Raw genomic sequence first — 144,179 nt, 5'->3', positions numbered from 1 at the left:
TGGTCGGGCTCAACGGGTAGTGATCAATGGTTCCATGTCTAGTTGGCAGCCGGTATCAAGTGGAGTGCCCCAAGGGTCGGTGCTGGGGGCGGTTTTATTCAATATCTTCATTAACGATCTGGAGGATGGTATGGACTGCACCCTTAGCAAGATTGCAGATGACACTAAACTGGGAGGAGTGGTTGATACGCTGGAGGGTAGGGCTAGGATACAGAGGGACCTAGACAAATTAGAGGATTGGGCCAAAAGAAATATGATGAGGTTCAACAAGGACAAGTGCAGAGTCCTGCACTTAGGACGGAAGAATCCCATGCACTGCTACAGACTAGGGACCGAATGGCTGGGCAGCAGTTCTGCAGAAAAGGACCTAGGGGTTACGGTGGACGAAAAGCTGAATATGAGTCAACAGTGTGCCCTTGTTGCCAAGAAGGCTAATGGCATTTTGGGTTGTATAAGTAGGGGCATTTCCAGCAGATCGAGGGATGTGATCATTCCCCTCTACTCAGCACTGGTGAGGCCTCATTTGGAGTACTGTGTCCAGTTTTGGGCCCCACACTACAAGAAGGATGTGGACAAATTGGAGAGAGTCCAGCGGAGGGCAACAAAAATGATTAGGGGGCTGGAGCACATGACTTATGAGGAGAGGCTGAGGGAACTGGGATTGTTTAGCCTGCAGAAGAGAAGAATGAGGGGGGATTTGATAGCTGCTTTCAACTACCTGAAAGGGGGTTCCAAAGAGGATGGATCTAGACTGTTCTCAGTGGTAGAAGATGACAGAACAAGGAGTAATGGTCTCAAGTTGCAGAGGGGGAGGTTTAGGTTGGACATTAGGAAAAACTTTTTCACTAGTAGGGTGGTGAAGAACTGGAATGAGTTACCTAGGGAGGTAGTGGCATCTCCTTCCTTAGAGGTTTTTAAGGTCAGGCTTGACAAAGCCCTGGCTGGGATGATTTAGTTGGGTTTGGTCCTGCTTTGAGCAGGGGGTTGGACTAGATGACCTCCTGAGGTCCCTTCCAACCCTGAGATTCTATGATTCTATGATTCTATGAACAAAGCAATAGACAGCATATTGTAGGGAAGGTGGACTACATAAGAACATAAGAAAGGCCGTACCGGGTCAGACCAAAGGTCCATCTAGCCCAGTATCTGTCTACCGACAGTGGCCAATGCCAGGTGCCCCTGAGCGAGTGAACCTAACAGGCAATGATCAAGTGATCTCTCTCCTGCCATCCATCTCCATCCTCTGACGAACAGAGGCTAGATGACTTAACAGCAGAGACAAGCCTGCGCTCAAGTTTGAATCTGGATTTGAGCTACCCCTACAGTTGGGGTGAGCTCAGAACTGAGGGTTTGTTTCTGCCAGTTATTAAAAGATCACTGGTTTAGGATTAAAATCATATCAATTATACCCCATGGCTGAAACTGAAATTGTTAGTGTCTTTTCTCACCATTGAAGGGTTAAATACTTAATAACCACATATAGTAATAAACCTTCTATCTTTATTATATCAAAAACACAAAGAAAATGGCAAGTTAGAAAACCAGTTTTAACCCATATGTTACCAATAGAAAGAATGAACTGAGTTATACCAAATGAACAAAAATGAAAAGACCAGCTGACTTACAAAGCTGCTACTTTGGTCAAATCAGGTTTCCCAGTACTAAACACTAACAAATTCAGACAGACAAGAAGACAGGAAAAGGGGAGAGAGAGAGACTCCTCTTTACTGTCAGACAGAAGGCAGATGGTGAGGGTTGTCAGCTAGGATGCGTGGTAGGCTGTCATCCTTTAGCCTTGGCAGATAAGAGACAACAGAAAAACAAAGAAAAGGATAGATACAGAACAAACCAAACCAATGAAAAGCCTTTCTTTCAAAGTATCTTAGCAATTATAACTTGCAGTGCAAAGTTGTCCATAGCAGTGCAAAGGTGTCCATCTTTTCCAGGTGACTCCTCAAAGCAATAGCTTTAACGTAATCTCAAAACAGTTCAGCTACTCTAGTTCTCAATACAAAAAGGCCACCAAGCATTGCATTCCTTCTTGTTGTGACTCTGGCTAAGGGCAGCAAGATTCCTCCCAGGATTCCAGAGTATAGTTCATTACAGAAGGTCTTAGCCACTTTACAGTCCTGAAAGGTTCAGGGGCCCAATTTACCTCTTATAGGGTATATCTACACTAGACACTTAAATCAACCTATGTCAGGCCGGCTTACAACCACTGCAGTAATTACTAAGGTGGTGAAGTGCACGTTACCCTCCCCCTGTCTGGAGTGACTGTCCTCACCTGGAGCACTTGAACTGACTTCAGAGGGGCAGTGGGTGGAGCTGAGAGCCCAGGCTCTCAGCTCCACATGCAGTCCCTGCCAGGAGCCCGGCTGCCCCCTCCCTCCCCCCAGCTCTCAGCGGGGAACTCTGCAGTGGACCCTAGCAGGGAGCCAGGAGCCTTGGAGCCTCTGGGCAGATGGGAGCCTCTGGGCAGCACCCAGGCTCCCTGTGGGAAGCCAGGAGCCCAGGCAGCAGCCCATCTGGGAGCAGGGAGTTGGGTGGGCGCATCTCAGCTTGGAGCAGGGAGCCCAGGCAGCAGCTGGGCTGGGAGCAGGGAAACGGGACCCAAGGTGCAGCCAGGCTCCTAGCAGGGAGTAGGGCAGGTGCAGCCCATCTGGGAGTGGGGAGCTGGTGGTCAGCCAGGCTCTAGCTGGAGCTCCCACCTGCCCCAGTGACAGCCTGTCTTTCTTGTCCATTTCACGACTCCAGCATGGAGCAGTGAAATTGACAAGAATGACAACCAACAGACGATATTAGTAATACAGTTGACCTTACATCGACCTAACTCTGTAGTATAGACCAGGTCCTGGGGCTTGTCTACACTACCCGCCAGATCGGTGGGCAGTGATGGATCCAGCGGGGGTTGATTTATCACATCTATACAACACATGATAAATCGACCACTGAGCGCTCTCCCGTCGACTCCGGTACTCCACCAGAACGAGAAGTGCAAGTGGAGTTAACGGGAGAGGGTCAAGTGTCGACTTACCACAGTGAAGACTCTGCAGTAAGTAGATCTAAGTATGTCGACTTCAGCTGTGCTATTCACGTAGCTGAAGTTGCGTATCTTGGCTTGACCCCGCGCAGTAGTGTAGACAAGCCCTCGGGCTCCACAAGGGGGAATGAAGCAACTCAGGTACACCATGGAGTAGTTAACTCACTGAGTATGTGGGAGGCAGTTAATTAGGCAGGGAAGCACCTGGGTGCAACAAAAAGCTAAGAACCTCAGTTAGACAGCGACTCCTGAGAATGAAGGAAGCTTCGGAACAGGGGAGCTCCCAGGGAGCCTGAACCAGGCACAAGCTGAACTCCTAGGATAGAGAGACTGATTTAGGCAGAAGCAATGCTTCCAATGCAGGAAGATTGAGCTGGGAAGAATCTGTGCTCCCAGGGCAGGGAGTGTGGGTTAAGCGAAAGGCAAACTCCTAGGGCAGAAAGCCTAAAGGGGGACTGTGGAAACTGAGAGCTCCCTGGGGAGCCTACCAGGCCGGGGAGCTGGAAGAAATGCTTCAGGAAAGGGGAGGATTCTTCCGTGAGAGTCATCCTGTTGGGATCCAGGAAGCGAACCTGATGGGAACACTGAGCAGAGAACCCCGGACAGCGCTCACTGCTCCTCCAAGGCATCAAGAGAGCCAGCGGACACTGCCCAGAGGAACTCTGCCCGGATGCATGAGTGGATGGAGGATCAGAAATAGGTCCCACAGTCACAGAAGACCCCGTCAGCCAACCTCCTCTCCCTGGTTTTATAGATGGCCATTTTGGCCAGGGCTAGGAGGAGCTTGACCAGGAGGTCCCATGACTTTCTGGGGCTACGGATGGGAAGTGCATAGATAAGAAGGTGAGGGCAAAAGTGCAACCAAAAATGTAACAGGATATCTAAGAGGACCCAGAATAGAGGCTGCAACCTGGCACGCTCCAAGTAAACATGCGCCAGGGTCTCCCACACACCGCAGAAGGGGCAGGTGTCCAGGACGGGGGTGAACTGCACCAAGTACATGCCCACGCTCACAGCCCCGTGAAGGAGCTGCCAACTGATATCCCCGGGGGGCCTCGGGACCAAGGTAGAGTATAGGCTGGCCCACCAGGGCTCCTCACCCACCTGTGAGAGTCATGGTGGGCAGACAGCCCAGAGAGCCCAGTCTGGTATTTTGGGGTGCCCCTTGGGAGACCTCCATAGCCTCTAACATTAGAGGAAGACTCCACCCCAGCAGCATCAGCAGACCTGGGGCGAGAGCAACCAGAGGAAGATCCTGGCTGGAGACAAATACTCAAGAGAGGTGACAGACTGGGAATGACTGAACCCCTCAGCCAGGAAGCTGAGATAGAAAAGTGTTATGTATGCCTGTGTTCATCTTTCTGTTAAATAAAGGAGTCCCTCCACAGAGGATATTCTTTAATACCCCAAACTGGTCTGGACATGTTTATACTCTGGGTGAAGGGAAAGTGAGGCAGGACTCTCCTGCAGCTCTGTGCCTGACCACAGAGGGGCAAGCTGGGGTGATCTCCTATGCTTTCACAAGTGCCATGTCCAATAGTTACATGAGATCTATCATTTCCACTCTTAGGAGAGGGCCAGCCATGACATTTGGATCTAATCCCTATGCCACCAAAATTAGTGGTGTTTGGCTCAGAGTGAGGCTTAATTCTGGTGCTCAGATACCACTGTGATACCAAAGGAACATTAGGAATACCATGGGGGGGGGGGAAGAGAGAGAGTATTTTAAATTGGAATCTCTATATCTCTAACTGGTTACTGGATTTTTCACTAATTACTGGCAATACGAGTGGCTGCTAATAGAAGCAGTTAGATAGGATAATGGACAAGTCTTTCATCTGCCATAAGTTACTGAGCTACTAACTGGCGTTATTATCATGCTGTTATTTGAGAAGGTCACCGCATCAACCAAAATTCATTTAAATTATTGTTCACTAGGAAATACTCTTGCACCTTTCTCGCCCTCATCATCCCTTAAAGAACACAGGAGCACAGGAGTGCCAGCCTGGCTCAGACTCAGGTCATCTAGCTCAATATCCTGTTGCCAACATGCGGCCACGTCAGATGCTTCAAAGAAAGGTGCAAGAAATCTCCTAATCCCTAGTCATTAGAGATTGGTTTAACTTGAAACATGAGGTTTAATCTCTCTTCCAAAATGTAGTATAGCATTAACTGTTATAATGCTGGATATTCTTGTTATCCATACAGATGTCTAATCCCTGTGTGTATCCTGAAGCAACATTATTGACCTTTTCTCAGTAATTTAAGAAGTGGGAGTAGGGGAAAGATCAAATATTGACAAAACTGCCAGCCCTTTTATATGAATAAATTGCAGTTTATTCCAAAAATAGTAGTGTTTTAATAGCAGAGACTAAGATATAAATTATTTCCAATATTGTATTGCTGATCTCTCCTGTGTTAATAACCCATTATATTTATTGTGTTACATTTATTTTTAAGAACACAAACTATTACGTAACATTCTTTCGGTCACCCCTTCATCATATCACATGAAATATCAACAGTAGGTTCAACTCATCTCAACAAGCAATTTAAAAGAATTCTTATAACATGGTCAATTGTTCTATTTTCTTGAACAAGATCATCACTAAGACAAATGCCTAAAAAGAATCTGCTGTCTTTCATGATTAGTTTTTCAGGGTGATGGATTTCTACGGAGGGGAGGTTTTACACATGCTACATTTTGGGGCGAGGGGAGCAGGATTCTGCTGTGAATTTTTCGTTTGCCCTCTGACTCGTCCCTTTCTACGTTCCTGCTTCAGTGGGGAGCCAGATCATCAGCAAGGAGTTATCTCCAATTTCCTTTATGAAGGAAGGCCTCATATAAGACAGAATTTGCTTTTTCAAGACTCTTTTCTTCCCCCTTTCAGCTGACATGACTTGATGAAAAGTTAATGCCAAACTGAGCATAAAGGAAGATTAAGCCAACTCCTGAAGCAACCTCCAGGCAAAGCCACTGTTCTTTTATTATGAAAAGGTGCTGTAGGGTTTGATTCAGAGCTGATGTAAATCAGCATGGCTCCATTGAAGTCAACTGAGCAATGCTGATTTACTCCACCCAAAGACGCAGCCACTGTCTATATAGAAATGTTGAACTCTTATTTTTAAGATCGTGAACTTTTAATTATTGTATTAAAATTGTCAACTGTCAAATGCTTTGAAATAATTTAATATCCCCACTCTTCTTACAACCTGTTTATTGATATTCATGAAGTGAATCCCCACATGATGTCTAGACTGAATGTCAATATGGTTTATAGATGGAGAGTATTAATAATTGAATTCAGAAATTATTTAATTTTACTTTAGTAAAAGACTAGACAGGACAAGACCAATATGCCCTTTAAATAAATTGACGCATATGTAAGCACAGCCTAGTGAAATCATTTTAGCAATCAATGATCAAAAACACTGACATGGCAGATGTATTTTAATAAATACAATCACCTTGTTAAAATAAGTTTGCCAGACAAAATTCTTTGCCCCTTTGTCTGACAAGAATACAACATGTAGACAGTTCTTCATTATGCACTGGAAATGCTATTGAGAGACCTACAATTTATTAGCTTGCATTGACTGAATAACTGACAGATAATGATTGGGGAGAAAAAAATTGACCAAAGAGAGATGATCACAGTAGCAGTTTATGGGCTTGATGCAGGAATTGCAAAGTGAAATTCTTTGTCCTGTGTTATTCTTGATCTTAGACTAGGTGATCACACTGGTCCCTTCTGGCCTGAAAATGTATGAGCCTATGTTCATCTGACAATCATAGATGACCTGAAATGTCTCCATCTGAGAAAACAATACTATTCTTTCAAAAATGAGGAACATCTTCTCCATGCAGGAATTAGTATAAAGTGAGTCCTAGTCTAGAGAAGAGGAGGAGGGACTGACCATCCTGGTAGTGAGCTGCTTAATGAAAATGTGCTCAAATCCCAAAACTATTAACAACGTGCCAGGGAGAGAATTCAGATAGCATTTGCCTTGTACCTAATGTAATCTGTTAATCTGCCCCTCACCCATCTCTGAAGGACCTGGGAGCCTCTATTCTGATAAATATAAGGCCTGATCCAATGTCCATTGAAGACAGTGAGAGCTTTTCCATTGATTTCAGTGAGAATCGGGATAGGCTCATGGACAGAGAACTATTACCTTCTGTATTGTTGGGTAACATAACACGAAAGGCCAGGGCTCCTGTGATACAAGATTTTCCTGATTTTTCTTTTAGTTGGGAATCAGTGATTAAATTAATCCTCATTGATGATGGTAACATTTACCATATACTTTGGTGTGGATCTCAGTTTTGTATAATCCTCTCGCTCTCTTTTTTTACAGTAGGCACAGCATCCGCTTCACAATGGTATCTGAACATTGTGGTCCAGGGTGTGGGGAGAAAGCATTTTTATTGGGTTTATTGGCCTTCACAAGAGCTGAGTTAGCTAATAGTTAATGTTTTCTTTGAGTAGGGCACATGTTAACTCCTTACAGATGTTTCCACAGCAGTTCTGTTCAATTGGAATTTAGTACAGAAATCACCTTCAGTAGGACATTAACACTTTCCAAGTGTTCAGACAAAACTAATAAGCCTTGTTAACCACTGGTTGGATAGAATAAAATACAAAGAATCTAGTCAGGAGATATACTTTATGCACAGGGTGTACTGTGGATGGTCTCAAGGTTCAAGATGTGCTAGAGCAGTGATTCTCAAACTGTGGGTTGGGACCCCAAAGTGGGTCATGACCCCATTTTAATGGGGTTCCCAGGGCTGGCTTAGACTTGCTGGGGCTTGGGGCCAAAGTTGAAGCCTGAGCCCCACCACCCGGGGCTGAAGCCTGAGGGCTTCAGCCCTGGATGGCAGGGCTCAGGTTACAGGCCCCTTGTCTGGGGCTGAAGCATCTGGGTTTTGGCTTGGGCGGGCTCAGGTTTTGGTCCCTCCTCCTGGGGTCATGGAGTAATTTTTGTTGTCAGAAGAGGTCACGGTGCAATGAAGTTTGAGATCCCTGTAAAAAGATCTAAATCTGACCAGAGGAGAATGTCAATTAGCTTTGAGCCAAAAACATGGTGGGGCCAGCAATAGGTGCCAGATACCTTTGGACCCATCTCAATAGAACAAAGATTAGTAATAACAACAGATCTCCTAGCTGCTTTTTAAATAGTACATAGAATTTATTTGAACTCCAGGTTACTTATATAGGTTCATATGGTGTCCATGTTTACCTGTCAGGTACTGGAGGCTGCAGTCAGAAAGACATACATTTATGTCAGTTGGAGAGTGTCCTTTTCTCCCACCTATGTTGAATTTTGATCTCATTTTACTACACTGGCAATACTCATCTTAATGAGGCAACATGAAAGAGGCAGAGAGAGCCTGACCTTGACAGTTCATGGTAGCCCACATTCACTCAAATTACAAAATAGGACTTTTATTCTGGGGGAGGAGGGTTATGTCCTTTCCCAAACTGTGCAGACAAAGATGTACTAGCACAGTAGCCCTAAATCAAATTACAGATGCTATAGAGTTGGTAATTACTCCAGATATGGACTAAAGAAGTAAGATATATGATGCTTGTATACCTTTATGTGCTATCATATATTAGCATCCAGTGTCACCCTGGCAAGGAAAGTTTGTGTTCTGAATAAACTAGCTCTCCTGGAAGTGTGGGGACTACATTTTAAACATTCTTTTAGCGTCAACTTTGTTTCCAGCTTTTTGAAAACCGCAACAACAATAATATCTATGTATAGGCCTTTTTCTGAGTCCCATTAAATTAGTGGGAGTCTTTCTATTAATTCCAATGGGCTTTGGATGATGCTCATAATGAGTTCACTACACTGATAATCACATGCCACTATCTGTTAGTAATGTATACTTTGTCTATTTTATGTATACATAATAGTACCTTCAACCAAAAACCATCTGGAAATGACAGCTACACAGAATATCTTGAGAGCTGAAAGTAAATGAAGATTATTCATCTTATTGGTCTTCTTTAATTGACACAACATATTGGCCTGATCCTAAGAAGCGCTGAGGACTTTCATCTCCATGGAAATAAATGGGAGTTGCAAGTGCTCAGCAATACTCAAAATCATGGTCTGTGTGACTCTAGTTGATTTCAAACACAAATCATTAACTAGGTGTGGCCAAACTTATGGGGTTAAAAAAAAGAACTGACCCAAGTGAATCAAAATTAGACTCTTTGAGCAGATTTGAAAATGTTCAAGTTGCTTTTTATTATTATTATTATTCATTCCTCATAGTCTGGTTTTCACCTGACCAGGAAGTGAATGTGTCAAAACACCATGAGAAAAACCGTTCTTGGGGAATCTGCAGCCCAATCAGAAACAGGAAGTGTTGGAAATCATCACTAGATTTCCAGTCCAATTTTGCAGATGAAACATTCAGATAAAGCTTGTGTGATACCTGGCTGTCAAGCATCTCAGCATGTTCCCAGTTACCTCCACAGTGGCAGGAAACATGGAGATGAGATGGAGCTTTATTGCCAATTGTTCACCACGTGTGGGATCAGGAAGGAATTTTCCCCTGGGTCAGACTGGCATTGACCTTTGGGGCTTTTTGCCTTCCTCCGCAGTGCGTGAATGTAGGTTACGTGCTCAGATTATCTGGGGATATCTCCTTTAATCAGTTCCCTGCCATTGCAGGGGCCTTAGGCACTGATGCGCCTTGGTCCTTCCTATTCTCTGCCTATGGCATATAATATTCTAATCTCCTGTGGGCTGAAATACTGGGTATCACTTCCATTGATGAGTTTAATGTGCAGGTGCTGGGTGGTGTTCGTGGCCTGTGCTATACAGGAGATCAGACTAGATGACCTGGTGGTCCCTTCCAGCTTTAAACTCTCTGGCTCTAAACTACAGAGCTATCCTCAGCTGATATAAAAGTGGCATCTTTCATCTTTGTTTAAAAAAATAAATGATCAATAATTTCCTGTGCTCTAAAACTTGGTTCAGCTTCTGCTGACACTGATAAGGTAGGAAACCTTTGCCTCATTGACTCCAATAGTTCTTCACCAATTCCCAGAAGCTGATGATCTGGCACAAATGTTGATTTAACCCAGATAATTAGAAAACCAGGATTTAACCTATTGAAAAGCTCTGAGAAAAGAGGAACATCTCACAGCTGAAAATGGCCAGGTTGTTCCTTAATTTTGTTTCCTTAGGGAGCCATTCCAGGCTAACTATAGAGAAAACTTTGTCACCAACATCCATTAGTTTCACCAGAATAGTTCCCTGAGACAGACAGGCTGACTGAAAGGCTCAGGAAACCTATTCCAAACCCTTGGAAAAGGGGGACCATTATTTCTGCAGAATTTATAGTTTAATTGAAGCAAATTTTTATAAGGAATATCCACATTATTTATTCAGCTACCCTAGTACTTGTAAGGGATAATGTTATAAGAATGCCATGTTGGCAAGATGCTCTACCATGTAACTAAAACATTCCTTTTAGAAGCCACATGTTCTTACTCTATCACTCACCACTCGCTCCTGAGCATTTGAATGCAAGCAGAAACATAAATTGCCAGAGGTAATAGAGCTTGTCACCTAATTTGCTTCCTCATAACCTTTATTCAGGACCTAGCCATTCGGTCTCTGGATGACTCTACATTAGAGCACTGTGAAATGGTTGTAATGAAACCCAGAACAATGTAGCTGTTTTCAGGCTTCATTGCAAGTGCATCAAAAGTTTCAAACCTAGGCCCAGTTTTGAATGAACAGGAACATGGCCAATTTATTATGCTGGATCAAAGGAACAAAGCAAACCCCCAGATTCCACAGTGTTAGATTAGCCAAAATCTGAACCTTGTATCCAACTCTCTTTGAATTTTAGAGTAGATGGGGAAAGAAATCAAATTCCTAGATCCAAATGCGCCTATACAATTTTGGTTCCAAACAGAATAGAAAACTAGAAGTGATGTGTTTTGTTGTTCTCAAATAGATATTGCTGGAACTCATGAGAACAGCTGTTTACATGAGATTTAAAGCTAGATAGCAGAAATCTCACAAGAACAGCTGATCATGCTAGATTTCCAACATTTCAGATGGCAAGAATCTCATTAAAACAGTTGGTATCAAGAAGCAGCTGCCATTTTAGGTTGAAATCTCCTAATGATCATGATGATGATACCTATCTCTTACACAGTGCATTTCGTTAGTATATCTTAAAGCATCTTACAAAGGAGGACAGCATCAATACCCCCATTTTACAGATGGGGAGACTGAGGCATAGAGAAATGAAAAGTGACTTGACCAAGGTCACCCAGCAGGCAAGTGTCAGAGCCTGGCATCCTGAGTCCCAGACTAATGTTCCAGACACTAGGTCACACTGCCTCCCTCATATAACAGTTTGCAAGATTTTGGCATCCTGTAATCTGATCCTAAACCCTAATCTTAATTTGATCTCACATCCAAACTCTTAACCCTATTTTAAATCATATCCAAATCAAGATCTGGACAAAACCTCCAGTTGAAATTAGAGATGGAAATATGAAACCACATGAAAGTAGCCTGGTTTGGTGTTTCATCAGAAATTTGAAACTGAGCCCTGGATTGTTAAAATGTTTGCTGAAATTCACAAAATGTCAAGCCACCCTGTGCTCAGTTTGCATCCACACAAAAAACAGTACAAAAATAACCCTGTATGGGTTTTCATGGTTTCAATTAAAAATGGCCCCAGATAATAAATCACAGTTTGTTTCAATATAATTTCCTAGGTTTGATTTAAAAAGAAAAAAAGCCTGTTAAATCTGTCATATGCAACTGTAATAAATCATCTACCATGTTCCAAAATGCAAGAGGCAATTTTCTGTGGCTTATAAACGTGGCCAAATCTGGCTGGATTTTCACAGAGACAACCATGTGGTCCTCTCTAACTTTAGGATTATCTTTGTGCCAAATTTCAAGTTCTTGCTGCAAACCATGGAGTTGCTAGAGCTGAACCATAGAGAGGAGGGAAATCAGGAGTTGAGTGGCTGCATGGGAAGGAGCTCAACCAGTCTCTCATTTCTTTACTTGCTCCAATTGAGTCAGAAATACAATGGATGTTTCTGACTTGAAGCAATGGAACAGCTGAAAAAAAGGAGCCAAAAATAGGAATGCTGCACAGAAGACGGAGATTTGTATTAGTCTGTGAATTTTGTCCGACTTTGGTTTCTCTACAAAGGAGCCAAGCAGTCCCAGCCATAATGTGGTTCTTGTGACCAGGACCCAAAGCCTTCAATGGGATTTAGATCAAGCCCCTAGTGAACCTCCACTTATAGCAAAATCATTATGCAGAAAAACAAAACTGAGGCACCATGGAAGCATTTCACTGTACTTGTTCTTTAGTCTGTCTCCTTTTTGTTTAGCTATATCAATGCCTCATGGATAAATCTGACATACATTCAATTAAATGGCTCCAGTGCCACCTTACGCCTAGGCACCCTATGTCGATATCAGCATTGCCGCGTTTAAACTAGTCCTGCTGCAGACAATTACTACAGCCTAGATTAGGGAAACTGTTATAGGTCTTAGAATGTGCAGTCTAGAACTTTTCAGCTTGGTTTCATTTGATACAGAAATGTTAGAAAAGCCGGTATTTTAATACTGGGTATTGTCATCAGATAAAAACCTGTGAATTATTGAGCTGAAGAAAATATTGTTTCTAAAGAGATAACATCCTATGGTTACTGATAGGATTTTTTTTCCTCTGATGATGTATGAATTGAAGCTAACAGGAGGAGACAATAACTTGCAAGTCCTTTGATTAATCATTTCATTTGGTCCGCTCTTAAAAATGATAGATTGGTCCAGGAAGGCAGTTTGCCATAAATATTTGCAAGAGTAGTGTGAGCTCAAAACAAAATAGAATATCAAGAGGTGTTCAATGTATTGTAGGCATCTGGTCTCTTTTCTCGGGGATATTAGCATGGAATTATCATCTGATTATTATCACCATATGTGAACGTCTTAAAAATCAGTCTGATTGAACGGGGGGTTAAAAGGAAAAGTTCTGCCCTACAGCACAATATTAGTGAATAAGGTATTTAAACACAGCATTCTAACCTTGATGGTCTGTATTTATTCACATACACAAAAGAAAAGAAGTAAGGAAAAAGTACCATTTTCAAGTTGCAACGTGCTCAAGATAATTCTTTCTCAGCATCTTTGCTTCAATACTCTACTCAATTTAGATTGAATGAGTTGCGTCATTCTGTAGGACTTAAAACAGGTGAAAGAAATGTCTGAATTAGCTTGATGACAACTCTACCATCCTGTCCTGAATGGTTTCATACCTTTCGTGACAGATAAGGGTTATAACACTCCTATGTGTGAAAAAACCCCAAACAAACAAACAAAAACCCTGATCTAGTCTGGGGCTATAAAATATGTTGTTTAATATTTACACAATAAGAACTGAAAAAAGCCTTCAGAAAATATTGTTAAGAGCCACAGCAATATTTATGGGTATTATTTCATTTGGATTAGCCCAACTTCTAATTTAATAATGTTTGATATGTACTCCTTTCATTCTTTTCTAAGTCTCCTGTACTCTCCGATATTACACCCTGATTCAGCATGGTATTTAAATACCTTGCAGAATGGGGGCATTGGGGAAGTGGTACCGTGAAAGAGACCCACATTTTCAAAATGGAGTAGCCTAAATTTGAAGAGATAAATAAATGGCCTGAATTTCTGAGGCTCTGAGTACCGGTGGCACACATTGAAGTCCATAGGAAGTCAGTGGGAGCTGTACATTTAATAGCTGAGTGATTTCTGACTACTCCTTGTGGGATGGATGGAGAATGCACGGTAGAATGGCAACATAGTCATCGGTGAGAATTTATAGACGCCAGAGGACCTGAGATAGGGTTAGTGGAGGTCAGGTTGTCTAGAGTGGCTCGTGAACATGAATGCCAACCTCAGAGCACACTGTTAAGAACCAGGGCACAAACCTCAAACTGGTTGTGAGTTCTATCCTTAGATTTCGCCAACCAAGTATCAAGTGTGAACCCCTCAGGCACTACTCAAGCCTTAACATGGAGTCACAGATAGTGCCCTAGGGCACTCCAGCCTATCTTGCCGCTCAGGCAGGCTTGCCTTTGTGATAGCTAGTCCTTTACACCAAAAATCACATCAATATTCAGTTAACTCCCAGTCCCAAAGGACTGGTTATTTACCCCAGGTCAGTTGCACCTCTGATCTCAAACCAAAGACAATGCTTGTAGCCAATCCGATAACAAATTAAATAAAGATTCATTAATTAAGGAAAAGAAATGAGAGATATTTACAAGGTAAAAACAGGTTAACACACACACAAATGAGTTGCAGTCTTAGGTTTCAAAAAGTAATAGAAGCTGATGTAATGTGCAAGTTCTATGGGCTTGTCTATATGGTGCGCTAAATCAGTGCTGCTGCGATCGATGCAGTGGCGTGGATTTAGTGGGTCTGGTGAAGACGCAATGAGTCGATGGGAGAGCGTCTCCCACCAACATAGACACTGCATTAGGTCAATGTAGACACCACGTTAGGTCAATGTAAGCTACATCGCTCAGAGGCGTGATACACTAATTTCTTACAAGGGCACCTGTGGCTTCTGGGCTGCTCTGGGGGCCAAAAGTACAGCAGCCCGGGGGTGGTGGGGGTGGTGATGGGGTGTAGAAATTCCTTACTGAGCTCAGGCAGAAGGAAGATGAGAGTCTTCCCCACTTACAGGCAACCAGTCTGACCACACTCCAGCACAGCTGCTAGAGCTGCCAGTCAAGGAAACATGCACCCACAGCTTGGACCAATAAGGAAAACAAGCCCAGCTATAAAGGAAGAAGAACAGAGAGAGAGATGAATGTGACACAGGGGCCCATTTGTGGTTCACAACTCTGTGACAGCAATTCTTGTCAGGCTTGACATGCTCATTACACCTAACACATTGTTATCATACTCTGTATCTAAAACAATGTCATATAAGATATCATTGGAAAACAAATAATTCACAGATCATTAATATTCTTGTGTGATATAAGTAGAGGGTTTGTACAGAGTTATGAATATATGCTAAAATTACGTTTTTTTATAATGTGTTTGGCAAGCAATGCATAAGCAAAGTTTGCCTACGACTGAGGAATGTGTATTTGTTTGTCTGACCAACGTGATCGTCGAGTAGAAACAATGAAGGTACATTTATATAAAAGGTAAACAAAGCCTTCAACCTATTGAATGGGGGCAACAGCCCCTTGCAGGGTCTGAACCTCAATTGATAAGCAATTGAATCAACTTGTATACAATATTACCGTATTATAAATTCATCAAGTGTTGTCTCTTATGAAAGCTAAGGATGTTCTGGTGATTAATATCATTGTAAAATGTACATATTAACACTATATGAGGAATTATGAATACTTAATTATGTTAGACTTTATAGTCTGTGACCAAACAAAGGGAGAAACCTGTTTTCTCTCAGACAGGAGGGAAGGCAGTTATCTATCTGTCTCCAATGAAATTAAGCAAGATGTGACCAAAACCAATGAAAGCCTCATTTACATATGAATCAGCAGGGGGATGGGAAGTCCACAAGAAGGGAAGAACAGCATGAGGTCATCCTGAGTCTGAGGACAAAATAATGAGTTTGGGAAGATATAAAGAGAGAGAGAAGGAGCTATCTTGGCATCCATCACTGGACAGACAAAAGGGGCCAGTGCTCTTGCAGGCTGAGAAAGATGGGTCCTTTAACCAAAGGGGTTGAAGTCTCGGGGGACTGAATATAAGTGAAAAACTGTCTTAGTCAAAGATCTGTTACCAAGGAGAACAAGGGATACCAGCACCTAGTACTTCTGTGGAAGAAGGTCCTGAGTCAGAGATAGTCCGCCAATTGGTGAGAAATCTACCTTAAACCAAGATTGTAGGTTGTTAACTTAGACCATAGAAAGTGTATTTTACTTTATTTGTTTGTAACCATTTTGTCTTTATCTCTTGTACTTGAACTTATCTAAAATCTCTCTCTTTTTGGTTAACAAACTTGTTTTATTTTTAATCTAAACGTACCCCATGGTGTGTTGGAACTGAAGAGATTGTTACTTCCAATTAAAGTAATAAGCTGTGCTTTTGTCTCTTTAAAGGAACCAGAATTAATTATCTGAGTGTTCCAGGAAAGGGCTGGACACATCGGGGCAGATGGTTCTGGGAAAATTTGGGTTTGCGGATGTATTGGAGTCACCCTGCAAGTAGTAACGAAGGCTGGTGGAGATAGGCTGTAGTAGTAGGCAGGCTGCTGGGGTCAGAGTGCTGAACCAGGACTGCACAGCATACAGACACTCAGGGAATTTCATGCTTGTCTGCTGGCTGGCGGTGTCCAGGCTGTGCGCCACAGAAGTAGAGCTTTTTAAGGCACCCAAGGTTACAGGGCAGGGTGGTGACACAACCTCTCACTGGTCTGAATTGCACTGCAAAATGTGCCAGTGAGGAGATAGGAAGGCCTGGGATAGCAGATGGGCAATGGCCCCATGCCAGGCTGCCTTTAAGAAACAGACAGGGAGACAAAGGAAGACTGCATGTCTGGAGTTTAAGGGCTGATTGAGTCATTTTAAGTTAAATTGATGGACTGGGCTAATTTAAGATGAATAGAGGGAGACCAGTTAGGAGAAAGTCGGGACCTCTGTAGAGACTGTTGAGAAGGTGCTTTGATTTATGGCAGCATCCTAAGGGCTACCTATGGGTTGCTGTGTGTCTGGAGCTGCTCAGATTTCTCCTGCCGGCCGGTGTGCACCCTGGAGATGTTCACTCCCACACCCCACATGCCTCTGCTGCCCCAGCATGCTCCTTCCTGCACCAGGGCTTGCAAAAGAGGCCGTCAGTGGCTGCTTATGGCAACCCTATTCTGTTCCACAACAAAAGAATTTTCCCCTGGCTCCTCTATGGCCCCGACACGTCCATGTGGTGTACTTGGACTAGGATGGGAACAGAATCTCTCTCTCTCTCTCTTGTTTTCTTTTGGTGGGTTTAATAAAAATCTTTCTTCACTGTTAGCAAACTTTGTAAATAAATAGGAAACTATCTATATGTGTGTCACTTATGAAACATCTACCACATTCTTTAAAAACCAGAGCATAACAGTACTGGATATGAGCAATCCAAGTAATGCTTATGAACACTACTGATTGTAACAGTAATTATCTCTAGGGTATATCATAACCCCACTATAACTTCATGTCATCTAGGGATATTCACATTTACACAGAACCTTTCTACTGAGAAGCCTATTTTATAGGCTCACTTTGTGTCAAGACAGGTCAAGACATGTCTACATCCCGCTGATTTCATTGGAGCTACTCCCATGAGTAAGGCAAGTGGGATTTGACCTACAGAGACTAACTGGCTGCAACTGAGATTTTGCTGCTAGCAGCACATCTCTCAGCTGGTTCTATGAGCACTTCCTCCCTGTTTATTTTCTTTTCTTATCTCTAGGCCTACAAGGGTGTGATGGAGAAGCTCACCAGCTTGAGCTGCAGTAATGTAAGGAGACGCAGAGTGACCTGGGGCCTGATGTAAAGCCCAGGGTAGTCAATGAGAATATTGATACATCAGCCTCATAGTCATTCCTTAAAGCCCCAATTCAGCAAAGCAATAAGCACATGCCTAACTCTGTGCACATATTTAACTTCATTTGAATAAAACATTCAAAGGCACCTAACTCTCCTGGAAAGTCAATGGGACTTAGGCTCTCGGGTGCTTTTGAAAATTTTGCTCTTCATCCCTGTTGACTCCAATGGGACTTAAGCATGTGTGTATGAGCTTTGCCGAATTGTGGCCCAACAGAAGAGGACAACATTGGTGAGGATGAGGTTGTTCTATGTTTCCAAATGGATCCTGTCTTTGTATATGAAGTGTAAAATAAAAATACACAGGGAGGAGAGAAAACAGATGATAGTGGTATAATTCTGCCCTAAGGTAAGATATGTGCTGCAATGTACATTGCATTATCCACTGAATAAATTTGCATGAATAATACACAGGGAGATGTGTATGTGCCTTGCTTTTAAATACAGATATTTTCCAGGATGCTATTTGCATATTCACTGATTATATGTTCCTTTTATATTATGGGTTTAATTTTATTTTTTATCATAGCAGCCATAATGGAGAGATGGGTTTTTATATTGAGTTAAAAGAATAACCCTAATGAGTATTCCTTTCAGAATGGGTATGTTTCCATTTACTCCACTGGGGATTGATCACATCCTAATCCACTGACTAAGGCAGAGTATGATTTATTGACTGATTAAATCAAGAACAATCTGTACTGATAGAATAACATATTTAAGCAAATCTGATTAAAGAAGTAATTAATTGTTTTAAAATCATTTCGTCTATTCAATGATAACCCAAAATGTACTTGGTCTGCAAACTGTCCCGTTCAGTATTTTTATTACAAGATATTGAAAGTGTGTTAATGTTCCTGTCCCTCATCCACCAAGAAATCTGTTGTGACAGCTTCATGTAATACTTAACTGGCAATAACAGCCAAGCTGAAGAATCAATAACTAAACCTTTGGTTCATGTTGCAATCACAGGCAATTATTTGCATGTCATGTTGAGCCATTTGGAGGCTGAAGTATTGTTCAGATCCATCATCTAAACAGACTACTGTGCATATGTATTTTCAATTGGCTTCCTGGTGCCTTGGGATTTAGTTGAATTATTCTAATGTGAATATTCATGAAGTTTGACAGTAGCGTTTACCACTTCATTATAGCAAGATTTAAGAGCTCTACTGCAGTGCTTGGAAAGGAAGTAGCCATGACATTTTGAAGACAAATAACGAACACTACCCCACCTGCATAGCACATATGTGGAGACGCTGCAGCTGCACGAGTGAAGAATCAGGCATCTGTGAACAATGGGATGGTGGATGCCGTCAGTAGCATGGAAGAGTAAGTGATTTCATGCTGCTGCCTAAATGGGAGCCTGATGCACCACTGACTTACTCTGTGACCTTGGGCGGGCACGTCACATAGGGCAACGTGGCTAGTGAATTTAGGTGCCCAACCTGAGTTGCATTGAAGGGGCCTGACTTTCAGAGGCTGCTCAGCACTTTCTGAAAATTTGGTGTCTCAAGTTGGGGCACTCAGAAACAGAAGTGATCGATATCACTAGCTACTCTTGAAAATCTGGGACTAGATTCTTATACCTGCACGCTTTTCTTGTATCAGTCACCTCCAACTATCAACCTAACAAAGCTTTTCTAAATTATATCCTCTGAGCATTTGCTTTTCAGATTCTGGCGAAAATGGAGAACAGCAGGTATAGAAAAATAATTTTTAAAAAAGAGTGAGAGAACACAGTTTTTTTCCTCCTGTTTCATGGGCCAGAAGATACAAACTAGCTCTCCTAGCAGTCATTATGCACATGCCTACAAAAGGACGGTCAGGAAACCCAGAGAGGAGGCCCACAGGTCCTCATCCATCAAAAGTCTATTAATAATAAAACAGATTATTCATAGTTAGCTCAAATATAATTACAGTTCTTCAGCAACCCTAGAGCTGAAAGAGCATTTACTTAATATGCAAAATAATCTATACACAATGTGTGATATACTGCTTAGTGACATTTTCATTAAGGATTTCAGGTGAAAAAGTAATCCTGTGACTAAAGTAACAATGATGCTCGTGTGTATGGATTTTGAATGTCAACGGAGCCCCAAATAAAATACTAGTGCCTTACAGTTTGTAAAGTTTGAATGTATTTCGGGTTTTATTATGCCAGTACCACAGGTATCTTATCTTACTATTCATCTGTGTTCAGCGAGCATGTAGCCACACTAGCTGACGGCTCTGCACATAAACTGGGAAATAACGTCTAGAGCAGGTTGAAAATATTTCATCCAAAATTTGTTTAATTGAAAAATGACTTTGATGTAAATGAATATTTGTTTCTTTCCAAATTTTCCAATTTGTTTAGGGGAAAAAAAAACAATGTCGGTTTTCAAAACTGATTTTTTTTCCAGGTTTCAGTGTTATTTTTCCTTTAAAAAACAAATTTTATTAAGGAGATAATTTTTGAGGGGAAAAAAGAAAAAATTCATAAATTTTCCATTAAAAAAATCTGCATTTTTCAACCAGCTCCATTAGGGTTTAGCAAGCCAAGGCTCAAACCACTGAGCTATCCCTCCCCCCACTCACTCTCAGGTAGTAGATCAGTTCCCTTAGGAGTTTTTTTTTAATATTGATAACAAGCATTAAAGCTCAAATAAAACCTGAACTTTTTAGAAAATAAGCCTGTTACAAAGGTATGAAGATCACATTTTTGTGTGATGTAGATTCACAAGATGGAATTTTTTCACTGTATTTTTGTAGTCTCTTACATACATCATTTAAAACATAATTTTTATTCTATTCATATTATTTATTCCATTTCCTATGGTGCATCACAAAATACAGGTATTTATAAAATACAGCCTTCAGGGATGAGAGGGTGAGTAAGATAGCTAGCTAGATAAAAGGAAAGGATATTAGGGATTTAAAAGAGAAGAGATTCATTTTATGAGCTCTGAAAAGGCTGGGATCACGGCTGAGACTGAGTATCAGATTAAGGGAATACCAGAAGGCAGGAATAGAGTTGCTAAAGATTCTGCCATCAACAGCAGAGCTGACGGTAGCCCATAGCAAGCTGAATGGAAGGGCTGGGTAAGGAAGCTGGAAATTATAAGGTCATGTTTTTGAACAAGAATTTGAAAAGCCAAATTGATAGATTTTTTGGATTATATTCAGAGTAAACAGAGTAAATGGAAAGTACTTGAGGATATTCTCTTTGCCCAGGAGGACTTCAACCTTGGAGACATTGAGTTGGTGAAAGCAGGAAGTGAGTCAAGCACTGGAGAGAGTGGGAGAGGGGGATCTTTCCTCAGAGAGAAAGAGGATAAGCCTCAACTGTCACCCGCTGGCATAGTCCTGTTGACTTCTGTGGCATGACATCAGTTTACGCCAGCTAAGAATCTGGCCCAAAGTTGGGTAGATTTTGGAATAAAGTGACAACTAGCCGTAAACTGCGAATTGAGATGACCAAGGAGGAAAACGTACGAGGAGGACAGCTGGAGGGAAAGGAAGGAAGCTCAAGAAGAGGGTCATGAGGATTATGTAAAAGAGGGGCTAGAGGAGCCATGGCCACCACATCAGACGACACAATGGTCAGGGAGCTAGGAGCACTGCCAGGATTTCCAACATTGCTGGCATCAATGTTTGTGCAAATGTAGTTTTGATGCAGTTCTCTACGTAGGCTGATAAGGTTTGCACGTGGTGTAGAGCACATGGATGCCTGAGGCTCCCAGTTACCATTTGGGTTCTTTTAGAGACAGATTGTCACGTTTCACCACTGGCCTGTATTTGGGGGCAGAGCAGAGGTACACAGCCCTAGAGGGAGCTCCGGGAGAGAATGTATGTCAGGAGATGAGAGCTCCTCAGCAGAGGTGGAGACAGCAGAGGCTACACCATCCCTTCAGTTGGCACAGTCTGCTGCACTGTCTACAGCCAGCTAGCTTTGTGGGGTGTTGTGGATAGGGGTGTGTGGATTGGAACCATGCACTCACCTCCTGCCTGCCATCCCCTTGCCCTGCGAGGTGATTTTCACCCCAAGCACACACTGGGGAGCAGTCTCAAGTTGAAAATCACCACAGATGCACACTACAATTCTACTTGGGCCTAGCAGGATCATCCAAGGATGGGGGGCGGAGGGGGAGGGATAGGTGCTCATTGCATGATCCCCATGGCACACCAGCACCAGGGTTGGGAGCAGTCTGGACCTTATAGTTCACAAGTCATCCATTTAAACACACATAACATTTAAAGACATAAAAAATCTGAAAGAAAGTAGCAAGGGTGTTTGTTCAATTACCAGACTGAGGATTTGGCAATGGACAGTTGCAGGGGGATGGATTACTGCCAAGAGACTCAAGTCAGAGGTCAAGCATCAGAAAGGATATTGAAATTAATCTTGAAGCCACCCACACATAGTGGTTTGGAGGAAGGAGTCAAGCAATAGAGGGGAATCTTACAATCTTATTAGGCTGAACATAAAGAGGACTATAACAATGTTTAAAAGGGGACTGGATAAATTCATGGTGGCTAAGTCCATAAATGGCTATTAGCCAGGATGGGTAAGAATGGTGTCCCTAGCCTCTGTTCATCAGAGGTTGGAGATGGATGGCAGGAGAGAGATCACTTGATCATTGCCTGTTAGGTTCCCTCCCTCTGGGGCACCTGGCATTGGCCACTGTCGGTAGACAGATACTGGGCTAGATGGACCTTTGGTCTGACCCGGTACGGCCTTTCTTATGTTCTTATGGTTATGGATAATAAGGAGCCAACATTTTACAAAATGCACACAAACATAATTAAAAGCCTGTAAGAGTTACCTCTTCTACATAATGTGAGTGGTTGCCAATACATTTTTTTTGAGAGATTTGGTTCATTACCAGCACAATATAAATATTCAGGAGGGAAAATGTGTTCTTAATGAATTAGCCTGATTGCTTTAATTACATTTACAATCTGTTACTTTTAATATGCTCTTTCGAGAAAAGTAATTGGTTACTTGATAGACTATTGCGTCCTGCAACCCTGATTGTAGAAGGGGGCATCTCACAGAAAAGTCTGAAAAGTAATACTATAAGGTAGGGGTGAGCACACTACGGCCCATGGGTTGCATCCGGCCCATCAAACGTTTTAATCTGGCCCTTGAGCTCCCACCAGGGAATGTGGTTGGGGGCTTGCTCCGGTCATGTGTGCCATGGCTCTGTGTGGCTCCCGGAAGCTGTGTATATTTGCACAAATTAGATTGGACAAAGTTCTAGGAAATATACTGAAGGGAACATTCCTGCTCTGCCTAAGGTAGAGACTATAAGTTCTAATCATTCTTTTCCACCTTCATTTCTATGTTGCATGATAATCTAGGCTCAACTGCTTGAACCCCTATGTCCTTCTACAGCTTCTGAGTTCAGTTGTGTTGTCCTTACTGTCTGTTCCAGGGTTAGAATCCATTTGAACTGGTTCAAGTGAGGTCTTTTTTTGGCTCAGGACCTCCATTCACTGAGGAGATTCCCTGAGGATGTCCACCACAATACCTGTGTGGTATGCAGTGTATTGAAAACTATATTAAAATTATAAACTATCAAATTAAGTGTAAGGAGTTTCCTGGTCCTGCTTGCAGGTTAGGGGCTCTGCAGAGAAGCCTGAAATCAGGATCTGGAGCAGTAAGTCTGCCCAGGGCAAGGCATGCTGAGCTATGCCTCTCTGCCTTAAGAAGCAGCCTGCTTTGTTTGTCTCTATTTTGGGTTCCTTGTGTTAGGATTCTGAATTATAAGAAATAAAGTAGTGTTACGTTGTGACCTTCCAGGAAGAGTATTTCAGTGTTTTTGTCTAACTTCTTTGTGTATATGCCATGAATATAACATGGTGCTCAGTGTATCTGTGCATGTGACAATACATCCCAGACAATTTTTGGTGTCCAATTTTTGCCAGCTCCTCATTTTTTAAATATTTTCCTCTGTGTGTGTATGTGTGTTGATTCAGTTCTGGTTCACAGTTCTTTTTGCCGGGGAATGGGGGGCTGGAAGGAGGGGGCGGGGAATTGAGTCCAGTGCTATTCCATTTTGGGTTCATTGTGTACTATTTCCTTACACTATTGTTGGGTATTTGCAATCTGGGCCAAATCCTGGAGGTTCTTATACACATTTTGCCCATGGTTATTTAGGAACAGCTCCTCTTACTATCCTATTTACCTGTATGGGTGGTACCTAGAGATCATAAATTAAAATGGTTGAATTCCCTGAGTAAGGATGGAGTAAAAACTGACATTGTAGAATCATAGAATATCAGGGTTGGAAGAGACCTCAGGAGGTCACCTAGTCCAACTCCCTGCTCAAAGCAGGACCAATTCCCAACTAAATCATCCCAGCCAGGGCTTTGTAAGCCGGGACTTAAAAATCTCTAAGGATGGAGATTCCATCTCCGCCCTAGGTAACACATTCCAGTGCTCCACCACCCTCCTAGTGAAATAGTGTTTCCTAATATCCCACCTAGACCTCCCACACTGCAACTTGAGACCATTGCTCCTTGTTTTGTCATCCGCCACCACTGAGAACAGCCAAGCTCCTTCCTCTTTGGAACTCCCCTTCAGGTAGTTGAAGGCTGCTCTAAAATCCCCCCTCACTCTTCTCTTCTGCAAACAAAATAACCCCAGTTCCCTCAGCCTCTCCTTGTAAGTCATGTGTCCCAGCCCCCTAATCATTTTCATGGCCCTCCACTGGACTGTCTCCAATTTATCCACATCCCTTCTGTAGTGGGGGAACCAAAACTGGACACAATACTCCAGATGTGGCCTCACCAGTGTCGAATAGAGGGGAATAATCACTTCCCTCGATCTGCTGGCAATGCTCCTACTAATACAGCCCAATATGCCATTGGCCTTCTTGGCAACAAGGGCACGCTGCTGACTCATATCTAGCTTCTCGTCCACTGTAATCCCCAGATCCTTTTCTGCAGAACTTCTGCTTAGCCAGTAGGTCCCCAGCCTGTAGCGGTGCATGGGATTCTTCTTTGCTTCCTAAGTGCAGAACTCTTGAATATCATAAGTGAATATATCCATTAAACTATACTTCATAAACTAGCCAAACCCTCTTAAACAAATACCAGTTAGTGGAGCTGAACTCCTTGTGGAAATAGCTAACATGTTTAACAGGTTTGCACTGTACGCAAGTCTCTTAACATATCTTATTACTCTTTCCCCCCCGGTTTCCAAGAGATTTTCTTTCTCCCTCTAATTATTTGCTTTTGTTCAGTTTTATCCCCTCTCACAGCATGATTTGTGCAGTAGGAGGGGCGAATTCCACATCAGACAGCTGCTTGAGCAAGTAAAGACAAATAAGCATCTTCTCTGGAAGCACATGAAAGCTTTCAGGACAGGCTCTGCTCCTTACTTGGGGTTCTCTTTACTTCCTAGCACTCAAACACACACACACGCCTGCTCGGGAAATCAGACAGATAGCGTCTGCTTTTAATTTATCAGGTAAGCTAATGTAGAAAACAAGAATGTTTAGTCTCCATGTTGTCGACGAATGCTCTGAATTCCCCACTGCCCCAGTGACTTTAAAACCATTTGGCACATCTTCAATAAGAAATTATATCAGTGATGCTCTGGAAACTCAATCTAGGCACAGAAATGACAAGAACATAAGCAAATCTTCAGTGAAAGCCATGGCAAAAAACTTCTACACTTGATTTCAAATGTAACAACGAGCCTTGGCTTTAATTTTTATTTTAGTGACAAATAGATTACTAGTAAGGCTCCTTATCATCTTCCCCCCCACCACCACCTCCATTTTGGAGACACATAAAGTCCTCTTTTGGGGAGTGGTATAATTTTAGACTACAAAATATAGACCATCTGGTTTTTATATATAATTGACCCACCCATACATACATATTTTAAATGTAAAGACATGTCTCAAATATAACTTTAGGAAGGCTGACAGAAGTTATAAATTGCAGAGAACCGATTCTGCTGCAGTTAATTACTTTCCTAGGGCTGGATTTTGGCTGGTAATTGTGTGGGTGCATGGGGAGTGGCTGGGCACAAGGGCCTCTTTCCCCATGCAGGGCACAGGAACCAATCACAAGAGCAATTCATGCACATGGGCAAGTGCAGGGATGGCTTCCTCTGGCCCCAGTGTTTAAGCACCAAGTAAACATTTTCTTTCACTGCATACCCTCTCAAGGCTGGCAATCACCCCAAAGGAGACAGGGAGGAGATGGTGCTTTGGTTCCTTCCTGTCCCACCAGCCCATAGACGGCTCAGCATACTAATGGGGAGCAGGCTGAATCATTCTAAAGGTGGATGCAGTTTGTGCATTCCTCTTCCCATGCACCTGGAAAGGAAGGTGCAAACTAATCTGCTTCAGTTTCCTCATCTGCGCAGTGGAGATGGGGATATTCCTTGCTGAGCTACTGTTAGTAGCAATGGCCAAAGCTGTGAGACTTGGATCCTGTCCCCAAGCTGATTCCAAAGACCACATACTGCAAATAGCCAACGCCCAAATAAAGAAAATACTACAAAACAGCTAACGACATGTTGTATGTTAGTTGTTAATGAAATACAGTTGACTGCCACTAGGGAAATGCAGAGCTGAAGCTTTCAACACAATATCATATTTGTCCTAAATGACTTTACAGCAACAATAGAAACACTATACCGTATTAAATCATATTTAGTGCATTCTTTTTAAATTTGTGAAACAGACAATGAACACAATTATTCTTAGTTTGGTTACCCGGCTAGCGGGCTGTAAGCACAACATAAAAAAGACAAAGCATAGTGAAGAAAAGGGAATTGTCATAAAGCTGTGGCTTCTGTCACATTAAAACAACTATGAATAAAATTCAGCATGATAAGCCCCAGTGAAACACATATAATTGATGTCTCCACACCTGAAATGCTCTTTGCTTGTTTGTGCCCCAGTCAGGGCCCACTCATGCAATGTTCAGACACTTGTGTCAGTGGATACTATTCGTGCAAATACCAGTTTGCAGGATTTGTACCCTTAGGATGCAAATTCTTTAGGACAGGAATTTATCTTACACTGTGCTCTGAAAGAGCCGGATCCAATGCCCTTTCAAGCCAATGGAAAGGCTCTCGTTGACTTGAGCGTGCATTAGATCATAGACTGAGTAGATAAACTAATAGCTAGATCCAGGTTTTTAAATGTCATAGTTAAGGGTTGTTGTAGCCATGCTAGTACCAGGATATCAGAGGGACAAGGTGGGTGAGGTAAGTTGGTCCAATAAAATATCTTACCTCACCTACCTTGTCTCTCTACTAAAGTTGAACATCAGAAAGGACCACGAGATTACCTGATCCCCTGCATAGTATAGGCTATTCAATTATATAAGGAGCCTAGGGTGACCAAATGTCCCAATTTTATAGGGACAGTCCAGATTGGGGGCTTTTTCTTATATAGGCTCCTATTACCCCCCACCTGCTTCCTGATTTTTACACTTGCTGTCTGGTCACCCTAAAGGAGCCCAATAACTTGAATTAGACTAAAGCACTTCAGTCCTCAGGCGACTGAACTTTTATGTGCCACAAGTAGAGAGGAGGAGAGACTGAGGTGCCCCCAATGCCTGAGGCCCTTATGACGGTAGAGAAATGATTAGGTTATGATCCCGGTCAACAATTGAAAAAAATAATTAAATAAATAAATAAATTGCATTCAATCCTGCAAACATTTGCTAGCATTTTAAAAGCAAGTGATTTTAGCCATCTTCCCATTCCAAGCATTTTCACTTCCCAACAGCATTCATGCAGTTGGGCTCAGCAGCAGGAAGCTGAAGGAATTTTCACAGTTGCAGAGCTGAGAAGTTTGAGTCTAGAATGTTAGGCTTCCTGCCTACAGAAGGCTTCTTGCGTCTGATACCGGGCCACTCTCAATTAGAGGATAACGGCTGGATGGACCAAGAGCCAATCCACTACAGCAATTCCTACATTCTTAGGAGCCTTAGAACTAGAGTTATTAGAAGGTGTATGAAACTCCTGTGCCAAGAACCACGATAGGAAGTTGCAGCTGTCACTTTAACTTGAGAACATGTGCTGCATGCCATGCATCAGATAGCAGTGGCACTGCTCCAGCACAGTGCAAAGAGGGGCCAGATGCACCTCTGTTGGCCATCTTTAAAAGAAATTGAGATGCTGAGCTGTAAGCACCAGACTTCAGAGTCCATTCAGATCACATACCCTGTACAGCAAATACACTCCATGTAAGATACAGATTGAATGTGTTATATAACTGCGTGCGCAGTATACGAGCTGCTAAATAAAACTAGCAACACATAAGATACCTGGCTCTTATAAAAGCCTTTCTATTTACTACTTCTACTCCCTTGCACAAAATCCCTCCCACCCTAACGTGTTACCAGTCACACTGCCTGTTCTCTAAAACCCCTCAATTCATAGATTTTTTTCCCCTCCGAAAATAATCATTAAGAGGCTCAGAAGGTAAATTCTATAAAGAGGAGGACGGGGTGGGGGTGGTGGAAGCTTGGGCTTAGACACCAAGTGATAAGTTCCTTAGAAATACTTTGGCTAGATAGGTCAGCCGAGTCAGAGGATAGTTTTATTAGCATTAATGAGAGCTGTGGAGACATATGTACCCACAAATGCTGCTACATGGCCAGCGATCACGTAGGTGTCAAAAGCTTTGGCGGCATGCCAAGATAGCCAGTGATGGCTGTAAACTGAACCACCTTAAGCACTTTGCCAGAGATCAGTCCCAAGGAGGCTGCATCCCCTTGGCATTTGCCATGATGATAATAACGATAATGTTGCAGACATAGAAAGGAAACCATTTTCCCCATTACGGGAAACCAAAAAAAGAATCATAGAAATTGTGAAGATGTTCTCAGGGGAGCTCCTGCCTTTGGTATGAGCTGCACATTCCAGAGGGCAGAACAGAGCTCCTAAAGCTGCAAAGATTCCATCAAAACGTCTTGCTTTCTTGCAAAATCAGAACTCAGAGGTGCACTTCATCATCTAAATGTAGGAAACTGTCCAGTAGGCCACCCGTGTCAGTTACCTGAACGTCAAGTCCAGACATCTGAAAAGTACATATTTTCATGCATGCCTGTCATGTCTGTGGGGGGTGTTATTTTAAAGATGAAAATTCCTACCACTAAGCGAGTGCATTTCAAATCCCCTGCGAACCCCAAAAGGCTCTTTTGAAACAGGGAGTGCTACATCAATATGATATCAAAATCAGTGGATTAGTTTTATGAAACTGTGTGTTGTAAGAGCAACATTACAGAATGAAAAATAGCTGATTTAGCTAATAAATAAGGTCCAGGCTTTATTAAGTGAATTTACAGTTAATCAAAAGATACATCGGTACGTGCTGATTTCTATACTAATATGATTTTCATTAGGGAACAGTAGTTTTCTATCCTGTAGCTCTCTTATGCAGGAAATAATACAAACTCTCCCCTGTGATTTCTGGGTCTTATTGCTCACACATCAACTCCTTTTGCCTTTACTGTAGTCTCAGTGGATTTTAAAATGACAAAAACTCTCCTTAAACCATTCTTCCACTAGGACATCAATATGTAATTGCTGAGGCCCATATCCTATAACTCACCATGGGTGTGTAGGACCCCTAAAGGATTCCATTGCTCTCTGATCACTGTGGGAAAGCCCTGGAAAGCCTGTTTACGTGGCCTTTAAACAGAGACAGAAATTTGACCCTCTGGGCTTGTCTACACTTAAAACACTACAGCAGTGCCACTTTAGGGCTTCAGTGTAGACGTTACCTATGCCAACAGGAGGGGTTCTCCCATTGGCATAGGTAATCCACCTCCTCAAGAGGTGAGAGCTAATTCAACAAAAGAATTCTTCTGTCAACCTAGTTCTGTGTGCACTGCGAGGTAGGTCAGCTTAACAATGAAGCTCAGGGGTGTGGATTTTTCACACCCCTAACCAATGTAGTTAAACTGACCTTATTTTCTAGTGTAGACTAGGCCTTGGTACGCAGAAGCGGTGCCAGGGTTTCTGGCACCCCAGGCAGAATTCGGGGGGCAGCATTTTGTGCGCTCCCCACAGGGCACGCGGGTGCTTCCGGTTCCACTCCCATCGCGCCGCCAAAGAAGGACCCTCCGCCGAAATGCCGCAGGCAACAGCAGCTGTCATTGAGCTGCTCAATTGCCTGCCGCTGTTTTCCGCGGCACGTCGGCAGAAGGTCCTTCTTCGGCGATGCGATGGGAGTGGAATTGGAAGCTCCCATGCGCCCCGTGGGGAGCGCACAAAATGCCGCCCCCCGAATCCTGGCACCCTAGGCGACCACCTAGGGTCGCCTAATGGAAGCGCCGGCCCTGTCGGTATGCCAGGGTTTATGCACAACCTAAGTCTCTCAATGGGACTATACAGGAAGGGAAGGGGCAGGAAGGGGGAGATAAGCATGGGCAAACTGGCTACAAAATGTAGGGCCCTCTGCACTGCAGAAGAAAGTGCCTATAGGAACCCTAAACAGGCTGGGTCAGAGTGAGCCATGATTATATGGATCCAGTGGCTCTAAGCCTCTGCACAGGGGATGCAGAGCAGAAGTTGTCACTGTTCCACTCTATGGTCTGACCTGTGAATTGAGGTGACTAAAACCATCCCACGAAGCCCAGTTCATAGGGGTGAAATTCACCCCTGTGCAGGAGGCCAGCACAGGACTTCTGCATCATGTTTCAAAACCAAGCGTAAGCCTTTCGCAGGTCCTCTGCATGGGCTGAATTGCATCCTTAATTAATTGTTTTGGAGCTCTCTTTTCCATTTCTATTTATAATGCCTGCTTTGTATCGAATTTACATTTATAGACTCAATTTAACACAAGTTGCATGTAATTAAGCATTCTCTGCAAGGCTTTGGGTAGGGTGGGCAAAAATACTGAACAGCGTAATAAAAGCACAGTAATTATAACGCATCAAATAATCAGAGAGAAGATTCAGGAAAGAGGAGCAAGAGCGTGACTATATGAATCCATTAAAAAGCAGTCTGCTTGGAATTTCACGGGAGCTATGAAACATGCAGGTGTTCTTTCAACCCTCCTACAATTTGCTTTGTGTACAAACCCCTGGATCTACACCCAAGCGCCTCCACTGCTTGAGCAGAAAGACCAGGTCCGTGAGCTCTGAGGCAGCAGCAGATTCAAACATTTACGTAGTCTGGCCACTTAGAGGGGACAGATACTCACACTGCGTAAAGTGGCTTATGATTATAGCTGGTCAGGAAACGCCAACTCTGTTCCATGAACAATGTTGAGGTTCAACATTAGGCTTTGTTCCAGTGCCGAACAAAAATGAGAGGGTTTGAAATTTTTCACAGAATGCAAAAGACAAACACACCCCAGAATAAACTGGTGAGCAGGTGTGTCAGTACAGAAATGTTTCCAAGACACATTTCGGTTTTGACTACATGGCATTTTTTGACAGAACAATTAATATAATGAAACAAAAGGACATTTTTGCACTTCCTTGCAGAGTCCCTTGGAACCTTCCCATAATCAATCAAGTGAAAATGGAGGAATCATCTGAGACAATTATAGGTGAAAGCAGCAAACAAACCTCTCCTTCAGCTACTCCCTTACCAGATTGAAAGGGGAGCGACTGGAGAAAGGGACTGAGAATCAGGATGCTGAGGGCAGGTCTACACTTAAAATGTTGCAGTTGCCACAATAGTGCTTCAGCGAGGACATTATTTCACTGACAGGAGAGTTGGTAGCTATGTTGATGGGTGAAGCCCTCCCTTTGACATAGCGCTGTCTACACTGGGGGTTAGGCTGGTATAGCTACGTCGCTCAGGAGTGTGGATTTCTCACACCCCCTGCGCGATGTCGATATACTGATGTAAGTTTATAGTGTAGACCTGGCCTCAGACTCTCTTCTGAGTTTGATTGTTGACCTGTTGTGTGCTCCTTTGGCAAATCTCCTACCTTTGCTCAGTGTGACGTCATCCTTCTCCAATTTCCCCACCTCGCACGGGTGCAACAAGGCTTAATTCATGAGTATTTGCAAAGCAGGAACCTTGGAGAAAAGGCACTATAGAAATGCAAAGTATTATATTGTGACTTTGTTCTCAGCGGAAAGAGTTTGGCAGAATCCACTTCAAGGACAGCAGTGATGTCTGTATTAAGTTACAATTCTTTAGCTTTAACTTGTCCTGCCAGTTTTCTGGCAGACCACAGTAAATCTAAAACATTCCAGGCTATCCTATCCCAACCCTGGGCTGGAGCTTCCTATGTAAAGGGACATGATTTGGAACAGGAGTTGTGCCATTTGAGTGGCAATCTGAGCTTTGTCATTTAATGCAGAAAATGTATTAGGAACGTTTGCCTTGTACATTTGTCTTTACATTCGGTCAGAACAAGGTTAATAGTTATTTTTTGGCTAGATCTGTAAAGATATTAAGTCAGCTGAATGGAGCTATATTGATTTACACCAGCTGAGGATTGGACCCATGGGCTTATGTGCAATTACACTTCTTCCCAAGAAAACAAAAAGCATTCATCTGCTGCACTACAGGCTTGCCTCTGACTATAGTTTGGCACCTTTGAATGGACAGGATTACCATAAATAAAACAGGAACTAGACCCACTGAAGGGTCTTTCCTCAAAGGTTTAGCTTTCCGGAGGAAGGAAATTATAAGGAGGAAGTAAGGATGAATTTTCATTCATGCACAGACACAAATCAGAGTACTGTTTCCACAGGGTTCCTATGGATTTTAAGCTCTAAGACTGTACCAAGCAGATCAGTTCTTATTTCTTTTTTAATACAAGAGAAGTGTAATTCCTGGGTCAGTGAATTACAGTATCTCAGTATGTTGAAGGCTGACCATTTCAGTCTATTTAATGACTGATTACTCATCCCTTGTGTTACATTACATGTGAAACCAGAAAAACTGCAAAGCTACATTGATGAAGAGGGACCTTTTTTAAAGAGGTGGCATATTTTTTATTTTAAAATGTTAAGAACCGGATTATAACTCTCCCTATTCAAACTGGTGAGTAGTTACCAGGGGTGATTCTATTCCACTAAAAAACAAAATCAGTGGGACTGCTTCTTGTGAGTAATTGCTCATCAGTGTGCGTAAAGGGTTAAAGAATGCTCATACAATTTAGGGGAAGAAAGAAATCTCTTGAGAGTGGAATGCATAGAACTAGGGTGCCAGGAAGCCATCTCAGGCCAGGGCATTGGGCTCTTCAATGAGGCTGGTCAGTGCTAGGTACCATGGATCCAACAGCCAGGAGCTCCTTGTCTCAGGTGTGCTGTCTGTTTTTCTGCTGCAGCCAACCTCTACCCAGGATGAGGGTGGAGGTATGTGGGGTTTTGGAGGTGGAAAGAAGGCAGCAGAGATTAAAAGGGGGCACTAAGGCATGGAGCATAGCTGGGGCGCTGCATGAGTTTCCTTGCTCTTTATGGTCAGCCTTGGTGGGATACGCAGTCTAGTAAACTGAACTAAAAGCTAATGAGCAGACCTCAATAGTTTGGAGTTCTTTTCAGATACGCACCCAAAATGGTCCTGCTTGAAGGAAAACCACAAGACTAACCTGTCTCATCGTATGTTGGCTTTTCTAGTTGTAGCCAGAACAAAAAGCAACACCAAAAAAAAATTAAATTTCAAACCTTCAAAAAGGTTCAGCGAGGGTTCTGGCAGATGATTAAGTCAGTTCTTATTTAATTACAGTTTCACCCATCACCATTGCAGGCAATGAATATTTGTGAGCTCTCCCCTGTTAACTAGCATTAGCAATGAAGGCAGGCTAAATGAGCTATCTGAAATCACTTCTTTCTCTTTTCTCCACCACAGATATCACCTGTGTAGGGCAGGGACATGCCAGCAGATGGAACTGAGGTCCAGAGGCATCAGGGCCATTCATTCTGGGCGGAGGGACTGCAGTTCCAGAACAGACTTTGACCAGAAATCAGGCTGAGCTCAAACCTTGCCACCTCTAGGGCAGGTTGGAAGATTCACTGTTACGTAGGCATTGCCCAGAGAATGCCGCTGAGAGGCGCCCTGACAATGCTCTCTTGGAAGTCCACCACCAGGGTTTGACCACTATGAGGCAGTTGGCTTAAACAGATGAAAGGGAGGAGACTTCTTCCTTGCAGAGGGTAACTGACTTATCACACCCTACTATGATGGATGGATTAAAAAATGCCTATAACGATAATAAATCATAGTAGTTCTACCTCCATTGTTTATTTTTCTGACTGTTGCTATCCATACAGCAAAGCTTTTCAGTGAGCTATATATGAAGCAAAGGTCTTTTTTACCCCTGAGTGCCTATAGTTAATTTAGGAACCCAGCACTGTGCATGAGTACCAATAATTCAAATTATTTCTCCCAATGTGTATTAACATGCATTTGTCCATACACAGAATCACATCTGCTTTCATGTTGCCCATTTATCTAGCTTTGGTCCCTTGAAGATCCTCATAGTCATCTGAAGTCTTGATTAACCTTAATAAATGTGCAATCTGCAAATGTTGCTACCTGTCTCTTCACTCACTTTTCCAGACATTAAATACCATGCAGATGCTTGGGACATCTAGCTGTTAACCTTTTGCCATACTGAAAACTGACCATTTGTTCTTTGTTTTCTGTCTCTCAGCCAGTTCCTAATTCACAAGAGAACATGACCTCTCACACCAGGACTACTTAATTTCCTTAAAAGTCTCTTGTGAGGACTTTTCTCAAAGGCTTTTTTAAAGTCCAATAAATCACAGCTACTGATCCCTCCATTATCTGCTGTTTTCCAGACATGCTCAAAGAAATCTAGTAGATTATAGGTACAGTTTTCCTTGGTGGAAGCAATTTGGGTTGATCTCTAGCATTTCAGGTTCATTTAGGTGCTTTACAATTCTATTTTAAATTTTCATTTCAACTGACTGTCTTTGTCCTTATGTTTTTGAAATGAAATTTTAAAAATATTTTAAAGGAGACCTGCAAAGGAATTTAAAAGTTTTTCTCTCTTTTTCTGCTTTTTTAAAACAGTTATTACATATGAAGACAAGTTGAAGGTTTGGGGTTTTAACTTGTAAAACAAAGATTTTTTAAATTATTAATCCAGATCTTGTCTACACTGCTTTTCCTAAACATTTGGGCAGATGGAGAACAAATAGGTTTATGACATCACAGGTAGCAAAGGTTTGATCCAGTGTCCACTACAGTCCATAAAAAAAACTACAGTAGCATTTAGATAAGGCCCTAGAGGAGTAAAAAATCTGACCAGTGGATGGAGGAAGACACTGTTCTGCAATGTTATATTTAACTCAAATGCAGGCAGCTGGGAGAAAAGAACTCTGTGAAAGATTCAACATCATCAGCCCATTAATTAAGGGCTGAGAAAGCTCACATTTTGTTATTTAGCAAATACTTGACATTCCTGATAGGTCCAAAGTTAAAAAGCAAGCAAGAAAAAAAAAAGAGGAGTTGTTTTTTTAAAAGCAGTGCAAGGAGAGGAAAGTTTCAGGCCATCTTCTTATCTTGTAAAGTGGCACAGAAAAGACACAATTCTGTTTGTTCCCCCTTTACAGGTTGAAATTTCTCCATTGTGTGTATTTTAAAGCCATCTTAAACAGCTTTTGGTAAGGCAATTTTGCATTGTAACAGATATGTCAAACATCTCAGGAGGCTGCAGGCCTTGGGAAGTTCACCCAGTGCAGCTCTTGTGGTAAATCATTGGGTTTTGCGTATCAGTGAGTTTTTCTGACAGCCGGTGCGTCTCCCCTCTAGGATGCTGGCTCATAAGAACATATGTTTAAAAAAAAAAAAGCCCTTCTCTACTATTTGGCACCTAAAGCCCTATTTTAATTTCTGGATGTAGCTTTTTTTTTCCGAATATGTTGTGAAATATCAGTGCATTACCCATCTGTTCCAACTCAGTGTCTTAAGGGTGAAGTAATGTAGAGGAAAGGTTACAATTAACTTGCCTTAGAAAAACTGATTTGCTTTACTAAAATGCTTAGCACGGAAACTCATCATATTCCATTCACATTGCAGGTTATTCTTCCTCATTTTAGCAGACCAGGCTCGGGAAAGAATTCTTCATGGCAGCATGGCTGTTCTGAGCAATCCGGAGCCAAAGTCAGCAGCTGCACATAAAGGGCTCCATGCAAACCTTTGCTGTGCTTGGGCTGAGTTTGTGAAGAAGTCAGATACCAAATGAGTTTGTGCGGCACAGGGTTCTGCTCCAGACAATTCGCACACCTCTAAATAAAACTCTTCCGGGCCAATGTCATCTCTGTTGTAACGTCTCAGTAGAATGACATCACGAATTAATTGGGCCAAGAGAGGCTCTCATGTTTTAGATCACCTGGGATGCTATTTTTCAGTTTTCCACGGGTACTTCTTCATAACCCAGCTAGCTTTGAGTAGGTGCGCATTTACCCTTCTAGTTTTGGCACTCTGGGTGGGTCAGCACAGCTAAATAAGAGTAGCCTGCAATTTTAACCTTGATGCTTCCTGACTTTTGAGTGCTTCACTTGGTAGCCTGACTGTTCTCCATCCACAGATTTTTGTAAAGCATCACATTAATGTGATTACAGTTGCTGCAGGGCAGGCATGTAATCAGGGATGAGAAGTTGAGAGGAAATGTCCATGGGAGAATCTCTCAAGTGGCTCATGATTTGCAAAAGACTATGAGCCACTGTTTGTTAGTAAAAGTGGCTTCAAGTGTACAGCTCAGATAGGCGGCTTGACTTGCTAAAGGGTTTAAATCACTGATCTGTATAGTCCTACAGAACTGTATTCTGGGAACAGGAGGACATTGTTTTTAAAGTGGATTGCACCAAGTAGAAGCAAAGAAGTCAAATACAGTTTACAGAATATTTATAGTGACGTTGAATGAAAGCTCTGAGTAGAGCTGAGCACATGGTGGAGGAGGGGAGAGAAATTCCACGAATCATTAGGATAAAAAAGAGCTCGGCAACATTTTCAGCAAAGAAAAAAAATGCAGATTTGGTGAAACGTTTTTCAAATTTGTCAAGTATCAGAGGGTAGCTGTGTTAGTCTGTATCCACAAAAACAACAAGGCACCTTAAAAACTAACAGATTTATTTGGGCATAAGCTTGTTGGTTTTTTTCAAATTTGTGTTGGTTTCACCAAATTGTTTAAGCCTTCCCTCCCTCCCTCCAAATAAAATAAAATAAAATAACATTTTAAAAAACCCTTAAAAGATTCTGAAAGAAAAGGTTTCAACCATTTCAAAACAAAAGATTTTGATTTTTGATATTGAAACGACTGTTAAAGGTTTCCTTGAATTTTATTCACAATAATGGTTAAAAGAGGTCAAAATCATTTTTTTCCACTGTTTTGGAATTGTCAGCAAAAACAAAACAAAACAAAACAAAAAAAAACCCGTTATTCACAAAGCTCTAATAATAGAACACTTTTTGCTAACTCGTCCTAGGAATGTTCGCACTTTGTTTGCAGTCCTTGAACATGCTTGTGTGCGCGAGGTCTTGGCAAGGAAGCTCCTGTTTGCACAAAGATGATTGCTTGTGAAAGAATGAATATTTAGACCTGAAGCACTAACACCCACCTACACACCTAACATCCACCTACACACAAACACACACCTTAGAGTCTCATTGTGGCCTTGAGAGAGAGAATAGTAGGACAATGAGATGAAAAAACAAGTTTCTAAACAACAGCATTGTTTGGTCAGCACTAAGGAGGGGAGAGGGTAGGGTGGGTGCTTCAGGAGACCAGAATATTGGAAGCCATTAAATCCCAATGAATGTGTTATTTGTATTACAGTAGCACCTGCAGGCCCAACCAATGTCAAGATAGCATTGTGTAGGCACCATATAGACCTGGAATAAAAAACAGCCCCTAACCTGAACAGCTTGCACTCTAAATGGACAAGATGGACAGACAAAAGACAGAAGAGAATGAGGCTCAGACAGGTGAAGTGAATTGACTGAAGCTACATAGCACGTCAGTGACACAGAGAAACTCAGGTTCCTGACTCCCAGTCCAGGGCTCCTCCACTGGATCATGCTGCTTCTCCAATGCACTTTGTATACACAGGAAAAATTACGAGGAGTACTTGTGGCACCTTAGAGACTAACAAATTTATCTGGGCATAAGCTTTCTTGGGCTAAAACCCACCCCCACTTCATCAGATGCAGGCAGTGGAAAAAACAGTAGATAGATAGATAGATATAGATATACACAGAGAACATGAAAAAATGGGGGTTGCCATACCAACTCTAACGAGTGGGCTATTACCAGCAGAAGAAAAAAAACTTTTGCAGTGATAATCACAATGGCCCATTTCAAACAGTTGACAAGAAGGTGTGAGTAACAGTAGGGGAAAAATTAGCATGGGGAAATAGTTTTTAGTTTGTGTAATGACCCATCCACTCCCAGTCTTTATTCAAGCCTAATTTAATGGTGTCCAGTGTGCAAATTAATTCCAGTTCTGCAGTTTCTCGTTGGAGTCTGTTTTTTAAGTTTTTTTGTTGAAGTATTGCCACATTTACATCTCTAATTGAGTGACCAGGAAGTTTGAAGTGTTCTCAGACTGGTTTTTGAATGTTATATTTCTTGATTTGTGTCCATTTATTCTTTTGTGTAGAGACTGTCCAGTTTGGCCAATGTACATGGCAGAGGGGCATTGCTGGCACATGATGGCATATATCACATTGCTAGATGTGCAGGTGAACAAACCCCTGATGGTATGGCTGATGTGATTAGGTCCTGTGATGGTGTCCCTTAAATAGATTTATGGATACAGTTGGCAACGGGCTTTGTTGCAAGGATAATTTCCTGGGTTAGTGTTTTTGTTGTGTGGGGTGTGGTTGCTGGTGAATATTTGCTTCAGGTTGGGGGGCTGTCTGTAAGTGAGGACTGGCCTGTCTCCCAAGATCTGTGAGAGTGAGGGTTCGTCCTTCAGGATAGGTTGTAGATCCTTGATGATGCGCTGAAGAGGTTTGAGTTGGGGGCTGAAGACGATGGCTTGTGGCGTTCTGTTATTTTCTGTGTTGGGTCTGTCCTGTAGTAGGTGACTTATGGGTACTCTTCTGGCTCTGTCAATCTGTTTCTTTACTTCAGCTGGTGGGTACTGTAGTTTTAAGAATGCTTGATAGAGATCCTGTAGGTGTTTGTCTCTGTCTGAGGGATTGAAGCAAATGTGGTTGTATCTTAGAGCTTGGCTGTAGACAATGGATCATGTGATGTGATCTGGATGAAAGCTAGAGGCATGCAGGTAAGTATAGTGGTCAGTAGGTTTCCGGTATCGGATGGTGTTTATGTGACCATCGCTTATTAGCATTGTAGTGTCCAGGAAGTGGATCTCTTGTGTGGACTGGTCCAGGCTGAGGTTAATGGTAGAGTGGAAATTGTTGACATCATGGTGGAATTCCTCAAGAGCTTCTTTTCTATGGGTCCAGATGATGAAGATGTCATCAATGTAGCGCAAGTAGAGTAGGGGCGTTAGGGGATGAGAGCTGAGGAAGCGTTGTTCTAAGTCAGCCATAAAAATGTTGGCATACTGTGGGGCCATGCGGGTATCCATAGCACTGCCGCTGACTTTAAGGTATATGTTGTCCCCAAATGTGAAATAGTTGTGGGTGAGGACAAAGTTACAAAGTTCAGCCACCGTGTTTGCCGTGACATTATCAGGGATACTGTTCCTGATGGCTTGTAGTCCATCTTTGTGTGGAATGTTGGTGTAGAGGGCTTCTACATCCATAGTGGCTAGGATGGTGTTTTTAGGAAGATCACCAATGGATTGTAGTTTCCTCAGGAAGTCAGTGGTGTCTCGAAGATAGCTAGGAGCGCTGGTAGCGTAGGGCCTAAGAACATAAGAACGGCCGTACCGGGTCAGACCAAAGGTCCATCTAGCCCAGTATCTGTCTACCGACAGTGGCCAATGCCAGGTGCCCCAGAGGGAGTGAACCTAACAGGCAATGATCAAGTGATCTCTCTCCTGCCATCCATCTCCATCCTCTGACGAACAGAGGCTAGGGACACCATTCTTACCCATCCTAGCTAATAGCCATTTATGGACTTAGCCACCATGAATTTATCCAGTCCCCTTTTAAACATTGTTATAGCCTGAGGAGAGAGTCTACATAGCCAGACAATCCTGCTGTCAGGGTACCAATGCCTGAGATGATGGGGCATACAAGATTACCAGGTTTATGGTAGCAGATAGCATACCCCTGCTCGGAGTTCTAGGGGGTGTGTCTGTGCAGATTTGTTCCTGTGCTTTTTCAAGGAGTTTCTTGAGCAGATGGTGTAGTTTCTTTTGGTAACCCTCAGTGGGATCAGAGGGTAATGGCCTGTAGAATGTGGTGTTAGAGAACCGCTTAGCAGCCTCTCATTCATATTCCGACCTATTCATAATGACAACAGCACCTCCTTTGTCAGCCTTTTTTATTATGATGTCAGAGTTGTTCCAGAGGCTGTGGATGGCATTGTGTTCTGCACGGCAGAGGTTATGGGTCAAGTGATGCTGCTTTTCCACAATTTCAGCCCATGCATGTCGGCGGAAGCACTCTATGTAGAAGTCCAGTCTGTTGTTTCAACCTTCAGGAGAAGTCCATGCAGAATCCTTCTTTTTGTAGTGTTGGTAGGAAGGTTTCTGTGGGTTAATGTGCTTGAGTCGGAGACATCGAAAGTAGGATTCTCGGTCACCACAGAACTGTATCATGTTTGGTGGAGGGTCAGAAGGAGAGACCCCGAGATAGGACAAGTATCAGAGGGGTAGCCGTGTTAGTCTGGTTCTGTAAAAGCAGCAAAGAATCCTGTGGCACCTTATAGACTAACAGACGTTTTGCAGCATGAGCTTTCGTGGGTGAATACCCACTTCTTCGGATGCGAGATAGGACAGACTCTTCTACCAGGCTGAGAGTATAGCTGGATAGATTACCAATATTGTTGGGTGGGTTAAAGGAACCACTGTTGTGGCCCCTTGTGGCATGTTGGAGTTTAGATAGTTGAGTGTCCTTTTTCCTTTGTAGAGAAGCAAAGTGTGTGTTGTAAATGGCTTGTCTCATTTTTGTAAAGTCCAGCCACGAGGAAGTTTGTTATATATGTGGGCTGTACTATGTGCTAACTAGTCATAGAGCTGAGAATTTTCCACTGGAACATTTTTCTCATCCAAAAATGCTCAGTCAACAAACTGAATGTCTTGCAGAACATGATTTTCTTTACATTTGACCAGAAATTATTGAAATGTTTTATATACCAGTCAAGATGATAACATTGATACAAATTATTTTCAGACTATTTCATTTTGCTAAGAATTCCAGGATTTCACCTTTTTGTCCTGATTCAGGATGAAACCAAGTTTCAAAAATCTCAGCTTCCCACAGGATGGAAATTCTGCTTTTCAGTTGGCTCTGATATGGGAAGCTCCTGGCCAGAGGCAGCTGAAGCAACTGACTAAATTCACTGCACAAGGCAATCTAACCATACCTTTTGCAAACAAAACTGTGCATATACATGCCAGCACAGTTACCTTGTGTGGATGTGACAAGAGAACATAGAAAGTAAAGTCTTCTGTAAATAGCCAATAAATCTTGCTTCCGGTGGTTTATGTCTTTCTATCTCAATCAGGAAGGAATTCAGCATTCATAAATCAGGAGTTCATGCAAGTAGCTAGAATATGGTGTGTGGGTGAAAGGGATGAATGGGAAAAGTTTCAATTGTTCTAAAATTCTCTACATAGTCTTATCCTTCCCTAACCCTCCCTAAAGAGCTCTACCACATCTTTGAGATAATCAACCTCCCAATGACTTATTCAGCCTCTTTCTGCTCGGTATAGTAATCCAGTCATGGAATTGTCCAGTTTTGGGCCCCACACTACAAGAAGGATGTGGATAAATTGGAGAGAGTCCAGCGGAGGGCAACAAAAATGATTAGGGGGCTGGAGCACATGACTTATGAGGAGAGGCTGAGGGAACTGGGATTGTTTAGTCTGCAGAAGAGAAGAATGAGGGGATTTGATAGTTGCTTTCAACTACCTGAAAGGGGGTTCCAAAGAGGATGGATCTAGACTGTTCTCAGTGGTAGAAGATGACAGAACAAGGAGTAATGGTCTCAAGTTGCAGAGGGGGAGGTTTAGGTTGGACATTAGGAAAAACTTTTTCACTAGTAGGGTGGTGAAGAACTGGAATGGGTTACCTAGGGAGGTGGTGGAATCTCCTTCCTTAGAGGTTTTTAAGGTCAGGCTTGACAAAGCCCTGGCTGGGATGATTTAGTTGGGTTTGGTCCTGCTTTGAGCAGGGGGTTGGACTAGATGACCTCCTGAGGTCCCTTCCAACCCTGAGATTCTATGATTCTATGAATAGAGACAGTACTACTGTAGGTTTCAGAGTAGCAGCCGTGTTAGTCTGTATCCGCAAAAAGAACAGCAGTACTTGTGACACCTTAGAGACTAACTACTGTAGGTGATTTGAGCAGTGGGACTGGTTGTCTGAATGTTTAACTACTCACAATGAACAGTCAATGAAATGGCGTTTTCTGAAAACTCTGGGTTTTATTTGTTTTTGTTTTTAAACAGAGATGTGGCGAGCAGAAAATGAAGGGTTAAAAAGAGGTTAGAAACTCTTTGGGGCAAAGACTGCCCCTTACCATGTTCCGAGACAGCCCCTAGCAAAGTGGAGAAGCTAGTCCTGATTTGGGGCCACTCTCCCCACCACAATACACACAATCAATCCAGGGGCTGTGTTGTTCACTCAGAACAGTTTGCTCATCTCTAGTTCTAATGCCATGTTTCAATGCGTAGCAAAGTCAAAAATCAGAATATTGGTTTATAGGGAACTTCTTCTGATACTGAAGTTTTTCTTCAGAGGCTTTGCTACAAGAACGACTCCACTGTACATCCTGAAAGGCTGGATTGACTGTAACGTCTAATTGATTTCAGAAGCTTAAACAGTTGGTGTTTCATCTTTCTGCCACCACATTCATCTTCTCCAAAAACATTATCAGTCTCTGTTAGACTGTGTGCACAGCTGTTGTGTTTGATGACAGTGGTTGATTTATCCTGTATTAAACATTTGTAATTTTTTTTCATTGGACTGTGACCAGAATTTAGTAACTTCTTTAAGATTGCCCTTGCCAACAGGATATCCCAGTGAATGAGATGAAGATCCTGTATCAGTGCATTCGCTGGGGTTAGTTCAGCCAGATTCTTACTTCATTTGATCAGGATTTCACCAGGATCCCTTTTGAGCTCTGCAATAGGAAGGAACAACAGAGCTTGCTGAAAGGTTCGGAAAGACACACAAGCTAAACTGAGCCATCTGAAAGGGAGGTGAACCCTGCCTGTTCTGGGGCACCCATTAGGCTAACATGGCTTCCACTTGGTCCAGTCAAAGCAGTAAAAGCAGCTCAGGCTCCGATCCTGCGAGGCACTGAGCATGACACAGGAAGATGGAACTTTCACAGGTTACTAACAACCGTGGGTCTTCTACGGTTCCTTACTCCCTTCCCCACCTCTTCAAATTAGAACTCACATGCCTACTTACCTATCTCCAGAGGAGGGATTCCTTTCTCAGCCACCACCCTGGGGAGGGGGTCTCATCCTGTTAGGCACAGAGCACCCCCTGACTCCCACTGACTATGAGACTACACACCACCAGAATGCCCCTTCCTGTGCACCTTGGGGACTCCACAGGAAGGCTGGCCCCTGCTGGGCACTTTAAGAGGCCCACAGGGGACAGTCCCCTCCTGCATACTTAGGGAGTGCTCATCAGCTCAAAGGTTCACGCTTTCACCTTGGTACTCTACAAAGGGATCCATCACTTAAGAGGAGGAATTTTTTTGGTGATAGGTAGTGCTGTCAATTCACCTTAGAACACCTTTCCAGACTGTCCTCCCTAACCCCACTATGATCTGGGCCCTTTCAAGCATCAGTGACTTGATCAGACATGCATCTTTTGTAGAGAGAGCTAAAAACTTGCTCATAATTTCTGCAGAGTTTTTGCAGATCAGTCAGGGCAGAGATAATATATTTTAATGGAGATCTGCAAACCCTCCTTGCAGCATTTTGTGGGAAGAGGCTGGTTTTTAGCTGTCTTCTTGTACATTTATATTTCCTGTATTTTTGTATCTTGTATTCTCTCATACTCCTACCAAAGGATCAGATGCCAACACCATGTTATCCTCCAGTCTTCAGCCATTAACTCCACTAACAATGCTCTCGATGATCCAGCAGGTGTCACTGTTGAGCAGCGAAAGCTCTTCTTGAGAGAGGAGAGCCTCTACTGAGATGGTCTGCTTGTAGAGGGAGAGACAGATGAGAAACTGTACGCTGGCCCCCTCTTGGTAGAGCATGGCACGTAGCCCACCAAGCTGGTCTGCTTCTTTTTAAAACCTAATTGATATAGACAGATTAGACACTTGTCAGAAGGTACCAGGCTTGCAGAAAATTGCAGAGCATCTGCTAATAAATCAGGATCTAATTTGATCATAGAACAGTTAATCAAGAATGCTTCTCTGGAGGAGGCGGGGGGTAACCGATTCCTTTCTCTATGGAAGAACATAACGACTGAAGCAAAGGGTTCACTGAAACAGTCTGATAATTCAGTGTTTATTTGTATTACCGTAGCCCTAGGAGTCCCAGTGAGGATCAGGACCCCATAGGCCCTATACAAACACGGAACAAAGACGGCCCCTGCCCCAGAGAGCATCATGTATTTTACATACTTAGGTGTCTTTCCTTCTGACGGAAATCAACTTGGCACGGCATGCTCAGCTTCACTGAAACAGCCACCCGTGGGGCGGAAGGACAGTTACTGTACAGCAGTAGGAATTCTGGCCAAGTAAACCAGGTCAAACCTCTATTATGAAATCTGCCTTGGGGATTATAATATCCATGTAGACAAGACATCAGGATTAGTCTTATCCAAGCGGCACCAGCAAAGGACACACTGAGGACGATTACCCTCTGGAACAAGGTACCGAGGGAAAGGGTGGATTTCCCATCTCTTGAGGTCTTCAGAGCAAGACTGGATGCCTTTCCACTGTGTTCAAACATAAATGATTGGGCTCAATACAGGGGTAACAGTGTAAAATGTTGTGGTCTGTGTTATACAGGAGGACACTTCTGTCCTTAAAGTCTCTGAACGAATAAGGGTTGAAAGGTATCAAAACTCCTCTACTCCCTACATCAAGGCTCTTGTTAAATCCCGCTGATTCATCCTTTATATCAAAAATCCATCCATTCTTCTCCGCCCAGTGTTGGAGCCTTACCCCGTATCCTGGTCACCACTCACCTAGACTACTGCAGCCTCCTCCTCCCTGGCCTCCTAGATTATCACTATGTTCCCTTCTTTTCAAAATGGTTTAGCTAGAGTCCTCTCCCACACCCACTGCTTTGACCGTGTCACTTCCACTTTCCCACGTCTCTGAACAGGCTTCCAATTGTCTTCTGCATCACAGTCAGCCTCCTTATTCTCATCTTCCACACTCCACTGCATCTGCACCCTAATTACATCTCACCTGCAGCTGTCCCCTCACACCTTTTGCTCCCAGCCTTCCTCTGTGTCTCTCCAATAAACCTCCCCATCTTCCCTTCTTCTCCATAAACGTGTCTGACAAGGAAAGGGGGCGCTGTCCTTTACCCACATCAGGGCTGTCACTCACGCTGCTCAGACATAACAGCAACCAAGTGGGAAGAACTATTGATTTTAGTGACTCTTAGGTGTTATTCAGCCAGCAAGGCACTTTAATCATTTTACAAGAGTGTCAGAGCCACAAAAGGAGAGAGGGGAGGAAAACTGGTTTCTATGTAATTGTGGAAGGAACATGGGAATGCAGAGTGTGAAGAGCAAAATTACAGCCCAAGGCTGTCATGAGCATTGTTATGCAAATTGACATAAAGGCAGCTAGGATTTCTCTTCTGAGATCCTAACAATACCCAAAGGCACCAATTTTTAATTAGAGATTATCTGAAATACTCAACCCATCAGTATGCATCAAAATACCTGTGTAAGTGACCTAACCCACATCCTGGGTGATGACATACAGACCAGTACTCATACCCACCAAAAGTGCTAGTGCAACAAGGGAGTGGAGGGTTGTGAAGTGTGAAGGCATATTTCAAAAGGCACGATGACTCAGGAGTCAGCCCGCTAAGGCCAGATTCACTCGGAGTGCAGCATGCTCTCCCTGCCCCGGCTGTGTCTGAGAAAGGAAACAGGACATGGGAAATCTGTGGCTGGGCTGCTGGGCATTGAAACTAAGCCCCCCAGAGTCCAAGTCTGTCTGACCCACTAGCCCATCCTTCCACCCTGTGCAGATTCAGGGCTTCCATTGTGCCCATCTCTATCGCTTTAGAAATGTTTGACAATGAAGCTGCACGGGGCCCCTGCAAGGGAGGCAGAAGATATGTAAGCCTCCTTTGTCCCAACACGAGAATATGACCTGCATGGTGGAAAGCAGCAAGTGTTTAACAGGATACGGCAATGCCACAGAGCATATACAGAGGAGGTAGCTGCCTGGTAGAAGGTGTTCCAGTCTGAGATGTTTAGCTGCAATAGTACTAAGTCAGTTACATGAAGAGAAAATTGTCTGGAAGTATCGCAAGTGCTTTGCTTGGTGCCACCTCGTTTTCAGAATGAACACTTCTTCTTGGAGCTCACTCTAGCCTGATTAAAATCATAGGAATACAATGGCCACTTTCAAGATTCTGCAATTGCTAATTCATTTATGTCATCAAACCATTATGTTTCTACTTCATTCGCCTGCAAATTGCAAAGTTCACATCAGCACTTTTGCTAGCAGTGTTGCACTCCTTAGCCAAAATAATAGCTCTTCTTAAATATGCAAAGAAGTGTAGCGGGAACTCAGGTGCTGCAAATCAGAGCCATTTCCACTTTCCTCTTGGGCTCACATGACATTAAAATACTACAGCATGGAAATTACCATTCATGATTGATGACTAATATATAGCAAATGAAGGAAGGGGGAGAAAAAGGTGTTCACACATGCTATGACAATAGGTCATCATTTACTCCACTGACTAGTGGATCACCAGCAAGGTTGGGTTTGCAATCTGGCATGTGGGACACCTCTCAGTTCCTCCATCTTATGGACAGGAAGCCAAACAAGGCCCCACCTTGGAAGCTGTGGGAGGGACTAGTGGCGGTGGTGAACTTTTAGAGAATGGAAAGAGAGAATAAACTGTTGGCAAGTGTAACCACAAATGATGAGTATAAAAAGAGTCTGCCTGGTTAGAGCACATGACTAGGAATCAGGACTCCTGACTTTGGTACTGACTCATTGGTTGACCATGGGTAAATTATCCACCTACTCTGTGTGTTCATTTCCCCCATGTAAACAAAGGGTAATGACACTTGCCTGGCTAAAAGGGATGTAGTGAGGGCAAAATACTTAATGTGAAATGTTGAACTGTTTTGAGTTCTTTGGCTGGAAGAAACTATGGAAGTACCAATTCCTACAGTGCATTAAGATTGGTTAATATTTTAAATTTGCAAAAGCACTGATCAGCAGTAGCACTTCCCTGTTGTGTACAGGTGGGCAGGAATCCTCCACTGAATTTTTTTTTGAAACTGATACTGCAATTTCTACAATTTCAAGAATTTTCCATGGGAAAATGTTGATTTTTGCTGGAATTTCTAGATTTTCCATTGGAAGAATCAAAGTAAAATATTTCAGTTTGAGTCATTTCAACATTCATCTTACCTCCAGAGTTGCTGCAGTGCCTCCTGGGAGCTGTATCAGAATTTCCAATAGTCAACCAGTTCTATACTCAGAGTTTAGATGGGAGCTTACTCGCTGTATCCAATGGCCACATGAAAATAGCCATTTTGAGTGGAATTATGGCCTTGCATTTAAGTCACAACAGAAGAAGCAGGTTCAATTCCTGGCTCTGCCACAGACTTCTTGTGTGGCCTTGGGCTAGTCACTTATACCCTGATTGGGCAAAGTGACTAATTTTCAGCAGAGATTTTAAAGCCCAAAGGCATCATTAGGATCCTCTAGTTTGATCTCCTGCATAACATAGGTCACAGAGTTTCACCCACTACTTTCCCCTTCAAAACTACTTCTCCCTGAGCTAGAAACATCTTACATATGAACAACCACCCTATTTATGTGCTTAAAGTTAAGCTCATGCTTAGTCAAACCAAAATTTCCTCTTTCTGCACCTCAATTCCCTTTCTGCCACCCTTTGTGTTAGATTGTAAACTCTTTGGGGGCAGGGATTATCTCTCACTATCTGTTTGCATAGCATCTACCACAACTAGGCCCTAATATCAGTGGGTGAATAGAGGAGCTACCATGATACAGATAGCCAGGGAGAGGACCTACCATTCCACGTTAAAGTTCTGCTCATTTTGTTCTTGACTATTGTATTTTGTGATATATTTAATTTTTCTACAGTATTGCTGTTGTCACATGAACATGCAACATTTAATCCTCTGAAAATGTTTATACAAAAGAAGTTTCTAATTTAAACTCTCTTTGCCCTAATAGAGGACCCACAAATGAAAAATCAGGACATTCCACAGATTTTCCTTGGATCAGTCAACCTTAAATTTTGAAGACTTCAACTCTTGTGGCAAAGTTCCCATACACATCTGAGGACACGGGGGGGATTTAAGGGGAAGAGACTCCAGGCCAGGATAAGGGAATGGTCACGGTTATGTTCACAGCTGGTTGAAAGTTCTGTCAAAATGCTTTTGACAGGAAGTAGCCATTAACATATAAATAAATTCCATTAGTCGAAAATTCAGATTTGTATACAAAACTGAAATAATGTTGCTTTCGGGGGTTTTCAGTTTTTTCTGTTAAAACAATACAAAACCTACCAAAAAAAAGTTGATGAAAATAAAATGAAGTTTAGTCTTACTTGAATTTTTTTTTTTTTTTGCAGATTTCCACCTCCCCCAGCCGGTTCTAGTTGTACTGGACCACCCTGGATAGCTGATTGCCTGACTGGTCCAGCTAATATGCAGCGTAGTTGTAGCTGCTTCAGTCCCAGGAGATTGGAAAGACAAGGTCAGAAGAGCTCTGTGTGGCTCAAAAGCTTGTCTCTCTCATCCAACAGAAGCTGGTCCAATAAAAGCTATTACCTCATCTACCTGGTCCATCTTAAACCGCTTGCAATGCATTCCAGTATGCCGTGCTCTCCAAATTGTCTCTGCCCCTTATATGAGTGCAACCATATGGCAAAGGTGCAAGGAGCCTTCTACCCCACCCTTTTGTTACCCATACAATGGCCAAGGACATCCTGGAATAATACAGGGACTAGCAATTCCTCAGAGCAACCTGGAGTTGCAAACCATCACAAAAGGAAGGTAAGGAGAGGCAGAGCCACAGCACTGCTTCACCTTCTTCACCAGCCCATGGAGTTGGCCAGAAGCAGAAGGAAGTGCAGTCTGCACCAGTCCTAGTGAAAGGGGCTGAGGCACAAGACCTCCTGATAGGGTGGTGCATATCCCTGCACTGTCCCCAGTGCACAGCCATGTGCAATTTTCATATTCTGGGCCTTTACACCTCCCCAAATTGTTATGGAGCCAATAGAAAATCATATCCTGCTCATAACTTCATGATTTCCAAACAGAATTTCTTCCAATATGGCAGCAGATCTCTTCGAGGACTAGGGAACACTAAAGCTAGTCACAACACCTTCAGTGAAATGATGAAACAACATAGCTGGATGCGGTTTCAAGTCAAAACGTGCAAAGATGTATTGGTTCAACTAAGTTTTCATCAAGAGAGCTCTCTGGTCATCAGAGCTTTCTGATCTGCAAATGGACATGGACACAACTGTTCTGTGAAAATGTTCAAAAGTTTGTTCAACATTGGAATGAAAAAACAATTTTGAAACCTCAAAAGCTGCTGCAAAATGAAATCCTCGTCCTCTAGACCAGGCCTGCACAACATGCGGCCCCCGTGGGCTCACTGTGCGGCCCGCGGACAAGCGACGGGGTGGGGCTGCTGGGTTCACCCCATACCCAGGGTGGGGGCACCCTGCCTCACAGCCCCACACACACCGCGCTCCAACCACCCTAACAGCCAGAACCGCACGTGTCTCCATCTCCTGCTCCCCCCGCCTGGCGTACAGCAGGTGCATCACTTCCAGGGCCCGCCGAGGCAGGAAGCGCTGGGCACGAGGCAGAACCGGTAAGTGCTGAGTGAGGGGAGGGGCGCCCGGCCTGGGCTCGAGCCACAGCTTGGGGGGGGGGGGAACTTGTCCGAGACCCCCTCCAAATCCCCCCCTTCGGTCGGGGGCGGGGCGGCTCCTATACTGGTTGGTCCCAAGGCGGCCTCCGTAGTGATCGGGGGGTGGAGAGGGTTGAGCTGTCTGTGGGCAGCCAGGAAATCCCCAGGGGAGACACGTGTGTGTGTGTTGCACCTGCCCTGCCCCGACTGCTGCCCCCTTCCCTGGTCCAGGGACCTTCCCCCACCCTGGCCCCTCTCACACTGCCCCCACCCCCCGGGGCTCCCTGTGTTTGTGTGTTGGACAGTTACATCCAATCCCTTCAAACTGCCCCCCTTTCCCCTCCGCTTATTTCATGGGGGGATGACGAGCCGAGCGGGCGGGCAGTGGCGGCGAGACTTTATACTTGTGGGGGTTGTTTCCGTGGGGCCGGGCAGCACTGGGGTGGAGGATGTGTTTCAGGGGGCTGGGCGGTGCTGGGGGGGTGTTTCGGCAGGACCACGGGGTTTTGGCCCTCAGCTGTTTTCTTTGGAGTGATATGGCCCTCGCCGCTTTACGAGTTGTGCAGGCCTGCTCTACACAATTCTAGTAAACATCCATGCAAGTTCTGAAGATACAAATTGAGATCAGGGTTTAGTTACCGTGGCACAAAAAATGCACCAGAAAAAATATCTTAATTGCTCCAAAATCTCTTTTCTCCCCTTGTTTCGTAGCTTAAAACCAGAGATATGAAACTTAGCTGTTTCAGTTCACAGAACACCATGGAAATATTTTTAGGTTTTTATTTGCATAGGTCTGACTCACGGGGCTTCGCTTTGAGTTTCGGGTTCAAAGAAACGTAGAAAAGTCAACAATCAAAATCTGAGGTGAAAACTTACTTCACTGAAGTCATTGGGAGTTTTGCCATTGACTTCAGTGGGGGCCAGGATTTCACCTGCATCATTGACACTAACCCTTAACTTGGCCGGAATTTGCTGAAAACTGGGCCCAAGTTTGCTTGAAAGATTTGGACAGTCAGTGAGTCTCTGCAAATCCTTTCATGTGAATGATGACAAGCCAGATGAATTGCCTTAAAGAAAAGTCTTATAGTAGTTATCAGGAATGAAGCCTATATAGAAATAAAATAGGATCCTACAGAAATTACACTGAAAACCAACAGAATTCAATAGTGAATGATATCCTTTCTACAGGTTTTATGAACCATCTCATTAATTTCTGTATCAGGGATGAAATTCTCTATTACATTCTATAGCACAATTAAAATACCGCACCTCCTCCCCCCATATTCTTCTATTACTCTAGTGCTTAGAGGCGCTAACCAAGATCAGGGCCCCATCATACTAGGTGCTGTGCAAACACATAAAAGACTGGCCCAGATACACAAGAGGACTTAATTACCTACAGTGGCTACACTGACATTTTAGATACCTAAATTCAACATTTAGGCACCACTAAGATAAACCCTGCTCAGTGTTATGTAACCACAGTCACCTTATAGACTAACAGACGTATTGGAGCATGAGCTTTCGTGGGTGAATACCCACTTCGTCGGATGTGTTCACCCATGAAAGCTCATGCTCCAATACGTCTGTTAGTCTATAAGGTGCCACAGGACTCTTTGCTGCTTTTACAGATCCAGACTAACACGGCTACCCCTCTGATACTTCACAGTCACCTTGATTTCCACCATTAAAGTCCCCACGTTCTTAGGCTCCTGCCACTGGGGATGCGCACAGCCACCTAAGTCCTGACAGCCAGCACCTATCTCAGGCCTAATGCCCCACAGGCTCTTCAAAGGAGGCATTCCCCCTCCCCCCAACACAGATACTTATCTCATCTGCAAGGCCCACGCTGGTAGGCAGACTCAGAGCATGCCAAAGCCCACACAGAATGGCTCAGGACAGTATGGGACCCCTTTAACCCAGTGGTTAGGGTGCTCACCTAGGACATGGGAGACCTCAGTTCAATTTCCCCTACTGCCTCATGTGGAGAATAAATTTGAGCTTCCAGGTGAGTGCCCTACCCCCAGGGCTAAAGGTTATAAGGGAGGCTGCTTCCACCCTCCCTCAGCCTCTGTGTGCGGAGTTAGGCATGTGCTGCCATGTTTCTTGCAAGAAACAGCTTATGTGCCTAACTGCAGGAGAAGGCTCACAGGTGTGAATCCCAAGCACAGAGAGATGCCTCGGTCTGGGCTGGAGAGAGGTGCCTTACTTCCCGAGAGGGAACTTAAGCCCACCGCTCTCCTCAGCATTTCTAGTTTAGGCAGCTCCTCTCTCAGCTTGACGGCTTTTGTGGTTCCTTTGTTAGGTGCCTATTTCTCCCTGTGAATTGTGTAGGCAGCCTGGCCATCTAACTCAAGGCCGTGGATCCCACTGGGTGGAATTAGCCTACAATCCCTGCACCAATTTGTTTTTAAAATAAAAATCCTCTAAAGAATTGGGACCAAATTTGTGGACATTTTACGTTTTTCAACCCGCTATGGAGCTGCTCTGATTTTTTTATTATTATAGAAAATTTTCAAAATTAAAAAAAGCGTGGGACACATTTAAATTTTTAAATGTAATACTTTGGTTTTTTCTTAAATTAGCTCTATCCTCTAGCAACTCTTCACCCCATTGTACTTAACCACCCAAGAGATTTTCTCAAAGCCTTTCGTAGCAACAAAATTCACCTTGGAGCTGAGAATGCACCTAAGAAACATCAGCCCAAAGAGTGTGTATTATGGCAAGTTAAAAACAGCTGGAAACAGTGACTTACAACATGCCCCGCTTCAACTAGAGCTACCGGGTTACCACTTTTCTATTGTAGGTGTGTTTTCTTTGCTCACAAATAGTCCTCTCTCTTTTCCTAAATGGAGGAGAGCTTTTTGATAACCTGTAGGTGCTATGTAAAACCCTAAGTCAGGAAAAAAGCTAACAGTTTGTTTCCAGTGAATGGACAGAATTTCCAAAAGTCCCCCAGTAGTGATGACAAAATGATACATCTTTGCAAGGATTGACGTCTTCGGCATTGGAAAGTCAGCCAGTGTGAAAAAAAGATCCCCATGGTATGAATTATGAGAAACAAAAGCCTGGGGGAGGTTGATCCCCCTCTCTCCACACCCCCACTCCTGTAGTGAAAACAGTGGTAAGAAAACAGAACTCTTATTTTTTTTTTAAACTGAAAGACTTTGAACCCACTTCAACCCTCCTTCCTGTGCTGATTTTCTGATGCGCCTTCTAAGCTTTGTACTTTCTGAACCACAAAATGTGCCTACACACTCTTGGTTTCCTGTCACTGTGTTTCAAATACAGGGTTTTTTACATAATTTGAATGATCAGGGCCTGATTCTCTTCTCACTTTTCCCAGGTCTACCCTGGTAGAAGTGTCAATTTCAATGGAACAGTTACTTCTGTTTTACACCAGCATCACATGAGATGAGAATCAAGTTCAGAGTCCTCAGATGAACTGGCCTACATCAGCTATGCTGTTTATAAGTGTTCCTACTTCCGACACGTATCTAAACGTGTATGTTATGTGGTTTGAGTGAGGAGATAACTGCACCGTGTGACGTTCCTATCGGAGCAGTATTATTTTGAGCTTACTATTGTGTGTGATCCCCCGCCCCATCTGTGGACTTACCCAAAGGCGCTCCAAGGCAGAAACCTGTGGGTTGGGTGGGTTATTTTTTGAGAAAAGGAATTGTTTTATACATAAGAAGTTAAATTGTAAACTGGTTTAATTAATAGGGGAAATACAGTTTCTCTGCTCGCCCACATTTCAAGTTAAATGTAATTTACTTTGACATTTGGGCTCATCTGAGGTTAATGCCGTGCAAAAAAATTTTAAAACTCAGTAACAATAACCAGTCATAACCCATGAAACATTCATGCTCCTGTATTAGTACAGAGGCCGCAGCCTCTATAGGCTGCACCTTCCAAAGAGGTGTTATATCCTTGGGGCAGCCGGTGTAGGAAGCAATCACTTGAGGCCAGAGAGCAGACAGCTAACCAAAACCTCCATTTTATTTACAGACACAGAGAGCTCACTCAGCCGGTTGAAACCGGCTGAGCTATCCCTTAATAGTCTAACTCAGTTGCCATAGTAACAAAACCCATGACAACCAAATACACAACATATTCCTCCCCCCCTAATAAGAACATCCCCAAAATAAAACACACACTAAACTAGAGAAGGAGGGTAGACTGCCTCCATTCCCGGCTAAACCCTGGGGATTATTTTGCCCCATAACCGTGGGTTCGCCCTAACTAAAGATCCAGCCGATGAGGAGGCCTTCTGTCTCTAGGTGGATTACGGCGAACTTCTGGTGTTGTTGCACCCGAAAGTACTAGGGGCTCAGGGTCCGCAGCACGAATAGGTGAGGAGGTGGTATCAGCTCGTGCTGGTCAAAGGGGTATCTCGCTGCCGGCGGTAATGGAGGAGAACAGTCAGGAACAGGTGACTCATGATTCGGTGTCTCACCAGGAGGGGTGAAGTCAGACCCCTCAACTGCAGATGCGTCCTGAAGACTGGCATGACCTGGCAACAGCTGATCTACATGTCGCCGCCAGGTAAGATTCTCTGCAGTCCGGACTGTATAGGAAACAGGTCCTGTTTGAGTGATGACTGTGGCCGGGACCCATTTAGCTCTGGAAGTATAATTCCGAGCCAAAACTGGCTGCCCTGGGCTAAAGGTTCGGTCTTTTGCTCAGGGTGCCCGTCTGATGACTTGATATTGCTGCTGATGTTGCACAGTTTGTCTGGGTTCAGAAGGTTTCAGCAGATCAAAGCAAGTGCGCAGCTGTCATCCCATCATTAGAAAGGCTGGGGAAGCCTGGGTCGTAGCATGAGGTGTGTTTCTATAGGAAAGTAAGAAGGTATCCAGACGCTTTTGAATGGAGTGTTGTCCTTTTGCTGATTTCAAAGCGTTTTTCATTGTCTGCACAAATCTTTCAGCTAATCCGTTGGTGGACGGATGATATGGTGCTGACGTGATGTGGTGTATCCCATTTGCCTTCATAAAATTTTGAAACTCCTGAGAGACGAACTGCGGTCCGTTGTCGCTCACAAGTTGTTCTGGCAGACCAAAACGACTAAAGAGTCCTCGTAGTTTTTGAATAGTACTCTCTGCAGTAGTGGACTGCATTATAGAGACTTCTGGCCATTTAGAATGGGCATCTACTGCCACCAAGAACATGCTTCCTTCAAGGGGGCCAGCAAAGTCAACGTGAATACGTTGCCACGGGTTTTCAGGCCAGTCCCATGGGTGTAGGGGTGCCAACTGGGGTGCATTTCTTACACCCTGACATGACATACAAGCTTTTGCCTTCTCTTCAATAGCACTGTCCAATCTAGGCCACCAAAAATAGCTTCGTGCAATTTCCTTCATGCGCACTATTCCACAGTGACCGGAATGTAGCTGTTCTAACATCTGTGATCTCAGGGGTGGTGGAATAATGACACGCCTCCCCCACAACAAACAACCAGATTGGACCGATAACTCCATCCGCCTGGACATGTAGGGAACAAGGTCGGGTGAGACCGGAGAGGTTTGTCGAGATTTTCCATGCATCACCAGGTCCATAACTTGGGATAATACTGGGTCAACGTGGGTTGCCTTCTTTATCTGAGTAGCAGTGATGGGTGTATTCTCTACCTGTTCAAAGTAGAAGATTTCCTTTTGGGCACTATCTTGATGTTTGACCGGTAAAGGCAACCTTGAGAGGCCATCTGCATTGCCGTGCAGAGTGGATTTCCGATATTTGATTTCATATGTGTGTGCAGAAAGTATCAATGCCCAACGTTGCATACGACTAGCAGCTAATGGGGGAATGCCTGTGTAGGGTCCAAAAATTGATGTCAGAGGTCGATGGTCTGTAAGAAGAGTAAACTTTCGCCCAAACAGGTACTGATGAAACTTCCGAATTCCAAAAACAATTCCTAATGCCTCACGTTCGATTTGGGCGTAGTTAGTTTCTGCTTTGCTTAGAGTGCGTGAAGCAAAAGCAATAGGTCCTTCTTCTCCCGAAGGCATAATGTGTGACACGACCGCTCCCACTCCATAAGGGGAAGCATCGCAGGCCAATTGCAGGGGTAAGGATGGATCAAAGTGCGTTAGAACTTCAGAATTTAACAATGCATCCTTAGCTTTGTTAAATGCAACATCACAGGCTTCAGTCCACTTCCAGGCCTTGTTCTGCCCAAGGAGCTCATGAAGTGGTTTTAGTAGTGTGGCTAACTGTGAGATGAACTTTCCATAATAGTTCAGTAGTCCTAGAAATGAGCGCAGCTGGCTTACATTTCGAGGTGGGGGAGCCTCCACAATAGCTTTAACTTTTGCAGGGGCCTTATGAAGACCTGCAGAATCGATGATGTGTCCCAAATATTCAACAGAGGGCTTGAAGAATTCACACTTGTCTTTGCGAACTCGTAGGCCATACTCTTCCAGTCTTTGTAGGGTAGCCTCTAAATTCTTTAAGTGATCCTCTTCATTTCTTCCAGTGACCAGGATATCATCCAAATAGCACTGAACTCCTGACAAGCCACACAAGATCTGGTCCATAGCCCTCTGGAACAGGGCAGGAGCCGATGTGATTCCGAAGGGTAGGCGACAGTATCGATAAAGCCCCTTATGAGTCACAATAGTCAACAGCTCTTGGGACTTTTCATCGACGTGCATCTGTAAATATGCTTGACTCAGATCAATCTTACTGAACTTTTGTCCCCCAGCCAGGCCTGCGAAGAGGTCATCGATGCGGGGAAGCGGGTATTGCTCTGCACACAACACTGGGTTGACAGTGACTTTAAAATCACCGCAAATCCGGAGAGAGCCATCTTTCTTCACTATTGGAACGATAGGAGTGGCCCATGAGCTATGGGTAACTGGTATTAGGACTCCATTGGTGACTAGGCGCTCCAGGTCTGCTTCAACTTTTGGCCTGATGGCATATGGCACAGTTCGGGCTTTCAGATATTTTGGTGGACTGCCAGGTTTAATGTTCAATGTCACAGTGATTCCCTTCATACTTCCCAAATCATCTCCAAAAACAGCAGCATGTTTCCTTAGTATAGGGGTTAGATTGGTTTCTTCTTTAGTCATCCGGTGCACTTCTGCCCAGTTCAGCTGAATCTTCCCAAGCCAAGACCTACCCATTAAGGCTGGGTAGTTACCTCTCACCACAAACAGTGGCAATTTAGCCGCCCGTCCATTGAGCTCCACCTTAACATCAATAGTGCCCAACATGGGCACAGCTTCACCTGTATACGTCTTCAGAACAGTTTTTGTTGCCTTAAGCGGAAGATGCTGTAGCTTTTCCTTATACACAGTCTCAGGAACCAGCGAGACAGCTGCACCGGTGTCCAGTTCCATGCGTATAGGTTTGCCCTCCAATAAGGGGGTTACCCAGTATTCATGTGAGCCTGCTGCCAAAGACAAAACATGCAGTGGCACTTCCTCTTGTGAGGAGGTGTCACCTTGATCATCCTGGGTCTGCTCTAGGGTATGCAAGGTTCCTCTTTTTGTCGGCCAGACCACAGGCCTCTTTTTCTTTTGTTTACAGGCACACACAATGTGTCCCTTTTTGCCACAGTGTCGACACACCAGGTCCTTACACCAGCATTCTGATGCCTGGTGTCCTGGCTTACCACAGCGGTAACATTCTTGACTCTGCACAGTTTTGTGGGTCGGTTCTTGTGACACTTTTTGCACCCTAGGGGGTGCACCGATGTATTGTGCCTCCCTTGTAGCCAGTTCCATGGAGACAGCAATATCAACAGCCTTCTGTAATGTAAGCTGAGCCTCTGTCAGTAGGCGCTTCCGTATAGCTTCACTGCAGAGGCCACACACTAACCTGTCACGCAGGGCATCATTTAACATCTCTTTAAATTCACAGTGTTCTGCTAGCTTTTTTAAAATGGCTACAAATTGTACAACTGTTTCATCTTCCTTTTGGTCTCTTTTGTGGAACCTATATCTTTCAGCAATTACCAGTGGTTTTGGGGAGAAATGAGACCCCAGGATTTCCACAATGTCACTGCAAGATTTAGTCTCAGGCTTAACAGGGTGTAGTAAGCTGCGTAGCAGAGAGTAGGTTTTAGCCCCTACAACAGTTAAGAATATTGGCACCTTCTTCGCTTCTGTAATGTCATTTGCAATACCAAAAAGCTCAAAACGCTCAGTATACACATGCCACTGCTCTGTATTCTCATCAAAAGGCTCCAGGGGCCTGGTCAGAGTAGCCATGATTTTAGTTTCACTTTCACAGTCAGTGCAAACAAGCAGCTTTTTTTCTTTGTTTGGTCTTTACCTTGACTTCTACTTCCTTCTGTTACTGGAGCAGCACCAGGATCCCACCCTCGTCGCCAGTGTTATGTCCTAGGGGCAGCCGGTGTAGGAAGCAATCACTTGAGGCCAGAGAGCGGACAGCTAACCAAAACCTCCATTTTATTTACAGACACAGAGAGCTCACTCAGCCGGTTGAAACCGGCTGAGCTATCCCTTAATAGTCTAACTCAGTTGCCATAGTAACAAAACCCATGACAACCAAATACACAACAAGAGTGATATGTTCTTACACTCTGTAGATGTACACCTTTCGGGCTAGATCCTCAGCTGGTGTAAATCAGCACTGCTCCACTGAGGTCACTGCTACTTTACACCAGCTAAAGAACTGACTGCCCGTGCTAGTTTTAGGGTTCAGGATGACTTCAGGAGGCTGCACACACTAGGGAGCTTAAACAAGTCTGACTTACTGTCCAGTAGAAGATGGTAGCAAGGCACTTCTGGAATTCACCCCGTGCCAGCAAGAGACCCAGAGCCCAGCTAAGTCCAATTTATATAAAAATATGGACTAAATGGGGCTTAGGACTTGTGCTGGCCCTTTGCACCGGAATGAATTCCACCCATTGTGAGGACAGAGAATGAGAGCTAAGAAGTTATATTGCTCCATTATACAGACAGTAAGTTAGAGTTTTTATAATCTATGCCCAAAAACCTCTGGGTTCCTAACACAATATAAGTGAACAGAAATGGCCAAAAAACTAAAGCAAGATAGCTCGGTTAATCAGGAAGGATTTGGGGGAGAGATAGCTCAGTGGTTTGAGCAATGGCCTGCTAAACCCAGGGTTGTGAGCTCAATCTTTGAGGGGGCCACTTAGGAATCTGGGGCAAAAATTGGTCCTGCTAGTGAAAGCAGGGGGCTGGACTCCATGACCTTTCAAGGTCCCTTCCAGCTCTAGGAGATTGGTATATCTCCATTTATTATTATTATTTATAAGGAACTGAACACCCGCATCTACCTTTCCCCATGTACAGTGCAATAAACAAGACCATTGTGCAGAAAGCCCGCACTCAAATGGGAATCAAATTTAGCTGGAGTATGGAAGCCTTGGGGATGCTAGAGATGTGCTATGAGCCAGATTCAGCTCTCAGGTGAATGTGTAACTAACTGAAGAAAGTGGAGTTACACCAGAAAGTGGAGTTAGGCGGGAGGGATAGCTCAGTGGTTTGAGCGTTGGCCTACTAAACCCAGGGTTATGAGTTCAATCCTTACAGAGGCCACTTAGGGATCTGGGGCAAAAATTGGTCCTGCTAGTGAAGGCAGGGGGCTGGACTCAATGACCTTTCAAGGTCCCTTCCAGTTCTAGGAGATTGGTATATCTCCAATTATTACCAGTGTAAGTTCAGAACCAGGCCCAGGCTACAGATGGAAATTCCCAGGATTTTATTCCAAACTTGCCATTCTCAGTTGTGCCTTCAAAATTCTGGTCTCAGTGAAGGCTTGAAATACTAAAAAAAATCTTGCAGCACACTCAATGAATACTAGGCAAAAATTAAGCACTGATTATCTTCTAAATTCTATTTGCCCATTCACTTGCAGCGAGTAATTTTTAAGTGGCAAGGAGAATATCACTAGGGATATATATATTGTATATTTACTCATTATGGTGAAGGGCAGCTGAATAGATGTGCCTGGGCTAGTAAAGTTTAACGTCTGTTTTGTAAGGGTGTTCTGCTGTCTTCTATTAAAGATTGTCTATCATGTATTACAAAGTTCTATCCTGCACTTTCAGAGAGCTGTAACATAGCACCAGATCTAGGCTGTATAACAAGCATCTGTTCTAGTTTAACATGGTATTTTTAATTTCAGTAGAATGCCAGGATGTAGGATGGGGAGGTGTAGAGGTCAGCTGGATGTCTGTTATATATCCATGGGCCCCTGATGTGATTAAATAAAGAGGATTCACTCTAAAAAAGACAACTTCAGTGGAATACTTCTATAATGGACTTATTTTTATTTTTCTGCACAAACATTTTATTTTAAGCAGAGTTGCACTATAACCAGAGTTGAAATGCATTGGGACCTTGACTCTGCTACACTAAAAATGGCAAACAGAGTCCTCAGTGGTGTACATGGACATTAGCTCTGTGGCCATTTTGTGCATGAAACTCTCGCTCAAGTCCATATACAGAGTAGGATCAGCCTTTATGCAAGGACCTGATCCAAACCCACTGAATGCAGTAAGGGTCTTCCTATTGACTTCCTCGGACTTTGGATAAGGCCCAGCATATCATGCATATTATTATTGCTTGAAGGGAGTCAGGGATGAGTGTGGTGAGGGAACAGATGAAAAAATGGTCCCTAAAATGAGGGAAAAGGGAATTCTATTGATTGTTCAGACCACACATAAATCAAACAGAACTAGGATGGTGGGGGTGAGAAGACAACAACCATAATAAATGTAAAGAATGGACAATACTTTAAAATCTCCTGGTAATTTGGAGGTGACATTCTCGAAATGTAGAAGCTTTGAGTCAGTAAGTTTACAATTCCTGGGAAGGTGATGAAGTCAAGATGACTACTAGGAATGGTTTCTTCTTCCTTAAGAGTGTCCCCTCCTTCTCTCTCATAGTGAAAGTATCAGAGGGGTAGCCGTGTTAGTCTGGTTCTGTAAAAGCAGCAAAGAATCCTGTGGCACCTTATAGACTAACAGACGTTTTGCAGCATGAGCTTTCGTGGGTGAATACCCACTTCTTCGGATGCAAGTCTGTTAGTCTATAAGGTGCCACAGGATTCTTTGCTGCTCTCATAGTGAAAGTATGCCTGATTAAGAGAAAAGAGTTTTATATATAACAAGAAAGAGAGGCATCATTTTTAAAAAGCCAACTTTTCTAATAAATTGCAAGTCGCATCTTGCCCAGAGCATTACAGACTTCATTCATCAAATTCAATAGCACGGTAAGTATTCACTGTTTACTCTTACAGCAAAGTGATTTCCTGTATGTTCACAGTAGGCCTGTATAGGGATCTGCACAGTGTACTGAAGTTAATGGAAGCTTTACCATTGACTACGTTGGGTACAGGATCAGGTCCATTGAGCCATCTTTGGTTTGTGGTAGCATCTAGAGGCCACTCAGGTTGGAGCCCCACTGTGCTAAGTGCTGGATAAGCTATAGACAAGGGTAGGTGGTTCAATGATGCAGCAAGTCCCGTTACTAATGGATGAGACAGTGTAGATTCGGAAGCTTGGTCCAGAAGAACACCCAAAATTGGGGATGTTCCTCCAAAATCTGTATATTCCTTTGGGGTCATCAAAATTAGGCTGAAAACCTCATGACAATCACTTGTCTTGGAGTATTTCAGCTCTTCCACATCTGGTCCCGACTGGAACCAAGATGGACAGATGAGGAAAAACACAGAAATTAATGAAGAGTTAAGGAATTCCCCCCCCCGCCAAACTTTAAAAAGAGTTTCCATTCAGGTTCAGAGTCCTGGAGTGCTGAGGTAGGTGCTGAAAGCCAAGAAAAAATAAACCATCGTACCAAGAAAAAGCAGGCTCCACAGCACCACAGAGGTGACCATGGAAATGGCCTCAAAAATGTAGGATCGAAAGACTGAAAGGTAGTGTTAAGAAATTAGAAAGATCCATGATGGATGTGTGACGGGTTGGACCCCCCACACACATCCGGGATGCCACCTGATATGCTGGGGTCTCACTGAGCCCACCCGTTCCACCAGCCTGGGGTTCCTTACCCTGTTTATGCTGTGCCAGGCCCTCAAGCCTTCTCTAGCACGCGCTCTCTCTCTCACACACACACACACACACACACACAGGTAGGGCCACACCCCGCTGCAGACACAGACTGAAGTCTGCTCTGTGTGAGAGGATTCAGCTTGGAGATTCACCCAGCACTCACGTGCATACCCCCTTTGGAGAGTAAACCCAAAATAATATTATCTTGCTCTATATAAAAAAAATCTGCACAGCGCAAGCTCATAAAGATCGCCCTCTCCCACACCGTGGAGAGAGCTATGAACCGCTTCTTGCCCCCGCTACAGATATGAATTGCACAAACTGAGTTATGTTATAAACAAGAAATAAGTTTATTAACTACAAAAGGTAAATTTTAAGTGATTATAAGGGATAGCAAACAGTACAAAACAGATTAATGAGCAAATAAAACAAAACACGCAAACTAAGCTTAATACATTCAAGAAACAGGTTACAAAATGTAATTTCTCACCCTAAACATTGTTTTACACAAGTTGTAGAGTTTCTGTAGCTTAGAATTCCAGTTATTTCTCTTTACGGACTGGACCCCTGTGTCAGCCTGGACTCAACCTTGCCTTTCCCTCCCGGTGTTTTTAGCAGTCTTCCTTCCTTGGCAGGCAAAGGAGGAGAGTCCTGGAAGCTTCCTGTCCAGCCTTAAATAGAATTTACATAAGGCAGGAAGCCTTTGTTTCCAGTGGAAAAGTACCAGCAGTGTCCAAGTTGGTATTTTGTACCAGGTGACCTTATCACCTGATCTTGCAGTATCAAAGCAACCATGAAACAAGGTTTAATTGCAATGTCCACAGGAAGGAACGCCAGGGAAGACGGGAGATCCACATCTTCGAAGACTCACTGTCTTTTCCTAATGGCCCATTCAGGCTGATTGCTTACTGTCTGGTGGGCATTTCCCAAGTACACACACAGTTGTAATTGTTACATAGACAATATTCCTAACTTCAGCTATAGAAATGATACATGCATACAAATTGGATAAACACATTCAGTAAATCATAACCTATCCAATGATACCTCACACGACCCATCTTGCATAAAGCATATCTTAGTTATGCCATATTCATATAATAACAATACTTCTATGAAGAATATAGGAGTGTAACATCACAGGATGGAGCATTGCTAGTATCCAGGAGAGCTGATGATGAGAGAGTTTCCTGCAGGGAACTCACTGAACACAGTCAAGGAGAAATCCACTGGGACATTCAAAGGGAAACATGGCACACAACAGCAAATAAGGAGCCTGGTTTGCACTCTGCGTTACTACCGCTGCCCTCAATGATCCAAAGACTTAAGAAAGGAGATCCACTACAGAGCTACGGGTTGGGAGGCAGAATCCAGCACAGACAGTATCTTTAGTAGAAAAACATTATCCCCGTTTTCCTGATAGGGAAACAGAATAAGTGGGGTTCAAGTGCCTGAGTCCACATCAGAAGCCTGTAATAGATCAGGGAAGTGAATTCAGATTTCCTGGCTAACCTATGCCTTATCCACAGCCTTCCTCCCTCCTTATTAGATACTGTTCGCTTCTGTACTTGGACCTGGATGTAATACGTTGTCAGTGCTCTACGTTTCCTTTTTACTGAGAATCTCAGAAAAGCAACATCACATGAGACAGCATTAATTAGCAACATTAGGGCCCTGATCCTGATCCCATGGAAGTCAATGGCAAAACTCCCATTTACTTCAGTGGTGCTCGATGAAGTACTTCATATAATAAATGCTTTCTTTTGCATCTGCCTTGGGCATGGCATTGATCCTCCAGCCTCAGTTTCCCTATCGTTATAATAGGGATAAGTGATTCTGTATAGAGAAAGTTCCTGTAGATTCTAGGAAGAAAAGAGTATACAAATACTAAGTATTTCATTCAATGATCATTATTACTCCTTTAGGTTTTATTACAACACCATCTCTCCCAAAGACACACATACACTTTAAGCTGATCACTGAATGCCAAGCACTTTGTTCATGGAAACATTCCAGCTAAAGCCCTTGAAAACGAAAGTCTGCCCTTTCCAACACACCTCCTCTCTGAAGGAGGCAGGGAACAGAACACCTCGATCTGACATTATGTGCTTGCACTGCTGCCAGGCTTCCTTTGATATGTGTTAGCCATTGGGTTACATTTGTTCTTCCTTTGTTTTATGGAGGTTTTATGAGAAGTGTAAACAATCCGAAAACCAAAGGTGTGCCAACAGGAAGTCAAATTCCCCGTTTTGCCATTGAGCACTAACACCCACTACTGACCACTTGTTGGCAGTAACTGGATACACAGTGCCAAATATTTGGGGTTACTTGTACCTGACTCAGACAGCAAATCATTTGGGGCAGGGATCATTGCAGAAGCAAGGCCAGATAGGCATAGACCAGTACTTTGCAATCTGCCCTGATGAGCATAGTTGCACTGCCCAAGAACAGAGTGGGGACCAAATTGTGTCTTGGTTTGTTCCCTGATTCCCCCTTGATCCTTTCCTGGCTTGCTTACCTCCTCCTCTGCGCTGGCAGGTGCCTAGAGGAGGGAAGGGAAACAGACATGATTCCACTTATTCCCCTCCACCCACCTCCTGCCACTTGTGCAGGAAGAGGAGTAGCTTGTCAGGAGTTGCTTGCCTGGGAAGACTGTTCTCCCTGGGATGTGAGTAGCCCAGGCCTTACACCCCCTTACCTCTCCATGCTGGCAGATAGACCAGCTCATGATGGAACCCACAGCAAAGCACTTACACTCTGATTAAGGAACCGGGATAGCAATCAAGGCTAAACAAACAAATAAGGAGTAGCAGTGGGGAAGATGGGCTTTCCTAGATGGAATGTGTGAACAACTTGCAGGTGAAATAAGCAGACCAGTAGCAGCAGGCTCGACTCACCACCTGTCTACTTAGCCCATAGGCTTTACAAGTATACAATTGGTATAAAAATGTGCTAAATACATGGAGCAATTTAACAAGACATTGACAAATAAAGCAACGGCAAGGGCACCCTACAGTGTAAAAAACCCAACCCTCCCCCAAGAAGCCTTTAGTCATTGTTCTGACATGATTTATGCGTGGAATTCCAGCACAGGTAATACAAAGGTGAATGCTTGCAGCTATTAAACAGGCTGCCCATGAGCACAGTTCAGCACAAAGCTATTTAAACAGAGGTGTTTCTGCAAATGAGGTGCACAAGGAAAATTCAAATTGCAGCATTCAATGGCCCCCAGAGTCTCGCCCCCATTAGGCAGTGGGTGGCCTAATGGGATTGAGCTGGGCTGGAATATAAGGCAAAGATCTTTTTTTTTCTTACTCTGGTTTTTATGACTGGGATTTTCAAGAGAGACTGTGGGAGTTAGGTGCCAACTCCCACTGAACATCAATTGATTAGACTCTGCCTGTTGGTATGCATACTTCCACCTTTTCATGTTCTCTGTATGTATAAATATCCCCTGTCTGTGTGTTCCATTCTATGCATCCGAAGAAGTGAGCTGTAGCTCACGAAAGCTCATGCTTAAATAAATTTGTTAGTCTTTAAGGTGCCACAAGTACTCCTGTTTTTTTTGTGGGTTTTAACTCTCTTAGGAGACGTTGAAATTCACAGTCTATATGTTGCAAAGCTGGAGTGTCGCGTTCCATGGATAAGAGGTTGAGTTCCATTTTCATTATGGCCAGAGTATGGTCGACGTCCCTGGACTATGTACTTCCCTCAATTCACAGCATACCTCCCACGGAGTTGCAGAAGTGTTGGGTCAATTGGGTGTCAAACTTGAGACATCTTAAAAGGACCTGATTTGCAGAGGGTGGGCACTCAGCACTGGAATTCAGGCCCTGAGTGTCTCAAGTCAGGCACGCAAAATCAGTTTTGAAAATCGTGGCCATATTTTTTTAGTTTTTATGAAAGTTTTTTTAGTTAAATGAAGGCCACAAAGATAAATCAGGTAGACTGACTGTTCGACACCTCTTAGCTGGAGCATTTGCTCCTATACTGCATATTAGAGATGAAGGAAATAAAAAATACTGATACACCAGTGTAATTAAGAACAGAAATTTACCCTATGGGACAGATTCTAATGAGTTTATACAGGTGTAAATCTTTATCAGAGTCTATGGAATTACTTCAGATTTGTATCAGGTTTTCTGGTACAACAGCATCAGAATCTGGTGCAATGAATTGAGTGTGAAGAGGATCTGACCAAACTAGAACCTCTCATAGAATGGAAGAGTGTCGTACAGGGGGTGTATACCTCATTATCCAGCAGAGGTTCTTCTAAATAGTATAGATTTCAGTGACTTTACTACTGAACCCAGTTCTAAAGTTTTTACTCAGCAGAACCTGCACTGAACTCATTAGTTTTGTCTGGGTAGGGACCTGTAAACATGCGGGGCTCACCCCTGCGGCACCTCCTGCTGGTCGTCTCAGGGAATTAGCTCTCCAGCCCTCGGATCACCCTCTGCAGGCCAGTGTCCCACTGCCACTGGCCCCCATGTCCCTCCCGGACCCAGTGCCCCTTTACCCAGGGGCTGCCCCCTGACAATACCCCCCACCAGTCTCTATTGGTCTCCTCACTCTGGGAAACCCCCAAACCTCTAATCCCCACCTTGCCTCAGTCTGGGCTGCTGCCAGTCATCACCAAGCCCCCGCTCCCTGGGGCAGACTGCAGTGTAAAAGCCACTCATCACAGGCAAGGGGGTTTGGACCTGCTGCCTTCCTCTGCCTACCTATGGGCTGCCCCTCTGCAACCCCAGTACCTAATTGGCCTTTCACTAGGCCACAGCCTGGGGAGTTTCCAGGTTGGAGCTCCCCAGCTCCCTTGGCCTTCCCCCAGCCTTGCTCCACTCCAGGTACCTTCTCTCAGCTCCCTGCAGCCAGGTCCCTCCCTCTCAAAGCTAGAGAGAGTCTGTCTCTGACTTCTGGCCCCAGCCCTCTAATAAGGGCCAGGTGGGCCCTCATTAAGCCAGCCTCGGCCTGATTGGGGCGTGGCCCCCCGCTGAGGCTGCTTTCCCCAATCAGCCCTGCTTTTTTGTTCCCTGCCACAGCCCCCTCCCCGGGCTGTTTTAAGTCTTTTAAGGCAAGAGAGGGTGACCACCCCGCTACAGGACCTAACAACTAGATTCCCTCAGTCCAATTCATCTCTGCTGTAACTCCACTGAAGTGGGTTTAATTTTGCCCTCAGTTATAGGCTGTAAGGATGAGAGGAAGGATGATCCAATGGTTATGGCACTAGCTTGAGACTTAGGGTTCCCAGAAAAGATATGGACAAATTGGAGAGAGTTCAGAGGAAGGGACCAAAAATGATTAAAGGTTTAGAAAACCTGACCTCAAAGGTCAGGTTAAAAAGAAACAGGCCTGGTTAGTCTTCAAAAAAGAAGACTGAAGGGGACCAGTTAAGGGCTGTTGTAAAGAGGACTGTGACCAGTCATTCTCCATGTCCACTGAAGTTGAAAAGAAGTGATGGGCATAACCACAGCAAGGGGAATTTAGGTTAGATGTTAGGAAAATCTTTCTAAGGACATGGCTACCCTTGCAAATGTAGAGTGCTTTGAGTTAAACCAGCCTTCATAGAGCGCAGTAGGGAAAGCGCTGCTGTCTGTCCACACTGACAGCTGCAAGCGCACTGGCATGGCCACATTTGCGGCACTTGCAGCGGCCACAGAGAGCATTGTATTGTGGTAGCTATCCCAGCATGCAAGTCACTACAATGTGCTTTTCAAATGGGGTGAGGTGGAGTGTGACAGGGAGTGTGTTGTGTGTATCTGGGAGGAGAGGGAGTGGGTTGGGGGGACTGAGAGCATGTCAGCATGATGTCTTGTAAGTTCAGAGAGCAGCAGATCCCCTCTCTCACACACAGCATTCCACAGTAATGGTTTGCTTTGATATCCGCATTCCTCCAGCGATTCCAAAACAATGACAAGAGTGGCCACTTGATTTAAGGGGATTATGGGACATCCAGAGGCCAATCAGAGCACAGTAAGGCAACACCTGGTTCACACTGACACCCGGGCGTTTCACCCAAGGCGCACCAAGTGTTATGCTTCTTGCCGAAGTGGATTACCAGGAGTGCTCTAGCCACGGAGTCAGAGTGCTCTAAGTGCCTTGCCAGTGTAGACGGGTCATGAGTTAGGGCGCCAGGTAAGCTCTGGAATAGGCTTCCGAGGGAGGTTGTGGAATCCCCATCACAGGAGGTTTTTAAGAACAGGTTGGACAAACATGTCAGGGATGGTCTAGGTTTACTTAGCCCTACCTCAGCTGATCTTGTGAGGTCCCTTTCAGCCCTGCATTTCTATGATTCCCTGCTCTACCGTGGACTCTCTCTCTCTGTGACCTTGGCCAGGTATTGAAGGGCCTGAGGATGCAGATAGGTGCTTAGTGGGATTTTGGAAAGGGGAATCAGGCACCTAGGTGATTTTGAAAATCCCACAAAGTGCTAATCAGCATCTTTAGACCCCCTACATACCTTTAAAATATGGCCTTTATACTCTGTGCCTCAGTTGCCCATTTGAAATTTTTTAGGGGTCCGCAAATGAAAAAGGTTGAAAACCACTGTGCTAGGTGCATTGTCTCTTTAGGTTGTTTAGTTTTGCAAAAATATTTAACACTGAGCAGGTCTATCCACTCCTACAGTGTCTTCTAGAAATGTCAGCTTGTCACCAATAACATACATTTGTAAGTGCATTAGTCTGCTTTGTTTTTCAATGAGCTGTCATTCTGCAAGCAGCGCTAGCATTGAAGGAATTGATTGAAAGGTGAACAATTAAGCAAGATCATTCTCTCCCTGCTCTGAAAACTCATAAAAAGAGGGAGCTGAACAGAAAAAACCCCACCCAAAGAAAATTGAGAAGGAAGTTAAACTTTAGTAGACGACTTCAGCTGTAGGTCTGCAAGGCTTAGATTTTTTTTTTCTGGGTACCTTTCCTGTCACAGGATGTAAAGACTAATCTGTTCTGTTAGAAACATTTTATAGAGTGTATGTGCAAAGGTTTATTTTGCTTTTTAAAAACCCGCCACACTTTCTAAGAATCAGTGCTTCTCCAATAAAAAAGCTTTGAAAAATTCTAAATGATTTAATAAATTGTAAATAATTTATTAATGGTCTATAAGGGAGGGGCTCAAAGCAACAACCAAAATGTCTATCGAACCTACATATATGCTCCTGCCCCCTCACCAATAGAATATCTAAGCTCCTCATCATTTTTAATGTACTTATCCACACAACACTCCTGTTGGGCAGGGAAGTAAAACTATTCCCATTTTATAAACTGAGATATATGTGACTTGTCTCCCACCCCCCATGCAGTCCAGGGCAGAACAAGGAATAGAACCCAGATCTAAAGTCCCAGGCCAGTGTCCTGACCATCCTGCCTGTCATGTCAGTTCTGAATAGGGATTAAACCAGGGACCTGTAGGGCTTTAAGCACAATAAGCCTTCAGAGTTGGACTCAAAGGACTCAGCCCTGTACCTGGAAACTTTAACTGACTCATACTCTCTGCATCAGGTGCAGAGGAGGAAGCATAACATACACGGAATGGTATGTTACACAAACAAGCCCAAGTTACAGAATCATCAAATCATAGATTATTAGGGTTGGAAGGGACCTCAGGAGATCATCTAGTCCAACCTCCTGCTCAAAGGATGAACAGAAGAGAATGGACAGGAATTCCAGTCAAACTGTTAAAAGCATTTAACAGGTATTTCACATCAATGACTAATTAACAGTCTGGAGAAAAGAGGTCTTGGTTAAAGACTCAACAGCTACACTTAAGGTGTTAGACCTGCCTAATGCCCATTTCCTGAGACAGCCAGTAGATCCTTCAGTAAAATCAGAGAAAGACAGCCTTAACATTCCCGCTAAATCTAATTTAAATATAAGGAGGGGGGGAAATAAGTAGAGAACTTTTTTCAGGTCTTCCTCAGACATCATAAAGCAGCAAAAGAGGGTGCAAATCTAACTGTATCCTTTCAGATCACCTGAAAGAGAAGTAACTGGGTACGGCATACAAGCTTCCTGCCCACAGTTGTATGGTGTGCCTAATAGTCAGGAGCTTTGCACAGGTGCGTGTTTGTTTCCAGGTTTATATTTTAAAAGGGGTGCAGCCTTGGTTTCTAGCCCTTGACATTTAATGATGCAACACGCGCCATGGTATTACACTAATTAGCCCTTTTCAGTACAACAGTGGCTTCATAACACAACCTGCTTTCTTTCTGCACAGCACTCTAGTCTGTTTCCTTCACTTTAACTTGCATGTCGTTTCTGCAGTAAGACAGCTGGATTTTACAGCTTTAGGCATTACTGGGAGCCTAGAAGGCCAGACTTCCCTTTCCTGTTTTGTAACCTGGTGCTGAGCACATTTCCCCAAACTGGTATCTGGGTTATAAGACTGAACTAAACCGTCCTTAATTGTGGCTGAGCTGCATTCAGGGTAGCTATGGAGGAAGAAAGGTGGTCATAAGCCACCTTCATTCCTCTGCTTCCCCAGTCCTGAGGTCCTTTGTGCAATTTAGAGCAGACTCGGAGATGCTCTAATTTGCACTGTCTGCAGTGGCCCCCTGAAAAGATTTATGTCAATCCAGGGATTGCTGGAGTGCAGGTTGTTCTGTCCACACCCGTTATGCTGGGGGAGAGGAGAGGGTGGACAGCTCTGTGTGTTATATCCTTGAGGGCAACAGTTTTAGGAAGAAATCACTGGAGACACAGAAAGCTGTAAACCTTGGAGCAGCCATTTATAACCACACACAGAACTAACCAACAGCCAGCCAAAACTATCCCCTAATAATCTAACTCAGTTGCCATAGCAACTCAAGATTCTATTACCACGACAACCAAATACACAACACTATGCAAATCAGGGATTCCACCACACTAGGGGGATCATTGACTGGTTAGCTAAGCCAGCTTTTTGTCTTCTGTGCTGCCAGAGCAGCTCTCAAAGGGGGCTGTAGTGGGGGGAGGGGATGGAAGCATCTGTCCCAAAGTGTCTGTGGGTCCAGTGCTGTAACTGAAGTTGCATTAAAATCCACTTTGCTACAGTGACAAAGCTACTGGCATGAGTAAGGGTCGGAAGATTGTGCCCTTTTATCTTGTTGACTGAGAGAAACAGGCCTAGAAGTCAAATTCCATTTAGCACAATTGCGTTTCATCTTGACCCGCATCGTTGGGATGGATGCCAATCTCAATCCGATCAGTGTAAATCAGGAGTAACAGCAGTGAGGTCAGTGGTGAACATTAACTAGCTGCGGATCGCTGGAGTGCAGCGAATTCTGGCCATGCCCCCTTCTGCCGCAACATGCCCCCATGCAGGAGGGCTGAGAGAGAATAACTATGCCAGCGGGGGATTGCCCCTATACAAGGGAAAAGCCTCAGCTGCAGTTAAGGGCATTGTTACAGCTCCTTTGTAGCACTGGAGCAGTGCAAAGGCGCTGTATTGGGGCCAAGATCAGGCCCTTAGCTTCTTCAGGATAACTTCTGTTCAGTTACACAGGCAGTCCCATTGAAGTCAATGGGCAATGAAACCGCATAACGGAGCAGAATTTGACCATCTGTGTCTTAGATGACCTACCTGTAGAATTCTAATGCGAGTGGAGAGCTAATATTCCTAAAGGGCTTTGAGAATCCCGGAGAAAAGGTGCTTTGTATGAAAGATTATAGGTATTAAACTCCTGGTTTTGTCAGTATTTGAACACGGGGAGCAGTAAACCAAGTAAGAAGGTGCTGTTTTTACACAGGGTCGTCGTCCTCCCCCCGCAACCGCTCTCCCCCTGGCTAACTATAGCTGCACTATAAAGTCTAAAGCACCCCTTGCAGCAGCGTTCAAGATGAAACCCATACTCTCAAGATGAAAGACTTCAGCTGCTAACACAAAGGTTCCTGCTTGAAAACCTGCCTCCCCTGAAGAACTAAATAAAACCCAGAGGAAGTGGAGCATGATAGCACTGAGCTTTAGGGCAGACTGCCTCAGCATTACTGTGGCTGGTGGTGTTATCCTTCTCACCAGTGACGAAAATCAAATGGGGAAGAGAAACAGAACAAAGGGTAAAATTAGAGCTGAGGTGTAACCAATGAGATCCTAAGACAGGAAAGCAAAGAGCATGTGTCATACGTATTTGACCTGATTGGCAAGTGTTGATATGGTCCACACCATCCATTAAATTATCCGTTGTACCAATGTACCATGTCTGGTGTATTATCTCTAGGTCCAATAACAATATGATTTATATCGTGGCAGTGCATACAAGCTCCCGTTAGGGGCCCGGATTCATTGCTCTAGGCGCTGCACAAATAGAGCAAAAGATGTTCCCTGCCCACAAGATCTAAGTATAGGACAAGAGACAACAGATGGATTCAGACAGATATCTTGTCAATCATCCCATGATAGCCTAGGCCTAACCATTGCCAAGGGTTTTTTGAAGGCATCACAGTAGAGGAGAATTTTTATGCCGAGCATTAATATGAATTGGCATTTCAAAGATGGGGACCCAGTTCATCAAAAAGTTCTTCAGCAAGGGGACTGGATTCCCAAGGGAACAGTATGGAGCCTTTCACCTCTTGGTCACAAAGTTGAATCTCACAACTCTGCAGTGGCCTATTATATACAAATGAATGGTTTCATGAAGGCAGCCATGATTGCTGACAAGGGGCTAGTTATCTAAACAGAAAGGCTAAGGGTTTGAAAAGGTGTAAAGGCTGAACTAGAGGTGCAAGGACAAGATCAGCTGGTAAAAACACATTTGCAGAGTAGTGTGGGGAAGCTTGCATTGCTGCTGTCCATGCTTCTCTGTTCCGTGGATAAAGAGTGGATGTCATTTTCAATGGCTATTGATGTAGTGTTCTCAGGAGTGCTACAGTCACTGAAATTACAAGCTAAAATTCTTTGGTAACTTCAGGAAACTTCTTTGGTAACTTCAGGAAATCCCTTGTAGGGATGGGCCTGGAACTCACCCCCAGCTTTGAACATACCCAACTCTGAATCTGGATCTGGGCCCATCAATGATTTTTTTTAGTGACAAAAAGTTGAATGAGCTGAGCTCATTTATAAAAATTAATTCATATAACGTCCTTCTCTCCTGCATGAGAACAGCCCATAGGTATGTATAAGGGACTGGAGACAAATCTTTAGCTGGCATAAATAAATGCAGTTCCAATGATTTCAATGACATTACACCGATTTACACCAGCTGAGTATGTGACCTGGAAAGCCCAATGAGAGGGGAAGCTACCTAACAAAGTGAGTGCATTTCTGAAAACCCTAATGCAATGCCAACAGAAGCTGATGGCAAGACTCCCATTGAATGAATGTGTGCTGGCTCAAACCCATATTCCATGACACAGAATAAAGAAGCGTCTAGCCAGGCAACATCTGAAACACTTGCCAACTCCACCTGCCTTTGCTAGATTCATGGGCCAAGTTCAGCCCTCGGTTATGCTGTATCCTCAGCAACTCTCTCCTTGTTTCCAACATATGGAACTTAGCACATGCTTCTCCATCACCCCTCAGAAATGGGAAACCCCAAAGCCCTGGCAGACATCTACTTAATCCCAATACATTCAAATGGCCAGACAACCGCACAGCTTATCTGCCACGTGCTAGCCGAGTGATGATGCAGATCACGGCCTCCTATGTATTATATGTTAAAGGAATTCAGGGCATGAGGACCTCCTGTCCCCTTTCTTATCCTGGTTAGGGCACAGGAGGTGCCTCTTAGCCTTTCGGTCCCATGTTAATAGGTTTGTGAGGGTTCTCTTTTAACACCATAGAAACAGAGCTATTCAAACTAGATTGTGTACATCACACACACCCAGCTGTGGTGGGTGTATGAAGCCATATTGCCCCCTGATACAGGCACACTGTGCCGTGGCGGGTGCGTGGAACCATGCTGGCCCTGGGAGAGCACTGAAGTGGAGTGTGCTCACTGGGGCCCCATCTCTCCCAGAACTGCTCCGAGCACACACTGCATCATCCATTACTATGGCTCCACAGGCTATAACCCTGCCCCCTTTTGGGGAATTTGATCACTGGTAGGGGGATGGAAGGAAGAGACCAGCCCTGCTCGCAGAGTGCTCTTTTGTGGCCAGTACAATGGCCATTCACATGGGAGGGAAGCTCCTTTCACACCTCTCCCACCCTCACTCAAGGGCCACTCACAATCTGGACCTTGGGAAAGACATAGTGGCCCTGATTGTCCTCTCATATTGGGTTTTACACCAGCCTAAAACCATTAACTTCAATGGCATTGTTCCTGTTTCACACAAGCATCCCTGAGAGCAGAAACTTCCATGTCACACACTTTACAGAGCTCCCCTGCACTCCCTGCTATCATTTTCATCTTGTACTTAATACACAAAACTGTGCAGGAAGAGGCCCTCTAAAGATGCCCAGCTAATAAGCCAATTCACTGGCATGGCCCAGCTGTTTTGTGCCACTTGTGTGGCACAAAACACCTATAATCCTGGCAACAAAGCACCTATAATCCTGATTACACTGGGTTTATGGCTGCTTTACATCCCCAGACCTGCACAAAGCAGCTGGAGTACAACACTGAATCTGGATCAACGTACATGACTGTATTTTGTTAGCTGTGCTCTGCCTTCCACCCTGGCCAATCTATTCCACTAACTGTGAGAGGGTCATTTTACTAATTGCATGAGTCTACTGCCACTCTGGACGTACTCAACAAACCTACTTAGTCAAACAATTAATAGTAGCTATAGATCTGGAGAACAGTTATAAGTCACTATAATGGATTATTAGCTATGTGACTTTCCTCATTTAACTTGCAGTTCAATCTAGAGAATACTAGCTCACCCTACACTGTCTAGTCTGCATTGCGTTATTCAACATGTGCACAGCTAGCGGCAGTTTTCCTTTTTTCTTTCACACCACTGCACACAGACCTGTGTGTAGCTTGCTCCCAAATTCACCTTGTTCTGACAGCTGCATCAGAATAGAGAATGAATGACTCAGAAAGGATAAAGGTTACCTTAAAAAAAATAGGAGCAAATTCATTCAGAGAAGTGTGGTTGATATAATGGGTGAGAGGAAGTACTGTACAGTTTCTCTTAAAGCCACACTGGCCAGCTCAAAGGAAACCCTCTTATCATGGAATTTCACAATGCTTCCTAAAGTCTGAAAGCGTGCCAAGCCATGACCATGCACTTAAGGAACTGCAAAGGAAAAAAAAACCCTCAGTCAAGAGCATGTTTCCGTTTTCCTTTCCAGCTAATCCTCCTCATTTCTTTCTCCCCCTCCCCTTCATAAATAGCTTTGTAGAGAAATTGGCCTTTATCTCAATTTGAAATGTGATTCTTTTATCGTCTATTGTATTTCTTTGGGTTTTTACACAGCAGGACAAAAAGTGTCTTAAGATAGCTTGTGAACCACTCAAGCTTTGTGCTGGCTCTCCACAGAGTGGCATTTCACTCAATGTGTATGTAACATGCAATTGCACTAGATTACAGACTAAGGTCACTATGGCGTTTAAATACATTTAGCGAGTGACTGATCTTCCAAAGGCAAACAAGAGGGATTTCCTAGGACTTATGTGTGGGTTGTACTCATGAAAACAACCTTTCTGACCTGGCTCCCCCAATCACTACTCTCTCCTCATTCAACCCCTGCTGAATATCCTCTTCTGTCACAAAGCTGTCAGGAAATAAGTCAGCATCAATCTCTAGTCACATCTGGTGTTCTGAGAAATAGCTGGCCATTTTTGTCAAAATGTTAAAAAAACAAATCAGAACACCTGAAGGAGACACCTGACAGAGAACATTTCAGCCCAGGCAGATGAACTGAAAACAAGATCTTACAGCAGAAAGTGCTAAGTGACCTCACCTACCTGAACCATCTATAATAGAACTCCCTTTCTCCCACCTCTTGTCTATTTAACTCTCCAGGGGAGGGATTGTTCCTTACTATGTGTGTGTACATTGCCTGGCACAATGGGGCTCTGGTCTTGATTTGGCCCTCCAGGCTCTGCTGAGGTACAAAGATTCAAATAACGGTGAACGTTGGATGTGTTCTGTGAAAGTTTATTTTGATTTCGGTTTGGTTTTCTCTCCCTTGTAGTACCTAATAATATTTTAATTCCTCTCTTCAGAACACACCGATGGAGCTTCCAGGATAAGAGGTAGCCCAGCTTGTACCCCCTGCAAAATGGGGGTGATATGTACTTATCTACCTCACAGCAGGCTGTGATGTTTTGTGAAGTAGATGCGAAGGGTTATAGAGATATTGGTATTATTACTAGAATGAAGCACAGTAGAGTGGGCTGATCACAGGACTCACAATCCCAGACCTCCTGCATTTCAGTTACAGTCTGATAAACTCCCCCTGGGATCGTGGGTAAGTCACTTGTGGCTTATTCTATTCATTCTGAAGTCAATATCATATTCTAATCTCTCTGCCTTAATTCCTCCACCTAGAAAATGAAGCTAATCAGATTTCTCTGAGGCGTTAATGTTTCTAAAGTGCTTGGAAGATGCACAGACCTAGCTGTATGTTTACTGTTATCCCTGTTAGACCATTTCTCCAGCTTAGGAGCGCACTCTATGCAAGTGAAGCAGACATCTCTACTGCTGTACGGACCCTGCTTTCAGCCTTTTCCATGAGTCATTTTAAAGCTAACTTATTGGACAGTCCTCTCCTGAGTTATTTTTAGTTTTTAGCAACTCTTCTAGTTCCTCGCTGCAAACTTAGCAAATTTCCACAGACTCCTCAGAACAGAGGCAGCAAACAAAGTGGAAAAAAAGGAACAAAATCAGAGCTCACAACACAGATTCTACTCAGCAACACAGAACCGAATGAGGGGTTCCCTACATGAAGGGTAGCAAACAGGTGTCAGGGATCGCAAACATCTTTCCCTTAGCATATTGCTACATGAGAAAAGGATTGGGGGCAGGGAGGGAGACGTCAACAGAATGGGAGATAAGACATCCTGATACCTGGTGCACTGAGCTCCCATGGAAATTAATGGGAGTTTTGGCTATAGATCAGGGATCAGCAACCTTTGGCACACGGCCCATCAGGGAAATCTGCTGGCGGGCTGGGTTTGTTTACCTGCAGCGTCCTCAGGTTCGGCCAGTCGCAGCTCCCACTGGCCGTGGTTCACCGTTCCAGCCAATGGGGCTGTGGGAAGCGGCAGCCAGCACATCCCTCAGCCCACACCGCTTCCCACATCCCCCATTGGCCTGGAACGGCAAACGCGGCCAGTGGGAGCCGTGATCGGCCGAACCTGTGGACGCTGCAGGTAAACAAATTGTCCCGGCCCACTAGCGGATTTCCCTGACGGGCCGTGTGCCAAAGGTTGCCGATTCCTGGTAGATCAATAGCAGGATATAGCCCAGAAAAAGATTCGTCAAGGGATAGTCAGATATCTGACTTGCAATGCACATTTCAAAATGTGGGCCTCAGCCAGCTCAATTGTTATTTTGAAAAGGTTGCACTATCATCAGCAGCATATAGAGAGACAGTAAGTCTGGTCTAGCCACAAACTTTATTGCAGGAGCTTCTGCCCCCTGCTTTTTCTAGCCATTAATACACTCTTGATACTCATCACAGAGTCTCCTGCAATTAAAACACACTTTCCTTCCCGGTTTCATTGTCCAAAGACAAACTCCAGTTATGAACATGAAATCACACATGTGAGCTACTGGTTGCTAAACCTGGCACCTTCATGAGAGGATGGATGGGCTTGTGATTGATTCAGACTCAGCTGCTACCAATTTTGGTTCCAGACTCTGACACAGCCTCCCTGTGTGTCCTTGGCCAAGTCATTTGGCTGCTATGTGACTCAGTTTCCCCATTTATAAAATCTGGTGCCTACCTTGTCTATTTCAGTTGTAAGCTCTTTGGGGTGAGGTCTGTCTCATTATTTATTTGTGCAGTGACTGGCACAGCAGGGGCCCCATTCCAGCTGACAACCTTTTAGTGTAACTGTAACAAATAAATAATAAGCAGGCAGAGATTGGGGTTGCCAGCCCTCCAGGATTGTCCTGGAGTCTCCAGGAATTAAAGATGAATCTTTAATTAAAGCTTATGTCATGGGATGAAACCTCCAGGAATATGACCAACTCTAGCAGAGATGCAATTGTGTACAAAGCTGAGAAAGAGCAGGCATGAGCGCACATGAATTCTGTCGCCATACTGAGGGAGGGGAATACCAGCAAGATATTGAAAGACGACAAGGACGGCACACATCCTCTATAGTGGTTGCACCTGTGCTGCAAGCTCTGCTCCGTGTATCCCATGTGAACCCGGTTCCTTCAGCTCAAGTAGTGCACTTATGAGAGTGTACGCAAGGAATCACATTGAGAAGTGCTTACTATAGAAACTGACAAACACGTCATACATATGTAACCCCTTTTTCTATTTCTTCTTTCATGGGGCTCAGCCAAAAACCTTATCGTTGTAAGTACAGCTGCTGTTTCTCCTTTTCCCAGACCAGGTGGCAGTACAGACGGCGTGAGTGACTGCAAACAGGTCATTGCTATTGCAGCACTCTAGACGGAGTGCAGGAAGTTGTTAACCATGCTTAGTAGCTGGTGTGGAAGAGTTCATTAAGGGCCAACATTCCTTAATTCCCACACAGACACCCCGCCCCTTAGTTAGAAACTGGCCAATCAGTAGTGAGTTCTGTCAGGGGCACAAAGCTGGTCGCCACTTGGAGTGCCAGTCAGATCCAACCCAGTCCTGTAGGGAGAATATAGCACTGCCCGAGGCAACCCAGATTGAATCTGTGGGTTGGATCATTGTGCAGTTGCCTATAGTTCTACACAAGTCAGTGGAATTGAGACAGGGACAATATTGTCAAGAAGGAATTGCAGAGTGGAGGCCAAATGTCTTCATGACGTGCATTTGCACCATTGAAAAAAAGACACAGTGTGAGCCTAACAGCTACAGTAACTGTCAGAATTTTTTTCCTATTTGAAGTTGTGTAGGTGCTCAATAGTGTGGATGCTGAAAGAATTGGTTATGTAATACAGCTCAATGTTTTATTTAACAGTCAATATAATATGCAGGGTAAGCCTACATGAAAGCAGATCCCCCCTTGTCAGAAGTCCCTGCCCCGTCTTTATTTTGTAAGCTATATATAAGGGTTTAGACCCCATGTTATATTCTTCATTTTTAAGGCAATGCACAAATCTCTCATTAGTGATGTCGGTCTAGCTAAGGTGCATTGTAACTACTGTAAATTGAAAACTATTAAGTGTGTGTGTGAGAGAGAAAAACTGTCTTCTAGTAAAGACTGGTACTGGATTCTTAAGAGAAAGAAAATGAATCCTATTATAACTTCCACATTTAGTATTTCCATTGGAAGCCCAGCTGCAATCTCTTGCCAGGATATGAATTCATGGTCTGTGCAAATACTTTAAGTCAGATAGAGAAGTTTTATAGCACAGAACTGGTAAGTAAATTGACTTACCTCCCCACTACATAGTTTACACATAAGATTACAAATAACATAAAATAAAATCCAAGTCCAAACCGCACACCCAGCTTTTCACACAGCACCTGAGGCTATAGCCTATAGCGGGGTGACTCTATGTATTTTGCTGCCCAAAGCACGGCAGTCAGGTGGCTTTCGGCGGCATGCCTGCGGGAGGTCCACCGGTTCCGTGCCTTCGGCGTGCCAGCCGCCGAATTGCCACCAAAGCCACGGGACTGGCGGACCTCCCACAGGCATGCCGCCAAAGGCAGCCTGACTGCTGCCATCACGGTGACTGGTAGGCCGCCCCCCGCGGCTTGCCGCCCCAGGCACGTGCTTGGTGCGCTGGTGCCTGGAGCCGCCCTGGCCTATAGTTTGTGATATACGTGTGTAAGCCAGGGAGTCCACTCACCAGCCTGTGCATCAAAGAACTCCCAGCAACCACAGAAGTTCAGTCCCTTTTCTTCAGGATCTAAGTTTTATTTGTCCTAAACAAAACAGCTCAGTATAAGTGCCCTGTCTAAACCTCAGCCTTTCCCCTGAACCAAGGAACGCTCTGCTCCCTTCTTATCCCTAGTCTGCTCCCTGACCTCAGGCTGCCCTTTATATGTCACCGGTTTCTCCCATGTGACCTCAGGACTTATTCCCTTCACCTGGGATGCTGAGATTAGCCTGGCAAAGGAAGCAGCTGAATCTCAATCCCCTTAAAAAGCCAGCTCACCCTGACAAATTGTTAGGTGCCTCGATTTTGGGATGCCCAACTGCAGACGTTATGGAAGTGCTCGGCCCTCTCTAAAAATCAGGTCCCTTTAAGCTGTTTCAAGTTGAGCAGCCAAAAACCACCAAAAAGAGAACAGGAGTACTTGTGGCACATTAGAGACTAACAAATTTATTTCAGCATGAGCTTTCGTGTTAAGCGTTAGATTATCCTCAGATATGAGATACCAACAGCTGAGATAAAATTGTCATGTATCAGCTAGATGAGGGTTTATTTATATGATCCAAGACATGTTCCCTCAATTAGATTGTACTTTGGAAGTTCATTATCTGTCTTATAAATTAATCAGTCATAGAAACACCTGCAGCAATCTTGCTTCCACCAAATGTACTGTGAGTTTCCTGTTGACTTCAGCTGGAGAGAGTACCTGGATCCAAAATGTCTGTTGGAACAATAAACCATTTTTTGCCTGTTTGGGGGCATTGCTATTCAATGAGAACACAGAAGGCACCTGGGACCAAAGCCACAAAGTGAAGAAGGTGCCCAAGTCCCAGACATAGTCACCTAAGTCTAGGGTTTAGGTGTCTAGGTCCGTCCCAGTTTTAGGCTCCACTGCGATCCACAAAATTCCCACCGAATCCCGTAGGCACCTAAACGCACTTGGTGCCTAAGTTTTCAGGATAAAAGTTCCCTTAGCACCTACGTTTCTGCTTCTTAGCATGTATGTTGCTGCCTCCCTCTGGCATCTGGATGCCTATCTCCTGGCTTAAGCCCCAGAGTGAGTCACAAACTGGCTGAAGACAGGCATTTGTCCACCTAATTCATGTGCAGGGCCTGATCCCGTAGGCATGCTCAGAGGCCACCTACCAGCTCAGGCCTCATTTGAAAGAAGGAGGAGGGGCTGCTGCCTGTTGTGTATCTTTTAATCCAGTAGTTAAGAGCACTTGCCTGGGATGCTGGAGACCCAGATTCAGTTCCCTTCCCAGGCACTGGAAGAGTCTTTCACCTCTCAGGCAAGTGCTCTAGCCCCTCGGCTATGGGATAGTCTTAGGTGGGACTCCTTCAGTCTCTCTAGCTGAAGCTGCTCCACTACGTACAAAAATTAAAGAGCGATTGGGTGACTGGACCGTGGCTACCTTAGTCACCAGATTAGAGTCATTCTCACACACTCTCTGGCCCAGTGACATTTTAATTATTTAATACACAATGGAACAGCTTCAATGGGAGAGACCGAGTGAGCCCCTACATCACAATATCCCCTAACTCGAGGTTAGAGCACGCACCTAAGAGGTGGTGGAGAGCACTGTTCAGACCTTTTCTTCCCCTCTGCCAGCGGGGAGAATTGAATCCAGGTAAGTGCTCTAACCACTGGGCTAAAAGTTATCAGGTGGGCACCATCTGCTCCAGCCAGGTCATGCAGAGTAAGGCAGGGGCCCAACTCCTTCTCACAAGAAGCTTCTTAGGCATCTAAGCTGCTTAGCTCCGGGATGGGTTCCTGATTGTACATTGCAGGCAGAGACAGGCATCTCCTTGCAGACCAGACTCAGGCTCCTACACAGACAGAGCTTAAGACCCATCCCTCACCTCAGCATCTCCCACTGGCTAGTTTAGGTGGTTCTCATACTAGCAAACTGGCTTTTGTGGATCCCATTCTAAGGCATCTGTCTCTCCTCGTACCTAGGCACCTAACTCAAGCTTCGTGGATCTCAGGATTGTTCCAGGGATTTTCTAGGCACCTAAAAGGCAGGCATTTTAATGCTGAATGCTGCAATGCCTAAATCCTTTTATGGATCCGAGATCCAGTGTCTTAATTAGTGTTCAATAGAGTCAAAGATAATTAATGTTTTAGTTACCGGATTAACATGTTATGCAAACCACATGCAGTACCTAGCAATATAATTAATATTGTGCATTTTGGACTTGATCCTGAGATGTGCTGGGCACCGGCAAGTCTTTACTACTATAAAATAGTGAGACTCTCCTCTTGGTGAATTCATATTATTGTTTAATGCAGATTTCAATCTGAGAAACACTGGTTCTTTCATGATCCTTTTTTTAAGGCTAAGAATCCAGAAACCAATCTTCTCCTCTGTCATTAACAGCTGATGCATAAACCTATGATCCAGAAATATATAGTTAGACTTTCTAGATTGTAATGAGGAATGAATGAGAACCTAACCCAGCCAAGCTCTTGTGTAGGCACATAATCCCATTAAAATCACTAGGACTATTCATGTGTTTAATACTATGCATAGGCTTAGGTGTGTTAAGGGAATGGGTATGTATGTACTGTGTTTAAGTTATGAACAGTCCCACTAAAGTCAGGGACACTGTGTCTGTGGTTTACTCTAGGTATGTGCTTAAATACTTTGTTTAATGAGCTAGTATAGCTAATATATTGAGGGAAATATTTTAATGTGCTCCTCTTTTCCATTGAACTCATTCTCACCTTCAGTTCACCTTGTGTAGCACCTGTGCAAAGTGAGCATCAGATGCTACCATTCTGATTTTGGTAGAGGTTTCTACTCACTTTTCCAAGCCCCATATGTAGTTCGAGTTATATGTTTGTATATTACCAACAACTGGGTACTATTACTATGACTGCACATGATCTTTAGCCATAAAACAATAAAATACTATAACCATTAGCGGATGTAGGTACACTAGCTGCACTCTGAGGATTGATGCTCGACCAATTAAAGTGAAAAGCAGATGTTTTTCTCTGTCCAAATTTGTGATCATTCAAAAGGTGAACAGAGGTAAAACTGCTCCTACCAGCTGGCATGCCACCGCCATGAGATGTGGGAGAATTCCAAACAGCTAGGCACATAGCAGAGTATGTGAAAAAATGTGAAAGCCAGAATGCGTGCATGATGAAAGAAGATCAGAATTGCCTTTAGCCTCAATACAGAAAAGTAATAAGTGATTCAAACTACCCCCACCCCCAGCCCCACCCCAACACACACACAGGAAAGCTATTACAAAGTGGCTATTCTGAAATAGATGCAGTGATGGGACAAGAGTGTAGCTATGTGGAACTCCACACAATTAGTTTTCGTTTGTTTTGATCTTTTAAATTTAGAAAGGCCTTAATGGAAATGACACGTGCTGAAATTTTCTCACTGCCTCTGTCAGCTGGTATGATTGCACACAAATAAGGAGCGGAAAAGGATGAAGCATGAACAATTTTTTAGATCAACCACAGCTTGTCGTAGGTGTCATAACCTCAAAAGACCCGACTTTCTCATTAATTGTTTTTCCCCCTCTCAAAGTAAAAGCAAGTACTGAAACCAGAACTATGCTATTTTCAGGAGCAACATGAAGTCATTTGCATTGTTTTCACGTAGCATGCTGCTAATTATTTTCAGTACATTTTCATAGAAAACAGACCCATATAATGAAGAGAAAAATATTCCTTTCCTGTCAGAGACTAATTTGCCAACCCTTTACTTAAATGGTACCATAACGCTGCAATCACTTAAGGCCAAATGCTGATCTGGTGTAAATTGTGTTCAATTCAGATAACTAATTGGCAGCTGTAGTAAATTCTTGTATGTAATCATATTCAGGTACTGTATATAACTTCCATGCAGGTACATAACTGTAAACTGCAATATTTTATGCCATTTTTAGGGAGAATATTTTTTAAAGTTTGCAAAAGTAATAGAAAATCAAAGAATGTAAGGGTCCAAGTCTGCAAGGTGTTGAGAACCCAAGAATGAAAGGGAGTAGAGAATGCACAATACCTCACAGGATTGGGCTCATACTGAGTCACGTCTGTAACAGCCCAAGTATATTCAGGCAGTGACTTACTTTGTTATGTCACAGGCTCAGTAGAATTCTTGCCACCCAGTCTAACTCTTCATGGGATATTGTAAGTCAAACCCTGCTCCAGCTCCTCAGATGGGGTGGGGACACAGAGGCAGAAGCCAAGCAAAAGGTCCAGGAACCACTGTGGGGAAATCTGCTACCCAGCACTTCTTACAAATGCTCCCAAAAGGGCACCAGACCCCCACAACAGCACCTGCTGCGTGTATGTAATGGGAGTGAGGCTCTGGATAACTCAAACCCCAAGCCAGTTGAAGATGCCCTTTTGACACTCTTGAATGGACAGTTCTATATCTGAGGCATTATAACCCTCTGCAGAGGAACTTGCTTTTGTTCATGAGGGGAACTCTTTAAAGGGCCTCTTATGACTAGGATAGCGCAGATAGCAACTGTGAAAAAGCAGGACAGGGGGTTGGGGGGTAATAGGCGCCTATATAAGAAAAAGTCCCCAAAAAGGGGGACATCTGGTCACCCTACTTATGGCTGCTAGCTAGACAGTTCATTGGTGTTTGGGCGCTCGCCCTGAATTCCTGTTGCGGCTGCTGCTGCCAACGCCACTTTGGAGCCCCCTACTGGCCAGTGCATTGGAGTGTGACATGCATATTTCTCCTGGAAGATGGAAGCACTAGGCTGTTAAATTAACATCTGTGAATGGCACATAGGACTGGGGTGACGGAAGGCAGAACCACCACTATGTTTAACGTGCAAATGATTATAATTTAAATGCATTTGCTTTGCAGGGACCCTGTTGCTTCTGACTGTTTTCCTGACAATGATTTATGCAAAACCAAAAGCCCCCACGCTATCCATTGTAGTAGAGGCATGTAAACAGGAGCTATTCCCATGCAGCCCTGGCCAGCTTTACATACCTATTTTGCTCAAAGCTGCTTGATATCTAATTACTCATTAACAACAAAGCCAGGCTGTTTATTTTTTATTGTACATTAGCAATATCAATATTTATTCACAGTTAACAGAAAGCAAACATCCGGTCAGTCCTTGTAAGTACTGTGCACTGGATAGCTGGCTTTCAAGAGTTTTAGTCATAAAACAAACAGAGATACAGTTTATGAGATGAAAGGAAAAAATTCAAATGAGGCAGAGGAAGAGATAAGAGCAGGGATTGTCATAATAACTAATGGATTGCGTACAAGGTTTATTAAGAGCCTGCTCCTTTGCCAATGGAGTCAATGGTGAAATTCCTACTGAGCCAGGTTGAGCTTTCGTAACAGCTTGTGTTTTTGAAGTTAGAGGAAGGACACCACTGGAAACTGAAGTCCGTTGGTTTATACACACAGCTAGATACAGGAGCGCCGTCAGGGTGTGATCTTCCCACTGGTTCCTGACTAATGGTCTCAGCACTGTCCTGAAGGGGTTAAAGGGAGCAGAGGTAATCCAGTCTCTTTATCAGCTTATGAAGGGAACTCTACTCCCTAGAGACAGCCAAGTCGCACAAAATACATATGGCAATTCTGCCATGTACTTGCCCCATCCCCAAAGGAATGAGCTGAGCAAGCTCATTTGCTATGTATGTATGACATGTCTAGCATGGTAGGGGTCTGGCTTGGTTGAGACACCAGATCACCAATAAATAACAACACTAACTAGCATAAGTCCCAGATGCGTTGGAGATTGATCCTAGCTGAGGCTGGAGCAGCTGTGTAATGCAGAGCTGCTAAATTCAAAACAAGGGCTTGAGGAAGCCTCCTTAGCTCCATCCATCTCTGATATGTCTACAGCCCTGTCACTGTTGGGTTTGAGCACCTGGCAATCTTAAATGCATTTACCCCCACAGTGCTCCTGGGAGGCAAGGAAGTGCAATTATCCTCATTTTACAAGCTGGGAAACTGAAGCTTGAAAAGGCTAAGCAACTTGCCCAAGGCCACAAAAGAAGTCTGTGGCAGGGCAGGGAATTGACCTCAAGTCTTCCTAGCCCCAAGATAGTGACCGAACTATCCTTCCCTATCCCCAGTCCTTTTTTTTTTTAAATGTGCCCTTATGCATCCCTCCCTGGTCAGAGACGCACAAATACATACAGCGTTTCCCACTTACTGGAAGGATGAGGGGAACATCTAAATGGTGGTAAAGACCGTCAGGGAGTAGCTGGAAAAGCATCTCATGCTAGGCAATATACCCATGTTGGATAAGGGCTAGTTTTGCATTTGAGACTGGAGTTGAACAGTAGTGAGTTTTGTATTGCCCGTATGTATTGCCCGTGACCAATATTATTATTCATAATAATCAATTGGAAGAAATCGTGATAACTCACCCCTCTGGGCTTCCCAGAATGTTCTCTCTACTCTGTCTTCTGCAATCCATAAGCTCTAATGAAAGAGTGTCCTCTCCAGTTATTTCCTAGGTGAATATTGCTTTTCTAACTATCAAAAATGTTGATGGAGGATATATTGATGGTAGCTCTGGTACTATGGTGATAGATCATATTTTATCATTTATTTTCAGCTCTGAATTCCTTTGATTATAGGCAAGGATTTCTCCTATGACAGATGAGCTGTATTGCCACTCATATTAATATACTACAATTTAATGATTTTTTAAATTCATTTTTAATACAATTAACATTTACTTAGCAGGACAGTTGTAATACAGGGATATTTATCACAAAGGAAACAGCTAATGAAGTCTACTTCATATGTGAGTGGAGATTTATGCTTTAAGCCACACTGAAATGTTTATGTAAGATTTAAAGGAGAATGCTAGGGGTTTTAGTAATAATAAGAAGGGTGTTAACGGGCAATGGGGGGAGGGTAATTTCATTAGGGTTCAGATCAATGTTTGAATCAGTTCAACTATTGCTACAAAGACCTGAACAAACAGGGGACTAAAAGACAATATAGGATTGAGTATTAGAATGGGAACCAGAAATTCCTGAGTTCTAAAAGGTTGACTCTGCTAACGCCCTATCTTCCAAACCCATACTCCTGCATGTAGTCCTTACTCACACAAGCAATCCTGTTGCCTTCAATGCATCTGCTTGTAAATGAGTGAGGTTTGCAAGGTTGCAATTAATGGCACCAGAAATGCAATGCCTCAAACTCAGCAAATGTATTTAACCTTGCAAAGTATGTTCTTGTTTGACTGTATAGTGGCTGTTTTGGAAACATTTCACTTGATTGCAGTGGGTGCTTTCCCTAAGTGGCTCAAACTGGACCCAAAGGGCCACACCCTCAGCTAAAGTGCATTGGCAGAGCTCCGTTGCAGTCAATGGAGCTATGCAGATTTACATTGGCCCAAATTTTTTATAATCATTTTTTTCAGGTGACAAATACATTTGCACTTTGAAAGGGGGAGGGTATTTGAAATTGAATACTTTCCTCATTCCTATGCAGGTTGGGGTCTGAATTCATCGTTCTGTGTTTCCCTTCCCCTCCAGGTAGACATTTCTGCTGCAGGGAACGTAACAGGCTTGGGTCTTGACAAGCAGACAGAGGAGGAACTAGCTACAGGGCCAGCCTTACCATGAGGTGAACTGAGGTGACCACCTCAGGTGCCAGAATGAGGTGGGGGGTGCCACTAGGACCCAGAGTGTAGAAAATTGTGTCTGCTGCTGGTGCATATGTATTCTCTCTGCTCTAGATGCCCAGAGATGGAGGAGTGCTGTGCTGGAGGAAGGAGGGCACAAGAGACATAACAGGCAGGCAGGAGAAAAGGAGAGAGGGAATAACAAAGCAGCAGGAGCTACAGGGAGAGAGAGGAGGAGGTGCCTCTGATGTATCTCTCTAGCACCTCCAGGAGCCTGGACTGATTAACACCAGCTTCTCAGGGAGCTTCCTGTTTCCTGCTGCTTCCCTAAACCCACTTGAGGAGAACAGGCAGTCAACTGAAGTAGTAGGAGCCAGTTAGGCTAGATGACCTAGGACTGTCGACCCACTTGAGCAGTAGGCTGGAGGGACTTCTTTGTACTGCATGGGCCACAGCAAGTGAAAAACTCCATGTTCCCCAAAGACAATGAAAATAGAAGTTTCCATCCAACACATTACTGGTGTGAAATCCTCAATGGTGACAAAGTGGAGAGGCCATGGCTTATGTACTCAAAAACCCAGAATGCTGCATACTGTTTTTGTTGCAAACTTTTCCAGTCTAATGTTCCAGCCACATTGGGTTCTATAGGAACAAAGGACTGGAAAAATCTGGCTAGAAATCTGGCAGCAAATGACCAGAGAGCATTCCATAGGTGGAAAGAGCTTGAGATGAGACTAAGGTTAAAGGCCACCATAGATGATCAGGATCAAGAGAAGATTGCATCAGAGTCTCTTTACTGGCAAAATGTTCTGAAAAGGCTCATTGCCATTGTGAGAATGCTGGCTACCCAAAACCTAGCACTGTGTGGCACTTCAGATCAGCTGTATGTGCCAAACAACGGAAACATCCTTAAAATTGTGGAGCTGATGGCTGAGTTTGATGCTGTACTCCAGGAGCATCTAAGAAGAATCACCACCCAAGAAATGTACACACACCACTACCTTGGAAAAACAATTCAAAATGAGATCATACAAAAGTTACTGGCAACAAAAATCAAACAGAAGATTGTGGCAGATCTGAAGTCAGCAAGATATTACTCTGTTATTCTGGACTGCACACCTGACATCAGCCGTATGGAACAAATGACTTTAATGGTGCCTTTTGTAACAACAACAGAACCTAGTGAAAATGTCCCTGCAATGGTGACTGTCAGAGACCATTTTCTAGAATTTATTGACGATGATACTACGGGAGCTGGTATGACAAATGTGCTTCTTAAAAAGCTGGAAGATACGGGAATTGCGATAGCTGACATGAGAGGTCAAGGCTATGATAATGGTGCCAACATGACAGGAAAGAACAGAGAAATTAAGACACGGATCCGAGAGTTAAACCCTCAAGCTTTTTTTGTCCCATGCAGTTCTCATTCATTGAACTTGGTGGTCAGTGATGCAGCATCAGCTTCTAGTGAGGCTGCTGAATTTTTTAATGTAATTCAAAGCATCTATGTATTTTTCTCTGCATCAACTCATCGATGGCAAATTTTAAAGCAACATCTGGGAACATCCTCTCTGACACTGAAACCACTGAGTGCCACACGATGGGAAAGTCAAGTGGAGGCGATAAAGCCTATCAAACACCAAATTGGGAAGATAGATGATGCCATAGTTGCCATTATGGAGGATAATGCTATGACAGGAACTGTTCATGGGAGAACAGTGGCAGAGGGAAATGGAATCACCAGAAACATACATAACTTCAAATTTCTGTGTGGCTTAGTGTTGTGGCATGACATACTGTTTGAAATAAATGTTGTAAGCAAGAGACTCCAAGGTGTTGACCTTGATATATCTGGAGCAATGGAACAACTGGACAAAGCAAAGTCATACCTACAGTCTTACTGGTCAGATGAGGGATTTCAAAACATTCTGAAGAGTGCACAGAAGTTGGCAGAGGAACTTCACACTGAAGCTATTTTCCCACCCATTCAAGAATACAAGAGTCACCAACGAAGAAGACATTTTGATTACAAGGCACAGGATAATCCCATGAGACCCCAAACAACAATTCAAAGTTGAATTCTTTAACCAGGTGCTAGATTGTGCAATAGTCAGTTGAAGAACATTTCATGCAGCTCAAGGAACACAGCAGTATATTTGGAATGTTGTATGATATTCCAAAACTCCTCACTATACTTGAAGAAGAGCTACACCAGCAATGCAGGGCACTAGAGACAGTGTTGACACATGATGACATGCGTGATATTGATGCGAGTGATTTAGGTGATGAACTGAAACCCTTTCAAGATACACTTCAGCAGGGTCAACTCCAAAGGCTGTTCTGGAATATATGTGCACAAATAAGATGACCGCCCTTGTCCAAATGTTTTTGTTGCTCTGTGCATACTTCTATCACTTCCTATAACAGTTACCAGTGGAGAACGCAGCTTCTTCAAGCTGAAGTTAATAAAAACACATTTACGCTCCACAATGACACAGGAGAGGCTGGTCAGCCTTGCAACCATCTCAACAGAGTATGAGCTGGCCCAGACTGTGGACCTTCAGGAAGCAGTTCAAATCTTTGCAACCAAGAAGGCACAGAAAGCACCACTTTGATTATTCAAACAGATAAAAATGCCAGTGTTTACTATGCAGACAAGAAAAGTTACATTTGCTGTTCAGGTGTTTGAAAGTTAAGTGTTACTTAAAATTTTTGAACAAGGCATTTTAAGTTGTTCATTCTCCTTTATTGGGGTAAGTAGCAGAGCAGTACCATGAGAGGAGAAGAACAGGAAGAAGGCAGAATCGAGACCTTTCAAAGTTTTGGCCCAAGTGAGGGGATATGGGGGCGTCATTTGAGGTGCCAAAATGTTGTGGGCTGGCCCTGAACTAGCAAGTGCAGAATAGTGAGCTGAAATTCTCTTTTGGGTTCCCAGAAGACCTAGGCCTACCCCTTGCCCATTCTGCACCTCCACCAAGCTAATGGATTGAGCAATGGCAGAGAATGCAAGAGAGATGCATCTGACCCATTGATTTTCATGGGACCTCACTTACTCGAGTGCTGAACATAGCCCAAAATGTAAAAACGACCAATTATCTAGGCTTTTAAAAAAATATTATTGAGCAAATTAAAACCACAGGAAAGTTTACTCATCCTAAATGCATGCACATTTCATAGGAAAGGAAGGCTTATTACCACGGTGAAATAGTTTTCTTTGTTAGTTATTGCTAAAGAATGCACTGCAAATTCCAAAGGCAATTAAATCCCTTCCTCCTTCCCCCGAAGTTCCTGATAGGAAAGAATATCAGCTTGCAAGGGCCTGATCCTCCATGAATTAGACAAATACAACTACCACTAAAGTCACTTTGGTGCACAAGGAATGCAGGATCGGGCACTAAATGATTACTTTTTCTTCTTTTATTTTTTATCAGTTATTGCATGAATACTGACAGCATCAATATTTATTTCTCTGCTAACTATCAGGAATGTTCAGGCATATGAGTCACTAGTTCTTTTCCAGTTTGTGCTTGTTGTACCACTACCACCCTAGAATGGAACTAGAGATTTATATGCAATCTCAGTTCATGAAATCAATCATGAGGAACAGGCTGCAGAAAAACAACAAAGCAGGAGATAACATACATCTGTCAAAGCCAGTGCTCTGACTGCTGTCACTTCCCTGCTTTTAAATTTTCTCACCAGACTTGCAGAATAAACCAGAAAAAGAATGAATAAGTAACACTGAATTTGCTCGTGATTTGTTATATGTAGAAGCAGCAAAGAATCCTGTGGCACCTTATAGACTAACAGACGTTTTGCAGCATAAGCTTTAGTGGGTGAATACCCACTTCTTCGGATGCAAGACTTGCATCCGAAGAAGTGGGTATTCACCCACGAAAGCTCATGCTGCAAAACGTCTGTTAGTCTATAAGGTGCCACAGGATTCTTTGCTGCTTCTACAGAACCAGACTAACACGGCTACCCCTCTGATACTGTTATATGTAGCACTCGTTTTTGTTACTGTGGGTTACAGGGAGCATTTCTCCATCATGCCAGCTGGGATAGATGATTGCTGTCCATGCCATTTTATTCACAAGCAGCAACATGTTGTATTATGTTTAACAGGAGGTGTACTAGCTGACCAGTCAACATGTTGTTCTCCTCTAGGCTGTTAGTTTGAATCCAGGTCAGGTTGGTACTAGTCACAAGGTAGCTGCCATCTGATGGCTAGATGAGGGGATAACTTGGTGGGTATAGTCCAGTGGTCAAGTATCTACATAATAAAAACCCTCATTGCAATGGCACCCTTATTGGTAGTCTCAGCAGCTTAAAGAGGCCATGGGAAAAGTGCTGGGCCTCATTCACAAATGTTGATTATGTTAGGGATTGCCCATTAAGGGACCCTTCTGCTTCTGGGATGTTCCCTTTCAGACGTCATTTCTAAGGAAGGCCCAGTTCACCAAAATGTTCTTCAGCCAAGGGCCTGGGTGGTAGAGAGGAAGGACATGGAGCCTTTCACCTCTAGGTCACAAGGGGGAATATGACAAGTGGACAGCAGCCTATTATATAAAAGAAGTGGGTGACTTAATAACAACGGACAAACTAAGTAGAAAGTCCACCAACCAAAAAGGCATATACAGGCTGACCTAGAGGTCTGTGATGGGCTGGATACAGCCCCACACTAGGGGGATAAGGGTTCAAGAACAACTCTGGGTCCAGGAAGCCCCACCCCAGCTGGCCTGCTAGGCATGCTCCAGATGGAGGGGAGCTTAAAAGGGGGCTCTTCGGCACAGCATGGTCGGAAGGAGGCAGACCTGTATTCCCTGCTATGGAGGATGCATCTCCGAGAGGAGAATTGCTGCTGCACAAAGCCGGGACTTCCTAGCCTGCAGAGGCCTGTGGCTGGGGTGCACTTCAAGGAGGGACAGAGCAGGAGGAAGACACTCCGGGAAGGGGGTTAGCTGGATCACAGGTAGCAAAGGCTATCCTTGCAGTACTCAAGAGAGTCCCTGGGTTGGAACCTGGTGGCGTGGGAAGGCCTGGGTTCCCCTACTCCCACCCATTGGGCAGGGCTCATGCCACAGACTCTTATGAATAGGTGGGGGTGCAGCTGAGGACCATTATAACCATGGGGGGTAGCGGGGATTACCTGTCCACAATATCCTAGAACTATCCTGAGTCTCTTGCTTCTAGGGGTTGTCCCTGCAGGTTGGAAGAGGGGCGCATTGGTGGGTAAATTTCCATGGCTATATCTGTTCTGTAGGCAAAGAGACATCACCTTCCAAATTTGTCCAGGTGAATCCCTTGCTAGAGGGAAATTTTCTGCTTCTGCATTATCACTTTATCTTCTGCATCCTGTCCTACAAATCCTCTCCCCTCGGTGTAGTCTCGACTCCTCCAAGTATCACTCTAGCTGTACCTTTTATCAAATATTTCAGGCTCCTAACTGATGCATCTTCCTGCCACTCAGTATTGGCCTAAGGGGAGCACTTTCTCTAATGCTGCCTTCTGACAAGACAGGAACATACCTGACACACATCCAGCAGCAGCACAGCAGGGGTCATTCTACCTGGGCCCATAGGTACCTGGAAAGTTTGGCTGCAGTCAGCTGGTTAATATTTATTGTTTGATATTGATTTTGTTTTTCTTAAATAGTCAAATAAGGAGCCCCATTGTGGGCTGCTGTGACTCTGTGACCTTCCGGGAAATGGTAAGGTTAGCCCAGAAGGTCATCCAGTCATCTCACCTTTCAGCACTGGACACCTAATCAGAGAACAGGTAGGGGAAAGCAATAACAGACATTTATCCTGCAGGTTTCGCCGGTCTTGGAAATGAAATAGAATAGTCATTGATTTGTACCTGGCTTCATTAAATTAACTGTGTCTCTCCAAAAGCAAAGGTTAAGCAAGGAATGAAAACATTTTTAGAGCTACTTAGTGTGCCAAGAGTAGCTGCAAACAAAAGAAGGGGATGGTTCTGCCGGTGGGGCACGGCTCCACTCAGGACACATTCACAACTGCTCGTGTATCAGCACTGCACTTCCATCTCCTGAATGATGGAGCCCCCTTGGGACATCTGCATCAGGCACCCAAACTGGGTCATTCATGCACATTGTAATGAAGGGCATCACAGCGTTTGTGTTGCTCAGGAAGAACCTCACCGAGCAGCTCAGCAGCCACAGTGGAGCAGTGAGGGGAACTTTCTAGAGTGCCCTTAAATACAGGCCAAATTATGCTATCCCGGGGGAAATCCTGTGGGAGGACTGGGAGTTTCAATTCTCAGGGTTCCCGTCACTATCTGTCCCAGGAAGAAAGGCTGGGACAAGCTGATCCATAGATGGGGCAGGTAACAAGTTGTATAAATTCTACAGAGGAGGCTGGAGTACAGATTATAGCAGCATAACCAGAGGCACAGAGTAGCTCTAGGGATGCACTAACAGATGATCCAGAGAGGGGAAGATGAGCAGAGCGCTGGAGGGAAACGTCACCCTGTCCCCTCCCCAAAGGCAGTGATACCACAGGGGCACATGAAGCTCCAGAAGTAGCCTACAGCTCATTCTCAAAGAGAGCTGCTTAACTTAATGCTGACAATCTTATCCACTATTTACCAGTATAGCTTAGGGTACTTTGCTGGGGAATGGCAACCCACATGTCCCCATAGAGGCACACATAAGTGCCCAGCAGTGACCCCACTACGGAGAGGACACATCCTGTAGGGGCGTCACAGATTCAGGGAGGAAAGCAGAAATGAGGCCACTTAGTGACAACTTAAGAAAATTCTCCTCAGAGTTTTCAAAGCAAAGTTATGGGGTGTTCTTTGGGTGCCCTGCCTGAGAGTACATAAAACACAACCAAACATGTCAAGGGATGCTGCTGTTCGTAAAAGCAGTTAGCAGGAACCAGGGAGCATTTTAAAATGAAGTTTTGAGGTAACACTAGACACTATGAGCCTAGTTATGCAATCCTTCCACACATGCATCAACAGCACTCCTCACTTGGATAGGGACTCGGGCGAGGAATGGTGGCAATGGCCCTCAATAGCATACGTTCACATATCTCTGGGGAATTATTAGGAATTCTACACACTATGTAGCACAATGGTGCTCCCACTGCTAGGGCAGTGGTTCCCAAACTTGGGATGCTGCTTGTGCAGGAAAAGCCCTAGGAGGGCCTGGCCGGTGTGTTTACCTGCCGCGTCCACAGGTTCGGCCAATCGCTGCTCCCAGTGGCCGCAGTTCACTGCTCCAGGCCAATGGGAGCTGCTGGAACTCAGGCATAGAGAGGTTAACTGACTTGCCTATAGTCACAGAACAGATCACTGGCAGATTTTTCAATAGAACTGACTCCCAGTCCCTGGCTCTAAGCGTTTGGTTACATTCAGCAGCACTTGGTGGTCTTTTCTCTCCATTTGTGTATGTAAATCCTATTGATGAGTCTTACATGCACCTCTAGATAGACTAGACCCCTTCTGTGTGCCAGATTAGATGCACACTTCACATCACCAAACAATGTTATTTACGCTACAAAGTACAAGAATTAGCCCAAAGGGCTAAAATCTGCCCCGATTTACTCCTGTGTGACTTTGCTGGAACTGCAGGGGAGTACATGGAGGCAGCATTTCTCACTGTGTGTTAACGTTTAAATAAACGAGGCCATGCAAACAGTTTAGAAGAAATTAGTTTAAAATTAACTTAAAGTACATTTCTTTTATTTTCACTTTTGTTTTGAATGAGTGACAAAGCTGGCAGGAGAGGGGAGGTAATTCAGTTTTATCTGATTGTTCAATTAACAGCAGTGAAATATAAGTGTATTATCTTGCAATTTACAAGAAAACAGGTGCAAGTAAGGTCATGATAATGGCTAGTTCCCAGAATACTGTGCCTCCTTGTTTAAGCAGTAAGTTTAACTGAATTGAACTGAACTGGTGAAGCCAACTGAGTTCAAATCCATAAAACTGGTCCTTTAGGTCTAAACACGAGAGAGGTTTCACTAAGATGCATTTATAAATTAAAGGTTAAAGATTTACATAGCTGACTTTATTTTGAATTTGAATGAAACTCTTACTCTTGGATGTTTCCTGCTCTTTTGGAATAGGGGAACTTTAGACATGCCATGTAAATGTGAAGCAGTGATCAGTCTATGAACCATTTTTTCATTTTTTTCCCCACCGAGAAAGCTGACTGAATTCATTTTTTGGCACCTGTGAAAATATCTTAGTTCTTGTGAATCTTGAATAGCACCGATTCACTTTTTTCCCATTCCAAACCCGACAATTCTGCCATTTTTCGAAAACGTTCTCAAACAATTTAACTTCTCTCAATATTCCAGGTTTTGAATTTTCTAAATGACATTTTTCTTCCTTTTGTTTGTTTTTGGGAGAAAGGGGGAGGGAATTGTGGTGGGCTTGGGTTTTTTTCCTCTAAAAACAGATTTTTTTTTCCCAGCCACTTTTGAAAATGTTCAATTTCAGTTTGAAAAATTTAAAAGGCCAATTTCCAAAGATCAGGGGAAAAAACACTTTAAAAAATATCAGGGGAAGTTTAGGGGGGAGGAAGTGGTTACTTTTCTCTTTTCCTTCACACAGGCAGAGCTAGAGAAAGAGGCAACAAAGCTGATGGGAGGTCTGACTAACCCTCTTGTGGAAATCTTTCAACTGGTTGTGAAAGAAAGAACATGCCAAGACCTGAACTACTAAATGACCTGGGAAAGTAGTAGTAGTTAAGGAGGAAATGCTCCAAGACAGCCTGCAACAGCAGCTAGGCAAGAAGGATGAACAATGGTAACTGTAGGAAGATTTATCCAGCCTGGCTTTTGGCTGGCTGCTGCCTCAGTTTCTCTTCTTCACCAGCTAATCACATGCATGCTGCAGGTGTTTTCTCAGTAACCCAGCCCTGTTGGGCATCTGAGTTATCAACTTAAAGTTCATCACACCACAAAATTCTTCCACACAGCTTTCCTTGCCGGCTCAGACTTTGGTTCCAGATGCTCAGTCCTCTCTCTAGTGAAGCTTCCTTCCTTTCCCCTCCAGTCTTCCTACCTGGCTCCAGCTCTGGCTCCCTGCAAACTCCTCTCCCAGACTTTTTAACTAGGAGCCATGGAGAGATACTCAGCCTCGGCCTCCTCAGGGTCCTTTCCTGGCTGCTCTGCCCACTCTGATGGAGTACTATTCCCAAGTCTGCTCACCTGCCCTCATGTCCCTCTCATTCGTAGTCACCTGCTCCCAGTCCTGTGACCCTGGTATCGATTTCCTCCACCTGGGGGAGGTGAGCTAAGCCTTGCACAGGTGCAGCTGAGACTCAACCCCTAGACGGTAACCAGCATGGAGCACAGTGACAAATGTGTCAGGTGGGAATGGAGAGGCAAGCTCTTCCTTTAAATACCATGGGAACCTTATTCAACATTCCCACCAGCAATGCGTTACGTCTGGTTGTTTTATTGCTGCGGTGTGGCATACAGCAGGGGCTCCTTGCATTCCTCCATTCCCCCTCAAATTCCCTGTGAGACACCCTCCCTTGCCATTCTGTTCCACGGAGTCCCTTGCTACCCCCCTCACCCTCACGCCAGGGCTCTCCAGCACATCCCTCTCTACCAATACCATTGTTCCCATTCTCCCCCCGCCCCCACCATGCCAGGGGCTGCGTGCCCCCCATTTCCTTCCACTGCCTCCTTTTCCCCCATGCTGGGGTCTCTGTGTTCCGTCCTAGCCCCCTAGCCACACCCCCAGAGCCCTCTCTCCCCTTTGAGTCCCTATTTCCCTCACAACGACTGCTCCATCCCTCTGGTGCTTCCCTCCCCCCCTGGATCCCCGCTTTCCCCACACACCCCGCTCTTCCCTCCACCCCCTGTATCCTCACATACCTCACTACAAACCCTCCCTGTGAAGCTCTCGTCTGTCTGTTAGCATCCAGGCCTCAGACAATTTCCTCATACAGCAAGTTAGCCTGGTGCCTCTGATACGTGTAGGCACCAGCACAGAGCAGGAGAGAGATTCCTCTGCCTGCATCACCAGGTCATTCTCAGGCCCTGATTTTCCTTTGCACCAGGCTGTTCTGAACTACATCCAAATCAATGGGATTGCACCACTAATGCCTAGAACACTTCTGGAAATGCTGGAATTGACTGAATGCAGCAGTCCAAAGTTACCGTATTACAGCAATCAGAGAAATGCCCTTGTGTAGAGTCTCACTCCAATCCAATATTTTGTTTTATCCTAATTGTTCAGTGTGTGGCCCTGTGCCTTATTTGTGATACACTATTCAAACCTTGCTCTCTGCCAGTGGGTTTCACAGCTGTTTGCTAACAGCAGAGGAATGATGAGGCAGGAATCTTGGGTTCCATTCCAGTTTCTGGAGGGTAATGTTCTCTACTATTGGGGGCATAGACTGTACCTCCCATTCCTCCCAAGCTTGACAGACTCCCTGCCCTCAAATCCAGTTACTCCCCACACTGCCACCCCCTTCCACCCCCCCCCCCCCCGAATACCTGATAGCAGGTCTTTGGCGGCACTTCGGTGGCAGGGGGCCCTTCAGTGCTGCTGAAGATGCAGAGCGACTGAAGGGCCCCCCGCCGCCTAAATGCTGCCGAAGACCCAGACCGCCTCTGCTTCCCCACTTTGCCCCAGGCCCCCTGAATCCTCCGGGCGGCCCTGAGCAGCCATACAGAGAAAGTCATCCTGGTAGCCCTAGGCTGCACAGAGCATGCTCAGTCATTCTATGGGAAATCACACATGCACAATGCTGTCACACGCAGGAGCTGGAAGGGGACGGCCCATGCACATCTGGTGAGCAGTATGTGCGGGGAGAGCTTGGACATGCTCAAGGAGGGTGGCATTTTTGGAGATTCTAGCTGTTAAGCTCCGAGCATGTGGAAACTGATTTTTCAGAGTTTTTTTTCAGATGGACAAAATAACAACCCCCACCCCCACCCCACCCCACCCCCCACCGGATTCTCAAAAACAGCCAAATTGTTCACAGAAATTTGCCCAAAACACCCAGCCTGCGGCAGAAACTTGGCATGGAAAATTTCATCCCAAACAGTTAAAGCTGACCACAAACCAAACTTTTCGCTTCATCCTTAATCCCTCCCATTTCATGTCCCTTCTTTCCTCTGCAGTGAGCATTGCCAAAGTCTTCAAAAAGCAAATTGGCAAAATGCACTTTGATTTGCCCCAAGTTTGAACTACTCAAACTAGCCACCAAATAATCATATTTCCATAGCATAGAGAGATAGACAGACAGACACACATCTATGTATGTGTACATGTGTTTTGTCTCATGGATTACTATATAATATTTTGTAATTAAGGAGCCTGTGTCTGTCTATAAATAATGTATTTTAAAAAAATTATATAGAAATAAAATGTTAATGTCCTTGCCTTTGTTACTAATACTACCTTGGATGATAAAAGCTGAAAGACTTTTTTAAGTTAAAAATAAATTGAACTATTTTGATGCTGTTTGTTAACAGCTTGCATTTCTCACAGTTTTAACAATGTAAATAGATGAGTCAGTTTCACTAGTGAGTCTAGTTAATTTCTAATCAGTTTCAGCTTCCCCTAGATCAGGACAATACTGCATTGTTTGGGCTGCAAATGCTTCAGGGAGCTGTTTCTCTCAAAAAAAATCTGGAAACACTTCTCTTTTCACTAGGTTCTGTTCAGTCTTGTTTTTAACAAGCCCAATTTTGGGGCAAATTTGAGCTGAGATAGTGTCATTTTCAAGTCAACACTTTTCTTTGATGCTGGAATGAATGAGATCCAATAAATGACATCTCAAGAAGTTAAAATAAATGGATACAGGGTGTACCTGCTATGCAGATACACTGCCAGTGAAATGCTATATAGAAAAATAAATCATCTATTCCCTCTTTGGAACAAACTTTTGGCTCCTTTTTGTAAGTGAGCAATATTTAGATGACTTGCTAAAAATCAAATGTTCTGAAAAGAATGGATTTCAGAATCAGCACATGTATTTTGGACCAAAACATGGAGCATTATGTAACAAAACTTTGGAGGTGTGTCTGCATCTCTTTTATCTGACTGATTCAGTTGATGAGACTGTCAAATTTTGAACAAGATCATACACATCAGAGAACTTATCATTATAATACTTGACACTTATATAGTGTTATTACTCTTCTCCTTCCTCTTTTAAGAAGCGTGCTGGACATTGGCTGTAAGGGGAACTACTGGGTTAGGCCCAGCTCCAGCAAAGCATTAAGCACATGCTTAACTTTAAACACGTGGATACTGTCTTTGAAGTCAATGGTACTACTAACATGATTAAAGTTAAGCATCTATTTAAGTGTGTGCTAGCATAGAGCTTTATTTCAGAACATAGATCAGTGGTGGGTAACCTACGGCCCATCAGGGTAATCCGCTGGCGGGCTGTGAGACAGTTTGTTTACACTGACCGTCCACAGGCACAGCTGCCCGCAGCTCCCGGTGGCTGCGGTTCGCTGTTCCCAGCCAATGGGGGCTGTGGGAAGTGGCGCAGGCTGACCGTCACTTCCCACAGCTCCCATTGGCCGGGAACAGTGAGCCACGGCCACTGGGAGCTTACAGTCAATGTAAACAAACTGTCTCACGGCCTGCCAGTGGATTACCCTGACACGCTGTGTGTGGGCCTCAGGTTGCCCACTGCTGACATAGATGTTATAACTATGGTGGACAGCATTATGAAGCTATATTGACAGACACCTGGAACCCAATCTTCCATCTAGCTAAGTGACACCCACCTCTATTCATATCCACACGCCTCTGCAAGTAACCAACTGCGGCAATCAACCATCATCTCCAAACCCGCCCTTTAAAGCAAAAACTTTCTCCTTCCAAAAAGTTTACACCAAACCAGACTTCTACCTTCAAATAATTTCACACATCACTAGCTGACTTCATGTGCATAAAATGATAAATATTCTATCTCCAACCCCCAACTATTCTAGATCCCACAGTGAATCATTCCTAAAGTAAAACCCTGATCTTCAAGACAGCTCTTTCTTTCCATTCCATAAAACATTATGATTTGTTAATCGTACAACTATTTAAAACAGTCACTCCCAGGACCTGTACCTGAGCTCGGAGCCTATAATTTATAATCTACCCACCCACACACATACATTGAAATCAGATTACTGTTCCCACAGAAAATAAATGAGCTGTAACACAAGTCCCAACATTGTTCCAAACAATGATAAAATATTAAAAGGAAAGGTATAAGGTGGTTTGATACAGTTACAGGGTGGCACAGGATAGCAGCTAGATTGTCCTCAACAGGGCAGGGGAGGTTAACATATGTAGGTGCAAAGATGTGGAGTAGCAAGCACTTGCTTTTGATCTCACCCATTACATTTTACAAACCAGCTTCTGCCCTTATATAAATGTGCTTATCTATGCCAAGATGTTTAACAAAGGATTTCATTGAATGGGACAAGAGCGGGTTGAAAAATTCTGAATGAAACATTTCCATCAGAAAATTAATCTAAGATCAAAAACACTAGGGGAGGAGGGGGGCACCATTTGGGGGGAATTATCCATCAGGAAAATCAAAGCAAAAAGTTTTCTTAGGGGTCAACGTTAAAATCTGTGTCTATTTGAGCCACTGTAGTGGTAATTATAGTAGGGAAATTATAGTTCTGGGTCCCTTGTGTCCTTAATTTTTCCCTATGGGCCTTGTTCTGCAGCTGGACTACATCTCCCATGATGCACCACATTCTCTTCTGCAGTGCATTATAGGACATTTCTAGTTATATCTAAGTTTAGCTATTTTGACTTTTTGTCCTGATGTGGGATGGAAATGAATGTCAAAATACTGGAATTTTTTTCATGGTATAGAAATTCCATTTCTAATAGGGACACTGCAAATTGCAAGCCCAAATCTCATCCATCCTGAAAAAATGAGCCTTGAAGTATTTGGACATCCTCTCGCTGGGTACATTCGTATAAAGGACCCCAGCACTGTAATTTCTAAGCACCTCAGACAACATTAATGAATCTATCCTCACAACAACCCTGTGAGATAATACAGCTTTATCATCCCCATTTTACAAGACAGGAAACTGAATTTCAAAACAGCTTGCCTAAGGCCACACAGCAATTCTGTGGCTGTGCCAGGAAGTGAGCCCAGGTCACCTGAGTCCTAATCCAATACCTGTCCTTCCTCCCTGGCCCTTTTACAATAGGCACACTAGATTTCTTCCTCTTTCAGTAGCCTGTGTTGGCCTGTTTCTAAAATAATCTCGTATACACACACAATCACAGAATATCCAAATCACACTAAAAAACAAGTTCTCGTGGCCCATGGGCAGTGAACTCTGCTTCCAGGGAGGGGGCATTGGTTCAATCTGCAGTCTCACTTGCAAGCTCCAGGTTGGCTGTCAGCATGCACAGTCAAGCCCCTGGGGAAAAGGAGTGTTCTGTATTGCTCAACCAACAATGATTGCTCTAGATCAGTGTTTCCAAACTTGGGATGCCGCCTGTGTAGGGAAAACACCTGGCGGGCCAGGTCAGTTTGTTTACCTGCCACGTCCGCAGGTTCGGCTGAATCGCGGCTTCCACTGGACGCGGATCACTGCTCCAGGCCAATGGTAGCTGCTGGAAGAGGCAGCCAGTACGTCCCTTGGCCCACGCCGCTTCCTGCAGCTCCCATTGGCCTGGAGTGGTGAACCGCGGCCACTGGGAGCCACGATCGGCCGGACCTGGGGACGTGGCAGGTAAACAAACCTGCCCAGCCCACCAGGGGCTTTCCCTACACAAGTGGCATCCCAAGTTTAGGAAACACTGCTTTAGATGATTGAAAAAATGGTGTTAATGAATTCCAAGGGTGAATTATCCAATCTTCCTTAGCTAGAGGGATAGCACCTAAAATGCTGGGCCTCACTCGAGATGCTTGGAGGATTGGAAAGCCCCCTTGGAAAAAAAGTTTATGTCCACATTTGCACTTTGTTTGAGTGCATGTATATTCAATACCCAATTGTTGCATATTTGGGAGTAAAACTCCACCACAGTGTGACATACCAGCCTTCTCGAATCCCCTGAAAATGAACATCTCTTCCCATACCACCTTGATACGAAAATTATCAGGAACTTCCTGGGGAGCAGACCCTGCGGTCCTGCATGTGTCTGCATTGGCCCTGGTGTTTGCTCCATCTGAAAACTTCTCTGCAGTCTCAGGGCACAGCCGCCACACTCAGCTTGTCGACATGGAGCTGAATTCGTCCACTCATGTAATTATTGGCTGTTCAGACGATACACCACTCTCCGGTCTGTATGTGCTAGCCCATGTAGCAACACTAGACCTTTGACAAGATGCTATTTTTGTTAAATCTGTTAAATCGGACAAGAGTGCTACTGACTCTTTACCATGCATGGATGATCAGTGCTACCAGGGAGCCAAAAATTATGTCCTTACAGAGTGGAAGCATCGATGAGAAACAGTGTCTCCCCCACACTAAATGCAGGAGTCCATCGCTGTACCTTCCTCCTTGTCCACTTGATCGTAGATCCTGGACCAAGTTCAACAGACTACTCCATGGCTCAGCCAGAATTGCCACAACCATGCGCCGACTCGGCCTGCGTTTCTCTCCGTGTTGTGACTGTAGGGCAAACGATAACTCATCTGGTGGAAGGGTGCCCAACCCAACATCTGGAGGGCAGTCTACAATGGCTAGTCTCCCTTGATCCAGAGGCTATCCTCTAGTTATGGAAACTGAGCATTGAGCTCTTACGTCTGCATATGAGAGAGTGAGAGCAAGATTCAGTACCCGACCACATGCCAAATACCCAGTAAGCAGAAATCTGCAAAGTTCAGCCATTATGGTTTTCATGAACTTTGGTTTCAACAGCCCCTGAATGTTGGTTTGAATTTCCTGCACTCAAAGACTCAAACTGAAACTCAGCCAAATCTACCATGTTTTGCCCAGTCTGGGGCAAAAAACTACTGAGTTGCCCATGGGCTCCACCTGAAACTATAACTCTATAGGTTTGCTCAACCCTCAGCTGATATTGCCTCAGAATTCAGCCCAGCCTGTCAGCAGACCTGGTCCAAGGTTCAGGTATGTTACAAAACCTACAAATAGGAAGATGGATCCTGACTAAATAGAAGCTTCCCCCAGCTCTTCCAAGCATACACCTGCCCTCTATGCTTATGGGTGCTGCCCAACATCTGTGATTTAAGGTATTAAAAATATAGGCCACAATTTTCAAAGTTGGGTGCTGAAATATAGATTTTTGGAGCTTAACTTTAGTCATTCAAATCTGAAAATCCTTGTCATAGTCACAAGCTGGTATTTTGGGGAGCTTCTAAGACTTAGTTATTGATATTTTGAAGCAAGATGATGTATCTGGGCTTATTTAAAAAGAGGCAGAAATCAAGTTGATATACAACTGGTCAGTGAACTGATCCTCCACTCTTTTGAGCAGACCACACATTTGACAAGTTCAAGAACAAAACCAACTGGAAATGTTAGTAGTTATGACTGTCTTTCCCTCTCTAGGTACTTACAAGGCCCCTGCCACTGTTGTATCTAAACCTCTCCCAAACATGTCTGAATTTATGACTTTCATTCTTTATGTACCATAATGCCTTTATAAACACAGAAAGAAAAATAATTTCTAAATTATAACCTTAGATCAAATGTCCCATGTAAAGTGCCTACTGTAGTTGACTAATTTTTTCTATGTACATGATACAAAGGTGCAGAAAGATTCATAGTAATGGTTATACCTCTTGGTTTCTTTTGTCTGGGACCCAAGATTGGGGCTCACCCAAAAACAAAACTTCTGTATTGTGAAAATGTTTCAAGGTTTTATAATTTGGTTTTATTCCAAATTGGAATGAACCAAAAACCATTTGAACTCCTGTAGGGGCAAAACGGCTCAGTTTCATGACCAGCCCTAGGCAGACCATAAGGCACAATCCACTCCATAATGCTTAGGTCATATAGATCTATTTCTTTGCATACTTATTAATTAAGGTGTAATGAATTAATTAGGTGTAATGTGACCTAAAAGCTATGACGCGCTGTGGATCTTGTCTGCTAATAGCATGGGAGTATCCCACATAAGTGAATCAGCCTTGCTGTTTCCAAAGTAAACAATTATGTAGTGCCCTATAGCTGAATACCTTTGATATAAAATATTCCCAGGACTTCTGCTGAGAACATTTGAGACAAGATTTTAAATAGCACTAATTTGCCTTCTCATACCTTACTTGTAACCCTTTAGGAACTCATTTTGAACTGTATTGTAATATGTTTGCTCACAGATCATATTGTATTTGTAGATTAGTCCCACTGATTTCAATAGAGCCACTCAAGATGTAGGCACTACTCAGTGTGAACAAGGACATCTTAATCCAGACCTTTTGAAACAGAACTTTCTGGCAGGCTGAAAAACCAAATGGTGTTGAAAATACAATTTCTAAGAGGGGCTCATAATTGAAGAGATCATATCCAAACAAGAGGGAATGTTTAGGATGCTTAGCGACATTAAACTTTCAAATGCTGTTAGACATTTACATGAATAAGAACGTCACCTGTAATTGCATCAGCTAGACTAGGAATGGCATGGGCCCGCCTCCACCAGCATGACCTCACACGCATGGTGCAAGGTCATGCAGACCAGGGCAGAGCAGCATGCTTTTCAAAATGGCGTCTTCCGCGTGCAATACTGGGCAAAACCACATCCAGTTTTCTCTCAATTACGGACAGAGAATAAAACCATAGAGAAAGAGGTCTGCCCAGTTTACAGCTGGATGAATGGACTGCTTAGGCCATCATGCCTCCAGCCCCAGGAATCAAGCAATCAGTGGGGATTGCAGTTGCTCAGCAACTCTGAAAGTCAGGCCACTTATCTGGGTGCTTAATACTGTTTTTAACTACCTGATGTTAGGCACAAGTCTGGAAAATCTGGCCTGTTTGTTCTTCAGTTTATCCATATTTTAAATGGTTTTAATAATGCTTTCCTCTATCTAGAAATAGAATTGTACCTAAGAAATGGTTATAATCCACTCCTTGGTGAGCACAGGTTTCTTCTGAGGTCATCAATTAATGCGTGGAAGGTGCTTTGAGTACCTCTGGTGAAAACGTGCTATACGAGTACAAGGTACAATTATGAATAAATCAGTGTCAACTCCATTTGGGAAAACTCAGCTCTGCTTTAAAAGAAAAACTGCAGTAAGCCAACTGGAGCATCATAGAATCATAGAATTCAAGATCAGAAGGGACCATTATGATCATCTAGTCTGACCTCCTGCAAGATGCAGGCCACATAAGCCGATCCACCCACTCCTGAACTAATTCTCTCCCTTGACTCTGCTGTTGAATGCTCCAAATCGTGATTTAGAGACTTCAAGTAGCAGATACTCTGCTGGAATAAGGTAGAGTCAGTCATAAAGCTTAGAATATAGGGAAATGGTGCTGTGAGAAGAAGTGACCTTCCTTGATCTCTATAACTAAGGTACTTATATGGCCCCCATTACTGTAGTCCCTGACCACCTGGCAATCTTTGATGTATTTGTCCTCATAACACCTCTGTCAGGCCAGCAATAGCTATTGTCTCCATTTTACAGATGGGGTATTGTGGCACAGAAAGACTAAGTGGCTTGTCCAAGGTCACACATGAAATCAGTGATAGAGCAGGGAATTGAACTAGGTCTCCTGAGTCTCAGGCTAGTGGATAATCAGTGAATCACCTTTCCCCTCTGAGAGCTAACTTAGTCTCACCTGCTGGCCTGCAATGGACGAGGTCATCAATTGATGTAAACCAGTGTATTTAGACCAGCTGAGAATCCACTCCTGATGAGATTTTATTCTTTTTATTCATACATACAAGCAAAGGCTCTCTATGAAAAGCAGCTGATAAACCAGCTTCTAGCGAGCCAGAACTCCACCTAAGGAAGAAGCAGCAGCACTGGCTAGGCTGTTTGAAAAAGCTGTGTACATTACTAATTCATCCAGGGCCTTATCCACTGTGGTCAGTGGAAGCCTTTCCATCGACTTCAAAGGGTTTTGAATCAGGCTCCTATTGAGAATGGCTACAGGTGTTGGACAGGGTGAGCCACCAAAGGAGGACTACACTTCTAAGCATCACCCTGCCAACACAGGACAACGATCTTCCTCATATACAGATTTTTAACTCTGTTGGTTGGGTGCTTTGTAAACCACCCTGTTCCCTGTGTCTCTCAGTTCCTTTGTTATGAAAGCCACAAACACAGAAGCGGCGCCAGGGTTTTTGCCGCCCTAGGCGGCAGCGCTCCTCCTCTGAGCATTCGGCGGCGGGGGTTCTTCCGCTGCGCGTCTTCAGCGCACTTCGGTGGTGGGTGAAGGACCAGCGGAAATTCAGCAGCAGAAGACCTGGAGCAGAAGGACCTCCCACCGCCGAATTTCTGCCAAAGGCAGCAAAATGCTGCCCCGCAAATCCTGCCACCTAGGCAACCGGCCCTGCACAAACACCTTCTGAGCCAGGAAGTCAGGTCTCTCCAGAAGTAACCAGGTGTTTTTACACACAGTAGACAGAGAGGGAAAGGAATGCATATGGCTAAAGGGTTTAAATCCAGATCTCCCTGGGCCAACAACAAAGGGTGAGGTAAGCAGCCAAGAAAGCTGAAAGGAAGAGTGAATTGGAGACAATGATGACTTGCATACTTTAATAAAAATGGGTGTGGGGGGGGTTAAGTTAAAAAAAAATTAAAAAAAGACTAATCCATTAGTTGGACTCAGTCATGTTCACATACATTAAAGCAAAATAAGGATAGAAGTAGAATAGCACTTAAAACAGAAGTAACCCTGACCCCACATCCCACCAGAGATCATTAATAACAGTATTTCGCTCTTACGTAATGCTTCCCCTCCAGAGATCTCAAAGCACTGATCACTTCCTTCCTTTGCACATTCTCATTGTACAGGTAAGGAAAATGAACCAGTCAGTGGCAGAGTTGGGAATAAAACAATTGCCATTATGGTACAAACAAAAATAATTTACATACAATATGAAAAACCCTATTAAAAAAAAAAGGGGAAAGAACAAGAACTCTCAATTAATTACAAAGCCGATTCCAGATTCTGATCCTCTTACTTAATGGGACCATTCATGGAGTAAATTGTCACTCAAAGCGACAGTATCAGAGGCTGGCCCCAGAGTATATGTTTTGTCAATTCAAATTTTCATCAGAACCAGTGGCCTGATCTTCTAGAGCATAAACTAGATGTTATATAGATGCCTAAAAGAGACATAAAATTTGAACTCTTGATTGTGTGTGTAAAATGCTAGTGTGTGTAGAGGCTTGCATGCAGTCTGGGATTTATATGCTTAAATACTTTGCAAAACTGTAGACTCAAATTTACACTGTCCACCTGTTCATCTCTAAGATGAGTTTGTGAAGCTGCCAGCTAGGAAAAACAAAACAAAACATATTTTTCTTGAAAACTAAGCAATTGTGCTCTGAAAGTCACAGAAAAGCCTTTAAAACTGTAGCAGGAAGCTAGAGAGGTCAGAGGCTGGGAAAGTTCTAGGGGGAAAATACACAGCAAATGGGTGAGAAAAAGTGTAGATTATGGGGTAATTCTCTTTTATTTATTCAAATAAAGTTCCCTGTTCAGTATTAGAGGAAAATTACTCTTTTTGTGATTCCTTACCATTGTCACATGACAACCAACAGTGAACTCTGCAATGCCATTTTTTCAGAGTCATTTTAACCACTTGCATTTAAAGATTAGTCACTCGCTGCTGGAGTGAAAACAAAGGAAAAAGTAAACAGCTAACACTTTTGGCACGAGTATGCAAGAACCTGTGTGGGAAAGGATGTGATATAAGAGCCTGAGTGATCATACATCCATTCATTAAAAATAATACCTTTCACAACAATTCCCAACATGAATATTTTTAAGTATCACCACTCATTAAACAAAGCTCCCCTGTACAATTATCAAATATGTAAGACGTGTGATATCAGGTAGCTCTTATGTGGGTGTATTCCAACTTGTTATTGTTTAATTATTAACTGATTCAATAGTTTTCTTCTGATATGTGTTCTTTATTCAGGAATATGGACTACAGAATTGAAAAAAAAGCTAAGCTGATTTAATAACCAGCAGAATAAGAGGGAAAATTAGTCTGCAAATGGTTCCCCACAGCACCTTCAAAATACCCACTGAACAGGAGAGGTGGCAGGCTATATACCCAATGAACTCTGCATGAGAAAGACTTTGGGGTAGATGTATATTTACCCAATACCACCTTCTGGAACCTTTCCAGGTGGATGGAACAGACCCCCCCCCAAATAGATATATCTAATATTAATAATAAATACACTCTCATCCACATGTCAGTATCAGCAACTGAGTCTCCATAAAGCTTTCTTGGTAAGGAGAAGAGGTTTCTGGGAGCTTCTTATTGCACATGCTTATGCCACCGGTTGCAGGGGTTAAAATGCTGTCAGGGTTCCCACTCCATGTCTTTCCTCTTCCCTTCTCTCCTTGTGAGAGACACTTTTGAGTTTTGTTCTTTGAAGAGGCTTGTTCTGAGCATCCTGTCCCTAGCTGGGTAACAGGTTCAGATCACCTGTAGCATTATCAAAACAATAATGCAGTGTACCCCTTAGCATTGTCATTCCTGGCTTATTGGGCTTCTGATTCAAATCGAAACAAACTGCAGACCATTGACACTTCCGTTCTGAACAAAAAGCCTATACAGAGCACAAATTACACAATAAATCAGCTCAACTCACTTCCTTTAACCTCATCCAACCAATTAGAGACTGGCAATGGAGAAACGTTATCTCAAAAACATTAATTTTGAGATATTTTATCCCTTATTTTCAGAGGTGCAGAGCAGCTCCCACTGATTTCAGCTAGAATTGTGGGTGATCAGCCCTGTGCCTTTTGCAGATCACTTTCTCTGGGTCTGACAGGGTAGCATTTTCACTAGGTGGTTTTTGTTTTTTTGGGGTGGGTTTTTATTTATCTATTGGTCCATCAGATAAAACTCCCCAGTACGATGACATTTCTCTTTGCCATCTGAATTGTGGGGTGGCACTTGCATTTGGCACCTCTAACCAGGGGCGGCTCTAGGAATCCCACCGCCCCAAGCAGGGCGACGTGCCGTGGGGCGCGCTCTGGTGGTCGCCAGTCCCGCGGGACCTCCTGCAGACGTGCCTGTGGAGGTTCCGCTGGTTCCGTGGCTCCGGTGGAGCATCCGCAGGCATGCCTGCGGGAGGTCCACCCGAGCCACGGTACCAGCGAACCCTCCGCAGTCATGCCTGCAGCAGGTCCACTTGTCCCGCGGCTCCAGTGCACCTCCCGCAGGCATGACTGCGGAAGGTCCGCCGGAGCCGCCTGCCGCCCTGCCGTCAAAAGGCCGCCCCAAGCGCGCGCTTGGCTCGCTGGGGTCTGGAGCCGGCCCTGCCTCTAACACTTCTACAGAATGAACCACTACAGGGTTTTGATTCTGAACTCAGACTTTCCACTGGCATCCTGATGATTTCTGGTAGCAGGAGAAACTAAGACAATCATCTTTTGTTTAAGTCACTAGACAGGGACTCGAAATATTTGGGTTCAGTTCCTGGCTCTGCCACTGACTTCTTGTCCAAGGTCACACAAGATCTATGCCTCTGTAAAATGGTAATAATAATATTTTATTTCACCTTTTGTCTCTCCTGTCTACTTGTACTGTAAGGTCTTCTGAGCAAGGACTATCTCTGCATATTTGTCAGTTGGGCATAACAGGTCCCCAATCTTGAGTGGGGGTCTCTAGGTGCTATCATAATATATCACTGTCCATCATGCTGTCTCATTGTTTTCTTGTATTCCCCCATCTGTCTGTATCCATCTGTTGTCTGTGGTCTTATAGCTAGATTGTAAGCCCTTTGGGGCAGGGACCATCTTTTTGTTTTGCGTTTGTACAGCTCTTAGCACAGTGGGTTCTGGTCCACGATTAGGTCTCCTAGGCACAATGATAATACAAAAAATAAATAATTATTTTCTTAAGGCCCATCATGAACCAAATACAGGCTCACTACAGAAATACCACTCCCAAACAAACGCACGTGTGATGTAAAGCACTTGTATTGTACCCCCATCGTTTGGTTAGCAGAATCCCCCATGTAGATGATCCATGCTAAAACAACAAATAATCTGCATGGATTTAGTGTCCATAGGGGACATGGATGGATCAGGGAGAGGAAGTGACTCTGTAGTTCTCATTGCACAAGGCCTGTATTTCCACTGGTTCTGGAGGAGAGAGGTGCCAGGATTAAGATGGACACATTCGCTCTCCTGCGCCCTTGTATATGGGCATGTTTGTTGGAAAGTGCCTTACAAGATATGCTTGTCAATACTAAAGAGAAGAAAATGAAGAGACAAACCAGTCCTTGCGAGAAGCAGCAGGTTTGGCTGGAAGTCATTGTACATGCCTCTGCCTTGCAGTACAATGCAGAGAGAAGCGCCAACTCATGTCTTCCTGTGCTTTTCTTTCCACTTGTCTTCGTTTCACATGGCCGAAGGCTCTCACATCAGGACACACTGTTTGTTCTCAAGATGATTCTGCGTTGATTACACAACTTCAAACCAGAAAAGCGTAAATGGGGAACAGAAATAAGGCTTTAATTTGGTGGAAACTTGCTTTGGAGGAAGTTTTTCAATCTGTTTTTTTTTCCCCTTGGTGGTGGGGGTGGCCGGACAGCAGAAGCTGAGGTAATTATATTTCAACCAAAACTAGAAAAGGTAAATCAGCACAGCAGTATTCTTTACAACAGGTTAGAGCCTGCATTCCTAAGGGGATCAAAATTCCTCTAGTCAGGTTTGAAAATTTAGGCCTTCATTCTTATGACTACAAGAGCATGAGATTTAAAGAAAGAGGATGGACTTCACTGTAATATTTTTTTTCCTATAAAATAGTCTATTTGCATTAGTTACCATTAAAAGGTCAACATTTATCCCCAGTCTCAGCACCACTACAACATTTGCCACTAACCTTGTTTGTACTATGTTCTCTGAGGTACTGCAGTTATTAACTATTTTATGTATAGGAGAATGTTAGTAAACAGTGACTTTAAGATCACTCACTATTTGTATTTATTTAAAGAAAGTTCATCTATGCAGTATCCTGGGAAGAAGTGGTGACAGTTGTGTGCATCCATTTTTATTGAAAAACTCAATAGGCAGGATAATAAATAAAAGAAATGATAAAGAAATGGAAAGACTCCTATTGGCTTCAATGAGCTTTTAATCAGTGCAAATGAAAAATACTACTGTGACGGGTGAATATGCGCTTTTTAAATTGGAAGTATTCGTTTGAGCATTTTTGCAGTGTGAATTATGGATCTCTTCCTAAGGCTGACCCCTCATAGTTTTGAAGTTCCTCTTTCACATGCTGTGGGAACATATTACTGTATATACTATGAGATTTCCACTTCCAGTGCATCAAGAGTAAATGGGACCAAAAAAAATTGAAGAGGCCAGTGAATTACATTGCATCTATTTCACAGTGCAATAAAGAAGGGGTATTCTCTGCTTTATTTTTATGGGGCAGACCATTCAGGAAATCCCGGTAAATAAGTCATTTAAAAAAAATTATTTGACCGTGAATTATTGATACATGGCTGCCTGAGTGTCTGCTCCTTTCACCATGTGATAACTGCATTATGATCAACTGAGTTGCTTGAAATAACTCTCCCTGTTTTAAAGGGAGGGGAGCTGGTGGCAATACATTTTGTGTGTGGTGGTAATGGGTTTTTGATTCTGGAGCTCATGCATGTCTGCCCTTTGCTCTGACAGAAGCAGAATTTGTTGGCTTTCAGGGCATGCCGAATCTATTCTCCTCATGCTTATCTACTTTCTTGGGATTTTGTTGGAGGAAATGGGTTAAGGGAAATGGAAGGTTAATAGTACACTTAGATGGATATGATGATATTTTTAATCTGGATTGGTTTGTATGGCCAGTTTCCTTTGATCTTGGATACAGATACTTTAAAGAATTATAAATGTAATATTATTGGGATTCACCTAATGGCATTATTGAAGATGGTCTTAGTTCTACTTACCAGAATATATATATAGCAGGTAGATCTTGAAAAAAATGCTTCTTAATAAACTGTGGTGCAATTCTTTTTAGAAGTTGAGTATATGATTACCTAAGCTGTTGCCTATAGGTTATAATGCAAACAAAATAATACGATACATTAACATATAAAAAAGAATTACAAGAAATAATAGCCATATACCTATAGTATAGCGTATATATCTGTGGAGGAGTGAAATTCTGGAGAGTTTTAAGTAATTAGGACCATCATGGCTTTTTGGAGGAATGGGGGGAAAAATACGAAAGAGGAACATATCTGGGTACTAGCCGAGAGGATTAACAGACCTTTGTAGGGTGACCAGATAGAAAGTGTGAAAAATCAGAACAGGGGATGGGGAGTAATAGGCACCTACATAAGAAAAAGCCCCGAATATCAGGACTGGCCTTATAAAATTGGGACATCTGGTCACCCTAGACCTTTGAGAGGTTTGAACTAATGGTGCGGGGGGAAATGTGAATGTGTATTTTAACCATTTTTATAACTATAGTAACATTCATGAACACTGTATTGTCCCTTCCTCCTCTTCCATGTCCATCCATGAATGGAAGTTCAATGTCTGTAAGTAGACCTCCTGGGATGAGGCTTTTCTCTTATGCTCCTAAAGTAAGTGCCATCAAGTTGTATCACTATCTGGATAGAAGACTTTTAAAGAAAACTCATGGGGTGCAGGGGGAAAAAAAAGCTTGTGGGCTGGTAATGAGTAGATTTCTGCTCACCCCCAAATAGTTATGAATGTCATCAAGACAAAACCGATGAATTTCTCTCCAATTGCCCAAGGTTTGCACTTTCACCTGCTTTTGACTGATATTCATGTTGAGATTTGAGGACTGTTTGAATGGAGAAAGAGTTCACATGATAGGCCAGGAAGCAGAACTGGCAGGTTTCGCAAAGCTCTAGAATTCGCTCAAGAAGAAACTCAGTTAAGAACATATGAAAGTGCAAATGTCAGATGACTGGAGGGAAAGCCATAAATCAGGCCCCAGTTCATGAACTTTGACAAACGTGGTTTGAGTTTTAAGTTTAAAATAAATCCCCTCCCCCCCGCAAAAAAATCATCAAGATTTTTGCATTGTGCTGGGTTTTGACTTGCCAGAATTCAGAATGTTTGAAGGAACACATTGCTGTAGTCCAAGAGTTCTCCACCCCATGGACACAAATGGGTTGGGGATCACAACCACCCTTCCCATTCTACATTGCTAAATAGGAAGGGGATCCCAGTCAGGGTTGGCTCCAGGCACCAGCGCAGCAAGCGCGTGCCTGGGGCGGCAAGCCATGGTGGGGGGGGGGCAGCCTACCTGTCACTATGAGGGCAGCAGTCAGGCTGCCTTCGGCAGCATGTCCGTGGGAGGTCCGCCGGTTCTGTGGCTTCAGCAGCAATTCAGCGGTGAGCACACCAAAGACACGGGACCGGCAGATCACCCGCAGACGTGCCGCCGAAGGCCGCCTGACTGCCGTAATTGGGGTGACAAAAAACAGAGCCACCACTGATCCCAGCTAGCTGGGAGGGAGGAGGATGCCTTGGGTGGTCCCAGTATGGAACTCCCTAGTCATTACCAACCTAATTCCCCACTGCCTTGTACCTGGTGTGGTCATTTATGCCTTGCACAGTGAGTCGAAAATACTGCCCTTCTGACTTGCACAGACAGCAGTAACTATGAAGTTTGATTCAGCAGTTAAGGTACAAACCTTCCCTCCTGGGAGACCTGTGTTCAATTCCATGTTCTGGCACATGCCATCCTTTTGGCCCAGATTTTTTAAGGTACATAGGTGCAGCTTTGTTCAGTGTTGCAAGGCCTAAGGGCACATCTTCACTGGCTCTAAAAAAAAATTGTCCACGAGGGGCAGAGCACTGTCTATACTGGCATGTTACAGAGCTGAAACTTGCAGCACTCAGAGAGGAGCTTTTTCACTCCCCTGAGCAAGAAAAGGGGGAGGGATAGCTCAGTGGTTTGAGCATTGGCCTGCTAAACCCAGGGTTGTGAGCTCAATCCTTGAGGGGGCCACTTAGGGATCTGGGGCAAAAATTGGTCCTGCTAGTGAAGGCAGGGGGGCTAGACTCAATGATCTTTCAAGGTCCCTTCCAGTTCTAGGAGATAATTGGAGATATCTCCAATTATTACCTTTTAGCGCTGTTAAGTGCCAGTGTAGACAAGCCCTACGTGATTTAGGCGGCTAAATCCCATTTTCAAAAGGGATTTAGGTACTTAGGTCTAAGTCACTTAGGCCTTACAATGGCTTTTCAAAGCAAGGTCTTAATCTCTCTGAGCCTCAGTTCTCCATTTGTAAAATGAGAGTAATAGCACTTCTCCGCCTCACAATGGTGTTGTGAGGATAACTACATTAAAGACGTGGTAATGCAAATATGTTGCTAATGGGAGCCAAATAAGTACTATAGATAACACTGAGGCAGAAGATGTAAAGCAATGGAGAATTTGGGCCCCTCTGTTTCAGCATGAGAAATAGAAGTTTGCCTGATCTCACAAAATTCTGTTGTGGTGTTTCAGTTCCTCTCACTTCCAGTCCTGTCCAAAAGGAGGACGTTTAAGAGCCAAAAAACTTTACAAACTAAATGTAACCAAACATTTGTGTGTCTATTAAAAGCTTTTGGGGTTCAAGCTTTGAGTGAAGGGTTGGGGCTAAGTTTTGATTTCGCCCCAGCTGGCTCCCCCACCCCTAATTAGAATCAAGCTCTTTGTACGTAAGTAACATTTAAATATTTTTGAGCACCAGGGTCCTGCACTCTGCTACGCAGTGCCCTTTCATTACGAATTAGTCGAGCTGATGCTGAATAAACAGATCGTGTGTGTTGCAAGAGCTCTGATGTGGTCTCTGTTAATAACTCTTTTTAACCTATTGCAATCATGCCCTACTAGCCACACACCCCACAGGACTCCTTGGAAGAGGAAAGATTACAGGGGAATTGCAGAGAGAAATTTTTAAAGGGAAGAGACAGTATAAAGACAAGATTGTTTGAACTTGTGTCAGATACAGTAATGAGTGGGTAACAAACAACAATACTACTTAGCACTTAGAGAGCACTGTATGTTTGCAAAGTGCTTTGCAAACATCAACCAATTAATCATACAATGCAGCCAGTCTCCTCTCATCTTTCTTGTGTCACCTTCTTACCTCCTCTGCTCCACCAATGCTACCAGCCTCATTTGCCCATTTGACAGCTTCTCCGCCTATTCCTTCAAAATGCCTCTTACGCACAGAATGCCCTTTCTGAATTTTGGCCCCGATTCAGGAAAACATCCCTATTCAGAAAGGGAGCTTAAGCACATACTTACCTGTAAGCAAGTATCTAAGTGCTTTCCTGAATTGGGGCCTTAATCTTTAGGGCCACTTCCCTCCTCCAGACCAACATCTGCTGTGAAGTCTGCAAGAACTTAACCAGCTAATAACGGTTCGCTTGTGCATTGGTTGGGGACAGATGCACAATAGCTACCTATGTAACTGCCTGATCCTATTTTCATTGGCATCATCTTCCCTACTGTACTATCATACAGTGCTTGTCTCTAGATACATAGTAAGAGATGGTCCCTGCTCTTACAATTTATTTAGACAGTACCCAACCCAATGGGGGCCCAATCCTGGGGGGCCTTTAGGCACTACCATAATACAAATACTAATAATAGAATAATGGTGAAAAGGTCAAATATGAAAACAATTTAGGCATAATTGACTTTAATGGGGGATACAAATGCTCAGCACCAGACCACTTTGATCTTGGTGCTTGTGTATGGCTTCTGAGATCAGGGCAAGTACCCATGTAAATCACATACCCCATGCTACATTGGTACAACCTGCCTGCACTACAAATTTGCACTAGCACAACTATATCCTAGTTACAGCAGTACGAATATCCCTAGACAAGCTCCAGCTTTCGGCACACCGCTTTGAAGATGGTGCTAAATCTCTCTGTGTTCCACATTTGCAAAATAGTAAATATTACTGTTAACCTCCCTGCTTTCATGTCTGTAAAGCACTGAGATTTTTAAATGCATGGTGCTTTATAAGTGTAAGGTATCCTACAGGCAGCCACAGAGTGCTGTAATCTGATCACATATTAATATCAACAGAGATATTCTCAAATGCACATATTTAAATAGATCATGCTGATCAGGTTAAACATTGTCATGGGATAATGAACTCCTCCTGCTGCTACATAAATGCTGAGGCATTAGTGGGAAATAAATATCACAGAAAATCTGAGGTTTTCCCAGTCAGAACAAGAGACATTCATTCAGTCAAAAACCAAGGTTCAATTGCTGTGACATTATTCTGTTACACCAAATCACCAATGGAGATTGAATCATTTTACGAGATGGGTATTTGTTCAGTAGAGTGGCAGGGACTCTGTTACTGCCCTGCTCCTTTCCATCAGCAAACCAGCAGCCAATTTAGCTGTGAAAATGTAGGGTGTTTCCAGCGTCTCTTTTCTGGATTATTCCACTGCTGGTACAAGAAGGGAGTGGATCACAAAAGGCTACAGACCCAGTTAAAATAAAAAATAAAAAAGGAGCAAGATTCTGAGCACTTCTCAGGGGGGTGATGAACTCTAGGGCAGGAGGGAAAAAATTGATGGAAAATTTAGGTTTTTACTAAGCAACATTTTTTGTGGAGCAGGTCTGCTGTCCATAAGAAAACTACAAATCCAAAACCGGGAGGGGGGGAAAAAGGGGTGGGGATAATTTTTCAGTTTTGACAAGAAACTGACATTGATAAAAAATTCCAGTAAAAATGATTTTTTCCATTTTCTATCACAGTTTTCAACAGAAATCCCTCCTCTTCATTTTCTGGCCAGCTCTAACAAGTACCTTCAGTTCCCTCTGAAGTCAGTGGGAGTGGAGGGTGTTCATAATCTGCCAAAATCTGGCCCATCTAGGGGTCTGAGATTGATCAGTAGCTGGTTGAGGGGCCAAGGGGCAGCTGAGTCTGACAAAGTGTTCCTTGATTTTAATGCAGAACACGAGGTTGGCCGGGGCCCATACACCCAAAGGGTATTTTCCTGTTAGTTTCCTGCTCATTTACCATGTACACACTGCTGACTTGTGCATTTTGAATGGGCTTCACGTACATTTCAGTCTCCAAACGAACTTCAAAAGCCAGGACCTCAACTTGTATAAATGGGTGAATTCCAATTATTTCAACATAGCTACCCCAGCTGAGGATGTGGCTCCCTTGCGCTTACTTTATATTGGTTTGCCCCCGGATGGCAGCTCTCAGGTTTACAAACTATCACTGCTTGCTAGTCAGGGAGCACCACGTCAGATTTTGCTATACTCCTGCTTCGGCTCCATCCCTGGTTAGCCGCTAAGCGGGGGCGGGGGTCCTCACAGCGGCTGGGAGCATGCCTCCGAGCCTGGCTGGATGGACACATACATCCTAGCTCTGCTGGAGCCAGCATGCTAGAAATAGCAACGTGGCTGCAGTAGTCCAAGACTTGGACTCACATGGCTAGCATGACCTCTACCCATGCCTCAGTCACCTGCTATTTCTTGCATGCTAGCCTTAGTGGAGCTAGCACAAATCCGGCTACCTGCACCAGGAGGCATGCTCCCAGCTGCGGTAAAGGGAGACCCTAAGAGCCTGGGGCTAACCCCATGGAACCACTCCCATGGGCGCTGATGCAGGCTAACACTCCCCTTGATTAGCAAATTCAGACCTTTGCATCTTGGCATCCCAGTCCCCTCAAGGGAAGGGACTGCGTTGTAAGTAGATTGAAACAAACTGTTCAGGGCTTCACAGTACTGCTATAAATGTATGAAATGTCAGAGCCCACCCACCAGGACCAGCGAGAATCTCTTTGGCAGCTCTCTCTCCAAGAATCACTTCTACTGCAGTGCCTATATGAAATTAGCAAGCTAATTAAAAGCAAAAGTAAAGTAGAGGGACAACTGAGTGACAGCATAAAACATGAAACAAGCTATTTGCCAATCAGACCCCTCCCCAGATCACTTTGCTAACATGTGTGCTTTGCATTGGTGCTTTGGGTTTTTAGATTATGTAAAAGCAAATTATTTTCATTTTTAGCAGCCGTACTGATATCACGTTTTGAGTGTTCCTATTAGAATAGAGATTTTTATTGCATCTGCACACCCACTATCCTATAAAACAAATGTCATTACATATTTGTCTTCAGCAGTGAGCTGGGCAACATTTTTCGGACAAACACTTTATTCACTGACAAATGTAGTTTCAGGTCAACAAACTATTCACGAATTCAGGTAAAATTCAGCAAATAGCTTTAAAAAAATATTTGACTGAAAGTCAAAATGTTTTATTTGGGCATTTTAAAATGAAACATTGGCTTTTCATTTAAAAATTATACTTCATTTCAAAATTTAGCTAGATGTATTTAAAAAATGAGTAACACAATAATGAAAAACAAAACAAAAACTGAAAAAAAATTGTTTGGGGTTGAAGAAAGCATTTCATTTGACCTGAAACAAAATTCTTTTGGTTTTTTGTTTGGGGGGGAAGGAGGGAGGAAAGAGAGCGAGAGAACCACAAACAAACAAACCAACCCTGAAAGTATCCATTTTGGCTTGACTCAAAAACAATTTTTTTCCCCAGATTTTTTGGTTTGGCTTCTGAACCTCCCCCCCACACACACACCCCAATCCCCCCAAAATAATTATTAGGTCAGCTCTATTCAGCGTTCTATGTAATATGAATCATTAGAAGTCTAACATTGCTGGATTGAGTTATATGGAGTTAAAGCACAATACTACTTAACAGTTTGTACTAGCCTGAAATATAGTATATGAAGGCAGCATACATTGAGCTTCTGTTGTTCAGACTAGTGGAGCTAATTGATTGCCTAGAGCTCTAGCCTAGAAAGCCAGACAGCTGGAACCATGAAGGACTCTTCTGCCTAAATGAATTAAGTAAATAAATTAAGCAATAAGCACAAAGGAGAGGGTGTGCCTTTCTTGCCAATTAATTGAAGTGCAAGGCACAAGCTATTGGTTGTGCAGTTATTGGAAAACACCACGTATCCTACTGTTGTTTATATTTGTACGATGTGCTGAATGAATAATTGCCAGCTGCAGACGCCACATGGATGAGGACAAATCATTAACACCATTAGTATTAATTACTGTTAATTATTTTCTGTACACACACACCCCAAGTGTGCTTGACACTTCAAACAAATAGGAAGACAATTCCTTGGCCTTAAGGGTTTACCCGAGCCAGATTTTGTCACACTGGAGTAGTCCTTTGCTCCATCAATGGAACTACTGACTGTGGGTAAGGAGGCCAGAATCAGGCCCATAATTGGGAATTGACAAGAAAGGGGAGTGGAAAGAGGAAATAGAAAGATTATTTTGGCTGCTTGGGATTTCTTTGTGCCGGTCTTCATTGTTTTAATGGGCTGTTTAATATATTCTAAAGTGATGCGGGGGTTAAGAGTGGGTGAGGAAGAGGGAGATCAGACAAAGGGTCTTGGCAATTTGGGAACCTCGGTGATGAGCTGAGATGGTAACATCAGAGAATGAAGGCACTTCAGGCTGCAAACACGCTGCCCGGAGGAGCTGGGATCTGATACAGCCCCTTATAGACGTCTGCTGCCCATGTGATTGGTGGGATTTGAAAGAGGAAATGGTAGCAGCCTTCTAAAGCAGCTCAGGAGTAAGGTTTCATGCGTAAGGGACGGCATGGAATAAAGCACGGAAGTGGTTGTGGGAGAAGCAGGAGCATGACGACTGGCGTCACTGGCAGGGCAGAATGGGATGGTCGACACAATGAAACAATGGAATATACTGAACAAACAAGGTGTATGGCATTAAAGTGAACATTAAAAAGTGTGTATATTTTGGTTTACACATATAGGACCCAATCCACTTCCCATTGGAGTCTCTCCATTGACTTCAGTGGGAGTTGAATCAGGCCCACAGACATTTGAAGTGAATACTGAGCATCACCTTGATATGTCGTGCTTTGCTGAACACCTGCAGGATGGTTTCTCTCTAGAAAACAGTTACTGTTTTTGCCATATCGAAATTCTCCTATACTCCCAATACATGGAAGCACAATTTCATTGGATAGTTTATGGTGTTTCCTATAGACAGAAATGAAATGCTTAACTTAATGTAAGTGGTTAGGAAAGACCCAACTCCCCTGAACAGTACATTTCAGACTGCCAAATGACACTAAAATCGCTTATTTAAGGACCTCTCTCTCTGGAGGGGATCTCGGGACTAGAGCTGGGCAGAATTTTTCAATTCAATAGGACGAAAAACTTAGTTTTGGTCAACCCAAAACTATTCACAGTTTTGACATGAATCGTTTCAGCCACTAACAATCCAGCCTGGAGAAGGAGGAAATGGTAGCATTGCTGCTTCTGCTATAGTCTTTAGCTCTCACCTGGGATGTAGGAGACCCATATTCAAATCCTTACTCTGAAACAGATGTCGGCAACTCACTAAAAATTCTATTTAAAAATAAACAAACCCTCTCTCACATTTGTTGCAGCTTAAACTATTTATTTGGAAAAAAAAATCAGTTATCTGCCCAGTTCTATTCAGGACATTCCCACTGAGATTCAGGAGCCCACGCCTCTGAAATTAGTCTCCTTCTCAAATACTATTTTATCCTCAGTAGTAGTAATAATTTACACTGAGTATTACAGCAACATCTGCAGCCCCTAGCCAAGATCCGAGCCCTATTTTGACAGGCTCTGTACAACACACAGTAAGAGAATCTCTGCCCCAAACAGCCTATAACCTAAACAGACATAGCTGACAAAGGGTGAGAGAAAGAGAACATTATCCCCATTTTAAAGACAAGGCTCTGAAACCAGAAAGTGGTTTGCCCATGGCTGCGCAGTCAGAGTAAATCTATGCCACAATCCAAGGTGTGATTTGCAGCTCTTGTGGGCAATCCCACAGTGGTTTTAGTCTAGCCAGCTCACTAAAAATAGCAGTGAAGATGCAGAGGCAGAAGCCAGCAACATGAGTTCGTAAGCAGAGGGACCAGGCAGCCTTGTACAACCTGAACTGACGCCCAAGTCGCTGGGTCTTGGCTGCTATTTTTAGTACTACTAGCTAGATTAAAGCCAGCGCAGAGATGCCTCCACGAGCTGTGAATCGCACCTTCAGCTGCACGGTAGACATGGCCTCAGTCTGTAGTCCCATGCTAGGGCTTTAACCGGACATAAATCTTGCTGCCGACCCACCTGGAGTGTAAGTGAACCTGGAGGTTAGAAAGCAGATGGGCTAGGACTCAGTGACAAGGAACTTTGGGACAAGTCCAGAGGGTGTCAGGCAAAGAACACTTGTACTCTGCTGTGGATGTCTAAACAGGTGGGAACATCTGAGATGGAGGGTGATGGAAGCACTATGATTCTAGACAGGAGTCTTCCAAATCCTGATATGGAGGTTGGGAACCCCAGCATAAAGGAGCGCTTAGCCTGAGGCTTAGGTTTCAACTTGGATTCTTTCAGTGCGAGTTTTTCTATGCTCTTTGATGTTCTGCCAAACCCAGATAAGAACCCACAACATCCCCGGCTTTGCTTAGCCTTTCCTCCCCTCTTTCTAGAGCCAAATAATCGTAAAATACAATTAGCTTAAGGGTGAGGAGGGTCTATGTTACAGATGATTATTTTGTGCTCTCTCTAATCCTCCCACTGGGAGCCAGCCTGAGATGAGAACCGATCTCTCCCAATCCTCCATAGTGCAGGCAGGAATTGTGCTGACCTTGGATGAATGAGGAAAGGAAAATCCGGCACTTCTTGAGGAAAGGGAGAAGTGGAGTTCAGTTTCCAAATGGGTTTTAAATGGGACATTTGTACTAAGGTTGCCAGATATAGGTGGTAAATCATTGCAACCTCCTGTCTCCTCTGAACACACATACGCACACTGATAATGGACCATGTCCTTTGGCCAGTTCATCCTGCACTGTTAAAAACTTGTTCTTTGGGTTCAACTGACAGTCAGAAGGGGAGTAAATATTTGCAAGTGAACAGTTTTCTGATGGGGACATTCTCAAAGGTACATTAGCTGGAAAAGAGCAAAGAGAAGCAGGAAATGCTCTGCCACCATCCTCTTTTATTGTACTGGCCTGCCAGCTCAGGCCTGGCAAGACAGTAAAATAAATCAAACACACCGAAGCTGCATGCTCAGCTTTTACAAGGAAAGCACCGGAGAGCCTCTAGAATGGGAGTGCACTGATAAGGTGACCTGATTTCACAGAATTTCGAAGAGCCGTCCTTTGAACTTAGAAAGGGGTCATTTGTAAGAGATAACATTGACTGCCTAAAAAAAAAAAATTAAAAAAAAAAAGCTAGAAAGAGCAACAAACGCCTTGTCACAGAGCGAGGCGCTCCTGTCCAGTTCCAAATAGAGAGCAGATCAGAAACGAAATGGGGGCAATGCCCCCTGTGCTGCATCTGTTTGACTTTGATTCTGGTCAAGTTGACATTTGGAGCTTTACTTAAGCGACTTTGATTTATGTTGGAGGCTATGCCCCTGAGGGCGAAGGAACCCATTTCAGACTAGGAATGTACATTTTAGGAGGCCTCGTCTTTGTAGCGAAGTAAAAACCCCTATTGGGTTCTGAAATAATAATAATCGGCTGCTCTTTGTTATTATTATACATATTATGGCAGCACCTGAGGCTCCAGCTGAGATCGAGGCCCTATTGCGCTAAGTAGGGTGATGTTAAGAAAGTCCCTGCCCCAAGAATTTACAATCTAAATAGACAGACAGTGGGTGGGAGAAAGAAAGTGCTATTATCCCCATTTTAAAGATATGGAGCTGAGGGACAGAGAGATCAGCGATTTGCCCAACATCACACAGTCTGTGTCAGGGCTAGAAAGTGACCACAGATTTCTGGAGTCCCAGTATCTTAGCTACAAGATCCGCTTACCGCTCTGACATTCAGTTCGATAGTGTGCGCAACAAAGAGATATACTGGAGCTGGAAAAATAGTGGGGGGGAGATTGCAAATATCTGTTTGACTGTTTTCTAGATATTTTTTTACTCTCATAAAAAGGATGGAAATTGAATATAAACTGTGAATTCCGTTAAAAGGCCAATATATAATCATGGAAATGTTCACATAGCCATATTAAAATCTTTTTCATTTTCCATCTATTTATAAAAGTTATCAAATCAAAGAGCAGAAATAAAAGCTGATAAATTTAGATTATCAAACACTATGACTAGAGCTGGGCAGGAAACAGTTTGAAAACAAATAGTCAGAGACAACATCAAAGCTGATAGCCTGTGAGCAACCCATGGACTGAAATTTTCTTGCACAAAGTGTGCAACAAACAAATTCCAAAATGGCAGACAAATGCACAGAAATCAAACACTGCTTGTGGATAATAGGCAAAGAAGATAAGAAGCTAAATTCACAAAACATGAATACTTTGCCTGATGCTGAAAGATCTGACTCCTGACCTAAGGAGGGCAGGGTATGGCTCTAATGTATGATCATATAGCAAAATCCCAAATGGGGCTTTTAGGCATGACCAGAATATAAATATGTAACAATAATAAAGAGGAGTTTACAGTTGAATGGACAATCAAGATTTTGCTGAGTGACCCAGCAGGATGGGGAAGTGGCTTTGCCTACGTACACAGAATTTATGAGGTTGATCCTGGAATACTGCATACTGTTCTGGGGTCCACATTGTAAAAAGGATGCTGAAAAACTGAAGAGGATGTAGAGAAGAGTCACAAAAATGATGTGAGAGCTGGAGAAAATGCTTTACATTGAGACACTGAAGGATCTCAATTTGTTAAGCTGGTCAAAAGACTATCAAGAGGTGATTATGGTGTATAAGTACCTTCTTGGGAAGAAAGGGATACTAAAGGGCTATTTAACCTATGGAGACAGGTATAATAAGATCCAATGGCTGGAAGCTAAAGCCAGACAAATTCAAATGAAAAATAAGGCATAATTTTTTAATAGAGGAACAAACTACCAAGGGAAGTGGTAGACTCTCCATCTCTCCAAATTAAGGCTCAATGCCTTTCTGGAACATGTGCTTTAGTCAAACACAAGTTACTGGACTCAATGCAGGTGTCACCGAGTGAAATTCTGTAGCCTGTGCCTATACAGGAGGTCAGATTAGATGTTCTACTAGTTCCTTCTGACCTTAAAATCTATTAATGTACCACGTAAGTGCTTTGGGGATTGTTTAATAGAAGTGAGTGATTAAGCAGAGGTTTTCAAAGCTGCCAAAGAGATTTTGACCCTCGGTTTCCATTGGGTGTCCTGTAAACTGGCAGCTGAAAGTCTGGCAGAAGGAGGATTTAAAAGAAAAGGTAGCAACATGGCACACAACGTTATGGAGGTTGTTCTAGGAATAGGAATCAGGGAGGAAGAAAGCCCTTTATTAATAGTATTAGGAATTCCATGTGCTCGCTCTCTCACCGGAGCAGGCATTGATTCATTGCACAGTCTCATTAAACCTGCAGCTGATCACTGAAGACTTTGCTTTCTGATTACATCACATGAGCTCTTTGTTCTACTGACCTAGAGAGTTAGGAATGCAAGAGATGACAAATCTGCCAGATCACCACCTCGTATTCCCAGAGAAAAATGTCACCACCACGTGATTATGTACCTAGATCACTACTGTTACTGATGATGTGTCTGTCCTTGGCAACTCAAACAGATGGATTTGTCCAAATAAACCTAGTCATTTTTTAAAACCACATTCCTCTGCAGTTCTTTTCCCAGCAGCCACATCTTGGGCATATCTACAAATGTTAGCTACCTGCCTTCTCAGAAGAGGAAGGAAAGGTATTTGCAGGCCCACTCAAACATTTAACTATCCAGTGGTTGAGTCTGGATTTTCAAAAGCGCCTAAAGAGTAGAGCTGGGTGAAGTTTTCTGACCAAAACTTTGAGTGAAAAAATATAGATTCAGGTTGAAAAAACATTTAGCAAATGCATGTCTTTTTTTTTTAATTATTTAAATATATATATTTTTTAATTCCAAAAAAGTTGGAACATTTTAGTCTTGGAATTTTTCAAAACAAAAATGTGTTGACTTTTCAATTCAAAATGACTGTTTCAAAAATTACCCCTTTTTTAATTAAAAGGGGAAATAAAAAGCTCAAAAACAAAATGAAATGCTGTGGTTTTGGTTAAACATTTACTTTTTCAGAAGCAACTAAGTGACTTGGGAGCACAAATTTACCCAGTACTTCGATTGTAAGCTTTTGGGGGCAGAAACCATTGTTTGTTATGTGTTTGTACAGTGCCTAGCACAATGGGGTACTAATCCATTATTGGGGCTTTAGGCATTACTGTAATGCAAATAATAATTATAAATATAGTTTATAAGAAGTTGACTGTAAATGGAACTTTATAACCAGCACTATCCATTGTGTCACTGCGTGTATAAATGGTCTGGATATCTATAACTGGCCCAAAGCCCCAGCTTCCACCATTTTCTTTTTCTAATTACCCTTCCTATCCTTTTCCACTTTGTCTGCCTTGTGTATAAAAATATCCTTCAATGTGACCTTTTAGGTGGGGGGAAAACCATTTAAAAGTAACCATTGAATCTACTTCATCTGTATCATTATTATTTGAGGATTTCACAGATAACCTTATTCTCTTCCTACATGAGATGAGAAGCTTTCATCTAACTAGTGTGAGGTTAATGCTCAGATGTTATACAGTAGCTCTAAAAGTGAAATCATTTTGCACATTACAGGTAAGAGGTGGTCAAAAATTGAAATTTCCATCATCTGTGAAATTCCTAAGTTTTGATATTTGTTTCCTTCCCGAATTGGAAGGAAAAGTTGAAATATCAAAATTGTTTGAGGAACAAAAAGTTTTAAAATGTCTTGGAAATGTCAAATTGTTTCTTTTGGGTTTGTTGAACCAAATCAAAACATTTTGTTTCATCGTGGCTTGACACTGAATTGTGTCTGCCTAAGCTGTCCTTGTGCCTCATAGGAGTTATAGTGTGGGTGTCTCATGCCCCCATTTTTCTCAACAGTCTGATCTCCCTGGCCAGACATCTCCTATGATTGACCTCGGTCACGAACTCCCATGACACACCATGGCAGTTCAGCCAGAAGGAAAACAGGAGCTTGACACATTATTTCATGGTTACCCTGTCCTCCCACCCTCCCCTTGTCTGTTTCTTCCACCAGCTGCATCTTGACATATTCAAATTGTGAGCTCAGACTCCCTCTTAACTCATTTTATGGTGCCTAGAACAATAGGCAGAAGTGTAATACAAACAACAAATAAAATGACAAGCACTGCTAATAATCTATGGAAGCCATTTTGTTGAAGACTTCACAGTCGTGATGTGAGCTTCCCTGAGCAGAGTGTAAGCAGGTTCTAAACTAACTAATTCTACCAAATGGGCAACTGAATGTATCAACGCCATAAAGTCAACCTGCTCCGCCATATTACCACATAGTGCGGTGTTCTTTTTAAGGCAGGGGGACCACTGCATAACTCTTAATGCTTAACATAGTAGCAACCAGAGCCTAGTGTTAACTGCAGCCTACCGCTCCCTGGAGACCAGCGCCCGACTTGCAAAATGGCAGAGCTCCTCTTCACACAACAGCAGCCTCTTTCTGCATATTCATGTTATCCATCCATCCTGTCCATGAGGCAGTGATACCATCAAAGCAGCTGCCTCCTGGAAAGAAGATGACCAGATTTGCTCACTCTCTCTTTTAGAGAAAGTGTGTTAAATCAGAATCAGACTTCCAATATTTAAGATTACACACTATTTTTACCACTGGTGCAACTCTGTAAACTTATGAGATGTTACTCAGAATTTACAACAGTAGCAGCAAAAATCAGATCCAGCCCTTAGATATCTTTATTGAAAGTAATTGCTACTGACTACTTCCATGTAAATTGGCCACTCCTAGATTTACACTGACTACAGAAACCAAAACACAGCAAGAGTTGCTAGGAATTTTACTAGTCAGCTTTGGAATAAAATAAAAAGTGCATTATACATGTTGATAAACTACCCAGAGTGATTTGGATGAATTAAATACTTTGAGCCTTCAGTCTCCCTAATGATTTGTAAATGAAACAGCCGTGATTTATGGCTCTAGCAGATATGTCAAGCCTGAAGTTTATACTGTGAAAAATACCACATTTGAATTCTTCTCTAAATAAATAATAAAAAAATCTATGTTGCTCTCAAACGTTGCTTAAGATATGTGAGTTATAAATTAGAATCCATAACACTAGGTGGTGCAGTCTAAAGGATTAATGTGTTTCTATCTAGGGAAAATATGGATTCAAATTTACATCAGGGCAAAAGTGAAACACTCTAAGTGGCTTCCATCCAGTCCTCTGCGAGTGGTTAATGTCATGATTTTTATGAAAAATCTCCTGTCGGGGACCTTCCTCCCCACCTCAAAAAGAGTTAAATTGCAGGGGATAACTTATACCTGATCAGTCCTGCACTAATTTTCCTGCACTTAGGCTCCCATACAGCTATCGCCTCCTAGGTTATAATGGTATGGCTAGTTAGGGCTGCCTCCCATCCTGAGAAGTCAGAGGATGGCCCCCACTTTTTCACTGTAAGTGGTGCCTACATAGCCTCAAGGATACATAAAATAAGAGAGAAAAGCCGTTGACAAGCTTTGGGTGTGAACCTGCAATAATGCTACACGTAGAGCTTCCCATTGGAAATACATGAATGTTTACAGTACAGATCAGGGGTAGGACCAAGCCCTTACTAGAACTGCCAACGTGAACACTCTGTTGCCTCCTGCCCACAGCGCCCCCACCTGGTAGACATTGTTATTGGGCACTGTGATTATTAATATAGCAGGTACACTTAGATACAGAGCTTTATCTATGAAAGACAGTGTGGTCCAGTGATAGGACACGGGAATGAACCTCAGACCTAGATTTTAGTCAACATAATGCCACTAGCCTGCTGTGTGACCTTGGCAGTGTCATTTTTCCCCTCTGGGCCTCTGTTTACCCTCCCACTCTTTGTCCTATTTAGACTGTAAGCTCTATAGGGCAGAGACCCTCTTTTTCTGTATTTGTACAGTGCCTCACACAATGGGATCCCAATCTTGATTGGAGCCTACAGTACTAAAATACAAATAAACAAGTAAATGAAGTTTTTTTATATGTCTACCTACCCAGAGTTTTGCATACATTGGCCAAATTGTGCTCCCAGTTCAACTAGTGAACATAAAAACATAAGAACAGCAATACTGGGTCAGATCAAAGGTCCATCTAGCCAGTATTCTGTCTTCTGACAGTGGCCAATGCCAGGTGCCCCAGAGGGAATGAACAGAACAGGTAGTCATCAAGTGATCCATCCCCTATCACCCATTCCCAGCTCCTGGCAAACAGAGGTTAGGGACACCATCCCTGTCCATCCTGGCTAATAGCCTTTGATGGACCTATTCTCCATGAATTTACCTAGTTCTTTTCTGAACCCTATTATAGTCTTGGCCTTCACAACATCCTCTGGCAAGGAGTTCCACAGGTTGACTGTGCATTGAGTGAAAAAATACTTCCTTTTGTTTGTTTTAAACCTGCTGCCTATTAATTTTATTTGGTGACCCCCATCTCTTGTGTTATGAGAAGGAGTAAATAACACTTCCTTATTTACTTTCTCCACACCAGTCATGATTTTATAGACCTCTATCATATCCCCACTTAGTCGTCTCTTTTCCAAGCTGAAAAGTACCACTCTCCCCTCGTATGGAAGCTGTTCCATACCACTAACCATTTTTGTTGCCCTTTTCTAAACCTTTTCCAATCTCAATATATCTTTTTTGAGATGGGGCAATCACATCTGCACGCAAGATGTGGGCGTACCATGGATTTATATAGAGCAACATGATATTTTCTGTCTTATTATCTATCCCTTTCTTAATGATTCCCAACATTCTGTTCGCTTTTTTGACAGCTGCTGCACATTGAGTGGATGTTTTCAGAGAACTATCCACAATGACTCCAAGATCTTTCTTGAGTGGTAACAGCTAATTTAGGCCCCATCATTTTATATGTATAGTTGGGATTATATTTTCCTGTGTGTATTACTTTGCATTTATCAACATTGAATTTCAGCTGCCATTTTGTTGCCCAGTCACCCAGTTTTGTAAAATCCTTTTGTAGATTTTCAATGAAAAAATTCAAACCAAAAAGGAAATATCTTGTTTCATTTCAATTTTCAAAAACCCAGAAGTGTTGGGTTTGAGTTTTTTACTCCTCTAGTCCAGCTTTCTTTCCCTTTTCACCCCAGCCTCTTCCTTTCCTCCACTGGAAAATAAGGGATGGAGAAAGTGTTTAAAAAAAAAAAAAAGACAAAAGTGGGAAGAAAATAGTTTTGGTTTTTCTCCCACTTTCTCAGACTTTTCTTTTTATCCAAAATGAAGCAAAAATTTCCATTTTTCTTTCACAGATTCATAGGAATTTAGGCCTGAAGGAAACTCGAGAGACCCTCTAGTCCAGCCCTCTGCGCTTAGGAAGACTGTTTTCAAAACTGGAATGAACAATAATTTTTTTGTTTTGAATTTTTTTCATTGAAAAAAAAATCAAAATGAATATACAACTGTTGGCCAACTCCTAGCCAATTGTTGCGAGAATTGTACTATACCTTTGTTTCAGATTTTTAAATTGAAAAATGTCCATAATCATTTTTAAATGAAGTCATAAGCTTCAAAGTGGAGAGCAATATAAAGGTCCTGAGGGCCTGATCCTGCCCCATCAGAGTCAATGGGCACTCCGACACTGACTTCCACGGATGCAGGAACAAGGCATAAAACACTGAGCATCTACCACACCATATCACAGGAAAAACTGACAGCTTCTTTATGAGAAATGTTTAGAGACAGTTTCATTAAGGAAACTCTGCTCTCATCATGATGAGAAGCTTATCATGTAAAATTCTACCCAAACCTGGAAAAGATCAATTGTTATGCTTTTCTTACTAGCTTATTTCATTAATAAGCGGAGATGCTAAGATCTTGGCCAAGATAATAGCAGTAATATCAGCTAAATTACTCCCACACTTAGCAGCTATGGACCAAGTGGGATTTGTATGTGGGCATAAAGCCACTGTTGAGCCAAAGAGACTATTTAGCCTTCTGCATTACGCAAAGCATTATAGCCATCCAGATTTAATAGATTGATGGAAAGCATAAAGGCATTTAGTAATATGGAATGGGCTTCCGTGTTCATAGTGGTACAAAAATAAATCTGGGAGAACAATTTTTTGGCTCGATTATAACTCCCCACACTGTAATGATGAAGGGACGTGCTTCATCCCCATTCATGTTTTCTAGGAAAAGCTCACCCACCATTACTGTCTGATGCAGTGATCATTTACAGCATAGTTCTTAGGACCTCAGATAGTATCAAAGGGGGAAAAAAAAAAGAAGTGAATAGAGAGGAAAGTGCATTGCATTGCAATGCTCTCTTAGCTTTCATTCCCTCTCCTGAGCAATCAGCATCAGAATTTATCAAGATTATTGATATTTGTGGGCTCATTGTGGCTATTTAATTCATTATGTCAAATCAGAATATTTATGCAGACTCTTTGGTTCCCCTCTATATTTCTTAAATAACTCTTTACAAAGAGCACAAAGGAAAAATGTAGGGAGATGGGTGGCAAACAATTTGAGGGATATATATTATTTGTATCATTGTGGGTATTATGATCATGCCTAGGGGGCACAACAGAGATCAAGGCCCCAGTGTGCCAGGCACTGCATAACACACAATTTGGGTATGTCTGCACTGGAAGATGTGATTTCCAGTTCGAACAGACATACCCAAGCCAATTCTGATTGAGCTAGCATGCTAGAAACAGAAGTTTAGCCATGTCTGTACAAGCGATGGGAGGGGCTAGCCACTTGAGATCTTGGTGGGATCGTACCTGCGCAGGCTAGCTCATCCTGCCACTCGCATCGTAGCAGCTACGCTTCTATGTCTAGCACACTAGCTGGCTCAAAGCTAGTGTGGGTACGTCTGCTCAAGCTGGAAGTGACACCTTCCAACTCCAGTGTAGACATACCCACAGAGTTTACATTCTAAACAGATAAGACTGACAAAGAATGGCGGGGAGACGTTCGGGGTGGGGGTGGAAGAAGTGAAGCAGCATGCCCGATCAGTGGTAAAGCTGGGAACAGAACCCAGCTCATGACTGTCTATTCCCATAGCCTTGCTGCCTTTCACGTGTGTGCATATAACACCTATTCTCAGTGCTGCAGTGGAAGATTTAAGCTGATGGAAAAATCTGTCATTGCCTTATTAGGCAGAGAGAGGGAGTCATTAAGATTAACACATTACCCAGACTCAAATTCCCTATAGTAATATTTGCTTTTAGTTTGTCAGATCAACTGCTTAGTAAGCCAAACAGAACAACTGTCAGATTTTGGTAGGAGATGTACAGCATAGCACTGGAAAAAGGAACCTTAGAGAGAAAGATAGAAGTGTGAGAAATACATCAGGGCCACACAGAGTATATGACCAACTAGGCACAGCAGCCAGTGCAGAGCAGTTTGTGAAAAATGGAGTGTCCCATTGCTGTACCTGTCATCATGATAAACACCACCAAATCCTCAGCAGGTGTAAACTGGTGTACACCATTAAAGTCAATGAAGCACCAGTGAATTACACCAACTGAAGATGCGACCCTATATCTGCCTTCCTTTTTAGGTGTGAATACAGCTCCGGCGCTGCAGTAGGTGAGTGCCAGGTTGTGCCATTACGGTTCAGCCCTCAGTGAGGCCGACACAGAGCAGGACTAACACCTGCAGGAGCACCGCTGTGCCTCCTGGCACTCCCTAGTGTGCAAGGGGAATGTACCTTCCTCCACTGCTCTTCAGGACACACAACATACACTGTCCTGCACACCCAGCCAGCTCCACTGGCCACTGCAGAGGAGGGACAGGGCAAACTCACCCCTCCCTGCCCCCCCTTGGGGCAGCATGCACCTCTCCATTCCTTGCACATCCTGGGCATCATCCTGCAAGATGCTCAATGCCTTCATCACCTCATAAAGTCAGGGAGAACTCAGACTGCTCCGCAGCTTACAGCCATGCAGCCAGGCCCTAAGCCGGGGCTTAGTCCTCAGCGTGGCCTAGTGTTTGCAAACACCGACTGGCTGGTCCACTGACAGGCCAATGGATTACAGAGGGCACATTTAACAAAATGACAAGGTTTATAGCATTCAGAATAACATCCTGGCTAATGACCTTCTATAGTCATCCGAAGTCACCATAAGAAGTATCACATCCTAGATTCGGAGCCTTGTTTCAGGAGACGCTTACATTTCCATATACACAAATCACAAGTTATAAACATTATCTGCCTCAGACAACATGGTATCTCTGAGAGCAATGGATATATTTTTCACCAAGAATGTGCTTCCTGCACTACTCCTAGAGTTGGATGGGAAATGGCTTATCCTGCAAAAAATTTCAAGTTTTTCCATATATTTTCCCCCAAGATGAAGCTGAGACCTTTCAAAAGTTTTCACAGGGGTTATTCCACAGCATCCTGCTTCTGTTTCCCCCTTCTTCGGGCTTCCTAAACAAACAGCACATTGTCCAAAGGAAATCAAGCATTCTTGATCTACTGTCCACTTTACTCGGTCCTCAGGCCACTGCCCCAAGCCCAGTTCAGTGTCTTTCTCCTGATAATCCAAAATAACACAAAGTCTTTCAAAACAGAACGCAAACTCACCCTGCTGGGCACAGCCTCTCCTCCCTGAGGGTCTGTTTTTCTGCCTCCCAGTTCCCCCGACCTGGAGTTTGTCCTTCTTCACAAGCCTTGCCTGCTGGTATATTCCCCTCTGCTGACTCAAGGACCTGAAGAAGCCTTCTTACTCACTGCAGGCATAACCACAGTTTCCTGGATGCCCCCACATCCCCACAGCCTCCATGCTGGAATCACCTGATTCTTCTCAGGTGGTGCTCTTTCTGTAATCATGGTCAGCTAGCCCCAGCTGTTCAGGAACAAGCCACCCAATTACATAGAGCAAGAAAGCAAATAAGTGAGCTCTCCTAGAAAAGCCCATTACCCAGTGGATTGGGCACTGCTGTGGATGAGCCAGGTTCAAGTCTCCACTCTGCCTGATACAGGCTCAGCAAAGTGATGCCCCATGTTTTGAAATCTTGGTCTTTCACATCCCAGGGAATGTCTTCACTATTGGGCTATTTTGGAGTGTTTTTTTCTCTATGACCAGAAATTCCATCCTGGATCTGAGAAACCTTCCCATCAAAACAGATACAGAAGGGGGAGGGATAGCTCAGTGGTTTGAGCATTGGCCTGCTAAACCCAGGGTTGTGAGTTCAATCCTTGAAGGGGCCACTTAGGGATCTGGGGCAAAAATTGGTCCTGCTAGTGAAGGCAGGGGGCTGGACTCAATGACCTTTCAAGGTTCCTTCCAGTTCTAGGAGATTGGTATATCTCCAATTATTAGAAAATTTCTGCAGAAAGTTTTGGTTTTCATGAATCATCATTTTCCAGCCAAAAAATATTTTGTCAAAAAATCCCCAACCAGCTCTACTTCCTACTGAGCAATGTTCAAGTGAAATATAACCAACAGGGAGAGCTCTCAAGACCAGTAACCTACAATGAGTACGACCTGATTATCTGTAAAACAGTTTAAACTCTCAAAAGTAAATATTGCAAATGTCTTATAGCAGTGGAACTGAGATCTTGAACTAGAACTAAGTCAAGAGGAATGACATAGTACATTAGATACTACATTTAATACATTTCCTGGAAACAGACATTCTCTCTCATATGATATTTCATAAGTGAAAGTAGCAGCGGGCACCACTTGATGTTCTGGAAATGTCAAATAATGCAAGTAGAGCTGTCTGGAAATTTTCCAACGGAACCTTTTTTTTCCACTGGAAAATGACAATTAGCTGAAAGTCCAATGTTTCACGGAAACATGTCAATTTCAACCAAATTTCATTTTTTTAAAAATGGAACAGAACTTTTCAGTTTTCCATTTTGAAATGATTTTTTTCTTTACATTTTTTACAAAATGATATTTTATTTAACACAATATAAAATAAAAAAGACAAAATCAGAATGAAACGCTTCCATTTTATCAAAATGAAACATTTCAATCAAGCCAAAATGATTTTTTTCCAGGGGAAATGTCAATTTTTTGTTGTTGTTGTTTTGTTCGTTATTGGAATGGAAAATGTTTAGAGATCATGGAATTTCCCATGAAACAGAAAATCTGGTGTCCTCCCAGCTCTAAATACAAGTGTTCTGGGTTGGGATTTAAAAAAATATTATTCCCATAATGTCACAGACTGTAGGCCAGATCCTCAGCCCTTCATCTGCCTTCCTGTGTACCACTGTAGCTGTGCAGGATTTCCTGTTGTAGCTATCCTTACACCACATACACCTCACCACTACACTAGGGGATGGTTCAGAGCAAGCTGTAGCATGAGGTGCTCCGGTGATCTTGGCTGCTGGGGTAACTATCTGCCAGTACACATTAGAGCAGCCCTAAAGCTGCTTTCACTTGTGCCAGGAAGCAGTGCAGACTCTGGCACCCCTAGGTTGAGGCCAGGGTCACAAAGGTGGCATAAAGCCACTTACGCCCCCTCGCCTGCCCCAGGTGTGCTAGCGGCTGCTCTGGCACATCTGGAGATATAGTCCGGAGCACTGGCCAATGCCCTAACTAGTCATAGTGAGTATGAAAACGGCAAATGAAACAAACCAAGATTAGAGTCCCATTGAACAAGGCCAGGGCCATCTCAATAGACAAGCAGGCAAAGAGTTGGAGGAGAAACTGAGAGGTGACGTGATTTGCCCACGATCAAAAAAATAGGTGAGTGGCAGAGTCAGTAATAGCAACCAGTTCTCTTGACTCCCACTCTATTACCCTGTCCACTGAGCCATACAGCTATAGTCCAGGCTGATATCAAACAGCTGCTGTGTTTCTCCTCCCCCCAGAGGTGGCTTCCTATCAATAGTGGATGAGTGTCTGTACTGTTTATTTCATATGTAAAAAAGCAGTTTGAGATTTTTCTGGGATGAAAAGCATAAGATTCATTATGCTGATTTTAGTGATAAAACCCTTGCTAATGAACTGATTCAGATCTAAGGAATCCCTTGTAGCACAGCCAGCTCGTCTGCCAGTGAAACAGTTTGAGACTCAGGGCTTGTACACACAGGGAAAATTGCCAGTAGCTATGCCAGTAAAACTCCCATGTGGACACTCTTCACTTGTGTCAGTATAAACGGGAAAAAAAGCACTCTTATTCTGGGAAAAGGGTGTCTACAGGGAGTTTTCCTGGCATACGTATGCCAGTATACTTATACTGGGATAGCTGGACTGGTAATTCCCTCCATGTACAAGCTCTTAGATGGTGCAGGGGGCTGGGATTGTATTGCCCCGATAAACAGCTTGAGGCCTAAATGTTTTCATTTGAGTGAAGTCAGAACAAGGAATGATAAAAGAGAATATTCCTGCCCAGGAAGGCAAACGCACGCTGATAAGCATCTCTCTTTGCTCAACAAATTACTGATCTCGTCTCATTAGTGTTAGCCACCCTCCACACAAGAGAAGAGGATTCAGAGCTGTGAAGTATGGTGGGCCAGATGGATTTTCCTACCTCTAACGTGTCTAAAGGAAATGCCTTGACATTTGTTATTGCCCTCGGCACTACTCTCTAAAGGAGTGGTGTCTAACTCTGTGGCCTGGGGGACACTTCTAGCCCTTGAGGCTCTCGGTGGTGGCGCTTGAGAGCAACTGTATTACAAAGAAAAATTGTGTTTGATTTTGAACTGAAAGTGTGTGTCGGGAACCGCTCTGGCCCTATTTCAATGAAAGTGCTTAACTCCACCTCACGGAAGCAGTCTGCACACTGTCTCCTCGGGTGTATCCTACCACTTCCCCTAGAAGCAGCTCTGGTGTGAGCCTGGAGCTCTCTGAGCATCTGACCTTCCTGCTGCAGCTGGTTGGCAACGCCCCATGCTGGGGGAATCCTCAGCAGGGAGCTGGAGTGTGGTGTCAGCTCCATTTGTGCTCTGTGAATGGCACAAAGGGAGTGGAACACAGCATAGTACCAGCCCCACAGTATGGATTGTGGCCCCTTGGCCTTTCTTAAATTTTATGCTTGGGCTCTACTGAGGAAGTTGGATACCACTGGTAGTATCTTGGAGGGAACATCAGAGTCTACCAATCTGAATGTGAAAATGATATGAAATATTTCTTAGTGATAGCAGCTAAGGGCTCAACTCATGGGAGATGCTCAGCTCCTTGCCAGACTAGTCCCCAAAAGTTCATTTTGTAATCTATGTGCAAGACTTCCACAATGTAATGTTTACTTGCAGTATACTATTCGGCCACTAGATGTCTCTGTATGCTTCATAGAGAGGCAAGCAGGGCGTGACCCCTATTAACTATAGACACAAAGCTGGAACTCAAGCTGTGTGGAAGCCCGCCTATTTGTGTCTCAGGTTTCTATAACTGCCTCCTGTTTAAGATGGATGGTGAGTCCTGGTATCAGGATACAGAGTGTATTACTGTGAGTGTCTTTCCAAAGCAGTAACAAATATAGGTTAGTTGGATGATTAACTTTTTTCACTAACTGACAAACTGGTCCCTTGTGAACTATATACCTTGAGGAGTATCCTCTCTGCAATGCCCAGCTTGAGTTATTTGTCTGGGCACTGGGGACCACCACAGGGGGAAAGAGAGAAGAAATCCTTCCTGATTGACCACAGAATGGCAGAAGAGATGCTATCCAGAGTTGCCCCATTGTAGCTTTTCTAGCTTAACAGCCGTCATGTATTCTCCACCATTCTAGCATCCCCCTCCATGGTGGAAGGAGAAGAAGGTCCACAAAGCAAAGGGTTTTGGGCCTCACCACTTCATCCCAAGCCACCCTGCATGTAGTTGCGCAGGGAGCCCCATATTAGTGTGCTCCATGCCCAATTGCGGGAGGGCGTGTTCATCATTCACAGCCACCCCAAATCCTGCCCCTCCCCCGAGCAGCAACACTGCACTCGTTCTGATGCCACAGGGCCATAACCGCTTGCATAGGTTGTCCCTTTCTGAACAACATCATGTATCACAATTCAGGGCCTGATCCTGCACTAAGTTCACTGAGAGTTTTGAACACATAGGATCAGGGCCTACAAGGTTAGGTCACATTAATCAAAAGGTTTGAAACAAATTTCAATCTCTGGCCTAACAACATACAGTTTGGAAGTCAATAGATCAGAAATGTGTTACAATGAGTGAAGGAAACTTTTTTCTCTATCACCTAGCTGAGAAACAAGTTGTTTGGCCCACCATAAAAATTCTAGGGACCCTCAGTTCACACACAGAGGCTCGGGGGGGAGTATATTTGTCTTAGCCGGATCCCAGGCATTTTATTGTGGTCCCAGTTTTTCTCATTGCTTCCTGCTTTGTGTCTATAAGCACAGTACTCAGCACTTGTAATGTATGAACAAGCCCTGCACAGACATGAAGGCCAAGATTTTCAAAAGTGACTAGTGATTTTGGGTACCCAGCTGGGGACTTGAGGCTTGATTTTCAGAATGTAGGAGCCTGACAAGTGTTTCAGGTTGGGCATCCAAAACCGGAAACACCCCAAATCACTAGTCACTTTTGAAAGTCTTGGCCAAAGGACTTGATCCTCCCTTCCTTGCCACCCAAAATCGCATTTGTACTCATAGGTTTGTGAATGCAGATGCAGTCCACCAGAGATCTGATTTACAAGGGTACATTGTATTTGCAAACCACATTTGTAGCAAAAAGAGTTGCCCAATGCTACAAGGCCACCACATTTAACAGAAAAGGGGGTGGGGGGTGCACGCGTGTGTGCGTGTGCCTGTGTGTCAGAGGATTAAAGCTCCAAATGAAAGTTTGTTCTTTAAAGGACGCTTCCAAAGGTACATCCTATTACTCACCACTGATTCAGCTTGGTAATGTAAAGTCAATGAAAAAAGTGCCAACATTCCTCTGAACTACAATCATTAAAGAGCAACCGCCAATGTTCCCACACATTTACAGAATTGTTGTTCTTTGTCCTATGCCGCATATGAGTTTCATAACCCAATGGTGTACAGCTTGTCAACACCTTTTTACACCATAGATTCTTCCCTCCAGGGCTTTGTTTTGTGTGTCATCTTAAGGAGCACAATGTCCTCTTTTTTAACATGCAACAGAGGATTAATAATTAACATATTACTCTCAAACACAAGCATCAAAGGAACAGGAAGGGCCCCGCACACCTGTCTGTGTACCAATGGGTGTTATGCTGTGCCCTCTGTGCCTGATCCACAGAGGATATGAATCTGCTACAGCTGTCAACTAACGGAGTTTGGCCCAGATACTTTAAGGACTTAGGCCTCTGTCCTTCAGTTCAAGCTTGTAGAGGTTTATGCTCTTAGCTCTGAAGGTCCTGAATTCAGTCCCCTGTGACAATCAAGAGGGTAGTTTTTAATATATGAATTTGAGATGGTTGTTAATGCCTCAAACTCTGAAAAACATTCTGGGTAAAACTATCCATGGAAACCCATGTACCACTCCCATTAAGTTCTGTTGTGAGTGTGCATCTGATGAATCCCTTTGGGCTTTACTTACAAGCAACCCCGTGTATGTTTCATAGTACCTAGTAGGTCTCTGCTGCTTCCTGCTTTATTTACTTTTTACTGTTACTTAGGCCATCTTCATGGAGTCAGGGAGCCAAGCTAAATTCTCCTCTTGTTGACACCAGTGCTATGAGGTTGGACAGTGTGATAGAAAGGAGAATTTGGCTCAGTGGGTAGTTGGTGTGTAATTAAAAGTGGAATCTAGACCAGAATCTTTACTGTAGTTTTGTTCTTTATTAACCACCTGATGTTCTAAGATTCTCCTTTCACATCACAGCTGTGTGAAACTGCAATTGGACAGAGGATATAATCCAGGTAAAGAATAAACAGAGTGGAGGAACCATTTAAAAAATCTAAGACATCTGCTTTGTGCCAAACAGAATCCCATATACACTTTAACCTAGGGAACACGCTATTTCTGAAACAGTCTTTTTTCCCCAGGTTCTTTAAACCAGATCACCTGCCAAAATACAAAAAAAAAACCAACTACATTTTGTCAACTTGAAACTGCAGTTTTCAGTAAATGTCAGAAAATGGTTGCCTAGCTCTAGTAATGCAATGACAATTGCATTTGCTAAACATTCATTAAAAGATTTAATTTCTTTAAGTATTTCAAAACTAAAGAACAGTGGCAATTAGTCCGTGAGCTGATTGACATCTGAAGTGTTTTCATGTGAAATGTTTTCATGGGAAGAACTCCCCCAAAACCTTTTAGAACTTTAAAAGGCCAGGTTGACTGGCCTTTTAAAGTTCAAGAGAATGCCTGGCTCTTTGCTTCCTGCTTTACATGAAAGCAATGACATGTGACTGGATGTGCAGTTATACTGATTACCTTGGATGCATTCACAAGAAGAAAGCAGGTTGAAGGCTAAGTGCCCTCACCCATCCAAGCACTCCAGGAAGTTGGTAGGATTACACTGCTTAGCGGATGGTATTGCTCTGACCAAACGTTTTCCATCATGTTTTTGCAACAATTGCCTACTTATTTCAATCTGTAGGCACAATTAGAATTGGCACCAACCAATCAGATTCCTCCTTTCTTTATGCTCATTTTATCAATGTATTTAGATATGAAATTAATGATGGACATGGACCCAAACTTGGAAACGGAGTTGAATTGTAGTTTGTGATTCAGACCTCTGTAGCAGGCTAAATATGTAGCCACATGTCTGAACACACCAGCATTGAGAAAGTTCACATTCAGAGCCAGAGTCAAAACCCACATATTCAGGAATGTTAGGGTTTTTGTTACCATCAATTGCAGCAATAAGGAATATGATTCTGCTGACTTAAACTGGTGTAAATCTGGTCTGACTCTGTGGCAGCCACTAATGTTACACTTGATTTCTATCCTATTCTTTAAAGATTCTTATTTCATGCTTCTCTCCCTAGTATCGGAGTGTCTTCCCATAGTAGGAAGCAATGTGACAGCACAGATGCCATATGTTTGTTTGTTCTCGATGTCTGGTCCTTGGGATTTGTTTTAGACCCATCTCTGGATAATAGTAATAAAATATGGGTAAAAATCATGTAATGCACCAATAATATTTTCTATACAGTTGTTCAAATGTATATATTTTTTTAAAAAATAGGCTGCAATTAAAATGCAACCATGTCCCATAGCAATTAATGTGTCAGCTCTGTGCTACCTGCTGCTCTAGTACTGGCAAAAGAGCTGCTTCCAACAAATAGGTCAACCTGCTAATTATCTGCACATAAATTATTTTAAATTTCCAGATAATCTCATTGCATTCTGCCAGGTTTCCTGTAGCTTGTTATTTCAGGACTTGGCCCTGACATGCTGTGGCATGATATAATTCATAGCGACACTACCACATGTGCTATAACACAATGTGAAGCAAGAAAAAAAAAAACCTCGCACTATAAGTACATGTAATTATTTCAGATAGCAGAACTGCAGGCAAAGTCTGACTTTTATTAACTATGACCATGCATATGTGGTGGATCATTTAAAATATGGAAGGTTATTTAGCTTACTGTTTCTCAACTTTTTTGATACCAGGGACAGGCTTGCTGCCTTCCTAAACTGTGTCAGGGAGATCTCAGGAACCAGCACCGGTCCACAGATTGGTTGTTGAGAAACACTGGTCTAGTGGCTAGAGCAGAGGTCTGAGTTTAGTTCTAGGTTCTAATACTGACTCATGATGACCTTAAGCAACTCACTTAACCTCACTGTGCCTCAGTTTCCCATCTGTAAAGTGCAGATAAAGATTTACCATATGCACCTCCCAGGGGTGTTACAAGTCTTGATTCATTAACATTGCTAACATCTCTGAGCTCTAGGAATAAAACATGCTATTTAAGTGCTAAGTATTCTGATGTGCCTCCCCCACCCCCTTTCCCTTTTAACTCCTGATATGCATGTATGGCTTTCTCCTTCTCAACCCTTATAATACTGACCTGGTCTGGAGGTTTCTCCCACATCTTGATTAGTTCTGGGGATCACAAGCAACAGAACTGGTGGTATGGAACCGGGGTTCTGTGGGTGTAGGAAAGCTATAGCCTCCTCTCCAAATTAAATCATTTCCTTATCTTATTCCTTCTCTCAACTCTCTTGTTCCTCACTCCCGCCTCCCCAACGTTGTGTTCTTACAGCAAATCCCTCTACTCCCAAATAAAATATTCTACTGCTGGAACCCATCTTCTCTGCCCTTCTTTAGGCCAGCTAGTTGGAGACAATCAAAATATTAGGAATCCCTGCATTCATGTACAACATTCTCATTCAAATACACCATTGTCCAAACTTCACCCAAAGGACAGAACCTACCATTTGGCATTTAGGAAGAATGTCATGTGGCCACTTCAACCCTACAGGACAATCTGGGAGAATATCATATTTGTGCTTGAAAATTTTTTGAAAACCAAGGTCTTCCTACCCAGTGGTTGTGGAGATATGGATATATGAGATTTCTAGGTTGGGCTAGAAGTTCATTTCCTGCTGATCACTGGAATGTTTTCAGATATATCAGGCCAGTTCTTCCATCAGAGCTTCATTAAGTTTATTCCTATCAGTAACTAGTAGTAGGTGCTACCAAATGCACACAACGCACCAGTCAGCCAATAGACCAAAAGAGATTTTGCACCAATCGGGGCACACAAAGGTTTTTAGGATTCCAGCGTAAAAATCAGAAACTGAGACCCCCACACACCCTTCCAAAAATTGTCTCTGAGGGGACACCTGATATTGGAGAGTGAACCTGCCTCACATTCACCCGGCAGTTGTGGCTCAGCTCCTGTCCCACAGGCCTGGGCCCAGCTCCCTGCTCCAGGCATTGTGACCTGGCAAACAGGATTGTAGCAACACTCAGGTTTGGCCCGGACACCCCTCTGGCATGACGGAGAGGCAGCTGAGCCAAATTTCAGGGTAGTGCTATGACCCCACACACCGCCTCACAACAACACTCAGTTTGGGGGTACTCCTAAATGGGGAGGGCCAGGGCAAACTGTCCCTTTTGCTCCTCCACCCCCCAGGCAGCCCTGGTGCCACTGTACAAAAACAGAAAGATTAAATGGCTCAGGACTTTGGCAGAGGGAGCAGGCTCCTTACAGCTACAGGGCACCAATTCAGCTAAGTGCAGTAAGGGTCAGTAATGATCAAAAGTCACCGCAGAGGGGTGTATGAAATAGTCAGGGCCGGCTCTTGGTCTTTTGCCGCACCAAGAAAAAAAATCTTTGGTTGCCCCCCACCCCAACCCTGGGCTCTCATCCCCCCCAACCAGTGCCCTCCCCCACTCACACACCCTGCCACTCCAGCCCATGGCTCTTTCTTCCTCTCCCCCACCCGCACCCGCACCCACTGCCGCCCCAGTGCTGGGCTCTCCCTCTCACCCCACCCACACCCCCTGCCGCCCCAGCCATGGGCTCTCCCTCCCACCCCACCCACACCCCCTGCTGCCCCAGCGCTGGGCTCTCCCTCTCACCCCACCCACACTCCCTGCCACCCCAGTGCTGGGCTCTCCCTCTCACCCCACCCACACCCCCTGCCGCCCCAGCCCTGGGCTCTCCCTCTCACCCCACCCACACTCCCTGCCACCCCAGCGCTGGGCTCTCCCTCCCACCCCACCCGCACCCCCTGCTGCCCCAGCCCTGGGCTCTCCCCCACCAGTGCTGACTCCACCCACTCCCCCTCGCCTCCAGTCGGTATGGTGCTGGCAGGGTCAGGATAAGCGGTGGGGCTCCCAGGCCGCGCCTCAGCCCAGGGTCCCTCCAGTCAGGGCTCCCACCTCCAGGACCGGCTGGACCTGGGAGGGCAGAGCCGGGGGGACCGCCCTGGCAGGGGGCTGAGGAGCCGGGGCAGGGTGGCCCCAGAGGGAGTGGAGCCCCAGAGAGCAGGATGCAGGCCCCACACGGCAGCGCCCGCCCTCTATGGCCCTGCTGCTGCTGCTGCTGCTGGCCACCCTGCCGCAACCCCTGGGCAGCACGGGCTGCTTCGCCCCTAGCCACAGTGTCCCCCGCTCAGAGCCCGCCTGGTCCAGCCACAAGGTGCGGGCGCTGCTCCCCCGCGACTGGCGGTGCGAACCGCAGCAAACTTAGGGTGCCCCCAGCACACGATGCACTGCTGCTGCCAGGGTCGTCTCTAGGCTTTTGCCATCTGAAGCAAAAAAAAAAAAAAAAAGATGGCCAGAATGCCATCCCAAGCACATGCTTGGTTTGCTGGTGCGTAGAGCCAGCCCTGGAAATAATATAGTGTTAATCTAGTTCTGAATGGGTAGGTAATTTACCCAAGGTCACAGAGCAAGTTATTGGCAAAGCAAGGAACAGAACCCAGGTCTTCCTGTCTCATGTCCTTTACCCTTATTCAGGCAGAATGCTCAATAACAGAAATGCCCAGATAAAGACTTCAGGATATTCGTAGCTGACTCTGATAACACCAACAATAATAATGGAGATCAAAACAAATCAAAACCCCACAACTGACTGCCCCAAATTATTAGGAAATTTGGATCCAGATCTTGACTTGAATCCAAATGTTATACCTCGGTCACAAAAAACCTAAAAAATAGCACTTAAAAATAAGGAAACTAATGCAAATGTTATAGCATTACAGAATTAGAAGCAGTATACTGTACAGTTATCAAACATATATATTTAAATAGAAAGCACATTGAAAATATACTTACGTACTATTATATAGGTACAGCGTGTATGTAGCTACGGATACAAATGCACTATCAGATCAAAACCAGCATCTATTCTGCATATCAAAGTGGTGTATCAGAAGTATTATTAGTTGAAAATATTTTGGGGGAAGAATATGCAACTAGAATTTGAATTATATTGGAAGCTCTC

The 144,179-nt window shown here is 43.7% G+C and overlaps 1 long non-coding RNA gene across 1 annotated transcript; it reads right to left on the bottom strand.

Moving 5' to 3' along the window:
* Window positions 1-42,147: 42,147 nt before the first annotated feature.
* On the bottom strand, window positions 42,148-133,218 carry LOC123362704. Its single transcript, XR_006576525.1, has 3 exons — window positions 132,978-133,218; window positions 43,722-43,962; window positions 42,148-42,821 (listed from the first exon to the last, which is right to left on the bottom strand). It is a non-coding gene; the product is annotated as an uncharacterized LOC123362704 (long non-coding RNA).
* Window positions 133,219-144,179: the final 10,961 nt, after the last annotated feature.

This window comes from Mauremys mutica, chromosome 2 (genome assembly GCF_020497125.1).
Source record: "Mauremys mutica isolate MM-2020 ecotype Southern chromosome 2, ASM2049712v1, whole genome shotgun sequence".
NCBI lineage: Eukaryota > Metazoa > Chordata > Testudines > Geoemydidae > Mauremys > Mauremys mutica.
Note: the sequence above shows the minus strand (reverse complement) of the source record. Positions and strands in the feature narration are given on the sequence as shown.